The 144,179-nt window shown below is 45.6% G+C and overlaps 3 protein-coding genes and 1 long non-coding RNA gene across 9 annotated transcripts in view; 3 read left to right on the forward strand and 1 right to left on the reverse strand.

Moving 5' to 3' along the window:
• Nucleotides 1–12,138: 12,138 nt before the first annotated feature.
• Nucleotides 12,139–73,422, reverse strand: LOC143435207 (uncharacterized). Its single transcript, XR_013105319.1, has 5 exons — nt 72,507–73,422; nt 63,766–63,976; nt 60,751–60,878; nt 58,846–58,968; nt 12,139–13,037 (listed from the first exon to the last, which is right to left on the reverse strand). It is a non-coding gene; the product is annotated as an uncharacterized LOC143435207 (long non-coding RNA).
• On the forward strand, nt 53,378–72,294 carry Slc22a8 (solute carrier family 22 member 8). Of its 4 annotated transcripts, XM_034486437.2 has the most exons (12): nt 53,378–53,574; nt 55,204–55,283; nt 55,939–56,295; nt 66,253–66,356; nt 66,852–67,006; nt 67,498–67,666; nt 69,424–69,547; nt 69,734–69,849; nt 70,728–70,942; nt 71,261–71,369; nt 71,506–71,709; nt 71,796–72,294. In XM_034486437.2, exons 3-12 carry the CDS (start codon nt 55,963–55,965, stop codon nt 71,875–71,877), a joined length of 1,611 nt encoding a protein of 536 aa, XP_034342328.1. In that variant the 5' UTR covers nt 53,378–53,574; nt 55,204–55,283; nt 55,939–55,962; the 3' UTR covers nt 71,878–72,294. The 4 variants fall into 4 exon arrangements, with proteins under 4 accessions (XP_034342328.1, XP_034342332.1, XP_076772812.1 ...); XM_034486441.2 differs by lacking the exon at nt 53,378–53,574 and having other exon boundaries at nt 54,980–55,283; nt 67,498–67,549; XM_076916667.1 differs by lacking the exon at nt 53,378–53,574 and having other exon boundaries at nt 54,987–55,283.
• A 5,615-nt stretch (nt 73,423–79,037) lies between the features above and the next one.
• On the forward strand, nt 79,038–87,503 carry Slc22a6 (solute carrier family 22 member 6). The gene is made up of 10 exons (XM_034511843.2): nt 79,038–79,596; nt 80,025–80,128; nt 80,354–80,508; nt 82,238–82,406; nt 82,835–82,958; nt 83,085–83,200; nt 84,401–84,615; nt 84,757–84,865; nt 86,646–86,849; nt 87,133–87,503. Exons 1-10 carry the CDS (start codon nt 79,228–79,230, stop codon nt 87,221–87,223), a joined length of 1,656 nt encoding a protein of 551 aa, XP_034367734.1. The 5' UTR covers nt 79,038–79,227; the 3' UTR covers nt 87,224–87,503.
• Nucleotides 87,504–128,687: 41,184 nt separating this feature from the next.
• The window catches only part of Chrm1 (cholinergic receptor muscarinic 1), an 18,875-nt gene continuing 3,383 nt past the window's right edge, over nt 128,688–144,179 (forward strand). The window contains exons 1-3 of one of the 3 annotated variants that reach the window (XM_076916710.1): nt 128,688–129,219; nt 129,663–129,753; nt 141,978–144,179. The exon at nt 141,978–144,179 is cut by the window's right edge and continues 3,383 nt beyond it. In XM_076916710.1, coding sequence (XP_076772825.1) covers nt 142,048–143,430 — 1,383 coding nt within the window. In that variant the 5' untranslated portion in view covers nt 128,688–129,219; nt 129,663–129,753; nt 141,978–142,047 and the 3' untranslated portion in view covers nt 143,431–144,179. The remainder of the gene's footprint in view (nt 129,220–129,662; nt 129,754–141,977) is intronic. The other 2 variants (XM_076916716.1, XM_034519004.2) reach the window with 2 other exon arrangements.

A 144,179-nucleotide genomic window follows, 5' to 3' on the forward strand; every position in this document is an offset into this window, starting at 1 on the left:
AATAGACAGGTTGATTAGTGGAATAGAACTGAAGACCCAGAAACAAACCCACACACCTACAGACAATTCATTTTTGACAAAGAAGCCAAAACCATCCAATGAAAAAGAGAGATCATCTTCAACAAACGGTACTAATCTAACTAGATGTCTATAAGTAGAAGATGCAAACAGATCCATATTTATCACCCTGCATAAAGCTCAAGTCCAAGTGGATCAAAGACTTCAATATAAATACATATACACTAAATCTAATAGAACAGAAAGTATGGAATAGCCTTGAACTCATTGGTACAGGAAACAACTTTCTGAACAGAACACCAATGGCTCGGGCACTAAGATCAACAATTAATAAAAATGGAACCTCATGAAACTGAAAAGTTTCTGTAATTCAAAGGACACTGTCAATAGGATAAAACAGCAGATTGGGAAAAGTTCTTCATCGACCCTATATCTGACAGAGGGCTAATATCCAAAATATATAAAGAACTCAAGAACTTTGACACTAACAACCCAAATAATTCAATTTTTAAAATGGGGTATAGAGATAAGCAGAAATCTTAACAGAAGAATCTCAGATGGCTGAGAAGCACCTGAAGAAATTTTCAATGTCCTTAACCAGGGAAATAAATGCAAATCAAAATGACTCTGAGATTCAACCTTACACCCATCAAAATGGTTAAAATCAAAAACTCAAGGGACAGCACATGCTGAAGAGGATGTGGAACAAGGGGAACACTGCTCCTTTGCAGGTGGGGTTACAAACTTGTACAACCACTCTAGAAATCAACTTGTCAGTTTCTCAGAGAACTGGGAAGAGTTCTCAAGACCCAGGTATACCACTCCCAAAAGATGCTCTACTGTACCACAAGGACACATGTTCCACTATGTTCATAGCAGCTTTATTTGTAATAGCCAGAAACTGGAAACAAACTAAACGTCCTTCAAGTAAAGAATGAATTAAAATGTATGTGGTTCGTTTACACAATAGAATACTACTCAGTTATTTAAAACAAGGACATCATGAATTTTGTAGGCAAATGGGTGGCACTAGAAAATATACTGAGTAAGGTAACCCAGACCCAAAAGGACATGCATGGCATGTACTCACTTATAGGTAGATATTAGCCATACATTACCATATAACAACCTTACAATCCACAGACCCAAAGAAGCTACATTACAAGAATGGCCCAAAGGAGGATGGTTAAATCTTTCTCAGAAGGGGAAATAAAATAGGTATTAGAGATGGATAAACAGAGGAACTGGGTGAGAAATCAGATGGGAAGGACAGCAGGGTGGGGCAGGGATCAGATACAGGGAGAAAACGGGCAAGAGAACTGAATTTGGTTGGGGGGGGTCAAGGGGACCTGGGAATGGGGTGGGCCCCAGGGTGTCTACGAGGGCAACTCTAGCTGAGACTCCTAACAATGGAAGATATGGATCTTGAAGTAGCCACTTCCTGTAGCCAGGCATGACTCCCAGTGGAGGAATAAGGACAATACACTCACAAAACATTCAACCCAGAATGTATCCTGCCTATAAGATGTCCAGGAACAGGGATGGAGCAGAGATAGAGGAAATGGCCAACTAATGACTGGCCCAATTTGAGACCCATTCCATGGGCAAGAACCAATCCCTGGCACTCTGTTATGCTTACAAACAGGAATCTAGTATAACTGTCCTCTGAGAGGCTCTACCCAGTAGCCAATGAAAACAGATGCAGAGACACACAGCCAAACATTAGACAGAACTCAGGAAGTCTAGTGGAACAGTTCAGGGAAGGACCCAAAGAGGACAGGGACTTCAAAAGAAGACCAGCAGAGTCAACTACCCTGTACCCTTAAGAGCTCCCAGAGACTGAACCACCAACCAAAGAGCAAGTATAGGCTGGACCTAGGCCACCACCACTCCTAACCCCACCACCACCACACATATGTAGCAGATGTGCCCTTGGTCTTCATGAAGATCCCCCAACAACTGGATCAGGGACTGTCCCTGAATCTCTTGCCTACCTGTGGATTCCATTCCCCTAACTTGTATGGCCTCAGTAGGAGAGGATGGAGCTAGTTCCCCAGTGATTTTTATTGCTGGGGAGGAGGGAATGATACCCAGGGGGCACTCCGCTTCTTAGAAGGAAAGGGGGGATGGGGGAAAGATCTCTGTAAGGAGGGACTGAGAAGAGAGAGTGCTGATATGGAATATAAATTAATTAATTAATTAATTAATTAAAATGTTTTAAAAATTATAGCATGAAGTATAATCCAAATGACCTGTGTATCAATTAAAATGGGTTCAGAAGGCCCTGAGTAAGTAATCATGGAGATTGATAATCAAGGGGAGGTACCACACCCTTCTCTGCACCTCACCAACCATCTTTGTCCTCTGGAATTGCCTTCATATTCAGCCAGTAAGAATAAGTGAAGTGCTCAGGGAAGCTGATTCACAGCTGGCCAGTCAAAAGCTCAGGTAAGACGACCTGAGGCTTGGGGACTGAGCCCTTTAACTTGAGGTAAAGGGAAAGACTGATAGCTCAAGCCAAGGTCCTGCCACAGCCTTATACGACACCAGTGTGAACTATGTACTTGATGATGCAATGGCATTGAATGATCTCTTCATACGACAGTTGCCATCACCTTCCGTCCAACGTGAGAAGACTGAAATTTACAACACCCAGCAACATTCTCCAAGAGCCCAGAACTGGTATGCCTCATCAAGGCTTATCACTGTGTCACGAGAAGCTTGGGGAATATTGCCACATAAAAACATTTTAAGAATCACTGCAAATCAATACCACCTTATTTTAGTTTTTATTTATATGTATGTGTGTAGGTGCCTACAGAGACCAGAAAAATTATGAATCTCCTGAAGCTGGAGTCACAGGCAGTTTTGGGCCACCTGCTATGGGTGCTGGAAACTGAACTCCAGTCCTTTGCTGGAGGAAGAAGCACTCAGTCAGAGATCCACTTCTCCAGTGCCTTATTCATTCATTTATTTATTTGCATGCATGTGTACACAAATATGCATGTGTAGGTGTCCTTGGAGGATTGAAGAGGGCAGTGAAGCCCCTGGAGCTGGAGTGACAGGAGTCTGTAAGCCACATGACATGGGTGCTAGGAACCCCACTCCTCTGCAAGAACAGTAAGAGCTCTTACCCGCTGGGCTACCTCTCTAGCCCCTTGATATTGCCTTCACAATAAACATGAAGATGATTTTATCCATTAAGAAAAGCCAAAGCTGTTCTTTCTATAATAAAGGCAAACTGCACTTTAATCGCCACAAACAGGTAAATGTGAAAAGCAAGATTTTCTCCTGCTCTTGATCCCCAGGTCCCTTTCTCAAAAATAAGCACTGGGAAGTTACTTGGACAACAAGTAACTTTTTTCAGATATTCTATGTAAATAAATCTAACTACATAGAGATATATACCACCATAGTATAATACTGTCTTTTTTTTTAAACAAATAACAGCAATGCCAACACTATTTTATCAACAACAGGTCTTGAAGTGTGATACCTGGTACTGTGAGTAGACATTGCTTCCTCGTAACTGCATAATATCATAATTAACAAACTACAGTTCTACTTAAGCTGTGACTGAGCATTCAACACTATTATATAATAATTTCTCCATAAATGTTAATGATGACTCTGTGGAATAGGTATTAACACACTCTTTCTGTACTGAGCTAATTAGTGAATGTGGTCTGTACAGATTCTAAGCAACCTTGACTTTTCTGATGCAGGAGATGAGTGAGCGTCCTCTGCTTCCATAGCAACTTGTGGGCTGCCACAGCGTGATTTTACATGAGACTGACTCATGGTCCAGAAGTTTCATTTTTTAGATAGGATCTCACTATATGGCCTGGAACTCACTAAGTAGTCTGGGCTGGCCTTGAATCTACAGAGGTCTTCATGCCTCTGCCTCTGAGTGCTGGGATTAAAAGTGTGCCAACATGGCTAGCCCAGTAGCTCAAGTCTTCCGTGGTTTAGGATCCCCACAGCAAGCAAAGGACACGCCCACCATACATTTATTTATTTGTTTATTTATACCGAATAAGACAAGGGATCAATCTCCAATTCCCTACCACAATGCTTTAGTGTTGTAACCTGTAAGAGATATGTGTATATAACTGTGTCTCTCTGTGCATGAACTGGAGTTTAAGCAGCACACACCACACAGAAAAAATACCGTGGCGATTAGAGTTGCAGAAAGAGATATATGAGCACACGGGGGGAGTTGGGAGCATAAAACTGTTGAACAAAAGTTCATCACAGGGAGAGAGGCATGGAAAGATCCATGGCAAGCTAAGCTAGGAAGTGGGAGCAGGAAGATGAGAACGATGCTAGCCTGAACCACATAGGAAGATCCATTATCAACGTTCATGCTGGCTATTTCTGTGAAGTACAATGAAAGGAAATGAGGCAATGACGGCATGCTTATTTTTGTAACATTTTATTGTATTTTTAAAACGGCCACATCCACATATTAAACTTTGGACATTTAAACAAGCAATTCCACAGTATAACCCCAACAGGTATTTCTTCTCGGGCATTTATGTAGCAGTTGAGGCAGGATGACAAACATCTTTTAATCCCAGCACTCACGAGGCAGAGGCAGGAGAGTTCAGTGAGTTGTGGGGCCGCCAGGGCTACTTAAGGAGACACTGGGTCAAATCAAACAGCCATTTCTCAAATACTCGTCTCTTCCCAGTTGTGTCCACCATAAATGGCCAAGTCTTGGAGGGGGAAACAATGGTCCCTGCTACTGAAGACGATGCACACAAACCAAAAGGAATGCACCAGGAATCCTGCAGTGAGATCTAAGAGATAAGTTCAGATCAACATCCTGTGTGAGCTTGTGTGTGAAGAACCTAGAGAAACCAAACCTGAACAGGTGACCTGAGGCCCCATGTCATCTTCCCACCATGATTTCCTGCATTACAATCAGTACCCAAGCTCAGCTATTTCCCCTCTTTCTGACTTTTAAACTTCACTATAACTTTAATGTATGAACTCACTCGGGGATCCAATTCTCCATTTATGAGAGTTTCTAAAGAAAAAGTAGCTGCAAGCTGACACACAATGCTTAGAAGCCACTTAGTCATGAACTAGTAGTATCTGCCTTCCTTTCTATGCATTAAAAAAAATTATTTCAAAAATTATGCTGTTGTGTATGTTTGTTTCTGTGGGAGTATATGCATCTGACTGCAGGTGTCCTCATAGGTCAGAGATGTCAGCTGTCCCTGGAGCGGTTATAGGTGGTTGTAAGCCACCCAACATAGGTGCCGAGAAACAAACTCAGGTCCTCCGGAAGAGCACTATGCATTTGTAACCATTGGCCATCTCTTTACCTGCCCTGCACATTGTTGTTATTTTAACCACCATTATTGGTGTTTTGCTTGCATGTATGTCTGTGTACTGTGTGCACGCAGTGTGCCCACACAGGTCAGAAGAGGGTGTGGGATCCACTGAAACTAGAGTTACAGAAAGTTGTGAGCCTCCCTGTGGGTGCTAGGAATCAAACTCCACTGCAGGAGTGACAATTTTCTTTCTTAACTGCACCCCAGTCCCACTCATCTCCCCATCACCTCATATCCACTCTTTGTCCTTGCAATCTTCCCCCCCCAAAATAAAAATATATAAACATGCAAACAAACAAAATCAAAAAACAAAATCAGAGCATAGAAAACACCTCATCATGGAAAGCTATAGTATACCACAGTGTGTCCCACAGTATATCCCTCTGTTCACACATCTTCACTTGCAAATGGTCATTCCAGTGAGTCTGTTTCGAAATCTCCAGCTTCAGTCACACCATCAATATTGGATCCTCACCAGGCCTCCTCCTGGTTATCCTGTTGTTGCCCTGTGTCATGGAGGGGCGAGGCCAGCTCTCCCTCACACACTCAGGGTCAGCTCATCCACACCTTTCACCCCTGCCACCAGGGCCAGCTCTACTGTGCTGCTCAGGTAAGGTACAGGGCCCATGCTCCCAAGTTCTGCAGCCAGCAAAGAGCAGGGCCAGCTCACCCACCCTCATGACTCTGGCTGGGGTCAGCTCTCCTGACTGCTTCAGATGGTGATGGCATCTCCCACTTCCTTGTTCTGCCCAGGCCACCTCATGGCAGAGGAGTGGCAGGGCCAGCTATCCCTTGCTCACACCCTTAGTGACAGCTCACCCATACCCCATCACCAGGTTCAGCTCTACTATGCTGCTCAGGCAAGGTACAGGGCCCACTCTCCCAAGTGCTACAAACAGGGCCAGCTCTCCCACTCGCATGATCCCCAGCCAGCTCTCCTTACTGCTGTAGGTGATAACGGATAGGGAGAGTATATCACTCGCACACCTATGCCACCTCACAGAAAACTAGTGGTGGAGCCAACTCTCTTGCACTCTCACCCTCCAGGCCAGTTCACCTGCATCTCCACCACCAGGACCAGCTCTGCTGTGCTTTCCAGGTGAGGTTCAGAGCCAGCTCTTCTGAGTGCTGCAGCTGGTGATGGGCAGGGCTAGCTCTCCCACACTCATAACACTGTGGCAGGTTTCTTGACTGCTGGAGGTGGCAAGGCATGTGGGGGCAAAAGCAAAACCTCTCTACCCATACCACCCAGAGCAGATGAGTAGTGAGGTCAGCTCTCCCACACTAACATCCTCAAAGTGGGCTCACCTGATGGGTGCCATACAGGAAGAGCTACAGTGGACAAGTGAGCTCCATGGAAATGGCCCACTGTCTTGCTCGACTGTGAAGGGGTGCACTCTAGAAAGGCCTGACCCCAAAGACCTTGTCCCAGGATTGCTTCTTGCTACTGATGTGCTTTCTCGTGTTTGTCATTGCCATACTCCTCACTTACTTGGTTTGAAATAAGTGAACACCAGGTGACCCCTACTACCTGTAGCCTGGTATGATTACTTCCTGGGTGATAGTCTACTCTGTGGGTAAGTTTCCTGAAGATCAACATGAAGATGAAAGTTCTTGAGACAACGCTGTTTAGATGAATTAGTGATTTTATGGAATTCCTGATTTGATTTAAGTAGTTTTAGGAAGTTAGCTTGATTTAAATAATTTTGGAAATTTGGTATAGTTGATAGAAAGTTTTTTTTGTTTTTTTTTTTTTTTTGAGACAGGGTTTCTCTGTGTAGCCCTGATGTCCTGGAACTCACTTTGTAGACCAGGCTGGCCTCGAACTCAGAAATCCACCTGCCTCTGCCTCCCAAGTGCTTTTAATCCCAAGGATTAAAGGCGTGCGCCACCACCGCCCAGCGTTGATAGAAAGTTTAAAGTTAGAATCAAGACTAGAATGTGTCCCTATCCCATAGACTGGCAGGAGCTACATGAGTTAGAGAAAGGAGTACAGTGAGCGTTCATGCATTGCAAGCATGTAATTGTAGCAGCAAGAAAAATAGGCTTGGAACAAATTAATGATCAAAGAAAGCATTCACCCTCGGTTGGGCCAGAGTTCCTTCCTTGATCTTGTGATCTAGAGATGTGGTAGCAGGTTTTCAGTGTGTACCAGGGAATAAGAAGGTTATAAATAAAAAGTAAACAAGAGTATAAGAACATTAAGAGTATTAAGAATATAAGAACAGAGAACAGATGATTAGCCAGCCTAGCTGATCAAGACTTCAAAAGTAAGACGTAAGATAGACAGTCTATTCCTTAGTAGGTACAGATTGATACTATAGACTTCTCCTACTTAACCTTTATTAATCTATGACAAAAGAATTATTACTTTGGGGTTACAACCAGCTTGTGGAAAGAAAGAGAGACTAGAACTGTTTCCTTAGATATATTTCAAAAAAGGAATACATAATCAATAATCCTGTTGTAATTTCCTCTTGTATAATGATTTTAATCTATTTTTGAAGAACATGCTTTTACAGTGGTTATTTTAAGAAAATGTATAACTTGTAGCTATGAAGTAACTTTCTAAATAGAAAAACTGTCTTAAAGGATATAAAAATGATTAAGAGAAAAATAAAATGCTGGAGCCTGCTTTTGCTTCAACCACAGTATGTGTGTGTGTGTGTGTGTGTGTGTGTGTGTGTGTGTGTGTGTGTGTGTGTTTGATTTTTCCCCTTTTTTCTAATCACTGGCGACCATAGGCAACAGCCGGCATTGGTTACTATCTGTACAGACCCTCATCAGCCCCTCTTGGTGCTGACTCCCATCAGTTGCTCTCAACACTGACTCCAATCGTAGGTGTCACACCATGCTGCCGGACTCTACTTACCCTGTGGTGTCAAAGCTGGTCTTTGACATTCACTCCCACCCCCACCTCCATCCCCACCCACAGGGTCAGTTCCACTGTGCTGCCTGGGCAAGGTGCAGAGCCTGCTCTCCTAAGGGCTGCCACCAGTGAGAAGTGGGGCCAGCTCCCCAGAGCACCACAGCAAGTGAGGAGCATGGCCAATTCTGCACAGTGGTCCCTGACAGCTGCCCCAACCTGGCAAGGATGTCTGTCTCCATGTTCTCTAGAAGCAATATGAGCCACAGACATTGACACTGACCCCTACTGCTGTGTAGCCATGGACTCAGATATGACCCTCATGCAGTTCAGGCTGAGACCTCACCATGGCCCCAGGTGGTGGGGCTGGCCTCTCACAACAAGCTATTTTCCACCCTTGAGTCTCCAGATCCATCCCTCTTCATAATGCTCAGGCTGCTCCACTCCTCTTCCTCTCCCATCTACCTACCACACACTTGCACATTGTGGTGGCTCCTGCTTTGGTGGCCACAAAGCTGGAGGGCCTGAGTGACATCTTCTGTCCTCACTGCATGATCCCTGCAAGTGGGTCCAGTGCCATGTGCTGTAGGTCAGATCTGTGGGTGGCATGGAGGTCCTCAGGTCTCTGTCTGTCTTTCTCCTCCTGCACTGCACTGCCTGAATTGGATTGGATTTGGCTTGGTTTGGTTTGGTTTGGTTTGGTTTGATTTGATTTGATTTGATTTGATTTGATTTGATTTGATTTGATTTTTATGTGTCATAGGCATGAAACAGCTTTGGCCACCAAGCCAGGCATCAAGTTAGGATGAACAAAGGACTTCCAACTGCTCTGCTCCTGGCACCACCACCAACAAGGTGTCTCTTTGCCCATTGCCTTGGAGGGAGTAGTTTTATTAGTATTGCCTTCGTTGGTTTATACCATGTGGTCATGTTAATCAGGATTAGGGTGAAGTCACATGGCATGTATCCTTTTTTAACCTTAGTAAAGATGGCTGCCAGCCACATGGCAACTATTTTAAAACATCTAATTTTTAGTAGATCTATTTTTAAAAAGTTGAATTTATGCTATATATACAGTATATTCTAAACAAGAGTCAAATCACAAATATAATATATTGAAGTGCATTACAACTACCAACGTGCAGATGTTTTTAACTATAAGCCTATTGTTGTAAGTTTTTTTTTACTTTTTATTAATTCTTTGTGAGTTTCACATCATGCACCCCAATCCCACTCATCTTCCTCTCACACCTTCGTAGCCTCCTCCACCTTTGTAACCTCCCCCAGAAGAATTAAAAAAAATAAAGCAAAGCATAAAAGACATCTCATGATGGAAGCCGCAGTGTGTCATAGTGTGTCCTACAGTGACTCTTTTGTCCACTCATCTTTACTTGCAAGTATTTATTGCAATGAGCCATTGGTCTCTGGCCTCTGCCACACCATCAATACTGGATCTTCACTGGGGCTCCTCTCAGACTTCCCATTGTCATTGTTGCCCTGAGTCATGGAGACCCTGCAGCTTTGAATCTATAGGACTGGCCCCTTCACATGCTCTAGCAGGTCACAGATGAAGTGGATGTTGGGATGGGCCAACTCAAAGCCATGGATCTGGGCCTGGATGGTAACTGAATTGGTCAGCACACCAGTCCATACACACACTACCAGGGCAAGCTCTCCAGCACTGCCCCCTGCCAAGCTCATCTAATACTACAGCTAGCAAGGGGTCAATTCTCTTGCTCTCATGCCCTCAGGGCTGGCTAAGTCACACCCAAACCACCAGAGCCAGCTCTACTGTGGTGCCCAGTTAAGGTGTGAGGGCCACTCTCCCAAGTGCTGCCGACAGTGAAGGGCTGTGACAGCTCGCTGGCTCTCACCTAGGGGCTGACTCACCTGTACCTTCATCATCAGGACCAGCTCTTATGTACTGCCCAGGTGAGGTGTAGGGCCTGCTGTCTCATGTCTTGCAGCCAGCAAGGGGCAGCGCCAGCTCTCCCAACTGCCTCTTGTGGAAAAGTGTGAAGGGCACCTCATCTGTGCCCTCAGGCTGGCTTACCCTTGTCACTGCCACCAAGGCCATGTGCTCTACTGTGCTGCCCAGGCAAGGTACAGAGCTGGCTCTTCCAAAGGCTGTAGTCAGTGAGGGGTGGACCCAGCTCTGCACAGCACTCAAACATCAACATGGTCCTATGTAGCAGTCCAGCCTAGGGACATCTGCCTGGTCTTTAGTGGTAATACGAACCACAGACATTGACACAGACCCTTGCTGCTGTATGGCCATGAACCTAGACATGGTCCTCAGTAGAGACATGGGCTGAGATTTCATCATGGCTTCGGAAGACAGAGAAGTCTGCTCACATCAGGCTATTCCTCTTCACCCTTGAGTCCCCAGTTCCACTTCTCTTCATAATGCTCAACTGTTTCATTCTCTTTCTTTCCCATCTGTCCACCACATACTTGCACATGGTGGTGACTCCTGCTGTAGGCAGAAGTGTTCTCCTCCAATCAAACCTTGAACCTCCCTCTTGATGTGGCAGCAGGTGGGCATCTGGGTGTCCACCTGCCTATGCCACATGGCATGGCTCTGGGCAGGCCTCTGGGTGTCTTCCCTTACCCATGCTGTGTAGTATAGAGGCAAGCAGGCCTCTGGTGTCCTCTACCAGCCCATGCCTTGTGGCATGGCTGCTGGTGGGCCTCTGGATGGGTCTGTGGGTGTCCTTTTGTAATAAGTTTTAAGCTAAATTTTGTTATAGTTTTTTTTAAAACCACATCCAATAAACTTACAAATCCTGAGGTAGTTTATAGCATAATGTTATGAGATATGTTTAAGAGCAGAAAGCTAAGAAATTATAGAGATAGAGGATTTTTAGGAGTGGAATAGTAAAAAAGCCTTAGTAATAAGAAACTTTTGGACTCTATGCTCCCTGACCAGTTGCCATGGTCCTCTTAATAGTGTGTAGTGCTCTAGGACAGGAATCTGGTCTGGAGCAGATTCAAACGTTCTCAAGTATGAGAATTGCCAGGATTTCTTAATCTGTTTGACCTTACCAGTTTTTCTAACTGTTAACATGGTTCCACTTGTCCCACAGGAAAAAAGCCCTTCCTGGTGGAAAAAGCAGGAGTGTTTAATGAAGAATTACAAATAGAAAGGCTCCAAAAAATAAAGAGAGAGGAAGGAGAAGGACTCTCCCTGATAGAAAAATGAGATTAATGGCACCTGGAACTAGAGCTCTCTGGCTGCAAGCTGCCTGTCAGCTCTTTCCTGCCAAGGGCCTGCCAGCTCAGAGCAGCAACAACCTGAATTCCAAAGAAGGATGCATGAGCTAGCAAGAGCTAACACAGTTGGCCCATGATTTAGAATGTTCTTGTTGTTTGTTTGCTTAAATGCTTGCCGGGGGCGGGGGTGTTGTTATTTTGGTTTGCTTTGCCTTTTTTCCTTCATAGTGGAAATAACTCAATGTCAATGATTCTCTTATGGGGGAAAAATATTAAAACAATCTCAACTTCTAACACAAAAACAATCATAATCAGGGCATAAAGTACTGAACCAGTACTTTTAAATTTCCAGAAGTACTAGTCATTCGTTAGATGGAGTGGGGGGGAGGGGGGCGGAGCTAAAGGGCCCACACACCGCGCACAGGCAGGCCCCGAGCATGGATCTCTGTTGCGTTGTGGGTCCATGCATCACTGCTCGGAGTGCTGGAACTGTAGGTCAGCATGACAGAAACTCGTGGAATCTTGGCTGAGTCAGGTCTGTGTAGCACTGGGCAAGTGGGGGAGTCGGGGGAGGGGGGGAGGCGCTAGGTGTGGTGTGGGCCCAGAGGCTGGGGTCTGCCATTCTGGGGCTCTCAGATGTCGCTGGGAGGCTGGGCAGAACAGAGATGAGGAACAAGCGCATGCCGGCCAGCCAGCACTTTGAGAGAAACAAGAGGGGAATAGAGAGAGGCCCCAACTGCCCGAGTAGTCCGTGGGTTTCCAAAATGGCTTTATTGTCCATGGCAAATGTAGATAGTCTGGATGTGCACACCCCCCCCTTAAGACAGGGGGGAGCTGACTTAAATAGGGAGGGAAAGGGGGAGGAGGGTCACTTAATTAGCTACACCCTCTGGCTTTTAGGTAACATTAATATGGAAATCTCTTGAGGCTGAAGCCTGTAGTCACATCCTCTACCTGTGCTGGTGACACCTCTTTGGGAGGGGCTGTATTGTCCTTACATGACTGAATGGTGTAGGTTAGTGGAGATCTTAGACTGCATGTCAGGACCCTGGGTTCTGGGGGCGTGGCCAAACACCTGCCATTGCCCCATTGGGGCCGGGGTTCAAGGCTCATGCCCAGCCAAGAACCAAGATACACACATCCCCCTCATCTTATTCTTTAAAAGGAGGGGTGTCCCAGGGTGACTGTGTCATTTGTAGTGAAAATTTTGGATGAGGAGATCAAAAGAAAACACTACTCAGGCTGTAGGGGCTAGCACAATTAAGTCACAGGGTAAGGGGAGCTGAGAGTGGGGATTGGGAAGGCAAGGGATCATTGAACCAATCAAATACAAGTGGTATAGTTTGAGGGTAATAACATCTGATTAGTCTAGATAGACATTACGTTTTTCTTACTAACATGTAACTTTTAGCTATTTGACTTTGGCAAAAGAGTTCATCTGTAGCTGGAAGGTCTGGATCTGTCTTCTCTGGGTCTCAGTATGTGTCTCTGCATCTTAGCGAGCATCTCAGTGTGTTTCTGGAGTTCAGCATGTGTCTGGAAGAAGGCAGCTTGGCATCCCAGGCAGGTTCCAGGAGATGGCATTGTCTCTGCTGGATCTGTGGGTGTGGGCACACAGGATAATTACAACAGAGGAGCAGCTCCCCTGCAGGGGGATGTCTGTGAAGGCTAGGTATTAAGTATTAAGTTACTTGGGAGCAAGCACATCACAGTCTGTCGTTAAGATCCTAGAAAGGCAAAGGTGTTTGAGGAAATTTTAGTCCTGGAAGGCACCTTTGAGTCTGCTTTGGATGGCTGAGGGAGAAAAACATTATGTTAATTATGTATCTGGGGTAGGCAGCAACAGTTTGTCTGTAAAAGGAAACTAGTTGTTAATTACAAATTGAAAAATGGTGATCAGCATAGTTGACTTGACCTATGGAAGTAGATTAGATGACTTTTGAACCTTGAAGAAATCTCAAAAGGTTGAAAAAAATGTTGGACATATATCAAGAGTGTTAGAGAGAAAAGGAAACATTTAAACAAAAAGTGAAAAAAAATTTGGTTGAAAAGCAGGAACGTTGTTGCAGGTATTGCTGTTGGGAAGAAAAGCATTTAATGTCGAGTTTAGAAGCAGTAGGGAAGGGGCTTGCTCTGCCATGTGATATCTGGGTGCTCTAGCAGAGAGGTCAGGGTATTCCCCATTTGTTTTTCTTAGCCGGTAAATCTTAAATTTAGAGAAGGAGAAGAAAGGCCAACCTTGAAGAAAAACTCAAAGCAAGAAACATAGGGGCTTGATAGGAGAGTCAGAAGGAGTGAAAGGCTATGTAACAGACTAAGCCATGGCAGAGACAAGTGGAGGCTGGCTTGGAGATGGCAGCTCCTGAAAGAAGCTGCCAGGCGGCACGCAGTTTTTCCAAGCCCAGCCTGGTGTTTTTAGCAGAGAGAAAGAAACTGTGAGGAACACAGAGGCAAGGGGAGCAAACAGGGTACTGGCCCTCCTTCCCTATGCTTGTAGGAACCCTTTAACAAGCACAGGGGGTGCTAGAATGGCTCCATAACCCAATGGATGGTGCATCCCAAATTTTAAATGAAGTGGATGCACTCGACAATATGATTAAAAATGGCAGGAATACAGTCCTACAAACCCTAGGAAAAGAACCTGACTTTCTTGTCACCCCCTTCTCCCTCTCTGATGTTCAGTTGCTAATCAAAAATCATTCCCACTTCACTATCAGCTTAATAGGATTCCTAGGACAAATTGACAACCATTATCCTGATGAAAAATGGGCCTCTGCCCTCCCTCTGTTGTGATGGCTGCCCCCCAACTATTCTCAAGAGAGCCCATAGCAAGAGCCCCCTCAATAATTACCAATGGGGGGAAGAGGGGAGCTGCAGCAGTAATACACTACTTCCCTGAAGATGAACCCCCTATCCTCTGATTCAAAGAGCTCCCCCACCACTCCCCCTAATATAAAGAACTACATGCCATTTACCTAGCTCTAAAAGAAGTCAAAGGCTCCTTAACCTCTTTTCAGACAGTGTATATGCTGTCAATTTGCTCCCCTGGTTGTCAAGATCATTTGTCAAACTAGATGACAACCCACTTTCCCCTCTACTCATACAGGTCTCCACTCTCCTACAGGAGAGAGCCTCCCTCATCTATATCCAGCACATCTGATCCCACAGTTCCCTGCCAGGCCCGATATCTGAGGGAAATGCACTCGCTGACCAAACTGCAATGTGTATATGCTGTCCCAAGAGGGACATTAATAGCCTCCACTGAGCAAACAGACCAATTTCATTCACGCACACACAGAAATCTAAAGGGGCTTCATACTCGCTCCCCTCACATCCCCCTTGCTCAGCTTCAGAGGATAATAAAAACATGTGCCTCTTGTGCATCCCTCATTACCACCCCAGCTTTACAAACCATGGGCACCAATCCCCAAGGCCTCAAACTAATGCTTTATGGCAAATTGGTGTTAACCACGTTCCCCAATTTGGTAGACAAAAATATGTTTTTGTTACCATAGATATTTACTCACATTTTATATGGGCTACAAGCCCAGACAGGTTAAAAACTCAAAAAGGTTAATTTACCATATGCCTTCTACCTTTGCCATCCTGGGCATTCCTCAACAGATAAAAAACGACAATGGCCCCACCTTCACTAGCTCTCAATTTAAAACCTTCTGCACATGCTGGGAAATTGCCCCTCCTACAGGAATTCCCCACAACCCTCAGGGCCAAGGAATAATAGAGAGAATACATCAGACCCTGAAGGCCCAACTCCTGAAACAACGAACCACTACTTATCCCCATAATGTACAATTAATGATGGCTCTCACTACCCTGAACATGTTTAACAGCTACAAAAACTGCAAACACCCTCCTATTTCCCTCCATTGGCACACACCATAATTAGCTCCCCCATCCAAGTTCTATGTCGAGATCCTTTGGATGGAATTTGGATGGGACCAGATCCCCTCCTTACAACCAGGAGGGGTTTCACTTGTCTCTTTCCACAGAACAAGCCCAAGCCTATCTGGGTCCCTGCCAGAAATGGCCAACACCACCCCACCAACTAAGAAGATGGCCCACCTCTCACTAACAGATTAAGAACAAAGGAGTGGGAAGAGAAGGCAAAGGAGACACTGTGGGGAGCCGACAGAAGGCGGCTATCATCCTTGCAGCCATCTTGAGTCATATACCCTGACAAGAGACTTGTTTACAATAGCCTACAACAGCTGAGCACACCATGATAACATATTGTTTTAGATACCCAGGATTTTTCCTTTGGTGTGTGAGACTTAAAGGTATGATTTAGAGATAAGACTTAAAGGTGTGGCTTAGAAGTGAGACATATAAAAGGTGAGAGGCAGACAGAAGAAATTATTAGACACTTGGTGCTTGACTTGAAACTTGGAGCAGGGAACCTGGAATTGGGAGAGACTAGCAACTTAGAACAGGGATTAGGACCTGAGACTTGGTGCTAGGGACAAGGGATTTGGAAAGAGAGAAGAGAGACTGAAGAATAAATGGGATTGAATCATACTCTGTCTGGTCTCCATTCTTTGTGTCTGTCCTCACTCTCTCTCTTGTTGAACCCCAACCCAAGGAATGGAACAGCTTGGGGGCAGTGCAGGCTCTAACAATTTAGCCCCCAAGGCTTTTGGCATTGTGGGTTCCAACATTGATAGAGCGGTTCTCAACATTTTGGACCCCAACGTGGGGCAACTTGGGCTGCAACAAGACACCATGCCCAGAGGAACAGCAGGATCTCCTGGAAGGACATCCATGACATGGTGACAGCTGCCCAGGCCATGTGCCCTCTACAAGCCCCCCTCTCCTTTGTTCTCTTGGCTGTTTTTGTCATCCTTCATGCTAACTCTGCTACCGCCCAGCCTCTCCCTAGCCTTCCCAACACCTACCATTGGCGATTCTATGCTAGGGAAACCTACAACAAACACAATAAAGTTATAGGAACCCAGGACTGCCCACCTGAAGAATGTCAAACCAGGATTGAGATTCCTCTACACCCAGAATCCATCTCCACTATCCCCAGCCCTTTTCTTTGCTTTCCTTACTGAAACACAAATGAATTGTGAGGAGCCGCATTCGCCATTAAAAGATGTCACAGGCTTCTGCTTCCTGGTTCTTCACGGAAGCTTTACTTGAGAATGCGCCTGCGCATGGCGCGAAAACCGAGTATGACAATTGGATGAAAGATTTGAGCCAATGAGGGATCTGCACGTCTCCCAAAGCTCTATTTAAGCAGCGGGCTTTCTGAGCTCGGCGTCCTTCCCTCCACCTCACCATCATGAGAGCTGTTCAATAAATGCTGTCAGAAGAATCCTGAGTGTGGCATTCTCCTTATCGGCGAGGTAGCGTGCTACAATGAATGTCTCCAGGAAGTCTCCACTTACGGAGGTTGCAGAGATTGGAGTTGCAGGATGGATCTATCAGTTGTGGTGGCACCATGCTCACCAACCTTAAAACTCATTTTCAGCTTTCCATCAGCAATCTATGGAATGAACGTTGGTGAACCGGAGTCATGGGTAAACTTTACCCCAACAGCTATGACAGATGCCCCGTAGCTGACCTACATGTCTCCGATGAACTTGTCCCTACCCAAATCTGTATTTACCCATGCTAATATTATCCAACAGGAAAACCAGTCTCAGGAGGAACTACAAGCTACCCTCTCCTAGCTACAGTACATCCAATATGCAGCGGACCTCCTTCCCTTAATGACCCACCCCAATTTCTCCCAATGCTTTTTCTGTGCCTCTCTTTTCCGACCAATATTAACAGCCATTCCCATTAACTTTTCCCTTTAAGACCTCCATGGACCCCTGCCCATGAGCAAAGCACAGGACATTCCTCTCTTTGACCTACCCCCATCTCTTTGCCTTGTAGGGCCCTCCTCAAAACCCCATCTCACATGTGCCCACGACATCACCATTACCAAATCAGTATTGTTAACCCTCCTGCCCTCCTCTGGTGCAAGGGCACTACAGATGCCTGTATTAACCCTCATTTTCAGGGCTCCTGTGCCCCTGTGATTGTTGTCCCCCAGGTTTATCTTTACGAACCTGAAGAACTCACCTTGCAGATGAGAGGAAGCTGAAAGAAGAGAGAGATCTTCATTCCTCTGCTCATTGGACTAGGCCTTGCTGTTTCACTTGGTGCTACTGGAACTGCTGGAGCAGCCCTTGTCCAAACACAACATCTGGCCAGCCACTTCCAGAACAAGCTTGACCAGGCAATGGCCTCTACTATGGACAGCCTTGAATCTCTTCAATGCCAGATAACCCCTTTAGCAGGAGTTGCTCTCCAAAACCAGAGGGCCTTGGACTTGTTGACTGCTGAATGGGGGGGCGGGGGGGAACCTATGTTTTTCTGGGGGAGGAATGTTGCTTCTATGTCAATGAATCTGGGCTGGTAGAATAAGATGTACAAATGCTCAAAGAGCTCCGGGGGAACTTCCAGGCATGCTACACTCCCAACACCCCTACCCCTTGGTACTCTAATCCCTTGATGGCTTGGATTCTTCCTCTCCTTGGCCTCATACTAGCCATTGGAGCCTTGCTTCTCTTATCACCCTGCCTCATTCAGTTTCTAAAGCAACAGATGAGTAGCATTGCAAAGGTAACTACCAATCAGGTCTTGGTTCAGTATCAAACTGTTCCCAACATAGGAGACACTTATTCTGATGACACCTCTCCTTTATAAAAGAAATAGGGAGAGTTGTGGGGTGGTGGGCTGTGAGAAGCAGCTGGGCACCTGTTCGAGCATAAGCTTTGAACCCCAGACCCCCATGGGATGGAAGGTGTCGCTCCTGGCGCCTGGCTCTTTTCACTCAGTCTCAGCCCCCCACAGCCCCTCCCACAGAGAGGTCTATGGCCACCGGTCATGGAGGAATAGTGCCTCAGGCTCTCCCACATGTAGATAAGGCATCCCCAAGCTCTCAGACCACGCCAATAGGGGTTATCTGCTACCAGACCTTAACCTACCACAATACTGTATATATTGGGCTAGCTCAGCAGAAGTAAAAAGGTATGCAAGAATCATCCCATTGTCTAAGAGTTTCTGTCAAAAGAGCTGTAACACTAGAGCTGTAACACTTAGGAAGAGGTCTACTCTTCCAAAACGCCTCTGGGATTCTCACTTCACCCTCCACTTGGAGCGGAGAGAGTGCAGCTCCCAGGTGGGAGCAATTGGGCAGTGACAGTGGAGATTCGGTCGGAGGCAGTGGTGGAGGCCGTGCTCTTTCCCCTTTGGCCTGGACCTCCGGTACCAGTCAGGCCAGAGACCTACAGACAGCAGAGATGCGGGCAGCGGCAGTAGGGGACCATCCCTGCTCGCACCCTGTCCCCAGCTGGGCTGGAGATCCTCGTAGGACCCCCTCTGGAACTGGGACCTACAATGGAGGATGTTCTCATCTCTTGATTTTCTAATAAAGCGATGTTTAATTTTAATAGTAAATAAGTTGAAAGAACAAAATTTATAATTTTGAATTATATCATTAGGTACACTCTTATCTGTTGCGGTAAATCTCTTGCCCATAGGGAGTCCATAGAATAAAGACACAAGTCAATAAATATCAAATGAATGCTGCATGCCTAGATTGGGCAGATTTACCATTAAACTACACTATTCCCCGACTATGAGAGCTCTTAACAACCTGCGGTTTCCTATGTCAAGGTCTTCTTCGTCTTCTCTCTCTCCACCAACTGCCTTCTGCTTCCACCAGCTCTCCTCCTCACTCCTCCCTTCTCCAACGGCTCTCCTCCTCTTCTCCTCTTTCCCTGCCTCTGGCTCCTCCCACTCCTCTTCCACTGCCCAATCACTGGCTGTAGCCTTTATTTAACAAATTTGATTGGACAGAAGGTTTACAAGATTCACTCCTCCTTCGCAGCCCCTCCCAGGAGTGGAGTTACCATGACAACAAGAGGCTAGGGCTATCCACCAGACTTATCTGTTTTTCACTACTGAGGATTTGGCTCTGCTCTTTGAGTTGCTCTCTGGAAGTTCTCAGTTAAATTCTATAAAAGTGTAACACCTGAAACAGAACAGGTCATTCGCTTGTTAAATAATGTGGCTTCTCATAGAAATAATCTCTTGAGCCGGGCAGTGGTGGCGCACGCCTTTAATCCCAGCACTTGGGAGGCAGAGGCAGGCGGATTTCTGAGTTCGAGGCCAGCCTGGTCTACAGAGTGAGTTCCAGGACAGCCAGGGCTACACAGAGAAACCCTGTCTCGAAAAACCAAAAAAAAAAAAAAAATCTCTTGTGAATGAAGAGCCTACGGAGATTCTTTCTCACTATATAAAATACAAGTAAATTATCTGTTCAACACTGTTAATAATTGGCAGGTTGTATTAACATGTCTCAAGTCAGTGTTCTGGGTGAAACAATTGATCAAAGGGAAAAAAAAAACATTGCAGGATGAATTCAGACTTCTCAGCAGGGAATTAGCTTCTCAAGGGCTGAACCCTGACAGCTTCCTAGAAGCTCTTTTTATTGTTACACAAAAGGCACTTTTAGCAAGTCAGTTTCCACATACCAAAACGTTTTATATGATCTAGAGGTTGTCTTGAAAGATCCATCACCTAAGCAAGTCTCAGTCATACAAGACTTCCTGGTTTGCCAGGCATATCTTCAGACTAAATTGCAAAAAAGCTCTGAGAATTCTTCAAAAGAATAATCCCATAAAATCTCAGCTAATAATCACTGACAAAAGACTACCTCAAAGCTTAGATGCTGTGATGGTTTGAATAGGTTTGACCTCCATAAATTCATATATTTCAATGCTTGGTCATAGGGAAGGGCACTATTTGGAGGTGTGACCTTATTGGAGTAGATTTGACCTTGTTGGAGGAAATATGTCACTGTGGAGGAGGCTCTGAGGTCTCCTATGCTCAGGCTCTGCCCAGTGGAAATGATAGTCTCCTCCTGGCTGCCTGTGGGAGACAGTCCCATTCTGCTGCCTGTGGAACAATATGTAGAACTCTTGACTCCTCCAGCACCATGTCTGCCTGCGTGTTGCCATGTTTCCTACCAGGATGATAATGGACTAAACCTCTGAAACTATAGCCCAGCCCCCAATTAAATGTTTACCTTTATAAGAATTGCCTTGGTCATGATGTCTCTTCAGAGCAATAAAACCCTAAGACAAAAGTTGGTACCAGGGCCTGGGGTATTGCTGTGATAAGCCTGATCATGCTTTTATTTGGAGGAATATGGGTTTTGGGACTATGGATTAGAAAATCAGTTGAACTATTTAAATGGGGTTTAATGGGCCATCCTAGTATAAACATGGAAGACAGTAGTGCTGAGGTTGATTGAACTGTAGGAGCCTGAAGTTTCAGAGAAGTATTCTAGTATATTGCCTAGAGATCATTCTTGTGATATTTGGTGACAGATGTTTGTAAATTCAATATTTTCAGATCCTATTTTAATGATGGTTCTTAAACACTTCAACCTTCCTTGTAAGCCACCACCCACCAAAGGTGGTGGAAAAGAAAGGATATGGGGGTGGGGGTGGGGGGGAGTGGACCTATTTAGAAAGGTTCTTTGGAGAAACTCCCATCTGTGTTGTCTGGAAATCAGCAGTTCAATTCACAGGTCAGCAGTGGCAGCTCGATCCACTCAAAAACATCTCATGGATACACCAGAAGTCCAGTTCGGTAAAGCTGGGTTAGCAACAGCAGTGACATGAGCAATGACATGACCCAGCAGAGACAGCCAGGCCTCAGCCTTGCTTCAAGTCGGCAGGAGGGACCAACAGGAACACCAGGAGAAGTTCTCAGCTGTCCCTCGCTCAGGGAAGTAAAAATCATCAAAGAGTGAGACCTAAAAGCATTACACAGCTAGCTGTACCAGCTCTGTCTCTGTCACTCCGTGGAGTCCAATTTATACCCTTCAAACATTACATGTCCTCCACGTGCCTGGCCTCAGCACACGTCTTGCTTCAGCATTTGTATCCAATCAGCCCAAGTCCTTGGAAGTGGCAACAAACTGCAGCACACCACCAGAAGTTTTTTGGTGTGTTTCTCTCTATGGTGTTCTGAACAAATGCAGCTCAACTATGCAATATAAGGCAGACCAATACAAGCATGTCATTAGCAAAGAATCCTTCATCACGTGTCCTTTCACATGCTTGCATTAGCAGAACATCTTCTCTCCTGTGTCTGCTTCAGCGAAATGTTTCTTCATGAGTCTGCCTTAGCTTTTCACACCTGTGTCCACTTTAAAGTTCCTTCATGTGTTTGTCCTAGCAAAACACTATCCAACTCACTTTCCAAAGAACCCTTAAGTTTCCACTTCAAATGTTTGCTCTTCTTGTCTGAAGAGTCTGCCTGAGGCTAAGGTGAAGAGATTAAGATAAATTGTGTTAACAAAGGAAATTTCAAAAACTCCTAGCATAAACTCTTTCCTGTGGTTCACTCTTATAAAGAGCATTTTGATCAGGGATAGCAAACTAAGGAATAAAAAATACAAAATGCATGATTCAAGAATTAAAAGGGCACCAGGAAGTGGAGTGTGCTTGTAGCAAGATACTTATTCTGCCACATTGTATTCAAAATGGAGCTTTGTGATTAGGTAGTAGAAGAGGAGGTGGACTGGGAGAGAAAGACAGGAAGGGGAGGGGAGAAAAAGAGGAAGGGGAGGGAAGAAATAGAAGAAGGGGAGGAGGAGGAGGAGGAGGCTATCAGCCATGGAGAAGCTGTCCTGGGTAGCAACTTCTATCAAAAGGTTAGATATTGGGTAACAACTCTAATTGTGTGGGCATCTTGTTAATTGAGCATTTCTAAATATATAAATCCTTTAGATAACCATGTTCCATGGCCAGAGGCCACATGCACACCGCAGCTAGAAACAGCCAGCCAGAAACACCAGCCCTGCCACTCACAAGACACCAGCATGGGAGATGGCTCTGCCAATCTTCCACGCTGTCTCTGCAAGGCTGGGCATTGCCCAGACCATCCTGCCATCTATGCAGGCCCAGTAATAAAATGAGACTCTAGTGCTTAAAGATTAATCAAAGGCTTTATATGTTTGCTCAATAACAATATGCCCATACAAAGAGAGCTATTTCCCAATTAGCTAACCTAAATAAAAGTTGTTACCCACAACTGCTTTCCATACCTGTGTGGGTGGCTCTCCATCGCTCCTACATCTCTGCTCTCTCTAGCTCCTCCTCTTCCTTTTCCTCTTCCTCTCCTTACTCCTCCTCTTCCTCTTTTTACTCCTCCCACCTTAGCTCCTCCTACAACAATTAACGGATTGTATGAATCTCTGAAGAGACTTTGAATTTTGGACCTTTGAACATTGTTGAGACTGTGAGAGACTATGGGGAGTTTTAAAGTTAGACTAAATGCATTTTGTATAATGTCACAGTCTCAAGCCTAGGGGGCCAGGAGTGTAATGTGGTTGTTTGAATAAGTTTGTCCCACATAGATTCGTTTGTTTGAATGCTTGGTCACAGAAGTGGCCAAGTTAGGAGGTGTGGGCTTATTGAAGGAGACAGGAGACATGACCTTGTTAGAGGAAGTGTGTCACTGTGAAGATAGGGTTTTGAGGTCTCATATGCATACTCAAGCCCTGCACAGTGTGGAACACAATATCCTCCTGGTTGCCTTTGGATTAAGCTATAGAACTCTCAACTCCTTCAGCACCATATCTGCCTGCATGTGGCCATTCTTCCTACCATGATGATAATGGACTGAACCTCTGAAACTGTAAGTCAGCCCTAACTAAATGTTTGCTTCTGTAAGAGTTGCCTTGGTCATAGTGTCTCTTCACAGCAATAAAACCCAAACTAAAACACATTTAGCAGAATTTTAGCAGAACCCTTGTGTTTGACATGAATCTGGAGTGATGACTTCTGTTTTAGTTAGAGTTTTATTTCCATGAAGAGACACCATGACCAATGCAACTCTTTTAAAGGAGCCATACGCATTCTACCACACAATGTTACTTGGGGTAGAGAGACAGAAAGAGATGGGGTGCAGATAGATATATAAAGATTCTCTTTTTAAGATTGCATAATATTACTCCATGGCTAATGCCTCAAGTTACATCTTAAAATTCAATAGAGGTTGCTTTTAATTCTTTTATACATGGCTCTTGAAAAAGACAAAGAGCATGTTTACACATGAATCTCACATGCTCCACAAAAAAAAAAAGATTGTACCAGCTCCAGGTTGTGCAAGAGGAATCAAAGTCTTACAGTCATAATGGGTAGCTTTAAAACTCCAGTTTGACATTCTCATCCAAAATGAGTGCCCTTAAGAAATACTGAGGCTCAACATTAACTGAACTACTATATAAATTAGCACATGAAAGATAGAGATGCACTGAGAATGGAGATCAACCTAAGTTAAGAGAAATGAAATTTTGCAGAAGGATATGGAAAGGTTGTAATGAGAGGAAACATTTGTAATGGGGTACTTAAGAATGAAGTCTAGTTAACAGAAACTTGGAATGAGTGGAGCATAAATAGTTTGGAGATAGAAATAAAATGGAGACAAAAATGGAAAAGCAGCTTACTGTGCTCCTTCAGCTTAGTTTCCTTGCTTTAGGTAGGTAGGTGGTAGGGAGGGAGGGAGGTAGATAGATAGATAGATAGATAGATAGATAGATAGACAGACAGATAGACAGACCGTTCCAATCTTATTGAAACCTGACAGGTACGCTGAACTGCTGCACCTCCGTCTCTAAAAAACTCTAGCAAGAATAACCTGCATAAGAGGAACACCAAGAGCAGCTGTGGCTGTTATTGGTAAAAGGCAGCACCTACAAAATTTCATGAATCCTTTGCTTGTTATTATTATTTTAGGTTAGAATGGATTTTTGTATAATGATAAATCCCTAAAGTTACTTTAAGATATATGTCTAAAACTATAAAATCCTAATCTTATAAGATTGTGTGTAGCTTTGCACTACCTGCCTTTTCTCCAGGAAGTGGCTGTGCTACCAGCCCCCACCCAGCTTCCCTTGAATCCTCAGATATAAGGCACACACACAGTTGTTTTTCAACTTGCCTTCTTGGCACAATTGCTGGATGTTACTATCTCCTGCCTGGAAAAGCATGCCCTTATCAATACTCTTAGCTCCATACCTCCCACCTGCCCTAAACTTCCTTCCTTCACTTCCTAGTGAGCAGCTAGTCCCATCTACTCCTGCCAAAGATCCCTGACCACCCGCCTGTAGTAGTGACCACAGGTCCCAGCTCCTCCCAAGAACTCACATGGCTGCTTGATCCTTCTCCTCCAAAGCAAAAACTGCGTCCTTGAGTCTCCCTTCTTCCTCCCGGGACCTAAAAGTCCTGCCTGCACCGTCTGCCCAGCAATTGTTCTATAGCTTTCTTTACTGACTGATCAATAATCAATTAGGAAACAAGACCTTAGCATCAAAAACCACCCTTACAGCCGGGCGGTGGTGGCGCACGCCTTTAATCCCAGCACTTGGGAGGCGGAGGCAGGCAGATTTCTGAGTTCGAGGGCAGCCTGGTCTACAGAGTGAGTTCCAAGACAGCCAGGGCTACACAGAGAAACCATGTCTTGAAAAACAAAAACAAAAACAAACAACAACAACAAAAAAAAAAAACCCACCACCCCTACAACTAACTTTTTGTAAACTTCTAAAAATAATTAAGACATAAATTAATGTAATTAATGTAATTAATTCACCTTATAAATGACCAAGGTTTTTAATGTGCTCAGAATTAAATAGTTATGCTAAGTACAAACTTAATTTACAAGGACAAGCCTTAGACTTCCATTTATATTTTCAAGGTTAAGTATAGAAGAAGTAACTTTTTTAGGTTAAGCATAGAAGTAACTTTTTTGGGTTAAGCATAGAAGAAGTAACTTTTTTAGTGCCGTCTTGATTGTGCACACACTGTTCAGCTTCTCTTTCTCGTCTATCTCTCCACCACTTGCATGTTCATCTTATGTCAATGGGACCTCTGTGTGTCTTCTGCTTTGCCTGCCTCTTCTGTCATTTTCAACTCATTATATTTTTATCATAAATAATTTACCTGGCCCAGTCATTTGTACATTTGGGTGTGTCCTCTAACTTGCCTCGTTGATACCTGTGCAGCCTTTGCTCTCAGCTTCCTTGTTTACCACTCACTATATTTCTGTGTCCTGAGTGAGTACTATGACAAACTTTTTACCTCAGTCAGTTACAAGCCTTTCATTTTCCCCATGCCTCGAATTGACCTCCAAACTTCTCTTATTCTGAAGTAAAGGAATGATCCTCAACTACATTGGTGGCAACAAGTGGGCAAGCAAGCTGGTTGATAGACAGGTGCTGAGGTGGGATTCAGGTATGGTTGATAGGTGCTGAGATGGGATTCAGGTGGAGAAATAGGTTCTGTATTCATGTGTGTACTTCCACGTGGAAAGACTCCCTGCGCCCAATGAGCTGGCAGGAAGTTGTACACAATGGAGTCTTGTGGGGGAAAAAGAAAAGATCTAATTTTTATAACATTTTCCCCAGGAGGTGGGTGCCTAATATAGTATATGAGCTAGCTACAGGCCACATGGCTTGAGAGCACTGGGAGACTGATTGCAGGAATGGCAGAAATTGCTTTCTCTTCTAGTTATTCTTGCTGTCAGTTGGGGATTTCGGCAATGGGAGGGGCTGACTTGTTCTTTCTGTGGAGACCTAAATTTGACCTTATTCTTCCTGTCAGCTGTAGGAGACAAGATCCACTTAGTCTTCACATTCTTCAGGCAGTGAGCTTCTAGCTCAAAGGGACAAGTCTGGGACCTGACAAATTTTCTGCATATACTTTCTTCCAGTGACAAAGAGAATGTTATTCAGATTACAATCTATGGCACAGTGGCACTGCTTTGATCCTACAGTACAGGACAGATGTTCCTACTGGCTTTTTCCGCTCAAAAATGGTACACACTGCAAGTGATTGTAGAATGAAGTGGGTACAGAAAAACAAAACAAAATAGCTGCTCCGTGCGTGAAAAAAAGGAAAAGGTTTATACCAAACTGCCAAAGCTGTCTCCTGAGAAAGCAAGGGAAAGCAACAGGGGAAAAATTTTCAGGGTTAAGTGGAAAGTGAGCTTGAGAGCTGAAACTGAGGGAACCAGATTGACCTTGACAAGTTAAGAGATACTCAGTGTGTTAGTGGAAGGGCCACAAGCTCCTTTCGCCAGAGATAAGGAGAATGACTCCCTTTTTAGCAAGCAAGAACTTTCTTCAAGGCCCTGACAGAATGAGGGCTTTTGTCTAAATGCCCAATCTGGGAAAAGGACTTTCTTGGGGGATGAGACAATTGTATCTCTACCCTTGTTTATCATCTTCATATCCTTGTTCTTGAGGTAAAGAGAAGCTCCATATTCCGTCTATAAAACAACCCACAGTGAAAACGCAGTGGTGAACCCTGGCACTTGGGATCTGTACAATCCCTGGCCTGTCCTAAACTGTAATGTCCATTAGCATCCATTTGTGCCAATGGAGATACAAAACAATGAAATTACATTGCCTGACAGGCTGTTCCTTTATGGTCAGCATTTATGTATATTAAACAAATATACCAAATTATCCACAAAGAAAATGTCTTATTTCTTCAATTTTGGATAGCAGTGCATGATGGAGGAGATTTGGAGAAGGATAAGAGGGACAGGATGGAATGTATAGAGGGAAGGATGTTAGCTTAAAAGGCTGAGATGGGTCTGGAGCGATGACTCAGTAGGTAAAAACACTGGCTGCTTTTCCAGAGGATCTTGGTTTAATTTTTCACCCACAGGATGGCTCACTACTAAATGTAACTCTGATCCCAGGGGATCCAACACCCTCTTCTGGCCTCACTGGGCACTGGGCATGCACATACATACAGACAAAACACCCCATGCACACAAAATAAATAACTTTTAATTTTCAAAAAAGCTGAGTGTAAAAGCATTCCAAGAATTCACAATCACAAATGAAAATGCAATACAAAGTATGCAAAAATGTGTGTTAAATCACAAAAAAAAAAAATTATGGATTGACTTTAGTTGATTTTGAAGCTTTTTTGTTTGGGGGGGAGGTTGTTTTTGAGACATGATCTCACTATGTAGCTTTGACTGTCCTGGAATTCACTATGTAGACCAGGCTAGACTCAGACTCATGGCGATCCAGCTGCCTCTGCCTCCTGAGTGCTAGAATTAAAAGTATGTGTGTGACTGACCATTTTAGTTCACTTTAAAGGAATATCTATTTGAGCTTCTGCTCCACTTGTTAAGGACAGGTCAGTCTGTAAGTACGTAATGCATTTGTTTCTGTGTGTGGGTATAAGAGCACATGGGCTTCATAGCCTGGAAAGTGGGAAATATATGAAGAACAGAAAACACAGAGCCCAGCAGTGAGCAGGCCTTGGTGGTCTCATAAAGCCGCCAAGGAAAGGGGCAGACGTCAGCAATGTTTTCACGTGAGTGACTCATCAGTCCTACATAACAAGGAGACAGCTGACCACCCAGACTTCTTCCTTCGTCTCCTAGCAGATGAAGCCTCCAGATGGCCCTGCTAAATATAATGAGATGATAATCAGGCAAGCAAAGACATCTAATAATGCAACAGACAAATTCAGCATAAGCCTACTGATAGGACATCAGCCAGAGACAACGCTAAGATAATGTCACCAGGATAGGCATTGAGTCTGCAAGCTCCAAACATTGATGTCACCAATTAAGTTTAATTACAAACAAAGGATATAAGGGTAATGGCCAGAGGCTTGAGTCTGGATTGCCTTTGAAGTCTTTGCCTTCATTAAAAAAACAAATCAGTCCGTTTATAAGTCAGACTATTTAACCCCAGCTGCTTTGATGATTTGTGGCAAAAACTGCCAGCTAATTCCCAAGATCCAGTTTTTGCTCTTCTATAACAGGTTTCTGGTCAGAGGTGGGGGCTACAGTTCTCAGCTTGTCCTGCAGTAAAGTGTGACCTAAGGCCCCTCAGCAGCAGTGTTTTCTGGACAATGCAGTGTGAGTGTGTGCATTGTGTGCAGCCTCCCTCCTCGGCTCCTTTTGAGCACCAGTGAAAACTTCTTAACCATCACAGTACATCCATTCAGTTTGTTCTTCTGCCATCTCCAGGATACTGCCTTCATCATTGTGGTCCAAAATGACTCATTCTTCAGCCTACACTCCACTTTTTGAAAGAGAAGTGCAAATGCTCTGATCCCAAACTTTTCTTTTAAAATGACTGTATTTTTATTTTTAATCACTTGTATATGTGGGAGCAGGTGTGCTGTGGGTACAGTGCCTGCAGAGGCCAGAGAGGGACACCAGGTCCCCTGGAACTGGAGTTACAGGAAGTTGTGGGCTTCCTGATGTGGGTGCTGAAAACTGAACTCTGCAAAAGCCACAAGCCCTCTTAACAGCTGAGTCACGTCTCCAGCCCCTCAACATTTTTATTTACTTGGTTGTGTATGCATGACATATGCATACATATCTCAGAGCACATGTGGAGGTCAGAGGACCCCTTCTAGGGGTCAAGAGATGGACCTCAACAAGCTTGGATGTAGGTGCCCTTAATCCCGAAAACCTCATTTTGCTCATTATGAGGCATCATCTGCTAAACAGAGAGTCTTGTGTGAAAAGGGCCACGAGGGGTCAGCATGAGACAAAAAAAAAAAAAAAAAAAAAAAGCTAGAAAGAGACTAAATCTCAGTCTTTCCTCCTAGCTAGTGATTCTCACCATTTCCTTAGTTAAAAGAACTAAAAGACAATACAGAACTGAGAACAGAATAACCAGAATTCCTTGTCTGAGTGTCTACATACATCATTACATGTATTGTAAACATGTTTGCTGGTTATAAGTGTTTCACAAAGGCCAGGGAAATTTCCAGTTTGCTAAAAAATAAGGCTGGTCCTGAACTCCTGATGCTCCTTACCATACCTCCAGGAGCTGGAATCACAGGAGTTAGCCAGGTCATGTGGTGCTCAGATCAAACCCTAAACCTCATGCATACTAGGCAGGCACCCTACCCGGCAAGCTATCTCCCCGGACCTGGATTGCAAACCTCCTGACTATCAGAGCACCAGCCAGGGATCTATCTGACACTGAGATCCAGACAAAGTCTTCGCCCTCAAAAAAAGAATCCTTATATTCTATTGAGGGGGGAGGCAAGCGCAGGGAACGGCATACAGTGACAAATAAGAAATATATCAAAGCTAAAGAGAGACAAATAAAAGCAGAATAAGATAGTGTGCACTGAGAATGCCACATGAAAGCCCAGTATTCATACTAACTTCTGAAATAAAGAAATACATCAAAACATGAAGGTTGAGTGATAAACAGGAGACAGTTGGGATCCGTTTTCAGTGCTGAGGAAAGCCATTGTGCTGTGTTTTATTTTACCGTGCAACAATGTCTTTTTACTATATACAGGGAGTGACAGCTGTTTTCTTAGTCTCTCATACAGGGCAAAAATAATGTGCTCCTTAACATAGTGGGACTTAAAACTGACTGCTGCCCAATGAAAAGAAAATCATCATAAAGCAGGCTTAGCCAGGGGCCAGATCATCTTCCGGCCTCCAAGAACACAGACCTGAATGTGACCAGCTGGTCCCCAACCTCCAGTCACTGCCTGGGGTAAACGCTCAGATCAGCAGAACCTTTTGGACTCAAACCCATGGAATATCCAACAAGATTTCCAGAAAAAGTCACTGCTACATCTTTCCTGGGTATTACAGAAATATGCTGGTGCATATTTAATAATTTAATAATAAGATTTACTAAATTTAATATTAGTATTAAATTTAATAAAATATTACATTTAATAACTTAATAATAAGCACAGCTGTCATGGAGTTCACACCACGGTCATTCTCAACAATTTAAAATCATCTCACTGCCGGACTATAGTAACACAGGCCTTTAGTCCCAGCACTTGAGAGGCAGAGGCAGGCAGATCTCTATAAGTTCGAGGCCAGCCTGGTCTACAGAGCAACTTCCAAGACAACCAAGGCTACACAGAAAAATCCTGTCTCAAAAAACCAAAAAGCAAAAAACAAAACCTCACACTAGAGAGACAGAGGCAGGAGTGGGCAGATCTCTATGAGCCTGAGGCCAGCCTGATCCCCATCGCAGGTTTCATGGGAGCCAGACCTGTTTCCAAATGATAATAATAATAATTTAAAAATTATTTTGTGTCTATAACCCAAGGACTGAAGAGGCCGGGTGGAAAGATCACCAGTTTGAGGCCAGCCTGAGTTACATAGTGAAAGACAAAAATACAGAGAGGGAAAAAAAATAAAATAAAAGGAGAGGGAGGGGAGGGGAAGGGAGAGAAGGGGAGGGGAAGGGAAAGAAGGGGAGGGGAGGAACACGCGAATCAAGAAGAGGAAAAAACTAAAATACTGATTCTCCCTACAATCTCCAGAAGGACCAACACCCTACACCCTAACCCTAACCCTTCATCTGAAGGGAAGGGGCCCCAGCAATATCGTTAACGCTGTAACTTGTTAATTGACATTCAGGAAATATCATTTACTAGGGAGTCTAGTCCCACACATATCCTTTCCAGTCTGCTAATTAAGCTCCCGGCATCATTGTTGTCTCCCGACTTTCTTCCCAGATGCATCTACCCCAAGGCTTCGACCCCTTTGGCTCACTTAACGAGTTAGAAACACCACAACTCCATACTTCCACACGATGTCACTGTCGAGCTAGTCTGGCTGCGGGGACGGGAGGTGCACCTAACCACTGCTGGGCACAAAACTTGAGCTCTGGCCCTCCCCAGCATCCAACACAAGGCAGGAAGCTGTCTTTTCTCGCTCTCCCCTGCACGCTACACACTGATACAGAGGTTGGGGGACAGAGAGGAGCGAGGCTGGCTATGCAGCCTCTTGAACTACTTGCCTCCCCTGAACTACCCAGAGAGTCAACCTCAATCCCTGTAAATCCTCACTTCAGCTTTTATCCCAGAACGAAACCTCCCACCTCTTTCTGAGGGAAGCTGACCTGCAAATCGCAGGGTAACTGGCCCTTCCTTGGAGGCCACATAGGGGCCCATGCTGTTGGTATCAGGCTCGAACCCAGTGACATCACATCTAGGCGACCCCCACATCGTTGCCAAAGCATCCGCCATACATTCCCAGGATCCACCTGGCTACCTCACCTTTACCTGGGAGAGGCTACGTCACCGCCCATAAAAAATAGGCAGAACCCCCTGACCTCTCTTCTTCCATCTTCTTCTTCTACTTCTCTTCCCTCCCCCCACCTTTGCCCTATCTCCTGAATAACCACCACCCACCCACCCACACCCACCCCCGCCTTGGGACCATTTGATCTGGTGTGGTCTGTTCTAAGCTGCGCACGGACGTCTAACACCGTATGTCTAACACATGGGACCTTAGCAGGAAACTTCACACCATTTCTTCCTACAGAAAAGATGACACAAAAGTTCCCATCTCTGGAAGGTGCACACACCACCTACCAAGGAAATACAAATTGAAGATGCAATCTCCTGGCAACCTAGAAAGCCTCCTGCAAAAGTGGAAAGGAAAGAAATCTCAAATAACTACTAAACCAGAATGTGACGTTCAGCAAGCTATCAAGAGACTGCAAAGAGAAATAACTCTCCCCATTTCGTGTAGCCAAGCAGGAAGTTCCCCCATTAGAAACACTGTACATGGATGGATGGATGGATGGATGGATGGATGGATGGATGGATGGACGGACAGACAGACAGACAACCATGAAAACCCTGACTTCACACAAAGTCCATCCAAGTCTGGTGGTTATGGTGGCCACCTGTGTTTAATGCCCTTATTCAAATGAAAACCCCCTTTTCCCTGTGAATAAAACCGAAAATAGACAGGAAGGTAATCTGCCATTTTTGGAGCCAGGCCCAACTAAGGTTAGGCTAGGATGCTGTGGCAGAAACTGGGTCATAGGGCACTGACTTCCTTGCTGGTTACATCTCTAAGAGATGCTTCAGGAGATCTTGTGAAAACACAGTTGGGGAGGAAAACCGGAAGAAGGACTTAGTTTGCTTCTGAAAGGATTTATAAGCATTAGCTAGAGGCAGGTCGATCTCTAAAATACCAGGCTTCTATGGTAAGAGGGAGCTGGGGAAGGCTTTCTGCTTCTTTTCAACAGGTTTGGGACTGCTCTCACACAGCCTTCCCCTTCCCTTTCCTGAAGGACCCGAAGCACCTGCCTGCAAGGACAAAGTTGATCTCAGGGGACGAACCACACCAGCTATGGCACCATTGCTCCCTTGAAATCTGTCTCCTCAAAAGCCAGGCCTTTGTCAAGCTGGCTGGAACATACTGGAGGAGAAATAAATATTTAGATATTTGTTATGAGTGGTTTTTATTTTCACTCAACTTTTTCTTGAAGTTTTCAAACCTCCAGAAAAATTGAAAGCATGGTATAATGAACACCCCCCATCTAGTCACCACTTGGACTTAAGAAAAAGACGTTAGCAGTGTTCAGGCTCCAGAGTGTTCACCATTGCATGAAAGATCGTGAAGGAGAAGCCAGATATGAAGGAACTGGAGGAGGAGAGGAAGGGTGGGAATGATATAGATGCAGGTGCAGTGTGTGTGTGTGTGTGTGTGTGTGTGTGTGTGTGTGTGTGTGTCGGTCTCCATGTGCATGTTGCCCCATGATATCCTCAGATATCAAATGGGTGTGCAACCTTTAGAGTGACATCTACATAGACCCCACTCAACATTTCTTCCCATATACTTTAAATCACCTTTAAATTATATAATACAGTGTAAATACTATATCAACTTTTTTTTTTTTTTAGAGAGAGGTTCTCACTGCATACCCTTCCCTAGACTGAAACTCTAAAGACATGCACCACCATGGCCTGTTTTCAATAATTTTTTTTAAGACAATGTCTCTATATGGCACTGGCAGTCCTGGAAGTCACTATGTAGAACAGGCTAGCTTCAAACTCATAGAGATACACCTGCCTCTGTACAACCACACCCAACTCAATGCAATTTGTTAAAATATGTTTTAAGTAAGGTTAGCACAGTGTTTCTCAATCTGTGAGTTGCAACCCCTTCAGAGTCAAAGGACCCTTTCACAGGGGTCACATATCAGATATCCTGCATATCAGACACATTGTGATTCATAACAATAGCAAAATTACAGATATAAAATAGCAAGAGAAATAATTTTGTGTTGGGGGTCACAACAACATGCGGAACTGTATTAAAGGGCCGTAGCATTAGGAAGGTTGAGAACCACTGGGTTAGCAGAACAAAGGCTGCAGAATCTGCAGGTGCAGAGCGCCAGCTGCCCATAGTTCTGCTGAAGCACTTGAAAGCTAGCCAAAATAAGCCCAACTCAGGAAGACAAAGATCAAATGTCTCGCCTCATACGTGGAAACCAGACTAAAAAAAGATATGAAAATAGAAAGGCTGTTTGTGAAGAGCAAGGGAATCAGTGGGAAATGGAGACAGGACCTGAGAGGGCACTGAGGACATGAATGACCACAATATGTTACAGACATGTGTGAAAGGGTCATCATGAAAACATTGTTTTGTAAAACTAACATGCTAACAAAGCCTGGTGTGGTAGCATATTACTCAGGATTTGGGGAAGTGAAGGCAGCAAGACTAAGTTGAAGGCCAACCTAGTCAGTATAGTAAGAACCTGTCTCAAAACAAACAGCTATGGAGGCCAGATGTGGTAGTTTAAATGAGAACGGTCTCCCATAGGCCATAGGCTCATAAATTTGAATATTTGTTCACAGGTGGTGGAACTCTTTGGGAAGAATTAGGAGATAAGGCACTGTTTGAGGAAGTGTTTCACTGAGGTAGGCTTTGAGGACACAAAAGTCCATGCCATTCCTAGTTAGCTCGTGCTCCCCACCTCCCATCTCTCCCCATCCCCCGCTCCTGCCACTCCCTGCCTTGTGCTTGTGGATCAGGTGTGAGCTCTCAGCTACTGCTCCAATGCCATACCTGCCTGCTGCCATGCTCCCTGACATGATGGTCATGGACTTACCCTTTGAAACTGTAAGCTCCCAAATGCTTTCTTTTAGCAGTTGCCTTGGTCATGGTGTCTGTTCACAACAACAGAGCAATGATGAAGACACCTGGCAAGGTAGTTCAGGGAGTAAAGGGACTTGGTGCCAAACCTGATGCCATGAGTTCATTACCTGGCACCCACAGGGTGGAGGGGGAGAACTGACTCTCATAAGTTGTCCTCTGACCTCTGCATCCGTGCAGTGGAATTCACACACACACACACACACACACACACACACACACAAATAAATAAATAAATGATTTAAATATAGATGCTAATAAAAATAAAACCAAAATTAGCCAATTGAAAAACAACAGAAATATAATAAATTCTGGAAAACATGCAATTAAAAAAAACAAACAAACAAACAAAACATTGTGGCCTTTAAACCCATCAGTGTGCCCCTCTGAAATAACTGAACTCTTTAATGGATGGATTCAGAGTTTCTCAAATACCTAAGGTAATAAAACTGCACTCCTGAAATGTTTTCAAGGAAGGGAGAAGAAACAGAGAAAATGCCAGGATAGACTGGGGGCTAATTTCCTGCTTTGTGCTCTACAAAGTCCAACCAGTTCAAAGGACAGGGCTCTGAGAAAGAAAAAAACAGAACAGAGGGAAAAGATGAGGAGGTGAGGCAGCAGGGGACTGACCAGGAGTGAAGTCCCAGGCAAGATTAGTGCTGCCTAAGGTCACTTGAACTACAGAGAGAACACATCCAGAGAGGGACCTGTGAGGTCAAAGCCCTGGAGGCAGAGCAGAGCTTGGAGTGACAGCTTGGTAGGAGGATGTAGTAGAAGGTACTGAGAGGGGAGTGTCCACCAAGGCCAAGGAAGGAGTGGGACAGGGAGGATTTTAAGCAGAGAAGTAACACAACCTGATTTCATTTCTTAGATACCTGGTTGCCTGGTGGAAAGGACTTGGTGGACAAAGTACTCTCAAAGCCAATGAACACTTTCAGTAAAGCAGCAGGACACAAAATTAGCCCAAAATTCAGTTACCTTCCTGCACACCAACAACAAACATGCTGTAAAAGACAGCAGGAAAAGAACTCCTTTCACAATAATCACAACAATGAAATAAACTACCTAGGAAAAAAGCCTAACCAAGGAAAACAAAGCCCACAGTGGTGGAAGCCTTCAGGTGATCGAGAAAGAAATTGAAAACAACACTTGAAGGTGAAAAGATCCACGTGCTCATGGATCAATACTGAGCATAATCAATACTAAGAAAACGGCTGACCTTCCAAAAGACATCTAAGTCAATAAAATCACAATCAAAGTCACAGGGCCGTTCTTCTCAAACATATAAATTCTAAAACAATTTTAGAACAATTCTAAAATTGTTTTAGAATTTATATGTATGCTCAAAAGACCAAAGTGATTCTGGATGACAATAACAAAAATTACTGGTAGCACTGTCATACCTGATTTCAGGTTATATAGAGCTGTGTAACCAAAACAGTACAGTACTGGCAGTCAAAACAGCATGTAATTAGCAGACTAGAATAGATACAGGACCCAGGTGAGTCCACACAACTACATCTGTCTGATTTCTGACAGATATGCCAAAAATACACATTAGAGGAAAAACAGCCTCTTCAACAAATGGTATTGGGAAAACTGGATATGTTCATGTGAGATAATAAAACTAGATGCTTACTTCCCACCAAGCCCAAAACCCAACACAGAGGACTAGAGAGACTGCTCTGTGGTCACTTCCCAGAAGATTCATAGCAGCTCTCCACAGTCTATAACTCCAGTTCCAGGGGATCTGATTCCCTCTTCTGGTCTTCATGGGTACCAGGCATGCATGTGGTGTACATACATACATACAGACAAACATGCATACACATAAAATTTTAAAATAAATATATAAATTTAAAAAAAAATTAAAACCTGAACTCCAAATGGAGCAGACTTCTATGTAAGTTCTAAAACTCTGAAACTCCCAGAGGAAAAAAGCAGCAAGCACACGTCAGCCTATGGGCTTTCAGAATAGGACTCCAGTAGCACAGAAAATAAAGGCAACAAGCAACAAATGTAACCTCGTATCATGAAAAGGTTCCTATGCACCAAAGGAAACGATCAGCTGAATGAAGAAGCATTCCACAGAATGGAAGAAAATCTTTGCCAACTATATATCTGGAGTTTCTAGAAGATAGATAGATAGATAGATAGATAGATAGATAGATAGATAGATAGATAGATAGGCAGGCAGGCAGGCAGATAGATAGATACTATATAAGCCATGTCTTGGAATTAACAAAGACCTCAAAAACTAAACATCAAGAAAAAAAGCCAGGGGTTGGAGAGATGGCTCAGTGGTGAAGAGCACTGGCTGCTCTTCCAGAGGATCCAAGTTCAATTCCCAGCACCCACATGGAGACTCATGACTGTCTATAACTCTAGTTCCAGAGGATCTGACACCCTCACACAGATATACATGCAGGTAAAACACCAATAGAGATGAAATAAAAATATGTAAAAAAAAATTTTTAAAAGAAAGAAAGAAAATAACCAACCCAACTGAAAAATGGATAATGGAACTGAAAAGAGAGTTCTCAAAAGAAGAAGAAAAAAAAACGGCTAGTAATTATTTTTAAATATTTATTTATTTTATGTGTGGGAGGGACGTTGTTTTACCTGCATGTATGCTGTGTGCCACATGTGTGCCTTGTACCTACCTGCAGAGGCCAGAAGAGGGTCTCTGTAGGTCCCCTGGAACTGGACTTACAGATGGCTGTGAGCTGCCATGTAGGTGCTGAGAATTGAACCTGGGTCCTCAGGAAGAGCAGCCAGTGTGCTCTTAACTGCCAAGCCATCTCTTCAGTCTCTAATAAACAATTTTTAAAGTGTCCAGCATCCTTATCCAGCAGAAAAACACAGATTAAACTACTTTAAGGTTGCATCTCACACAGATCAGCATGGCCATCTTCAAGACTACAAATGACTACAAATACTGGCATGAGTGTGAGGAGAGGAGAGACCTTCATACACTGTCAGTGGGAGTGAAAATTGGTGCTGCCACTGTGCCTATCAGTCTGGGTGTCTCTCAAAAAAACCAAAGAGACAGCCACCACACGACCCAGCTGCACCAGTCCTAACCAATACCCCCAAGAACTCTCCATTCTACTACAGAGATATTCACACACTCATGTTTATTGCTGTTCTAGTCATAATAATGGAAACAGCCGATGGACTCCCACTGAGGAACGGAGAGTGAAATGCAGTACATATACACAGTGGAATTTTACTCAGCTATAAAGGAAAATGAATCATGAAAACTGAAGGTAAATGAATGGGGGGGGGGGGAGAACCACAGTATACTGAGTGAGGTGACCCAGGCCCAGAAAGATAGTCACATATTCTCCCTCATATGTGGATCCCAGCTTCTCATCATTTATTGTGTGTGCTTAATCTGGAGTAATAGGGAAGCCTGGAAACTACAGGCTGGCCACTGGGGACATGCGCATCAAGGGGATCTAGGAGGTAGAAAAGGGAAAGTAAAAGGGTTCCTACTGGGAGGAGAAAGGCTAAAGAATAGAGGTAGTAGGTAGGGGTAGGAAATGAGAAGATGGTCAAAGGCTTAGCCAAAATAAAGGATGCTTGAAATGAAGGCTGTGGAAGCCTGTGGTTTTCCAACCAAAGAAACAAAATGGGTTAGCAGACACAAGGCCACTTGAAAGCAGACAAAAGGAATGCTTGAGGTTACAAATTTAGGTGGAAATAGGGCTACTGGGGAGAAAACAGGGTAAAGGTAGGTTATTCAAAACTCAGGATACATAAAGAAACCTTATGGAAATCCACTAGTTTGTAAGCTAGTTTTTAAAAACATAATAAATGTTTTTTTTAAAAAGGAATTTGATGGGCTGGAGAGATGGCTCAGCGGTTAAGAGCACTGACTGCTCTTCCAGAGGTCCTGAGTTCAATTCCCAGCAACCACATGGTGGCTCACAACCATCTGTAACGGGATCCAATGCCCTCTTCTGGTGTGTCGACAGTGTACTCATGTACATAAATAAATCATTTTTTTTAAAGGAATTTGAATAGAAGTAACCAGCCAAGGTGGACAACATTGTTCCCAAAGGCATGAGTTATTAAATGAAAATTCGCAGTACCAGGTGCAAGATACCTCCCTTTGAGTTGCTAGTCAGCAAGGCTGCAGAGATGCCCAAAACAACACAGGCTATTGCCATTGCGCTCAGCATTCCAATAGGACTAGACGGTAAGGTGGTACAGAAATGGGGGCGGGGCCTCTAGTGCTGCAGATGCTGCTCATGCTTGTGGGAAATGTAAACAAAATGTATTATCTTTTCTATCAAAGGATTAAATAAGATATAGCTCCACTTTAATAACATTGTAAAGAAGCCACTTAAAATTTTTCAAATTCCTCTGGGTCAGCACTTCTTGAAATCAAAATATATGCTCAAGTTTCATTTCTCCCGAGGACATGTGCTGTTCTGTATGCTAGAATGTTAGCTCCAGCTCGGACCACTCAGAGTAAGGCAAGGAACCGGTTACATTAGGAATAAAAGCCCAGCAGGACCCCACCCCCCAATCTGGGTGCATGTCCTTGCTTAAGTGTGGCTAGGCCATTAGAAAAATGTTTGAGGGCTTGGGTTTGGATCCTCAGGACCCGGGGACTCTAAAATCAGGATGCAGTAGCATATATCTGTAAAGCCAGCACTGGGGAGTGGGAGATGGAGACCAGCAGATTCCTGGAGCTCACTAGCTAGTCAGTCTAGCTGCTTCAAGAGAGACCCTTTCAAGGAAATTATCCAACACTGACCTCTGTCTGGTCTGTATACATATGTACACATACATGAACATGCGAATACACACATAAAACTGCCCATGATTGAAATGGCAAACCTTATTCTAATTTTATTATAAATGTATTCTGTATTTATTAATTTTAATAACATTTTAATTTATTCTTTGAAGTTTTTATATATTTATACAATACATATGTATCATATCCATCTACCCATACTACTCTAAAATTCCTTCTCGTGTCCCCCACCCTGTCTCTCTCCCAACTTCATGTCTTTTTTTAACTGTAATTAATGACCCCAAGTTCATTCAGTGCTACCCATATGATCTTGGGGTGAGGGAACTCTACTGGGGCATGAGGAACCTTCCAGAAGAAAGAAAAGTGACTCTCTCCTTCAACAGTTATCAACTGACAACTGCTTCTCTACTGAAGTCCCTCCCCTCCATGTTGGAATTTTGGTGGGCTTGATTTTGTGCAGGTTTTGTGCAGGTAACCACAACTATTATGTAAAATCAATACCCTAATTTTCCAAATCCCAGAGTGTTGGGTATCGGGATCCAAGTCCTCGGTTACTTTACTGAGCCATCTCCCAGCCCAATTTTGTTTTCTGAGACAGTGTCTTATGCATCCTCCTGCATCCATTTCTGGAGTGCTGGGATTGCAGGCTACACAGACACCACGCATGTTTGTGAGTACATCTCTGTGGCCTTCTGCATATCCACGTTATTGAGCAACGATCACCACTACCTATCTCTAGACTGTCATGGGAAACAGAATTCTGAACTCATGAAGCAAACTTCCCTTCCAAACCCTCTCATCATGTGCAAACCTCTATTCTAATTTCTGTATATTTTAATTTCATCTTTCTAGTGCTTCTTATAAGCAAAAGTATAGTTACCTGACTTTTATGTCTTGTTTCACTAAGAAAAATGTGTGGAGGTCTCATTAATGTTGTAGTATGTGATGACATATCAATCCTTTTTAATTCTTATACATAATTCAGATATATATATATGATATATATCTGATTATATATACATGGTATATATGGTATATGTATCGTATATAATATATATAATGATATATAATTTATATCATATATATAAATCATAATATCCCCACCCCCATTCATCTGGTGTTGATGGAGGCACGACTTTGCCAAAATGTATGATTTCAACCCACTAAAGCCAGAGTAGTGACTCCCTGAAGCCACCAGAGGGCGCATGGGGACCATGGGGCCAGTACTCTAGCAAAAGCTGTTTGTGGAAGCAGAACCAGAAGCCTGGTTTTGTGCATATTAATTAAGGACAGATTCCCGCTTGTGAAAGGGAAGCTGGCTAGGTCTGGACGTGGGCCAGAGAGGTAACCGATCTTTCAAATATGTTAATTGGATTCAATTGGAGGAAAAAAGCATGGAGATCTATGCGGAAGAAGCTATCCATGTAATCCTGATCCAACACCACACCACACCCCCAAAATGGAAAGATTTCGCCAACCACCCACAGCTTTCCTGCAAGCTGTCCTCCAGTGTGAGCCGCCCCCAGTGGGAGCTCAGGAGAGGAGGATGGGAGAGTAAATCCAGCAAGGATTGAGCTTGGTTCCTGTGTTCAACCTGTGGCTTGAATGTTTCACAGAGAAGGAAACTGAAGCATGGTGCTGTTACTACAGTGTCCAGAGCAAATGCAAGAGGCAAGGTCTGCATGCCACCCAGTGGCTCATTCACACTTCCCCAAGCCCATTGACTGGGTTTCTCTGTAATGTGCATTTGGGGCTTTATTCCACACTTCATCACAGAATGGTATATAGCCCTAGAGACTGGTCCACAGGGCCTCTGTTATGATGCCTTGGCTTGGTTTTGTGGGAGCCTCCGCACATGGGCCAGAATTTGAGCTTGGTTCCTGTGTTCAACCTGTGGCTTGAATTTCCACCAGTGTAAACCTCTCCACTTTTCTCACATGTACTAGTACTGAGACAGCTCTCCCCCACTGCAGCCCTGTGCAGCTGGGTCTTTGGATCTGAGTGCAGGAAGTGACATTTATCCCTGTCAGATTCATCTTGTTCAGTGACAAACATTTGTTCAGTGCCTACGCAGTACCAGGTGCTGGTACTGAAATGAAAGACAAGTCCCCTGCCCTTAAGAAGCTCCCACTGACATCAATCCTGTCAATAGCCACAAGTTACTAAGGATTTACTCTGTGCCGAGCACACAAGGCTAGCATCATAACCATGAGTTGTCTCATGACCCTCACAACACTACAGTGTAGGTGGCATTGTCTGAATTTTGCAGATGAGAAAGCCAAAATTCAGAAAGCTTATGTGGGCTGAAGAGACTGCTATCTTGGTGAGATGAGATGCCTTCTGTGCAAGCATGAGGACCTGGGTTCAGGTCTTCAACACCCACATAAAAGGCTAAGCACAACTTCTGAGGAAGCAGATTGGTGGATTCCTGAAACACACTGGCCAGCCTAGCTGAATCTCTGAGCATCAGGTTCAGTGAGAGACCTTGACTCAAAGAAAGAAAGAAAGAAAGAAAGAAAGAAAGAAAGAAAGAAAGAAAGAAAGAGAAAAAGAGAAAGAAAGAGGAAGAAGGGAGGGAGGGATGGAAGGAAAGAAGGAAAGAAAGAAGGAAGGAAGGGAGGAAGGGAGGGAGGAAGGGAGGTCAGTGATGGAGAGATGGCCTGTCAGTATCTGTTAAGAGCACTTTCTCTCCCAGAGGACCCAGGTTCAAGTTCCATTATCCATGTGGCAGCTCACAACTATCCATAATAACACTGTGGTTTACAGATACACATAGGGGCAAAATGTTCATATGCATAAATAAATTTTAACTTTTTTTTTCAAATAATTAAAGGTGAACAGTGGTTGAGGAAAGACACCTGTGCTGATCTGTAATGTTGTCAACTTGACACAGTGGGAGAGGATCTTAACTGAGAAAATGCCTCTATAAGACTGGTCAATAGCCAGGTCTGTTGGGCATTTTCTTGGTTAATAGTTGATGTGGGAAATCCTAGCAAACTAGGGGTGGTGCCACCCATGGGCAAGTTGTCCTAGCTTATATAGAAAAGCAGGCTGAGCAAGCCATGGGAAGTAAGCCAGTAAGCAGCATTCCTCCATGACCTCTGCTTCAGCTCCTGCCTCCAGGTGTCCTGCACTGGGATCCTGTCCTGACTTCTCTTAAATATTAGACTACGGCCATAAGGAGAAACCTTTCCTCCCCACGTTGCTTTATCATGCTGTTTATCACAGCAATAGAAAGCAAACTAAAACAGTACACGTGGGGCGGTGGGCTGTAAAAGGTGTCCCGGTTCCCTGTTGAGCTAAGGCTGGAAACCCCCATGACCCTAAAGGGATGGTAGGTGTTTCTCCTGTTCCCAGGCACGAAGACACAACCCTCCATAGATTTGTGGCCATCAGTCACATAAGGGCAACGCCCCAGACCCCTCCATATGTAGGCTCAAGACAGATCTCCGTTTTAATGAGGTACCTAAAGGCTTGGAGACTTAGCCAATAAGCCTCCCTTCCCAGACACGCCTCTCTACAAAAGGTATTTAACCTCAGGCCCACTCTGAGAAGGGAGGTACGGTTTTACTAATCCACTTTCCGCCATGATAATAAATGTCTTAAAACCATCTTTTCACCCGGATCTGCTGTGGCACTCCCAGCCACCAAGCCCAAGCCCGCTGCCCACCGAGCCAAAGACATCCCCTCCCTCCCCGCCCCCCCCCCCCCCCGCGGGACTAGCCAGAGCTCCCCTTTTTCCCCCCTGGCACCAGGCTAGATCCAGCCCGCAGGCCGGACTCTGTTCTCAGCTCTTCCACAGCACCTGGGTGCCCAAGAGCCTGAGGACCAGACTGCCCCTAGGCTTCTTGCAGGTCGCAGGCCCAGGGAATCCAGAGCCAACTTAGTCGGTCCTGCACCTCAGGCTGCGCCTGACACCTGCCCTGCGACAGCATGGGGTAAGCTCGGTCAAAACTCTCACCTCCTGCCTCGTGCCCTGTGGCAGAGCAGACACGGGACCATTAACCCTACAAACACACACACACACACACACACACACACACACACACACACGTATGTGACAGGCAGGCAGTAGGTATAGCTCAGGGGCCTAGCACATGCCTAACATATGTGAAGCCCCAGCTCGGTTGTTCTCTCCAGGAAAAAAAAAAAAGTTAACTGACTTGTGGGAAGTGATATTGCTACAAAGTAGCAGCACCCAACACTCCCATTGCTTTGGACTCTGATTCTCTCCTCCCACTTAGACTCCCGCTATCCTGGCTTTGGGTTCTCACCGAACTCAGATCAAGTTTACTTATCTGAATCTCACCAACAGTGTTGTAGAAAGTGGGCTGAGCTCAGAGCCTTGACGTGGAATAGCAGGCCCTGATACACCATTAATGATGAAAAGACCCTGTGTCTACAGCTATTCGAATGTACAACCGAATGCCGCATGATGCTCTACCACCCTCAGCCCCAGTCTCAGATGCTCTTCCTTGTTCAAGTAACTGTGTATCTGGACCCTCTTACCAAGTCCTCCACATATAGACTCCAAGCTTTGTCTGGCCCTTGCGTTCATTATAGTCAAATTGCACCTGCCAATCTCCCTCACAAGGACCCCCCTCCCTTTCCAAAAGGAAAGCCTGAGGCCTAGGGACGATGGAGTTGGTTTGGAGCATCTCCCCCGGCATCGTGGCTTCTTCTCTATGGTACCATCTGCTCCTGACAACTCAGCCCATCTTGATCACTCAGCTCCTCTGCCACTGACTTCACTGAGGGAGACAAAGCAAGCCTGTGCACCAGCCTTGGGCAGAATGCAAGGCAGGCTAGGAAAATGCAGTTTAGTGCGGGAGACTTCTCAATAAACTTCAAGGTTCCAGTCAGAACCCAAAACACTAGGACCTCAAACCTCTGTAGGATATGGGCGTACCACCTCCCAGCGCTCCCACAAGTGTCCACCCTTCTCACAGCTCCCGTCAGGCCACTGTCACTGTGCCCATTTTACAGCTGAGGACTTGGAGGCCCAACAGCGAGATTCAGAGCTGATGTCTGCCTCTGCTAAGCTCACATTTTTAAAACAACCCAGGGGCTTCCAGGCCCCCAAAGGATAACAGAGAGCTGAACTCTGCTATAAACATACCCCACAGGCAGGGGAGGTGACCTCCCTCTTTTATTAAAGATTTATTTATTTATTTTATGTATGTGAGTACACTTTTGCTGTCTTCAGACACACCAGAAGAGGGCATCAGATCCCATCACAGATGGTTGTGAGCCACCATGTGGTTGCTGGGAATCGAACTCAGGACCTCTGGAAGAGCAGCCCGTGCTCTTAGCTGCTGAGCCAGCTCTGCAATCCCATCTTTAATCATAAAAAGACTCTCAAAACATTGTCTAAAAGCCTCCTATTTAGACTTTTGTCCCCAGATATGTCTATTAAACATGAAACTACCAGATGCCTGTCATGAGGCTGAAGATGACATGTATGCCAGTCAGGCCTTGCTGTCACAACCTGTAGTCCACAGGAGGAAGACAAGTGACAAGCAAGCACATGACTTCAAGCATCTGAGGATGCTATAAAAACCATATTGTAGCACATAGAAAGATGGAGACAAGAGCTCTGCCAGACCATGTGGTCTGGAAAGGCCTCTCTGAGGAATTGACATTTGAGGAGCTAAAACGGAGCCTTGGGGCCAAGAAACATAAAGATGTCAAGGAATGTAGTCCAGTGCCAAAGCCACCCACTCCTACTGTGGATATCATCCCAGGGAGGATTCGAGACCCTTAGGTCTTAATAAAGAAACTGAGTGGTTGAAGAGACAGCTACAGTGGTTAGCAGCGCTTGTTCTTGCAGAGGACTCAGATTCAGTTCCCAGCATCCACATGGTGACTCACAGTCATCCTAACTCAAGTTCTAGAGATCTGACTTCTTCTGACCTCTGTGGGCAGTGTACACAGAATGTACATATACATACATACATGGAAAACACTCAGACATGTAAAATAAAAATAATTTTAAAAAAAGAAGAAATTTAGGAAAGAAAACACAAATATCTGTACACATTCCTAACAAAATATGACAGAAACATTCATATCAATGATAATCTTCATTTCTGCAACTGGTCACACAGCCTTAGCTTGTATTTATAACTACCTTCCTCTACTACCCATTCTGTATTTCCTCCACCGTCAGCAAGCACCTCAGTAGGTCTATTCTATTCACAGAGAAATGACCCATATCATCATTTATGAAGCCTAAGCCCTTTGTCAGCCTGCTTAGATTAGGTTGTTGTAGTTTCCCAATTGACTTTAATCACAAGGACATGGTAGCACCAAGAGATGCCCTAAATGATCTCCTGGGCTCCAGACATAAATTTTCTTACCTCCATTGTAGAGAAGCAATCCAATTTCCCCTTGGTAATCTGGATCAATTACCCTTCCTAACACTGTTATCCCTTTCTTAGACTGGTGGCTTAAGGACATCAGAAGTCCAAAGTGGCCAGGGGGAAATCTGAGCTTCCGGTTCAATGGAATATTTGTTGTGACTCCCGGCAGGAGTGCTCCCTGCTCTGGAACTAAGTTTATAGAGCAGCAGAACTTAAGGTTGTGGGAACAGGAAACATACTTTTCCCTAGTGGGTCACTAGGGGTGATAGTGTGTGGATCTATTCCCTTTTCCACCCCCTTGATTCCTGGACCCATTGATCCTGGATATAGGAGGAAGCATACCATATATTGGATGCTGATTCTAAGCATAAACCTTCTGCCTAAGACCTCCAGGCTGCTACCACCTAATTGGCACTATAACTGTGTCTTCAAAAGACCATTCCATCTTTCTATCAGGCCAGCTGCTTCAGGATTGTAGGGAACATGGTAAGACCAGTAGATTCTATTCCATGATTATGGGCCCACTATCACGTTTCCCTGGCAGTGATGCGAATTCCTTGGTAAGAAGCAATAGTATATAGAATACCATAACAGTGGATATGGCATTCTGTAAGTCGGATGGAAGTTTTGGCAGAAAAATTACATGCAGGAAAGGTACAATGGTTTGTATACGCTTGGCCCAGGGAGTGTCACTATTAAGAATTGTGGCTTGTTGAAGTAAGTGTAGCCTTGCTAAAAGAAGTGTGTCACTTTGGGGGTGAGCTTGAGACCCTCCTCCTAGTTGCCTGGAAGTCAGTAGACTTCACTTAGCTGCCTTCTGATAAAGACGTACAACTCTTGGCTCCTCCTGCACATGCCTGCCTGGGTGCTGCCAGGCTCCTTCCTTGATGATAATGGACTGAAACTCTGAACCTGTAAGCCAGCCCCAATTAAATGTTGTCCTTTATAAGAGTTGCCGTGAGGTTAAGAGCACTGACTGCTCTTCCAGAGGTTCTGAGTTCAATTCCCAGCAACTGCATGGTGGCTCACAACCATCTGTAATGGGATCCAATGCCCTCTTCTGGTGTGTCTGAAGACAGCGACAGTGTACTCACATACATAAAATAAATAAATCTTTAAAAAAAAAAAAAAAGTTGTTGTGGTCATGGTATCTCTTCACAGCAATGAAAACCCTACCTAAGACAAAAGGCACATCCGTAAGCAGAATAAATATATACTGCAGTAAGGACAAGCGTTGTCCTTTCCATGGAGGAAGTGGTCCAATGTAGTCAACCAGCCACCAGGTTGGTCATCCTGAGAAATGGTGCTATATCTGGGACTCAGTGTTAGCCTCTGCTGTTGACAGATCTGGCACTCAGAAGCAGCAATGGCCAGGACAATCTCTGTGAGTGGCAAGTCCATGTTGCCAACCCCATCTTTATCTGCCACCATGGCCACTTTATTCATGGGATCATTGGACAATGACAGGAATGGCTGGGGGGGAAGAGTTGAACAGAACAGAAGAGGCCATCTGATCTACTTGATAAATGAACTCATCTGCAAAATTTACCTTCTGGTGAGCATTTACGTGGCACTAAAGGATCTTCACACCTTTTGTCCATTCAGAGAGAGCTATCCACATACTTCTTCCCCAGATGTCATTCTCACCAATTTTCCAATCATGCTTTTTCCAAAGTCCCTGACCATTGGTTACAGCCCATGAATCTATCTCATGTCTGGAAACACCATGATTGATTAGCCAGTACCAAAGGTCCATATGTGTCATGCCTAAATAAAATTCACTTTGCCTGTGCTGCCCACTACAGGTTAGACAATCAGGGACATTGTTTTGTCTGTGCTGCCCATTATAATAACTGCAATCACCTTGCTTTTGGCAATTCAATGCTGCTACCTGGGCCCTGCTACTTTGAGACCCAATTAAACCCTTTGCACTTAATTCATCCAACCCAGTGGCAGTGTCTCCAACCCTAAGGTCTGGCACAAGGAAAAGGGCAACAACAAAGCTCTTCCAATGTGCTGGTGCCCCTCTCACCAGTTTGTGTCTTAGGGGATTCATGAAGGGCGTGTCTTCTGGGCCTTCACATTGTGGATTAGGTTTTACACAGTGTATCCACTCTAGCACTGTAATTTCCCTGAACCTTAAAATCCATCATCAACACTAAGCCAAGGGATAGCAGGATCTCCAACTCCTTTTCAGAAATTTTTTCTTTTCATTATCTTTTGATAAATGCCTCAACCAACCATTCAAAAACTGTGTGAACTTCCTTATTAAACCTAGAATTTCCATTCAGAGGATCCATGTCAATAAACTCAGTCTGATCCAGTTTTACACTCCTACCTCCTCTATCCCACACCCTTAACATCCATCCCCACACCTATTCTCCAGACTTCTGCTGGAGTGAACTAACAAACTCATTAAGCTCCTTAGTCGTGTACTTCCCCTCTTCATGAACTACACTTCCCATCTCCCCTCTAAGAGTGTTTCACCTTAACTCTGATTATAGGTCTAATGGTAACTATGGGTGGGCCCTGAGGGACATCAGTAACTGTCTTGCCTGACATTTTTTTCAGAGAAAGTCAGTGCTAGATTAGCAGACAATGAAGGATTAATTCCCTCAGTTGGAGATGGAAAAGGCAGGAGGTGGAGATGGGAGCACATCTGCTGAGGTTGGAGAGACTACTTCCTCAGGTAAGAGGAATCCTTGAGAATCTGATGTTTAAAGTTCTCAGCTTCAGTGGGGTCCTCCTACACATCTCCATCCCAAGTTACAGGGTTTCATTCTGTACCAATTAATGTCCTTTCTTTTACTGCCAACACCATCTGAAGCCGGGTTTTGAATTTTCACTGTAATTCAGCCAACCTTAAAATGAAGGTTTCAGTTTGATTTTCTGCACCTTGAGCTCTGTGGCTGCTGGAGAGAAGATTCTCCTCCAGGGCAGACTTAGAAACCAGTAGAGTGTTTATGTGCATCTAGAGCTATCAGTCTCATCACTGAGTTCCTTGTCCCTCACTGTATTCTGAGATGCTAGAGGATGCTAGAAGTTAACCTTATGATGGAGCCCATTCTTTTCCTCTGTCAGTTTATCCAGAGATGCTAGGAGCAACCTACCAGCATCATAATTTTCATTATTCTTCTTCAAACTGTCAAAAGTGATATATATAGAGAGAGAGATCCAAACCTGTTGTCTCTCACAATTGATGGATCAGGATAATCAAATGTATTTGTTGCCTTAGTTTTGTAAAATAGTTCACCCCGTGGGCTTTCAGTGTCTCCAAGCTTCAAGAAGAGGCTTCAGTAACTGTAAGTGTTGGAAAATTGTAAAGCCTAAAGCCTATTTCAGATACCTTTTAAATATTTATTTATTTATTTATTTATTTATTTATTTATTTATATGAGTACACTGCAACTGTCTTCAGACACACACTAGAAGAGTGCATCGAATCTCATTACAGGGATGGTTGTGAGCCACCAAGTGGTTGCTGGGAATTGAACTCAGGACCTCTGGCAGAGCAGTCAGTGCTCTTAACTGCTGAGCCATCTCTCTAGCCCCAGATACTTTAAAAAGTTATCCTTATACTTCTTGTTCTACAATCACTTCTGGTACCAAAATCTGTAGTACTTGGGGTTCTCTAGAGAAACAGAACTTATAGAAGGAGTTTATAGAGAGAGATAAAGTGTGTGCTTGGAGTGTGTGTGTGTGTGTGTGTGTGTGTGTGTGTGTGTGTGTGTGTGTCTTTTATAAGAATGACTTACAGGCTGTGGTCCAGCTAGTCCAACAAAAGATTAAAGAAGCCAATAGTTGTTCTGTCTGTGAAGCTGGATGTCACAGCCAGTCTTCAGTATACACTGAAATCCCAGAGAAGTTGGCTCTAATGCCAGTGAAGGAATGGACTTCCCATCAAGAGCAAGCAAGCACAAAGAGTAGGTTTCTTTCTTCCATGTCCTTTAAATAGACTGCCAGCAGAAGGCGTGAACCAAATTAAAGGTGAACCTTCCCATTTCAGGAGATCCAATCAAAAGTGGGTCTTCTCACTTCAAATGATTTAATTAAGAAAAAAATCCCTCACAGATGTGCCCAGCTTGTCGGGTTTTAATTCATTCCAGATGTAGTCAAGTTGACAACAAAAATGGCCTTCACAGCCAGCGAGAAGGAGGCTCATGGCTAAGGCAGTACACAGTCGTACCTTTCTCTCCAAGGAATCACTCCATGGAGCCTGTGGCCCCCATAAGTGGTAGAAACAGAGAAGGCAATGGGATTCCAGAAGGTAGGAGGAAGGGTCGCCTACACAATTGGAAAATTTTCACACACAAAAATGTCCAGATTTCTAGCTATTTTTAAAATATCTGAGGATCTGGCAACTCAAAGCCTGCATATCTCCATGGCAACAGCAGCTGGTGTGGAACAGCAACTACCCCCCTTTAAACTGGACGTGTGCTTTACAATTCTCCATGAACATAAATGCACATGCATGCACACACACCTTTTACAGCTCCTCACGGACACATTCTCTCTCTCTCTCTCTCTCTCTCTCTCTCTCTCTCTCTCTCTCTCTCTCCAGCTCTTTATAGACACCTCCCCTTCACTCACACACACACACACACACACACACAGCTTGACACAGTCACAAACATACACAGTCACAAACACACACACAGAGCTTGACAAAGTCACTAACACAACTAACACAGTTACAAACAGACACACACATACACACACACAGTCTGACCTAGCCAATTCATTCACATACCCTCAGTCCCTCAGCATTGAAGTCTGCCAACCCTAGCTTAAGGTCTCTGATGAGCAGAAAACTGTGCTGGGGAAACTGAGACCATGGCACTTGGCTTATCACCTTGGAGCTAAGTACCCCAGCCTGGAATCCTCTCGCTTGAGTCCTTGTTTTAGTAGTGATTATTTTTGTTATGGGTTGCTAGTGGTTTTTCAATGTTATTTATTGTTTGTGATTCTTTAAAGAGGATTGTTTGGGTGGGGGACTTGGGGGGTTGCTGTTTTAGTTTGGTTGGTTTGTCATTTTTCAGACAGAGTCTCACTATACAGGCCAAGCTAGCCTAATCCTCCTGGGTGCTAAGATTACAAGTGTGCAGCTCTGACACCAGGTTCTCTCCCTCAACTCCTCAGGGTGCTTGCCCAGTGTAAGGACAGTCCTCACTCCCTCCAAATCCATATAAACCAGTGCTGGGCTATCCTCCTGAGCAGCCTCCATCTTCAAGGAAGAAGTGTAGTTTGTGATGGAAACCAGAAGGGGGTGACTCTCCCTGCCCGCCTCTGGAGCTGCCCATGAAGAGCCATTCCTAGCCTCACTCAGACACCAGGCTCTGGTTATAATAACAAGATATCTATGAACGTAGGTCCAGGAAGGGTCCTGTAAACCTGTGCTGTGCCACTGAGGTGAGGTGAGGTCCAGGCTGCCTGGCTACATGGCTGACTCAGGAAGGAATGGCTAGGCCAGAGTCTATTTATTCCTGTTGACTAGAAAGATCTCAAAGGCTCCAGTCTGTGCCTGGTAAGGCAGCACACTTGCCTGCTAAGAACATCTTCTTCTCTTGTTCTCTGTAAGGCTCAGCTCTCCTGGGACCTGTTTCCTCAGGCCTGACCCTCAAACTAAGTTCCGTGTGTTTGGTTCTATGGGTTTATATACTTTACATAAGACTCCAATTATAGCCCCATCTTTCAGGTAAGAAAATTGAGGTTTAAATAGGTGATCATCACTTACACAAGTCCAGCTAGCAAATTATAGTGTCAATACTCATAGCTAGTCCTGTGAAAGCTTCCTTCCCTAGACTGTCCCATCCCCAGGAAGACAACTGTAGGATGGGTCTGTGGAGGAGAGAGGTACTGGATTTTAAGGACAGAGAACATCCTTTTACCCAGATCCAGCATGAAGACACCCCACACAAACCACTTTTTTGGAGCTACTCCAGGATATGGGCTGAATTTGGGGTCTCAAATTAGTGTTCAATCCCAGAGCTGAGAGGCTCCTGCTCAGCCACTACAGAAATACAGCTTCTGGCCCTTTGGGAGTTTAGCCTAACCATCCTCACCTATGAACATTCTAAGCAGCCATGAAGGGGATGCACAGGCTAATTCCCCACCTTAAGTCCCTGAGTGGGTGTGAAACAGGTAGGTAGCAGCTCTGGACAACCAGTCTAGTCTGCCCACAAAATAAACATAGAGGTGAGAGACTCAGATGCTGAACTAAGTAAACTTGGGTACCACTGAGCCTGACTCAGTCAACTCCTCACACCATGATTCCTCATAGGATTCGGGCTTTTGACACTCTCCTCCTCCCACTCCTGGAGGACAGAAAAGCCCATGAGGTCACCAGAGCCTCTGAGACTGTCACAGATACATCCTGGCCCTGAGGCCAAGACCACCACATTAGATAGAAACAGAGGTTCTACGCAAACGAATTCATTCATCTCTCCTGTTGGTACCCACAACCACCCTATGCTCACGACTCTCCCCATCCAACTCTACGTATTGAGCTCACTCTATCCAGTCATCAAAGCCTGGTGATGCTGCTGCCACCTCCTCCAGACAGCTCATCTCGATCTAGTCCTCCAGTCTGGTCATCTTAGACATTGACCTCCCTTGTGCTGAAATGATTTCTGAAATGCTGTCCACTTAACCACATGGTGATTAAGTACAGCCATAGCATGGGGCCTCGGATATACAAGCTCATGAAAATGTGGCTGGAGAGAGAACAAGGTGAATCCAAGTACACTTAGTTCAGTATCTGAGTCTCTCACTCTCATGGGTATTTTACCAGGCTGGTTGCCCGTAGCTGAGGCCTAACTGTTCTGCAGCCACTCAGAGGTGTATCCACTCAAGGTGAAGACTTAGCATGTGCATCCCCTGTATGGCCACACATCTGGCCACAGACAAGTTGGTGGGATCCCTACTCAGATTCCCTTTTCAGCAGTTCCCCTTCCTCAGGGAATTTAGATTTAGAAAGGTGACAATGAGGCTGGAGATCCAGCCTGTGTTCCTTTGCATTGAACCTCAATTTCCTCCCACCCCCCCCCATGAGGACAATGGACAAGTCACACACCCCTGATGAGACCTGACAGATGACAGAGGATCCTGAGCTCAGCTTCAGCTTAAAGGAGACTGAAAGAATTTTAATATCAATGAAAGAAAAGGGAAAAACAAAAGAAAGAAAAATCTATTTCCATGTCCCGAATTAAAAATGCATTGAATGTGTAAATTTTCTTAAGTACATAATTTCTTTTTTAAAAAATCAGTTTGAAAGCATCAAATTTAGGATCACAGCAGGGGCATCCTGGGACAGAAGAGGACAACAAGGACAAGAGTGAGTAAGAGAGGTGACAGAGGTGCTCATTTTGGCTCTCTCTCTCTCCTACCTTAGCTGGAGCGCCAACTCTGTTATACACCTGATGTAGAGATGTTATGTACTCAATATACCATTAAATAAGAGGGTTCTGATGCTTTGCTTTTTTTTTTTTTTTTTTTTTTGCAAAGCCACTTTAACTAATGAGGTAAAGAAGCCCAGGAAGAGGTGATTTTACTGAAGGTCATACAAGTCCATCATGCACAACCCTCAATAGCCTTGATTCAGGATCAGGAACCCATGCACATCCGCTGGGGGCCGGGGGCGATGCCCAGATACAGCGGCCCCTCACTGAGCTGTTGGACTATGTATACTCTGGCTCAACCCCAGCAGCCTCAGGGAAATCACCAGGCGCCTTTAAACAACACCCCACTGGGACAGGAACAGACGGACAACCCAGGCCAATTAGGAACTAGAAAAGAACATCTCTGTGAGGGTGAACACCCAGAACAGGGGTTAGCTGCAGCAGCCCAGCTTGCTGCAAGCCTTCCAGTCAAACCTTCCTAAAACAACCCCTTTGGCAGCCTTGGAGTATAATTTAATCTTCCTTTGATGACTCCAGATCTCACCCTGCCTCAGGCCACTCGGAGAACATCAATAATTGCTGAGTCCAGGTGGTAAGCGAAGAGGAGGGGCTGGAACAGGGTTCATCAGCTGACCTTGCCTTGTGGTAGAGGGAAGAGTTGGCAGGCACTTGAGCAGGATCCCAGCCCTAACTTGGAGGCCAGATACCACCTTTAAGAAAGGGGCCCAGGACAATGGGACAATGGGAGGACAATGGGAGACCTCAACCAGACAAAACAGAGACACCACCCCACCCCACCCCCACCCCCACCCCGGGTCCCAGGAAATAGTAACAGTCAGCTAAAAGCAAGCCAGTCGTGACTTAAAAGGCAATGGAGGTTAACCAACTTTGCTAAGAAAGAAGCAGACTTCATAGAAAACTCTGGTTCAAACCAGAAGCTCCAGCAAATTCTGGTAATCTTAGCACTTGAGAGGAGGCTAAGGCAGGAGGATTGCTGTGAGTCTTAAAGGCCAGTTTAAACTGTATAGTGAGATCCTGACTCAAACACCCAAAAAGGGGAGGAAGGTGGAGAGAGGATAGGGAAGAAGAAGAAGAGAGGGAGGGAGAAGGGAGGGAGGAAGGAGGGGAGAGGGAGAAGGAAAAGAAAGAAGAGGAAGAGGGAGAATGGAGAAAAATAGAGAGAGAGAGAGAGAGAGAGAGAGAGAGAGAGAGAGAGAGAGAGAGAGAGAGAATGTGTGTGTTTAGATGCTTAAGGATAGAAATGGGCTTGAAGCCACACCCCTGACCTACTTCCTGCTGGGGACCCTAAGCTAGTTACTTAACTTCTCAGTTTCCTGACTGACAATGCTAACAGTAGGGCCTGCCATAAGTGTGTCAACTAAGCTTCAAGTTGGCTGCTAGACCCTGTCTTAGACTTGTCTGTGGGAGAAAAGACTACCACATACCACAAAACGCCCTGCCTACGTTGGCTCTTGGGTGAGGCTGAATGTACTTAATTCAGTTTGTGTTGGCTTGGTAGACATTTATATAAGAAATGTGCATTATTAGGTAATTAAACCATACTCATAGAAATAAATAAAGCCATCAGGACTGCAGAAAGAAGCCAAAAAGCAGCTGGAGGCAGTAAGTTCATAGGTAGATGGAAAACTGGTCACTGTGTCTGAGACTCAGACAGGGATGGTCCTGGCTGTTCCAGGAGCCCAAGTCCTGGTACCTCTGAGACCATAAGGACCAGTGCTTGGACCTTTCTGTCTGAGTGTGCCCTAACATTCTCCATGAACCTACTCAGGAGCCAGGCAGGAAAAGACAGTACATTGCGGGAATGCTGCCTCTCATTTCCAGAAGCACCTCTCTCATCACTTGTTCTCAGCACCAGGTCCTCTGAAGATCAACTCAGAGGCTTTCTGGTCCCTCAGACCCCTAATCCCTTTCCATATTCTCTCTTAGGAAACATTCCCTGAGCCACTAAGCCCTTTGTCCAGCCAGCAGCCCTCTAGGCTCAGCCATACTCCACTCCCCAGCCCCCTCTCCACCCTGTCAACAGCCTTGGCTGAGGCAGCCCTTTCGGGAGAGCTGGGCTTGGTGGGTGCACAGCATTCTCACTGCCGGATGTTAATCTTCCAAAGAAAGTCAAACATTAGCCCAGGAAACAGCTTATGCCTTATATAAGGCACCCCAGGGGAGACACAAACAGCTTGTTAGAGCTGAGCTCCTACCACAGCAGCTGCCGGACCCTAGGACGGAGCACGGGCCACCGCAGCATCCATCTCCAACCCAACTGGATCCAGCTCCAACCACCAGGTGAGATGGGATTGAAGGCTCCCAAGTCTAGCACCCAAGAACACCCCAAAACCAGGCCCTGCTTCCTCACCATAACGCTGTAATTGGTCAAATCCCTAATGCCTTCAGGGACCTGCTTGGACTCTTCTGATACTCCAGCCCCGGGGACTCACCCCAGGGAACAGCAAGGAGGCTTTGAGCTTGAGGAGATCCTTCCTAGCCCACATGAAGCAATCAGGGATGTGTATTTTCCTCACCCTCACCTACATCCAGCCTGTGCAACCAACATCCAAATCTGGACCCTTGGACCCTACTGTGTGGCCCTGTGCATGCATACCTATGACCCTTAAGCACAGGGCCACATGCCTGCATTCACATGACCTTTGCAGTGCAATTTAAATGTACACATAGCACTGCATCCAAACTGGTATTCCATATCCCTCCATGAAGCTGGGTACATCTTTATGTACACACCAGAACCCACACATCTTTACACATGCACACAAACATGTCTCCACACATGTGTTCTCATATATGTAAATAGGTACATCTTTATGCATGTGGTTCTATGGTGCTCCACAGGCCTACATATAACACACACACACACACACACACACACACACACACACACACACATACACACACACCTCTTCTTGGCCTGATGCCTTGCCTACAGTTTTGGTTCATCTTGCCTGGTGCCATGACCTTCTCCGAGATTCTGGATCGTGTTGGAAGCATGGGCCCCTTCCAGTACCTGCATGTGACCTTGCTGGCCCTCCCAATCCTCGGAATAGCCAACCACAACTTGCTACAGATCTTCACAGCCACCACCCCTGTCCACCACTGTCGTCCGCCTCCCAACGCCTCCCTGGGGCCCTGGGTACTCCCCTTGGGCCCAAATGGGAAGCCTGAGAAGTGTCTCCGCTTCGTGCATCTGCCAAATGCCAGTCTTCCCAATGATACCCAGAGGGCCACCGAGCCATGCTTGGATGGCTGGATCTACAACAGCACGAGAGACACCATTGTGACAGAGGTATGTCTGCCACCCTCTCTCCCTCCACCTCACCTTATGTACTTCCACACTGTGCAGCACTTGTGGATAGAAAAGACACAGGGGCCTAGATTTCCTGGGATTGAACGACAGGGAACTGGGCAAAGAGGAAGGATCCCAGTGGTAATGCACAAGAACTGAGTGGCTTGATTCCTTCATGCTCAGAGCCCAAGCATTCCTTCAACAACCTACAGCATGGTATTGAGCTCCAGTGATTCAAAACTGTACAGTCTGTCCTCTTAGTAGGGTGTTATATAGCCTTGTTGAATGACTTGTCACCTCATTGGACTGTGATCTTCCACCCTTGGGCTGCTTATAGGGACAAGAAAAGAGTAGCTTGGAATAAAACCACTCTAAAGAAGCATCCCTGGAGCTGAAATTAGAACAGCAGGCAAAGGGTTAACCAGACTAGAAGAGGAACATTCCATCCTGCACAAAGCTTTGCAGGAATGGGGGGTGGGGAGGCTGGGTAATAGAGGAATTTCACATTGCAAAGGTTGAAAGACTCTTGGGTACATCCAGAGGGTATCAGTCACCTACATAAGTGTCTTTATGGCCTCACTTCCCAGTCATCCTTAAGGAGTGGCCGATTCTCTCACCTATCATTTCCACGAACTAGAGTTAAATCAAATCCTCCAATGAACTGACAGGCCAGTCAGTAGACTGTGCCTGGAGGAAGATGGGGAACCTGGAATTGGTGTTTGCTGCATGGCAGCTGACTACCAAGCACATCCGAGCCCTCTGCAGAGCTCTCTGGTGTGTGGATGTGTACAGCTGTCTTTTTGCTGTTGAGGGTTAGGCACTCAGACCCCAGGAAGAGAAGTGACTGTTCAGTGCCATGCAGTTTCAGAACTGGATTGTAAAGTAAAATGCCCCGTAGTACAAAGTTCAAGGGAAGCCTTAGCCAAAAGATTTCAGGGAGGCTGCATAAAGGCATGCCCTGTGATCCCCACAAGCACAGGATTCAAACATTGCTTCATTAGAAGACCTTTGCCTTGCAAATACACCCCCGGGTTACCACTCTATGGGTCTCAGCTTCCTGGAATCCCAGGGAGTTCAGTCCCTTTATCTCCATTTCACAGATGAGGATATAAAGGCCAGCCCTGACTTTCTTCTGTGGGCAGATGTAGAATTTGAATCCAAGACTATCTACACCATCTATATAATTATCTGTGTAGTTAACAAATATTTATTCTGTATAAAGCATTTATTATAGAGCAACATTCTAAATGCCTTGCAAATATTAATATTTTTGAACCTTTTGACAGTTATAAAGTAATTAGTATTCAAACCCCATCTTTCAGATGAGGGGAGTGAAACCCAGGGAGCTTACAAGCTTTCTCAAAGTCATACTATGAGCAAGTGGGCTTGGGTCTGAGCATGAGCCCTGGGCACCAAAGCTGTGCTCCCGAACAGCACATCTGTTCCATCCACATCCCCTAGACTATACCTCTTCCCTGATACAGCCATTATCTTTCTCCTCTGTGCCAATCACGGTGTTCAGAATATATCAAGTATCCAAAATATTAGGCATGTCGGTGTTATGGTGCAGAATGCTGAGGCCTCAAAAGGCAAAGAAGCCATTAGCCTTCCAGATGCTTATCATCAGAGGGGACATGGGTATCCTGTAGGGATCTGCATGCTTCCTGAGACAGGATTCACTGCTGTGTCCCCAGCACCTGGAATAATACCTCGCAAAGCGGGGGGATACATTTTTGTGGAAGGAATAAATAAATGTTCTGTAATATTAAGATTCTGAAAACTCAGCAAAGAGATTTCTGACCAGCACAGTGGTAGGAGGTCCTAGAGGGCTTGTTGGAGTTGGACATGCTTGTTCTGAGTATAAATGAAAGGGAGAAGGAGGGAGTGAGTCCGAGTGGATAGTGCACCCCGATATGAAGCTCAGAACACTAAGTGTAATGTCACAGATGCATAAAGACTGAAGAACAGAGACATGGAGGCTACTGGACATGAGACAGGAGAGAGCAACAAAAAAGCCTAGTTTAGTTGCTAAGGCAAAAGTGTGGCCTCTCTAACAAGGGATGAGGAGCCATGAACGCAGTAGTCTTCGAGAAAGAGTGTGGCAGGCTCAAGTGGCCTGAGGGACAGAGTGGCCTGTAGGGAGAGTTTTAACCTAGCAGCAGAGTAAGCTGGAATTGAACTGCGTAGGACTCCAGGATGGACGTGACAGGGAGATGGAATGGTGGATTCAGACAGCAGAGAATAGGGAATTGGAATCTGTGGGAGGTAAAGAGCAGATAGGAAATCAAAGACATAGCCATAAGTTTCCCAACATATGCATGACTTGCTATACACCTGGGAAGATGGTGAAAAGAAATAAAAGGCAACACCCATCACTTCCAGAAACATAAAACCCAAAGAACAAACACCCTAAAGGAAAAGGTGGACATGGTGCCTCAGGCAAGAGATTGAGGCCAGCCTAGCCCACCCTGGAATATACAGGAAAATCTGTCCTGGAGGTGAGGAGAAAGTGGAGAAGGAAGAACTGAAGAAAGGAAAAGGCAGGCTTACCAGGAATAATGAGATGGTCTCAGCAGGAATATGGTGTGTGAGTTCCTAGATACCAGATGGGAATACATGCACACAGGAGTTTATTTAAATCTTCACAGCCCTCCGACTTCCACCTTGATTATCCTGTTTGCAAAGATGAGGAAACAGAAAGACAGATCACTAGCCAAGATACCACATTCACACGGGGTTAAGTAGAGAATTCAAGTCTCTAAAGTAGAGGCCATGCTTCTTAAAGCTACACAGGACCCAACCTGTAATCCATGAGATTAACCATCACCCTGCACCCCACTGAGGGAATTGGGTGGTCTAACTTGTCCACAAATGTTCAACCTCACCCTACAATAACTCCTCCAGGACAAGGACAGTATCTCTCCCACCTATAACTACCATCACAGGACTAGGTATTCAGTAAGTGCTTAAACAATGCTAGATGCAGGATAAGTTCCATCTGCATCTACAGAGACACTGCTGACCACTGGGAAACAGCTTCCTTTCCAGGTCACTCCTCAGGTGGGCTCCTGGGAGCCGTGCCAAGAGCAGAGGTTAGGGGGGCTCATATCCAGTTAAGCTTCAGTTAACCTCTGTTCTAACCAAATTTCCAGTCACCATTCCATTCTTGAGATGATATGAATCTGCATAACGCAAGGGATCAGCAAATCCTCAGGGGGGCTGCGCCCTTCTCCATGTCAGACCTCACTTAGCTCTGCATTAAGCTATAATCCCCTGAGGACCCTGCCATGGCAAGCCTATAAGAAGGGTCTCTGTTCTCCCCATCCACTGGAACATTAATAGCCAAACCCAACTAGAAGAACAAACACAGGGCACTCTGATCTTCTGGCTCATTCAGCCATGGCAAATACAGGTTCTGTGTGCTTAGGGTAGGGTAGAGTGGAGTTCTGCCTCCCATGTGAGAGAGGCGATCAGGACTTCTCAGGAGCTTTAACTAGGACATCAAGAGGAAACAAAGACCTTTCTTTTATGTCTGAAAGGCATGAGAGCCTGCTGAACCTAGATTCCCTGGAGTACAACTCACATACGTTGAAGCTCAGCCGGTAGCCCTCTGGGCCTGAGCCCAGCCTCAAGTGAGCAGAATACCCCCTCCTAAGGTCCCTGGCTCTCCTCTCTGGGCCTTGTACCTTCTTGTCCTGCTCCCAGCACCACAAGAAGCCATGATCTCTACCCCAGGAGAACCCTCTTGGGGCCCCCAGTTAACCACCTTTGACCTACCCCATCCTCCTCACGAAATGCCCAGATTCAGGACATTTATCTATCTGTCTCTTGTGTTCAGCCCCAGTCCTGCTTCACATCCCCACTGGCTTCTTGCCTCCCTGCTTCAGGTACTCTCTTTTTCTACCTTTCTCAGCCTTTGATCTAACTCCCGAATAAGGACTTAGGATTTCACTCTGGCTACATTTCTCACCAACCTGACCCCAGTGACAGCCACTATGTAAAAATCTCCTGATCATCTGCACAAGAGGGTGCCTACAACAATTCTGTAATTCCCAAAATTCAAGAGCTCACTCAGGGGACATTTAGTGTGTGCAGGCCCCAGAGCTACTGTTTCGCTTTCCACGCTTTTTGCTGTGAACAAGTCAGGTATTATCCTTACCATTCTATAGGAAATGGCGCCAGGCTCAGATCCAAGTGGGGTCCTACACAGCTGTGATGGTGGGCTAGGAGAGCCTGACTCCAGAACCATGCTCTATCTATTACATCATATGTCACATGACATTGGACATGTGACAACAACAACAGTAATAATAATAACTGTAAGTTGAGTGCACAATGTCTTCCAGACTTAGGGCTAAGTGTTTTTCATTCTTTAAATCATTCACAGATCCAAGAAGTAGGTACCAGGTACCTACAGATACAGCTGAAGACTCTGACCACATAGAAGTTAAATACCTGTTTCAGGGCTGGAGATATGGCTCAGTCAGTGAAGTGCTTGCCACATAAGCATGAGGACCTGAGAGTCATCCCAAGTACCAACATAGAAAATCTGGTTGCAGCAGCTCTAGTCTGAAGGTCCAGCACTGAGGAGGAAGAGACAAGAGCAGTCCCTGAGACTAAGTAGTCAGCCAACTTAGCTGATCAGCAGCTCCATATTCAGTAAAAAGCCCTGTCCCAAAAACACTGATGGAGAGCAATCAGGGGAAATACCTCTGGCTTTCACATGTGTCTGCACACATATATACACACACAAACATGCGCACCCATATGAGTGTACACACACGCACACACAATCTAGCCCAAAATACATAGCTCCTGGGCAACACGATTTGTTGGATTGTAGGCTGCCTCCTGAATGGCTTGTGGTGACTATAATCCAGTCTGCTCACCTGCTGAGGGACTTTCTGGTCACACTTCTTGCTGCACTAACTCCTAAACCTGTATCTTTGAACCTTGACCAGCCAGCCTGGAGGGCTCTGACCTTAACGTGATGCCACGGTTAGCTATGCTATCTCACAGAACAACAGCTCTCATGTTTAAGCTTTCTTTCTGGCAGGCCAGGGCTCAGAACACAGTACACAGTGAGGCATCTGGGAATTGTGGTCCTGGTTGAGGACATCAGTAGATCTTACAGACCTGAGCTTGAGTCACTGCCTTGAAATGAACCAAGCTATGCTTGAGCAAGCTATCTCTCATCGGAGCCACAGGTTCTTTGTGAAAATGGGCTCTTAGCAGCTCCAGCTTTGTGATGCTGTTCTGCCATGGCTTGGAAAGCTGCCTCTCGAGCAGAGTAGCCCTTCTCTTTCCTCCCTATCATCTTCCTGCTAGACTAGGCCATGAGGGAAGGAAGACAAGGCTGAGGTTTCTGTCCTTTTCTTCTGGAACCTGCTCCTTGGGGCTTAGTTATGCTATAAGACTGGGGAAAAAAATCTAATATAGGACTAGGCTATGAGGAAAGAGATTGTAGAACAAACAGGAGCTGACGGGAATTGCAAACCTAAGCCATACCCAGGGCAGAAGAGAAGCACTAAGAAGCTAATGTCTGGTTTCCTCCAATTAGTCTGTTACCTTTCCCTCTTCTGGGCCTCTTCAGTAAAAGTGTGTTTAATAGTCAAGCCTTGTTTATTTATTCACTCATTATTCATTAAACAAACACTAACATGTATTATAACCAACTCTTCTGATAGTTGCCAGTAAAGATAGCTGAATAAGAAGTAAAGTGAAATGTCTTCTGCCTCGAGAGGCTACAGAAGATAGGAGAGGAAGACAAGCAGATGAGCAGCAAAGATGCTTCGTAGCGTGTACCCTGACGTCCGTAAACATAGCTGGGGAGATAAGGAGCACCTTAACTACACTGGAAGTCAGACTTCTCAAACATTGCTCTCACACATGAATTGACCACCCAGAGAAGCCCCTGACGCTCAGAAAAGATTATCAAAGGACAGGCAACATTCCTGAGTAAGAGATCCTAACACATGAAAAACAGCAAAGAAATAAGTCATTTTTTATAGACTCAGAGTAAAACATGATAAAATCCAAGGGCTACCCCAGCCTTGGGAGCCCCAGTCAAAGGCAGCACAGAAAACATTCCTGGTGTCTTGAATATTCAAGCCTTCTGCTACAGGCTATAAGAGGACCCTCTCAGGGGCTCTTCACAAGGAGTCCCACAGAAAGCATCTAGGATGCTGTCTAAAATACTCCTCTCTCAGAAACTTGGGGTACCTTTTTAAAAAACCCAATCTATTTGCTCCACACCCTGCTTCCCTCATCTGTCTCAAATCCCTTTCTTGTCACCACTTATGAAGCCAATAGATGTTTCATACACAGCAGAATCACAATTTATTCATTTTCAACAAAATTTCCCAGATCGAGTAGCTTAAAACAACACAGATTTTATTATTTCACAGATTTGGAGCCTAGAATTCCAAAGCCCACAATCAGTGTGTTCTCTACACAGGCCCTACAAAGAGTTCTCCCTTATCTCTTCTAGTTTCAGGTGGTTACTGGCAAGCCTCAGCATTGCTTGGCTTGCATGTCCACCACTCTAAGCTCCACCTCTATTCTGTCCTGTCTGTCCTTCTCTTCCTCCAAGGGCCCACCCTGCCCAATATGGCCTCACTGTAATTCAGCTAGTTGTATCTAAACGACTTCATCTCCATTCTAGGAGGTTATAACGTCAGTGTATTCTTTGAGGGAACACAATCAACTCATATAATGGTTGCAGGTCTCAGGCCTGCTCTCCACGGTTTGTGGAAGAAAAAGGTAGGAAAAAAAAAACCCTCCTTGGGCTCTGTGGTCTCTCCTCACACTTTAGTGCCAGAACACTCTTGGAAGGCATTGTAGAGAACATTCTTCACTTCATTACACAAGTAATTCAGGATGTCTGGAGTGAAGAATGTGTGCTGGGATTAGCAGGAGATTAGAGCAAGCAGGTTCACCAGGCCAAAGCATAGCAGGCCTTAGAAACCTCTCAGTAGGGGAATCAGTGTCTTTACCTAGCCAACCAGAGGGAACCAGAAAATATTAACACAGTAGAAACCTAAAAGCCATTCATGTCACTGGAGAAAGAGTGGGGAAAAATGCTCATGAGCATGTGCTGTGAAGGTTGAAGAAATTAAAGTATAGAAAAGCTTACTTTTAGGACAGTGCCTTGTACAGTGATCCCTTAGTAAACACTGGCTGTCACTACTCATTCAAAGGCAAGATGATGAGGCCTACATTAAGGCAATTCTGATGAAACAGGGGACCTAGTCTCTATTTCCAGAATCCTCCTGTCAGCTCACAATCATCTATCCATATCTCCAGTTCCAGAGGATCTGACATCCACTTCTGACCTCTGGAGACACCAGGCACACATATGGTGCATATACACATATGCAGACAAAACACCCATACATATAAGATAAATAAATCTAAAAAACAGACAAATCCAGATTCAAAAACAAATATACTGGGTGTGGTGGCACATACCTTTAATCCCAGCATTAGTAGGCAATGGCAGGTGGATCTTTGTGTGTTCTAGGCCAGATTTGTCTTTGTGTTCCAGGACAGCTGGGGCTATAGATGCTGTCTCATATGTGTGTGTGTACACACACACATATACACATTAGAAGCTTGAGGATCGGACGACTGTGGGATAAAGTCGGAATCTCTGAAAACACAGGGCCAGCAGAGTTTTGATCTGTGTGAGACAAGAAGGAAATCCACTTCAGCACAAATCAGTAGTGGGTGGGTGTTGATTCAAATTTCTAGAGTCTGATCCTGGACAGTTTATCCTAGGCATATTTAAGTACAGTACAATTTTGGAATGTCTTTTCTGGTGACAATTAACTCAACATTGTATGCACAATAAATATTAAATCATGACTACATCTTAACTCTTTGCAAAATACATGTGATCTCTTCTATAAAAGTAGGTTCTATAGATTGACTGAGAAACAATGCTCAAGATAAGGGTTTAGGGCAGTGGCTCCTAATGTTCCTTCAATACAGCTCCTTGTGTTACAGCATGCCCCAACCATAAAAATATTTTGTTGCTACTTCAAAACTGTAATTTTGCTACTGTTATGAATTGTAATGTAAATATCTAATATCCAGGATATCTGCTATGCGACCCCTGTGAAAGGGTCTCCTTTGGCCCCCAAAGGGGTCATGATCCACATGTTGAGAACCACTGGTCTGAGGAGAAGGAGTGAAACAAGCCCGAGTGTCTGAGGAATCAGACATGGCCTGGCCCTACAGATAGCACAGGTCACCAGGTTATCAACTCCATACATTCTCAGCCTTCTGGTGGAAAACAGGTTCTATATGTCTTCCTTTGAAGAGATAACCCTGCATGTTTAACATTCCTGGATTCTCTAGTGCTTATCTGTGAGCACAAGGATGCCATGTCTTCTACAGGATGGGAGAGAGGGGGCAGAGTCAAAAGAGGTACACCAGTATGCTCTTATATGTGGAATGAGGACATTGATGTGGAGTGGGCACAGAGAAGGGACTCATCAATGGATACATGTTGTAGCAGTTTTCTTTTCTTTCCTTTTCTTTTCTTTCCTTTCCTTTTCTTTTCTTTTCTTTTTTTTTTTAAAAAAACAGGTTTACTTATTTTATGCATGGGAGTACACTGTCACTATCTTCAGACACACCAATAGAGGGCACCAAATCCCATTACAAAATGGTTGTGAGCCACCAAGTGGTTGCTGGGAATTGAATTCAGGACCTCTAGACGAGCAGTTAATGCTCTTAACCACTGAGCCATCTCTCCAGCAGTACACATTGTAGCTGAATGAGAAGAATAAGCTTTGAGTTCTATTGCACAATGATGTTACAATGGATTGAATATAAAAACTAAAAGAGGAAACTTTTAATGTTATCAGCACAAAAAAATATGAATTAGGAAAAGGGATGGATACGTTTCCTTAGCAAAAACTTGGCAGTGTTCTCTACACATGTAACATAATTGTGACTTCATGGATTCAAAGTCATGCAAACTGCAAAAACAAATATTTTTAAAAGACAGGGTTGCTATTTGGTGTATATGGAACATTACAAAGAGTGAAATAACAAGTCCTGTTAAGTCTGAGATGTTCGTAAGATATGTCCCAGGTAGTGTTTTCAAGTAGACCACAGACTTGTGGTCTGAAGGCCAGAAGAGAGGATGTGCTACAGAAATTGATTTGGGCTCTTTAGTATGAAGAATAATCTAAGCCTTAGAAATAGGTGACATTGTCTAGGGAAAGTTGATGGAGAGAATGATCCAGAGGGAGTCCTGGAGAAGCTAGACAGGCTAGCCAAGGAAAAAGGAGCCAGGGATGGGGAGGCAAAAAGGAAGAAGAAAAAGGAGGGAGGTAGAGAGAGGCTGCCAAGGATCAGGTCAGGTTGGGATGAAGAAGGACTGTGGCCTGTGTGACAAAGAAGCACAGCTTCAGTGCATTGGTCAGGACAGAACTGAGAACTGTGTGAAGAGGAAGATGGGTGGCGCCAAGAGAATTCGAGGGATTGTAGACAGGAAAACTAATGCAGAAAACTGATGGAGAAGCAAGGAGGAGAGAGAGAAAGGGAGGGAGGAAAGGAGTGAGAGGGCAGAAGATTAGACCCTCAGAGGAGGCGAGTTGAGGTCAGGGATGCAGGTGGAGGGACTAGCCTTGGATACATGGGGGAAAGGAAGAAGCAAACAGTGCTGCAGGACACGGAGGGACCCTCTGTAAAAAAGGCTAAGAACAGGATGACAGAGCAGCTAAGCAGCCTTTGTAAAGCACACAACAGGTCACACAACCATGGGTTAAAGACCCAAGGAATCCCCACAGGCAGAAAGAACTGATGCTTCAGGGTCAAAGACCATGCTCAGGGAAACCTAGGTGGGCGTGCGTGCATGTGGGGGCTGGGGGTGGTGCAGGCTGACCATGGCTGGGAGGACTGGACTCAGTTGAGCTGAGCTGACCCTGACTTGCTTTTATGCAGTGGGATTTGGTGTGCAGCTCCAACAAACTGAAGGAGATGGCCCAGTCAGTCTTCATGGCAGGCATACTGGTTGGAGGACCTGTGTTTGGAGAACTGTCAGACAGGTAAGGCTTGGGAGCACATTCCACGTACATCCCCTCTCAACTCTGTTCTACCCATGTACCCCAAAGAAGCAAAAGCTTGGGGAGATGGGAAGGATGGACAGATACCATTCCCTTGCCAGGCCATAGCCTTCTTTTTATCCCAAAGTCCTCACTTGAATCATCTGGCTTCTCCACTCAGATTTTTAAACACAGTATTGTGGCTGCATAGTGTAAACTTAGGGCAGATGGATGGCTTAAAGCTATGTGGTCTTTTGACCTCTGCTCAGTCAGTTAAGCTGAAATGGAAGAAATAACTCATTAACTCAATGCCCCTTCTGCAATTTGTTGGGTAACAGCAATTACCAGCAAGGCTCTGGTGAAGGAGTTATATGCTCCACCTGGTCCTTGAGGAAGGATTGGGGGTTGCCTTCAGCCCTTTGCCCCAAAGCCTGCAAAGTCACTCAATTTGGCAGATGCACAGGGCTAACCTGGCCCTTCCTCTCTTCTGAGCTGCAGGTTTGGCCGCAAGCCCATCCTGACCTGGAGCTATATCATGCTGGCAGCCAGTGGCTCCGGTGCTGCCTTCAGCCCCAGCCTCCCTGTCTATATGATCTTCCGATTCCTGTGTGGCTGCAGCATCTCGGGCATTTCTCTGAGCACCGTTATCTTGAGTGAGCCACAGTGGGAGCCTGAGGAGCAAGGGTTTGGGGAGCATCAGCCAAAAGCTGAGAGAGTAGTTTTGATTCAGCCCAGAGACCCTACCTTTGATTTCTCAAGATCCTTCTGAATTTAACAACAATCACAAGCATAATGTAAGCAGCTATGAAGCTGTAGGACTTGCCTTGGGTCTAGGTACTTTACTAGGCATCTGGTCCTATGCAGCACACACTCACAAATGAGTGACAGATGATGGAGTTGAGGTACAAAGCAAAGGCAGTTACTTGTCAGTAGAAAGACATTAAAAATAAACTGGGGAAGAGAGAGGCCCAGGTTTGAGTCCTTGAGTTTCAGGTGCAATATCTACAAAATGGTGTTAGTTGAACCCTTGGGAGCAGATGTAGTCAGGTAGCTACTGGGAGGGAGAAGCTGATACCACTTCACAGAGAGGTGCCTGGGACTTGCCTGACAAGACCCTAATCTGGTCTTTGGGCTCTTCCCACAGATGTGGAATGGGTACCCACCTCGATGCGGGCCATCTCATCAACAGCTATCGGGTACTGCTACACCTTTGGTCAGTTTCTTCTGTCCGGCCTGGCCTATGCCATTCCTCAGTGGCGCTGGCTACAGTTAGCCACGTCCACTCCCTTCTTCATCTTCTCCTTGTTGTCCTGGTATGTGGCCCTCTGATATTCTCCTCTATCCGCAATTCCACCAGGGACAAATAAGGGTTCCATGCCTAACCTGGCTATCCAGCTCTATCTGTTCCCAGCTCCCTTCTGCCAGCCAGAGTCAAGGAAGACCCTCCAGGGTTGCAGGGTTACATATGCTGAAGCACACTGCATGAGAGAAGCGTGTGGGGAGCACTGGCAGCTGCCGGCAGCTAAAGAAGAGACAAGAGTTGAAATGGATGGGAGGGGGCTGGTCCAGCATGAGCACAGAAAGCCAGCCTCAACATCACATAGAGGAGAATGGGAAAAGCATAGAAGGTGTCTGTGGGGATGACAGGCCTGGCCTAAGTTCTATTTGTGAAGAAAAAAAAATTAGTCCAAATACAGGGACACACATGATGGACCTAAGGACAGAGGTTGGGTGGGGAGACTATGCAGGCTAGAGGATTCTGAGGGGGAGATGTAAAAGATATTTTAAAAGAAGTATCTACAGAACTGGAAGCTTTTCAGATTTAAAGTACAAAAGAATACCCAAAGTAGAGTCTCAACTCAGAAATCTGTGGAAATTGCAGTGGTTTGGTGAGAGACCCAGAGGAGGCAGAGAACTCATTATCAACCCGCTCAATCCAAAGCCACACAGAAAAAAAAAATAGGAAATTAGCCAGTGTAACCATTATTAAGCTCCAGAAGCCAGAAACATTCCAAGGAAAAGCTATGAAGCTTTGGAGTAACTATTTATAAACTATGCATAGGACCCCATTCTGGACAGTAATTAATCTTATCTCTGATCTTTCTGGCATCTCTGTTTGATGGGAGCACTATTGTCCCTATTCAAAGATGAGAAAACTGAGACTCAGGGAAGGTGACATGGAAAAGTACAGACTTGAAATGGAACTTTAACTAGGAAGCAAACATAGAACTGTCAGAGACAAACAGCAATCTGAAAGAGAGAGGGGAGAGGGGAGATGGGGGGCAGAAACATGTACACAACCTGGGGTGGGAGCAGACAGAGTCAGGAGACAGAATGGACAGATGGTCAGCAGAATTCAGTTGAGAGCTCAGTTCCCTTTATCCTGTGTCTTGGGACAGGCCTCACTCACTCTGAGCGTCAATTAGGATGATATTTCCCATTACCCTAAGTTTTATGGGGCTGGCCTACAGGAAGACTTGTTAACTGGGAGCCCTTATGTCTATCATTCTCAAGGAGACAAAGCTAGAGTCCTGGGCTCAGCCATGAAACATGAGAGGAATTCCTTCACAGTCTTGGTGAGAGCAGGCTCATAGGACAGTCAAGGCAGAAAAGGATGCTGTAAGTCCATAAGAAACAGACTCAGAAAGCTGGAAGCAGGTGTCCCATCAATGTCCGTCCTCCAAAAGCCCTGAAAGAATCCAGACCAAAGAAGGTTAGAGAGGTAGAGGCAAAGAACCCTCCAGCTTGTCCAGCCTCATGTATGCCATCTCCTCCCTAAGCTGCACTGGTCTCAGCCTAGCCCCTGGGGCTTTTAGCTAAGGGAGACATCCAACAACAAGAAACCAAGGTTGAAGGCAGAGGAAGGCTCTACGGAAGTGAGGGGAAAGAGTGCTGGATTTTTTTCCTAATGAGAGGCAGCCCAGGGACAAAGATGGGCCAGTGTAAAGCTCCACAGAGAGTGCTTTAGTTACCTCAGGTTCCCGGGGCCTCCTATCCCATGACCCCAGATGTAGACGTCTCAAAAGGGATTCTGGAACAGGAGCCACTATGTTTTGACTCTGGCCCCCAGGTGGGTACCAGAGTCCATACGCTGGCTGGTTCTGTCTGGAAAATTCTCAAAGGCCCTGAAGACACTCCAACGGGTGGCTACTTTCAATGGCAAGAAGGAGGAAGGGAAAAAGCTCACCGTGGAGGTAGGTGAGGAGGGGTTGTACCTGGGGCAGGACCATGTATCTGCCTCTCTTGCCTCTGTTTTATTGGCTTAGAACTATATCCCATCTGCTCCCCCAATGAATCTTCTAGAAAAATTAGACCTGAACCTCCTTCCCTTCCACCAGCGAGGTCCACTAATAGCACCCATCCTTCTCTTGTGTCCAAAGGACCTGAAGTTCAACTTACAGAAGGACATCACCTCAGCCAAGATCAAATATGGCTTATCTGACTTGTTCCGGGTATCCATCCTGCGCCGTGTGACCTTCTGTCTCTCTCTGGCCTGGTAACCTGCCACCTCTTCCTACTCATGTCCTGCACAGGGCTGATGAACAAGGAGGTATCCATCAGGTTAAAGCCTAGGGTGCCTGCAAAAAAATCAACAGAAGCCTCCTAGGGGCTTCTAAGGCCAGCTTCCATCCCAGAAGTTCCACATTCAGCTGAGAGAGTCTGCCTCCCTACAAGGTAGCACTGCACCACACAGGACATATGCTCTAAATCCTTCGGGGCACATTCTGGGGACAGCTCTTTCCCCACAACCAGCCTCTCTGTCACTAAAGCCTTCCAGCCTAGCTCTGCCTTCTGGAACCACACAGAACAGACATGACTCTGCAGGCTGCTAACTCACAAGAAGCAATTGTGTCTCCCAAGTTTCCTCTTCTGACTGATTCTACATCTTTCTCAAAATCTTTCTGTGACCTGGTTGTGAAACCATTTTCCATCCTAGTCTTCCCCAGGATCAAATTTGTCCTGCACTTTGCCATAATTCTGAGAGAAGAATGGAGAGTTACCCACTCACTGTTCATAGCTTGACTTTCACCTTTGCCACTCTGGATGTTCTACTTCTACTGAACAAAAACAGATCATTTCCTGCATCCTCTAGTTTCTGAAAATATCTCCAGTCCTGTTATTCTGCGGACCCAATCTTGGACAACTTTGCCATGAACACCCTAGACCTTGACCATGCCAGACATGACCAATCAATACCAGCACTTTTCACTGAACTCAGACACAATCTCACAACTATACTCAAGCAGTATGTATGAGTCAGTTATAGATGCCACAACAAACAAAACTATTTTTCTTCCTGGTAATCCATGGATGGCTATGGAAAGAGGCCTCAGCTTGGCTGGAGGTGCTGACCAATGCCTCTCTGTGTCTCAGGTTTTCCACTGGTTTTGCCTACTACAGTTTGGCTATGGGGGTAGAAGAATTTGGAGTTAACATCTACATACTCCAGATCATCTTTGGTGGGGTTGACATCCCAGCCAAGTTCATCACAATCCTCTCCATAAGTTATCTGGGCCGGCGCATCACTCAAGGCTTCCTCCTGCTCCTGGCAGGAGGGGCCATCTTGGCCCTCATCTTTGTGTCTTCAGGTGAGAGGTTACCTTAGGACCCTCTGGAAGAAGCTGCTACCAGCTGGAAAGTGGACTCCAGCTTTGTGAGCCCTCCTCCAATTCACTGTGTTGGCCTAGCACAGATCCCTATTTTCTGTAGGGCTCGGGTTAGTCTTGTAGGAAACAATTCAATTGGCCTACATAACAAAGCATTCGGAGTAGCAGATGGGTTCTCACCTTTCCCTTTTCTTATGAGCTTCAGGGCAACCAAAGTACAAAGACAAAGTTTGCTAAGGATTGAGAACATTCAAGTGCTTGTGAACACTGAGGCCCATGTCCTAACCCCTTCCCATGCAGAAATGGAGCTCTTGAGAACAGCACTGGCTGTATTTGGGAAGGGATGCCTGTCTGGCTCCTTCAGCTGCCTCTTCCTCTACACGAGTGAGCTCTACCCTACAGTTCTCAGGTAGGTGATATGCCTGGGTCAAGGGCTAACAGATGAAACTGTAGCATCCTCCTCCTGCCCTTTATGCAGGGATCCCAGGATTGTCCTTTAAAAGCCTTCTGCACAGGCTATCAATCCCTTCTCTGAACCCTCCCAGGCAAACAGGTATGGGTGTCAGTAACGTGTGGGCTCGAGTGGGAAGTATGATAGCCCCGCTAGTGAAAATCACAGGTGAGCTTCAGCCCTTCATCCCTAATGTTATTTTTGGATCCACGGCCCTACTGGGAGGCAGCGCTGCCTTCTTCCTTCTTGAGACCCTCAATCGGCCCTTACCAGAGACTATCGAGGACATACAAGACTGGTGAGCTCTCTGCCTCTGCCACCCATGTCTCCCCTTTGAACAAACAGGCCAGAGCTCCAGGCTTTTCCTAAACCCTGTGTCCCTAGGCACCAGCAAACCAAGAAAACAAAGCAAGAGCCAGAAGCAGAAAAGGCATCCCAGACAATCCCGCTGAAGTCTGGTGCATAGGACCCCAGCTGAGAACAACAGAATCCTCTCTCCGGCCTTCCAGAGACTGATCCCAAGCAGGACCCTTCTGGGGCTCCTCCAGCACCTTGGGGGTTGAGGGAGGTCTTAGGTGGGCCCATGCTCTTGGAACAAAGACTTCTGAGAGTTCAGTAAAGGTGTTCTACCCTCACCACCTCCACCATAGCCCACAACCCAGACCTGGCCTGCTCACAGCTCTAGTCATACTCACCCCTGCACTCATCCTCCCTGCAACCCAGGTCCTGCCAATCTTCTATCTACCCTTTCTGTATTGGCCGCTTCTCCATTGTCCCACCTCCACTTCCCTTGAGATCCCCTAGCAGTTCTAATGGTTCCCTCTTACCTTCCCCAAACTCTCTCCTTGGTGGGAAATTTTAATAAACCACAATGAAGAACTCAGGCTATGCTTCATGGGGAAGAGGATTGACCATGATGTGAACATGTGAGCACATACACATGTCATCTGTACCGTGTGAACATACAGATATGGGAACTCAGCTACATGCAAGCTGGTCTGCTATGAGCACATACATGTGTCCTAGTCTGTTTGTGCAAGTATAACAGACGACCACAAGCTGGATTGTCTAAAACAACAGAATTGTGTTACTCACAGTTATGGAGGTCCTGGAAGTCCAACCTGGGTCAAGGTATCAGGCATTCGGTGTCTGGTGAGAACCTCCGTACTGTGTTTCCACAAAGCTGGTTCCCTCCAGCTATTTCATCAGGCACCAGTCCATTTCCTGAGAACAGAGCTGTGTTAACTTTCTATCACCATGACAAAATACCTGAGTACTTAAAAGGAAGGTTTTTATCTGGGCTCTCAGTTCAGGTTTTGGTCCATGCTCACTAGTAGCCTCAGAGCCAAGGCAGAGAGCAGCATGATGGGTATCACTTCATCCTTCTCCAATGGTTTATATTCCCAAGGCCTGCTAGTCAAATGCTTCCAGAACCCTACATATTAGGGTTTCTAGTGCTATGGTAAAACGCCATGACCAAAATCTACTCAGGGAAAAAAGTGTTTATTTCATTTCACAATGTTCAGGTCACACTTCCTCGCTGTGGGAATTCAGGCCAGGAACTCAAGGCAGGAACTGAAGCAGAGGCCACGGAGGAACATTGCTTACTGATTGCTTCTCCTGGCTTCCTCAGCCTGCTTTCTTATAGTACCCAGGTCCACCATCCTAGGGGTGGCATCACCCACAGTGAGCCAGGCCCTGCTACATCAATCATGATAATCCCACAGGTTTGTCTACATGCCATCCTTATGGAGGGATTTTTCTCAATTAAGATTCCCTCCTCCTAACTTGGGTTAAGTTGACCAAAAAGAAAAAAAAAAAAAAAACCAGCCAGGACACTCTGTTTGGATCAACTCTCTCTTTAAGCACTCGGCAGTGACTATTGAGACTGTATAGGACACGCCAACCTATGCTATGGATTCCCATTATCAACCACAGAGCTAATGACTGATCTCAAGTATGTATTTAGAGATTTGAGAGGGTGCTTAATAAACATGAAAAGGATTATATTGTACCCTGCCTCCACCTTTCAGTGATTTCTCACGGGGATAAAACTTCAACCCTCTTACAAGACGCACCAGAATCAGGCCTCAACCTGCCTCAGCTACTTCTGTTTTAACACGCATTTTACATGCTGAGATTCGGCCTCTACTCTGCTTCTTCCTGCTCATAAACTGCCCCCAGCATTAGAACTTCCCCCCCGCCTCCCCGTTGGGCTCTCACTGCATTTGGCTCACCCACAACTTATCTTGAGGGTCTCAACTTGTATAACTTCCTCCCAAAAGACAGTTCTGAGGCTCCAAACCCTGGATTTGGTGCCCTGCAGATTATACAATGAATTGTGGTCACAATTGCATCTTGGTGCAATTGTGATTTCCCCAGAAGTAGATCCCAAGACAAGGATTTGAATGAAAAGTAGTTTATTGGTTAGGAGAGTCAAGAAAATAGGCAATGTAGGGGTACATTTGATTGAGGAAGCAAGAGCCAAGAGAAGAGAGAGTGAGAAGGCAGAAGGATCCCTCTGCTACCCACCCAAACCCCACACACACCAACTGTCACCCAGCCTCCTGGGAAACTCCATTCACACTTGATTTGGATGCAGGAGTCTTCCTTGCCAACCTTTAAACAATTTGAAGCTGGTACCCAGGATCAGCCACACTGACCTTGGAGACCTGACATTTACTGTGGAGTTACAAAGTTTCATTTTAGAACTTGACATCTACTGATGGGGTTTCAACCATAGAACCTGAGATTAGCTGATGATGGCCAGCAATGCCTCCCCTTGGCTTCACTTAATCTCCACCAGATAAAGAACTGGGCTCAAAATGTGTTGTGTTTTATAAAAATAAAGAGAGAAGGAATATGTTTGGTGGAGGTGTGGCAAGGTGTGGAGAAAGAGGGTGCCTCTGAGGGTCCATGCTGAAGCATCCCTTCCCCCTGAGGGGCCAGCCATACGATGACGGTATCGTATAAAATAGAGTTTATTCAGGACATGGGGAAGGGAGTTGAGAGGGTGGTAGAGACAGAAAAAGGCAGAGAGAGAGGGGAAGGGGAATGAGGAGAGAGGCAGAACAGGGTGGGATAGAACAGAGCAAGAAGACAAGAAAGAAAGGAGGGGGCAGCAGCTCCTTTTATAGTGAGTCAGGCATACCTGGCTGTTGCCAGGTAACTGTGGGGCAGAGCCTAGACAAAATATACTAACAGTGTGAATCACTGGCCTCTACCTCCTGCACATCTATTATCAGTCCAGAATTCAAGACAGCTCCTGGAATGCCCTAGCCATGACCCTTCCTGCACCACTCCAGGGTATTTATTGCTGACACGCAGTGAGGAAAAGAAAGATGCCCAGAAAGCTCTTCCCCTTGTTGCTGTCAAGATTCAGGGTGAAACACTGATCCCTATTCCTCCTCCTCGTCTTGCCATCGGTGCTGTTCCTCCTGCTTCCTCCATTCCCTTCTGTCTGTCTCTGAGCAGGGACAAGTGCCTAAGTGACTTGCCACCCAGTACAGAGCACCCTCTGCATTACTCCACAGGTGAATTAGCTCATATGTAGTTTATGAGGTTTGCTGTTTTGTTGAGACAGGGTCTCATGTAGAACAGTTTGGCCTCCAACTCGATGACTAGCCAGCTGAGGATGATCTTGGACTTCTGATCCTAAAAGCTAAGATTGCTTATGTACCACAGTGCCTCGTGTTATGTGGTTCTGGGGATCGAACTTGGGGCTTCCTGCATGTTAAACAGGTGCTCTATCAAGGAGCTACATCCCCGGCTCAAATCTAGCTTTGAAACAGCAGTTCTGGAAGGACTTATACTGTCTGCTGGCTGGTGTAGCCAAGAACAAGGCCCAAGGTTCACTTTGGCTCTGAAATTTCCGGCTCAGATGATGGCAGGCAGCTGGAGTCTTCTGAACTCTCCGGGTCATTTCAACTCCATGCTTCCAGAACATAATTTGAGCCAAAGTGTCTTCTTTGATCTGTAAATTATTTATTTGAAAGGTGTCACAAAGTAATAAAAATCACATGTAGTCCCACACTTTGAATCCCATTGACTTAACAGACTGTAGTTATACAAAGTCAGCACTTATCCCAGAAAAATCTAGCCTATGTGACAGCAACTCGCACAGTAGAGAGAACAAAAGAATCAGAAGAGATGAGTGTGAGACTTGCAGTATGATCATAGGGCAACAGTGCTCCTGTCTGAGCCTCAGTTTCATCTGTGTCTGTTTTCAGCTGAGTAACAGCTCTCAGTCCCAGTGAAAGTGGTTCTGCTAGGGTGGGGAGCTTCTGCCCATATCCGGACCCCGAGAGCTGACACCCTCCCACTGAGAACAACCAGAATTTAAGCCAATGATCCATTTAGCACAGAGGAGTCCCAGTCCTAAATTTTTAATGAACCACAAGACCAACAAGGGACAGTCCCCAGATCTGAAAATCTTGGGATCTTGCCACAGTTCGGTTCCTAGAGTCTCCAATAGAGGCCTTTATAGACTCAGCCAGACTTAGGACTGGTCAGGAGCTGTGCTGGTTAATTTTCTACCAACTTAGCACAAGCTATGGTCATTAAAGAGGAGGGAACCTCAATTTAAAAATGCCTCCATAAGATCAGGCTGTACCCCAGCCTAGATGGCATTTTCCTAATTGGTGATTGATGAGTGAGGGCCTAGCCCACTGTGGGTGATGCTACACTCTTAACTGTTGGGTTTTGGTGCTACAAGAAAACAGGATGAGTACACTATGAGGAGTAGACCTGTAAGCATCACTCCTCCATGGCCTCTGCATCAACCCTATCTCCAGGTTCCTGCCCTGGTTGAGTTGTTCTGATTTTCTTAAGTAATGGACTATGATTTGGAAGTGTAAACAGATAAACCCTTTCCTCCCCAAGTTGCTTTGGTCATGGTGTCAATCACAGCAATAGTAACCCTAACTAGGAGAGGAACTGAGAAAGACATTCTTATCCAGAGCAGGATTAGGCACAAGCTTGGAGAGGGAGGGTGCTTGCAGGAGAGTACCCCACTACCCTTGGCACTCTGCCTACTTCTTTAGAAGAGCACTAAGTCTTGGCAGGGAACTGACCCCACAGCCTCTAAGCTGTTTGTCCAGCTGTCCTCGCCTCCCCAGGCCACAGGTTCTTATATGCCTTGGCCTGGAGAATGTATCAGGCATCTGGACACCCAGGGAGCCCAAGCTAGAATCAACACATGCGGGAGGGGGAGGCTGGGATGAATTACAGCCTCCTCTGCGTCTCTTCTCTACATACAAAGTTAGCTTACCTCTAAAACCCCTTTAGCTTGGCAGAAAACACCCCTAGAGCCAGAGTTAAGAAGAGTTCAACTCTGGCCATATGTAGTAGCTCCAGGCCTATAATACCAGCACTGATTCAGAAAGTCAGGAGTTTGAAGCCAGCCTGGGATATATAATGAGACCCTGTTGGAAAGAAGGGGAAGCTAGCTTTGAAATTAAGACCTTAGTCTAGCACCTCATGTGTCTGAGAAACTAAGTTTATTGGGGGGACAATAAACCCCATCCCAATTTAATGCATAAAACTGCAGTCTGCATAAGCGTAGTATCTAGCTTTTTTTTTTTCCTGGTAAGAAATTTTTTAACCCTGAGTCTCATCAAGTCCAGGGTACCATCAAACTTCACTCTGTAGCCAAAACCAAGCTCAGAGTATTGATCCTCCTGCCCAAGCTGGTTTTGAACTGGACTCAATCCTCCTTCCTTGGGCTCCCCAGGAACTGGGGCTACAGACACAAATCTGCATACTTGGATCAAGGCTTCTTTAAACTCCTGTGTTGGCTCACTTAACCCTCCAAGAACAAAATTAAGGGGACATGAAAATCACCCCAACCTTGAAAAAGGTAGACAGGAGTTATAACTTGCCCCTGTCGCACAGTATGAGAATATAGAAAAAGGATCAACTCCAGGGTTCAGTGTTTTACACCAGATGTACCTTACAAATCAAAGCCATAAAGTAGCAGCCTGCCCTCAGCCTCCTCAGTCTGTGAGCCAACCAATCGGATCCAACAGAAACATCCAATTAGTGTTCAACCCTGCCTCTGATTGTGAGTAACCAGGGCTCACGATCCAAAAACTGCTGAAGGAATTCAAGTCAGGTCCTAAACTTGAGGCTAAAAATAAGGTAGGTTCATGCTCATTTATGAAAAATAAAAATTAGGTGGGCCGTGGTGTCTCACACCTTTAACCATAGCACTTTAGAGGCAGAGGCAGGCAGATTTCTGAGTTTGAGGCCAGCCTGGCCTACAGAGTGAGTTCCAAGACAGCCAGTGCTACACAGAGAAACCCTGTTTTGAAGATAATAGAGAGATAGCTCAGTGGTTAATAGCACTTGCTACTCTTGTATAGGATTCCGGTACCTACATAGTGGCTCACAGCTTCTGTAATGCCAGTTCCACAGAATCTGACACCAGATTGGTACCAGGCATGCATATGATGGACAGATATACATGCAAGCAAAACACCAATACATATGAAATAAGTAAAATAATTTTTAGAAATAAAAAACACAAGGGGAAAATTGAACCAAGACAATTAAAGGAGGAAGCAGGGGCCAATGAGGTGACAGGTAAAGGCTTGCTGCCAAGCCTGATGGCATGAGTCCAATCCCCAAAGCCCATATGGTAAAAAGAGAGAACTCACTCCTACAAGTTCTCCTCAGACCTCCATACACAAGTTATCACACACACACAAAGATAGATAGATAGATAGATAGATAGATAGATAGATAGATAGATAATTGATAGATAATTTAAGGTAAACAATGTGGTGGTTTACATTTGCAATCAGGGAGGTAGAGTCAGGAGGAGCCATTAAAGACCAGCCTTGACTATGCATTGACCTAAAGGCCACCCTGAGCTATGTGAGACTCTTCAAAAACAAATAAGAAGACTAATCAAGAAGGTGAAAATTGAGATCCCAGAGGGTTCCCACATTATGTCTGGTCCCTATGACTCCAAGAGCAACCTCTGACCTCTGTTGTTTCTTCCAGTTGTACAAAGCCATGTTCCTGCAACATATGAGCTGTCCGTCCTCAGAAGACCAAAGGTCAGGGTTGCTCAATTTATCAAATAAGAATACACTATTTCCAGTCAGATCAGTTTCAAATCAATGCATAATTCTGGATATAGACATAGCCTGTTCAATATTAGGGCTACACTTTTTAAAATTGACCATCAATATGACATTCAGGTTCAATAGGACTTGCTATGTCTTCCCTGGTGTTATTCCAGAAGACAGACTATGTATCCACAGAAACCCTTCAAAAGGCCACCACACTTCCCAGAGCCCAGACTGCTCAACAGAAGGAAGACAGGAGGTACCACCTTGTTCCCTTCTGCATCCTGCTGCCCAAATGGCCTCCCCTAGTGAATCCACTCAGTCTCAGTCTCATCTAGCCTCCCTTACCCTTCATACCCACTTGGAGAAATTCCACTGACACAAGGAATACTTACAGGGTTAATCCTTCTGACATCAAGTCACACTTTAACTTGTTGTCTTCAGGACAAAGATTAAAAGCTGCCTGCGTAAGAGTCAGGGCTCCAACAGACCCTGAAAGCTGAGCTGTCCAGACCCCCGAAGTGAAGAAAAGAGGCGAGGGCAAGGGAGGGCCAGAACCAGGGGAGAGAGAAAGGAGGGGCAGCCCACCAGCCCGCCGTCCTGCCACAGAACCGGCTCAGCTCCAGCTCCAGGAGTCACTCAGCTGCAGAGGCAAAGGGCAGCAGACAGACAGACAGACAGACAGACAGAGGTCCTAGGACTGGAGGTCCTCAGTCATTGACCACTCAGCCTGGCCCAGCCCCATGGCCTTCAATGACCTCCTGAAACAGGTGGGGGGTGTCGGACGCTTCCAGCTGATCCAGATCACCATGGTGGTTGCTCCCCTGTTGCTGATGGCTTCCCACAACACGGTGCAGAACTTCACTGCTGCTATCCCCACTCACCACTGCCGCCCACCTGCCAATGCCAACCTCAGCAAAGATGGAGGTCTGGAGGCCTGGCTGCCCCTGGATGAGCAAGGACAACCCAAATCTTGCCTCCGCTTTACTTCCCCCCAGCGGAGACCACCGTTTCCTAATGGCACAGAGGTCAATGACACCGGAGTCACAGAGCCCTGCATAGATGGCTGGGTCTATGACAACAGCACCTTCCCTTCAACCATCGTGACTGAGGTAAGAATGTGGGGCTTTCTCTCCATGTGACACTACTTCTCCTCCTACACAGACAGGCAGGCAGGCAGGCAGACAGACAGACAGACACAGAGAGAGAGAGAGAGACAGAGAGAGAGAGAGAGAGAGAGAGAGAGAGACAGAGAGAGAGAGAGAGAGAGAGAGAGAGACAAGCAGTCAAGTTTCTCAGGGGCCAAGACCAGAAGATGAAATTAAAAAATTCAAGAAGATGGTATTTGTAAAAAGGGTGGATGTGGAAGTTGCTGAGTGTTGTAAGTGTTCTTATCTCCCAGGAACTATAAGACCAACAACAAAAAGACATATTACGGAAAGAGGGTGACATGGACCCTGAAGACCTTCCTAGAGGAGGTTGAGGGGCTTCCCTGCATCAGGCTCTTCTCTGTCCAACCCTGGCTTACCTCTCCCCACAGTGGAACCTTGTGTGTTCTCATCGGGCCTTCCGCCAGCTGGCCCAGTCTCTGTACATGGTGGGAGTGCTGCTGGGAGCTATGATGTTTGGCTACCTGGCGGACAGGTCAGTCCTGGGTAAGCCAAAGAGCTGGGCTAAACTGGGATCGGGGCCCCTGGCTGGTTTTAAGGCAGGGGTGGCTGGCTTAAGTGCAAGACTCGGGATTCTTCTTAGGTCCTCAGAAGACTGCAACCTGGAGCATCACCATAGACAGCTACTCCTCTCCTGTGTAGCTCAGCCTGGCTCCCAGTAGTCCTCAGGCCCCTGACACAGGTCTTCCCTCCCCCACAGGCTGGGCCGTCGGAAGGTGCTGATCTTGAACTACCTGCAGACAGCTGTGTCGGGAACCTGCGCAGCCTACGCTCCCAACTACACGGTCTACTGCGTTTTCCGGCTCCTCTCGGGCATGTCTCTGGCTAGCATTGCAATCAACTGCATGACACTAAGTAAGGACTACTCGTCGTGTCCCCTCTTGAGTCCTGCCAGTCCTCACCTTCTAAGCCCCACCTCCTCTCAACCCAAAATCTCCCTTAGATCTTCATTTCCAGTCAACATTAACACTGCCTTTCCCAGCCCCCAGCTCACACCACCTTGGCCCCTCACTTAGAATGAGATTGCCAACTCCACAGTCAGATTGCCCACAACAAGTACAGAAGACCTTAGGAGTAGCAAAGACTGTATCCAAAGGAGGTCTGAAGGCTAGTGCGACAGACCAAGCATGGTGACATGTTCCCACAATCCCAGTGCTTGGGAGTCAGAGGGAGGAGGACTGTCTCAAGTGTGAAGCCAGACAGGTCTATATAATGAGTCCTAGGCCAGTCTAGGATAAATAGCAAAGAAGGTGGGGGTTGCAAGATATCTCAGTGGGTAAAGACACTTGCCACCAAGTCTGATGACCTGAGTTCAATCCCCAGGATCAACATGGTGACAGAAAAGAACCAACTGCTGTAAGTTAGCGGTTCTCTGACTTCCACACACTTGTCAGGACAAATACACACACATACAGAGAGAGAGAGAGAGAGAGAGAGAGAGAGAGACAGAGAGAGAGACCGACAGAATACAGTAAAAGGATAAATAAATAAAAGTGTAATTTTTTTTTAAAAAGAAACATCCTATCTAGAAATATCAAAGGCACTCCCAGCCAAGAAGCCAGGTCTTGCTCTGTTTTTAACTGGTATTGTTTATTTGTTTTGTTTTAAAACATAGTCTTACTATGTAGCCTCCAACTCACAACACTCAGCTTCCCCCACCCAAGTGCTGGGATTACAGGCAGACACCAACATACCCAGATCTCTCTCAATTCTTAAAGTTAATATAAAATATTATAATTATTTTAATATTATGGTTAGTCTAATATTTCTAAGTAAGGACAAACCAGCATCATATGCACCAAACACAGTGATTGAGAATAGTGTATTCATAAACCATCAGTGTGTTTCCTCTAGTAGATTTTACAGACACACACACATACACACATACACACATACATACACATACACACACACACACACACACTCACTCACTCACTCACTCACTCACACACTATTTTTCAGATAATGAATCTAAGGCTGGGGAGAAGAAACAAAATTTACCTGCATTCATCCCTCAAGCCCAGAAGAAATTCAGGAATTCACAACTCTCTAGATTGAAGGAATTAGCTAGGCCTGACATAGAGCTAAATCATGCCTAAGGCTCCAAAGTCAATATAAATATTCAAGTGTATCCCATCAGAAGTCCATCAGAAACCTAGCCCTTCCTCTCAAGACCTTAATACAGTAACGGACCCTTCCTACCTAGACTGATGCTCCAGGATGGAAAAAAGTTGTGCTCTGACCACGCGGGCTGAATCCAGTCCAGCACTGAGGGAAAGACAGTGCTTGCTGCTGAGAACAGACTGCGTAGGCAGAGTAACTCTGCACAGAAAGGGGCTGTAGTCAGGCCCTTAGAGCGGAGCCAAAAAGCAGCAGGAGCGTGGAGAGGCCAGTTCCAGGGAATCCTGAATCTAACTCCCAATTCCTACTTCCACTTAACGTCTCTGCTCTCCCTACCCTGGCACCCAACCTCACCTATACATCTTCTACACAGTCGGGAAGGAACACAACGGGACGAGGAAAAGAGGTCTCTTCCCATCTAGCAGCCGAATTACTCCCACCACTCTACCCTAACCCTTTCCAGATGTGGAATGGATGCCTATCCACACCCGTGCCTATGTGGGCACCTTGATCGGCTATGTCTACAGCTTGGGCCAGTTCCTCCTGGCTGGTATCGCCTATGCTGTGCCCCACTGGCGCCACCTGCAGCTTGTGGTCTCTGTGCCTTATTTTGTTGCCTTCATCTACTCTTGGTATGTGGGATCTGGGGCTGGAAAGATTGCCTGAAGTCTATGGGGCTACAAGGGACAGGCCATCTCCCAGCGCTTGGCACAAACCTCCCCAGAGAGTTCATCAAGCCATAAAGCTGACCCCAAGTCAATGCTTCTGTTGAATAGATTCTGAAGCCAAGGCTGGGATAGGTTTTGTCCTGAAGGAGGGTGGCAGCTCTCTGGTACCCCACAGTTTGACCTGCCTGCTAGCACGCCTCTACCCAGCACCCAGGAGCTGGATTTCTGGGTTGGGAAATGGGTCTTTACCGAGCTGGCCTTTGTCCTTAAGGGGCTCTTGGCAAGGGTCCTGGTCCCCAAAACATAAATAAAACCCTACTATATACCTTTAACCCAGAAAACTGAAACTGAGACCATGCCAACATCTGCCCTCTCTCCATCCTCACTTCCAGGTTCTTCATTGAATCGGCCCGCTGGTACTCCTCATCAGGAAGGCTGGACCTCACCCTCCAAGCCCTGCAGAGAGTGGCCCGGATCAATGGGAAACAAGAAGAGGGGGCTAAACTGAGTATAGAGGTAAGACTCATTTGTTCCTAGACATCACCTGAGCTCCAAGCCCCAATACCAAGACCCAAGACTCAGAGGTTGGACAAAATGGTTCCTAGGAAAAGCTCAGGCCCTGAGTCACACCCATCCCACCAGGTTCTGCGGACCAGCCTGCAGAAGGAACTGACTCTGGCCAAAGGCCAGGCTTCAGCCATGGAGCTGCTGCGCTGCCCCACCCTTCGACGCCTCTTCCTCTGTCTCTCCATGCTGTGGTAGGCTTGAACAGACACACTGCTGGACAAGCAGGCTAATCAAAAGATAAAAAGCAGGCTGGGGGAGGGCATGGATGAAATGGGTGGAAAAGGGAGGGAAGGGGAGAAAAAATCATCAGATCTGCTATGACTGCTAGTGAAAGCCTCAAAGAAACAACCGCCCTCCAGCTCCACCCAGTCCCAGGCTCAAACTGGTCACTAGTCTCCCAGCTTCTCTCCCAGCCCTGTTCTAGTATAAACCACCTTATCAGGACCAATGGTTCCCAGAGCCCATGGGTTTATATTGTGAGGTCAGACCAGTGTGCTTTGAAAAATATTGCTCCAGTGGTGCCTGGAAGGAAACCAGCACAGGCATAAGAGAAGACACACATATTCCCCACAACACACTTGGGACAAAGATGACATAAGCTCAAATCTTCTTTTTAATGTTCCCATTCTTCTCCCCCCCCCCCCCCCCCGCATCACCATGGCAATCCCATGACAGTTAAATGGGGCATGGTCAGAACAATCTTACCAAAGGATTCTTTGCTTCCAGTTTTGGGATTATTCTCTGTAGAGGGTTCTATTTCTAAACCTAAACTCTGTGAGCCCCTCAAGGTTCATCCCAGAAATATGGATAGATCCCGGAGGATTCCAGCCCTTACCAGAACCTTGATGTAGTTTACACAGTAATCTGTCCTCCCTCATCCCAGCAGATAAGATAAAGACTGAGAGTGTGTGAACACTAAGTGAAAGCTCCCCGACTCCCTGGGGTGTCAAGTTAGCACAGGATTGGAGGACTGCTCCAATACTGCAACTGTGCAGTTTGAATATGTAATTGTTATGTGTCTAAAGAAGCAATAACCAAAGCAGATCCCAGGCCCCAAAGCAGTATACTCCATGCATCACTGTATTTATGGAAGAGCATCCTTGATTTTTGTTGTTGTTTTGCTTTGTTTTCTTGGAAGTTTTTTTTTTTTTTTTTTTTTTGAAGGGGGTAGGTTAATTTTGGTTTGATTTTAGTTTTTCAAAACAGGGTTTCTTTGTGTATCCCCAGCTGTCCTGGAACTCACTTTGTAGATCAGGCTAGCCTCAAATGCAGAGACACACCCACATCTGCCTCTTATGCTGGGATTAAAGGCAATCACCACCACTACCCAGCTATGAGCACTCTTGTTTAAGCCTATCTAACCAGCTCCACATCCTTCTCCCTCATACCAGGTTTGCCACTAGCTTTGCCTACTATGGGCTGGTCATGGACCTGCAGGGCTTTGGGGTCAGCATGTACCTTATCCAGGTAATTTTTGGAGCTGTGGACCTGCCTGCCAAGTTCGTGTGCTTCCTAGTCATCAACTCCATAGGCCGCCGGCCTGCACAGTTGGCCTCCCTGCTGCTGGCAGGCATCTGCATCCTACTGAATGGCATAATACCAAAGGGTGAGCACTTACCAGTCTATTGGCTCTCAGTCCCACCCACCCTACACCTTCAGACATAACCCAACTTCTCAGAAGAAGAAAAAAAACAGTACCTCCAACCTCAATCCCCGTGCTCCCTATCTCCCACTCCTTTCTCTCTAGGCCATACAATCGTACGCACATCCCTGGCTGTGCTAGGGAAGGGCTGCCTGGCTTCCTCTTTCAACTGCATCTTCCTGTACACCGGAGAGCTGTACCCCACAGTGATTCGGTAAGTGGGTGCTCAGTACTTGGAGGGTCTAGGGAAGGATAGTCAGTCCCTTGCCCACATTAAAGCCAGAACACCAGAGTATAGCCTACTACCAAGAACATCTCCAAAAACCATTCATTGGGGCAAGATATATAGGAACCACTCAGTTACACATATCAGGGTCTGGCTGGCAGAGGTGTGGCTGTCCAGCCACCACCTAACCTTCAAGGAGATCTAGAAGTTACCAACGAGAATAGGGTAGAGAGTCACATCTCAGAGACAATAAACTGAAGACCCCAGAACACCAAGTTACAAGCTGTGATCATATCTAAACTTCATCTTAAACCAAGCAGTATATCTGAAATCAAGGACACAAACACACATGCAACTTTTTACAAGAACCATTCCTGACAACATACAAGCCATATGAGCAAACTCAGCACCACTTTATGGTAAGATGGGAGCGATGTTCAGAAATAAAGCGATATGATACCTTAAGAATTGAATGTAAACATCACATGAAATGTCAAAGACCTGAAAGGTCACGGTGCTGGGATGAGAACCCTGAGGCATCTTGGATACTCTTCCACGACTTTATGATTTCTAGGCAGTGTGTACTATGTACCAAGCACTCAGGTAAATCATGTACTGTGTCCCAAGCACAGTCTTAATCTTTTCACAAATATTAACTCACTTATTTCTCAAAACAGATCAAGGTAGACATTATCATTTTCCTTTTACACATGTGAAAACAGAGACACAGAGAAGTTAGGTATCCTCTCCAAGATCACACAACTCACGTGTGAAACCTAATGCAATTGCTCTTGAGTCGATGTTTTTAACCTCTTCTTTCACAAGGAATGTTCTCAGTTTGTGGGATTTATTTTCAGATTTGTTTATTTTTATTTATTGTATGGGTGTTTTGCCCACATGTATATACATATACCATGTGCGTGCCTAGTGCCCATTGGGCACAGAAGACAATGTCAGATCTGCTACAACCGGAGTTACAGATGGTTATGAGCTGCCACGTAAGTACTGAAAACTGGATCTGGGTCCTCTCCAAAAGCAGCCAGTGCTCTTAGTCACTGAGCCATCTTGCCAGCTCTTATAGAGAATAAATGTCCTTAACACACAAGCAACATGCAGCTTCCAGGTCCCTTCCCCTGGGGATCCTAACTAACAGGTTTCTGTGAGATGGAGACAGCTATGAATCATAAGGTATGCAGGTGTGATGGGGTGTAGCTCAGGGGCAGAGCAGTTGTCTCGTGGGTGTGAGGTCCAGAGTTCTGTCCCTAGCACAGCCAGAGAAAGAGAAAGGAAGGAAGGAAGGAAGGAAGGAAGGAAGGAAGGAAGGAAGGAAGGAAGGAAGGAAGGCAAAAAAAACAAACAAAAAACATTCCAGAATCCCTGGTCTTACCCAGTGGTCTCACATGACAGCTGAAAACTGAAGCCCAGAGACTGTAAAGATATTAGCTGGAGGTCACACAGCAGCTTAAGGAAAGAGGCAGAACTCAGTTTCAAGTCTCTCAATTCTCTGACGACAGTGCTTCCCCATTTCCCTTTTTGTTTTAAAAATCACCACAAGGGCCCGGGGATGCCAGTAGTCAAGTGTCTGCCTGGTGTATGCAAGGCTCTGGCTTTGATTCCAGCACAAACAACAGCCAAACACAAAAATGTGGAATCATTTGCTAATCAAGTAGAAAAAGGGAGGCACAGGGATGGTGAGGGAACTGCCCTGCTCCAAATGTGGCCACTGGTACCCATGCCAGAGCTTTAACCAGCACCTATCTGATCACAGGCAGACAGGCCTGGGCATGGGCAGCACCATGGCCCGGGTGGGCAGCATCGTGAGCCCACTGGTGAGCATGACTGCAGAATTCTACCCCTCCATGCCTCTCTTCATCTTCGGTGCTGTCCCCGTGGCCGCCAGTGCTGTCATTGCCCTGCTGCCAGAGACCTTGGGCCAGCCGCTGCCTGATACAGTGCAGGACCTGAAGAGCAGGTAGGTATACCCCAAAGAGGATCAGTGACTTACTCCAGGTCACCTACCCAGGTTGGGGCAGCACTGAGGCTCAAACCCAGGCCTCCTCTTCCACATCAGAGCTTTGTCCCTTTGTTTCCAAGTGGAAGATTCTCCCATAATCCTTGGGGCTCTCAGCTCCAGGAAGAAGTGGTTGCCATTTGAGAGCAGACAGCAATGGCTAGTCACAGCTGAGGGGAGAGCCTGCCCCATCTTAGACCCAAACAGAAAGCTGCAAACCCAAATACCTGCTTTTCTTCCCCAGGAGCAGAGGAAAGCAAAAGCAACAGCAACAGGAACAGCAAAAGCAGATGATGCCACTCCACGCCTCAGCACAGGAGAAGAATGGACTCTGAAAAACGGAGGGGGCTTCACACAGCACTAAAGGGCGTGGGGTTCTACAGGTCCTGCCATCTACATGAGGAGTGGAAGTGAGTGGAGGGACTGGATCATCCAAATGTGAAGGCCTCCCCAAAGGTCACTACAGTAGACCCACTAGGAACAAAAGGTCTGACTGTGTGCAGCTTCTTAAGCAGAATGTGCTCTTCATCGGCCATCTTCCAGCTCAGTGGTCACTCCTCCAGCTCCAGGACATTGCAAAGAATCCAGACAATTAAATGAATGTCTTCCACCTTAGTCCCTCTCTCTTCTTCTTTGTCCCTGCCTTTCCTATCCAATCATTCCTGTTTTAGCTACGTGCCTTATGTCCCTCCTCAGAAATCAAAATCCGACGAGAAACTGAAATGAAAACAGCAGTCAGAGGCTCTGCTGTGGGCTCTTCTCTTGCTGTAAGAGCAAATGGAAACTTTTAGCAGCAAAAGAAACAGATGCTCATAGGTGTGATGTCAGGATACTGCCCCCCCCCTGCAAGTTCGCACCACTAGCCAACCTATTCTTTCCTGTGTTTGATGGATTTTCAATGTTGCTCTGCTTCCTGTGGGCCCAGGGGCTGGTGGAGGAGTGAGATGAGGACCAGTCATTATTGAACAGCCAAAGAGACCCAACACTGAGTGTTAACTATGTGCCAGGCAACATCTCAAGCAATTTGAATGTATTAATTCAGTTTATCCTCTCAGTCACCCCCTGGAGGTAGATACTGTTTGAGAGTAATTTGGTTTGGTTTCATTTTTTAGTTTTCCTGATAAGGGGTCTTATCTAGCTAGTTATTTTGTCAACTTGACAGAAGCTAGAGTCATTTGAAAGAAAAGAACCTCAACTGAAAAAATGTCTCGATAAGTGGCCTGAAGGCAAGCCTGTGTGGGGCAGGTTCTTAATTAACAATTGATGAAGGAGGATCCAGACCGCTGTCGGCAGTGCCATCCCTGGGCTGGTGGTCCTGGGTGCTATAACAAAGAAAGCTGAGCAAACCAGTAAGCAGTGTTCTTCCACAGCCCTGACTTCCCACAAGGATGGACTTCGACCTGAGAGCTGTAAGAGAAAATAAACCCTTTCCTCTCCAAGTAGCTTTGGGTCATGGTATTTTGTCACAACAATGGAAATTCTAAGACAAGGTCTCATCCCTGGCTGGCCTTGAACTTACTAAGTAGCTGAAGATGACTTTGAACCTTGATCCTTCTGCCTCCACCTCCCAAATGCAAGCAGCAATACAGGTGTGTGCCACAATGCTCAAATCTGAAAACAGTACAGTTTTAGTCCTGTCTTAGTCTCTCTTCAGTCAGTGTGTCAGGGACCTTGTAGCATCTTCTGTGACCTGACCAAGATGAAACACTCCAGAGAATTCTCAACTTCCTGGTCCTGGTAGAGTTCTCCTCATTCTCAGGGCTTCACCTCATCATGCAGGTCCCACACAGGCTTTTAGTCCACAGCCCTTCCTTACAGGATTTTCTACCTCCAAAGAAGTTTCATGACCCCAGAGAGCTGTAGAGGACAGAGGCTCCACCAGCTAAGCTTCCTGTCCTATGGCAGGCCACACAGGGGAATCTTTGAGGACGTCTATACCAACTCCTTGGAACTTTCAGTTGTGTGGCCTGAAACAGAAATAATATGCAGACATGATTAAATTAAAGATTCTGAAGTGAGGAAACTATCCTAAATTATTTGGGTCAGCCCAATGTGATCACAAAGGCAGTCAGAGAGACAGATCACATGTAACAGCAGAATCAAGAGGGTGGAATGACTCAAGAAGCAATGAAAAATAAAAATCAGTTCAAGACAAAACAGAGACAATAAACTTTAATTAATTGTTAATAAATTAAAGTAACTTCTAATCATTTTCAATCAAATAGATATATTTAGCATTATCAAATTAATAAATAAGTGGTATAGGCCACCAGGCCAAGGAATGAAACTTCTGGGAGCTGAAATGGGAAGGAGATAGTTTCTTCTTTGAAGCCACCAAAAAGAACACATTCCTGTTGACATAGCAACCTTCAATATCCAGCCTCTAACTATACAAGAATGAACAGGGCTGTTTTAAGCCACTATATTTGCAATGATTTCTTAAGAACAGCAATGGGAAACTAATAATATCTTTTGTTAGTTTCCTCCAGGAGACCCAGTAGGAACTCTATTTTCCTATCTATTGTATTTTTGGTTGGGATGGAACTATAATGCCTAGGAAAGGGCCCTGTTATCAAGTTCACATGGTTTGCCTGACCACTACTTCCTGTAGATATTTTGGAGCTCCTAAACTCCCCTCTGCTAAATCCTCACCTGCCTATTCCCAACCCCTTAACCTCCCCAAACCCCCAGGTGTTACAAAACTGTCTTCATCATAAGTATAGGAGCAAAAGAAAAATATTGCACAGGGGCTGGAGGTGTAGCTTAGCTGGTAGAGAACTTGCCTAGCAGGCATGAAGCCCTGAGCTCCAGACTTAGCGTTAGTAAACCAGACATGCTAGTGTGCTCCTGCAATCCCAGGACTCAAGAGGTATGGGGGAAAGAGCTAAAGATTAAGGTCACCCTGGGCTTCACAGTGAGTATGAGGTCAGCCTAATACTCATGATATGTGCTGACTCAAGGGGAGATAGAAAAAATGAACAGAGGTAAGAATAGGGAAGCGTAGGAACCCCTGCATGGACTTGTAGCCCTGGCCTCCCCCTAAGAAAACCTTCAGTGATCTCTGAGGACTATCTCCATGCAGCACAGATTGTGGTTACACACCAGTAGGTGAATCTATTGCAACCCAATGAAGTGCTAAGCTACATGATCTTGAGACTCCATTTTCTCCTCCAGTTCCAATGCAGTCTCACCCTGGTTAGCTTAAATTCCTCCTCAAGAGAAGCCCACTTTGATATAAGTCACATATGTAAGGACACAAAGCAGCTATAGTTTAGATGTAGGTGGTAAATGATGCTAGATGTTCATATGGAGTGTCTCAAAGTACAGCGGCCACTAGGGAAAGCTATGGCTGAGGAGACCTAAACGCAACCTAATAGAAAGCTAGAACTACCCCTGGGCTTGGTGATATCCTTGGCATATAGATTTAACCAATGCCAATGCCACTTACTGACCTCTACTTGAACTCTCCATTTGCAGTTATACTTGTTGTGAGGAAGGGAACCAATGATTTGAGAGCTACCCTCATCCAAGCTCCCTTCCTAGAAGCAGATTCTGGACCTCAGTACAGAAGCAGCGTCCAAATAGGGCCAGGCAATCTCACAAAGTTGAGAACAAAAGATGTTCAAGATGGCCAAGGCAGCTAGAATTTGCAGAACTGAGAACTATAAAGCTTCTAGGGATGAGAGAGGTATACAAGCACCAGGAACCCCAGGTCTGCAGAATCTAAAGAAGATTCCTAGTGGTGGAGATGCAGCTCAGTTGGTAGAGGGCTTATCTACCTCAGTACTATAAATGAACTAGGTGTGGTGCTTCATGACTGTAATCCCAACATACAAAAGATCAGAAGTTCAAGGTCATCCTCAGTTACATAAAGAACTCAAGGCCAGACTCAGCCACATAGGACTGTCTCAAAAATACATACATATATACATACATACATACATACATGCATGCATACATACATACATACATACACAAATAGGCGAAAGGAATTTCTAGGGCCAGTGAGGGGCTCAGTGGGTAAAAGCACTAGCCACACAAACCTGACAACGTGAGTTCTGTCCCTGGAACCCACTTTAGAAGCAGTGAACTGACTCCTGAAAGTTATGTTTTGACCTCTATATGCAGACAAAGAGAATAGAAGGAAATTTTAAAAGAATTCCTAGAACTCAGTTAAAAAAAAAAAGAACTCAAGCACCCCAATTCAAATACAGCCAAAAATCTATAAACACAGGCTTTGCCATAGAAGATTCAGGAACAGGCAATAAGCACAAAAGATGATCAACCTCATTATAATTGAGGGAAATGACTATGAGACCACAGTGAGGTGCTAGTGCACACCCATACAAACAGCTAACATGGAATATTCTGGATACTGTGCAACCATGTGATGCCCTGGGCAGCCACCTTGAGACTCTACAGGATCCTCACCAGCAAGAAGACTCTCGGCAGATGTGACCCCTTGACTTTGGACTTCCTACTATACTCCATGTGATCAAGATGCAGCCAGAAGGCTGAGACTCAGCTAGTGAGACCTATCCACACTGGACTTTGATTCAGGGACAGTGACTTGAAAATGGAGCCCAACAGAATACTTCCCCACGGTGACAGGTCCACAGCTCAGCTACAGACCCCAGAGCCTTCACTGGACTAGTGTGTGGGTCATACTACTCAAGCTGAGTTTTCTCTATAATTCCCCCCAACTACCCAGTGGGCTGTTGATAAATGTGCTCTCTCCTTGAAAAATAAATTAAGGCTGAGCACAGTAATGTGCTGAAAAGAAGAAACAGAAATCCAGTTTTAACAGAGACCTAGGTTTGGAGCCATTCATTAGCAATGGCAGCAGTAGTGAGCCAAAGGAAACCTTTGGTCTTTGTAAGTTGACTTGCCTCAGGTATTTGTCACAGTGATAGAAAGCTGACTAATATACAGAGTTCCAAATCAGAATGCCAAGGACTAGACAGCTTACTCAACAGAAAATCACTTTCTCACAGTTCTAGAGGCTAAAAGTCCATTATCAAAGTGTCAGCAGGTTTAAGCCTCTTTCCTTGGGTACCTTCCTATTGTGTCCTCACATGGCCTCTCCTACACACACACACACACACACACACACACACACACACACACCTGCTGCTTCTTTTTATAAAGACATCATCAGATTTTTACATTAGGAACTTACTCTTGTATTATTTGACGATTCCACACATGCAAACACATGCAAAGTTCCTCCCCTAACTCCCACTCTTCCCAGATATTCCAAATATGTTCCCTTCTCTTTCACTTCCTCGACTTCAGTAAGGACAGGAGTCCTGGAGGCCTGGCTGCCTGAGTCCTGTGTCTTCTCTCCTCCAACGGGAACAGTCTTTTCCCAATAACACGGATGCCAGCAGCACAGGAGCCACAAAGCCCTGCATGGATAGCTAGATCTTTTTCTCCTTCTACCAGCATAGCTGAGGCAAGAAAACCTAGGCCACTCTCCAACCTCTGTGCCACATCTGTGTCAGTTACCTTCTTCAGTACAACTGGCTCATAGAGGGGATGCAGTCCATCATGGTAGAGATGCGGCAGCCTTGGGTACCTGATTTCCTGTATTCTACTTTTCTCCTTTTTATTCACTCAAGAACCCCATCCCCATGGAACAGCACCACCCATATTCAGAGTGGATCTTCCTACCTCAGTCAAATCTTTCTGGAAATATCCTCACAGACAAATCCAGAAGTTTATCTGCTACATATTTTTAAACACTGCCAAGATGCCCATCAAGATCCCTTCCCCACCCCCTCTTACCCCCTCCACATACAGACACAGTCTAAGTGACCATGACTTGAGTTTGTCTGAAATGGGGAAAGATGCTGAAACTACAGTGTTTGCCCGAAACACAGAGCTTTTCAAGTTGAGAGGCTCACCCAGGAAGAGACACAGTAATCCCTTCAGGAAGCAGCTCTCTGCCCAGCACACACCAGACAAGACACTGAAACAGGAGCCAAGCCCAATGCGGTTTGGTCAAGATGGTGCCGGCTTTCGGTATGATCTACTAGTAAACAAGTGCACTGTGCATGTGATCACCCTTGGGCCAACTCAGTTTTGGCACCAACCCCTCCCAAGCAGGATATGTAAATGAAGCACTGCAATTCTGACCAATCGAGCACCTCCACACGCATTTCCCCCCCCCCCACTAGGGCTGAGTATATAAGAGGCTCGCTCTGGGTGCTGGGGTCCCCGGGTGAATGATGAAGCGCTTCTACAATAAAGGCTGTTGAGAAGGATCCGGTTGTTCACTTCTTCCTTGCTGGTCAAGTGGGGCACGACAAAATGCTAACCTTCATCTTCTCAAAAAGCCAAAAGACACTTGAGGACTCAGACAAGTCCCCAAGGTGGGTATAGAAGAAAGAGAATGGAGGCTATAGATTCTGAGCTCAGAGTTTTAGAGACAGAAACAGTTTCCTGACTTTATCTAGAAATTGTTCCTGGTAGCTGGGCTAGGAGATGGAACACAGCCAGGGAGCTAAGACAGAAAGGACAGACAACAGGGATGTGGGGTTCTTTTCATCTTAGACACACACACTCACTCACACACACTCTCATACACTCACACACTCACACACTCTCATACTCCATACACACACACTCACACACTACCACACACACCACACACACTCACACACACCACATACATACACTATCACACACACTACACACACACTCACACACTATCACACACACATTCACACACACTCTCATACATACTCCAAATATACACCACACACATATTACCACACTCACACACTCACACACACTCATACATACTCCACACATACACCACACACATACTACCACACTCACACACTCACACACACTCATACATACTCCACACATACACCACACACACTATCACACAGTCACATACTCACACACACACACTCATACATACTCCACACATATACCACACACACACACTATCATACACACACACCACACACACACTCACACACTATCACATACTCACACACTCACACACATACACTCTCATACATACTACACACACACACACACACACACACACACACACACACACACCACACATGATTGGATCATGATGGCCTGCTGAGTGGCTTGCCAGGCTGCATTCTGAACCTCACAACTGTAAAACCAATCATGTTCTTCACCTCTGTTCCAGTCAAAGGTCTTTTGGTCAGCAAGAACAGCCTCTCTCGAATAAGCCGGTGGGAAAGGGGGCATAACTTCAGGTACACAAAAGAAGTCAAGGGGCCTGAAGAGACTGCTTAGTAATTAAGAGCACCTGCTCAGGCTGAAGAGATGGCTCAGTGGTTAAGAGCAGTGGCTGCTCTTCCTGAGGACCCAAGTTCAATTCCCAGCAACCACATGGCAGCTCAGAACTGTCTGCACCCCATCTAGATCTAAGTGACTGACACCTTTACACAGACATACATGCAAGCAATACACCAGTGCACATAAAATAAAAAAATGTTTAAAGAGCACCTGCTCCTCAAGGACCCAAACTTGGTTCCCAGCACTTGAGTCAGGCAGCTCTCAACCATCTGTGACTCCAGCTGCTCTGGATCTGCCAGGGATCTGCCATCTCTGGCCTCTGTAAGCACCTGCACTCATGTGCAGGAATTGTCTCACATTGCACCCTCATGCAGATACACCTATAGATAGCAAAATTGGATTTTTTAAAGACTGTAGGAACAAGCAATAAAGCATGTTCAGGACCCATGGCAACTGGAACCAAGAACTGGGCCAGCAAAGGTGTTTCTGTATGCTCACTCTGCTCCTTCTCCACTGCCAGTTTCATCTGTGTGCTCTTCTTGCAAAATGACCACCTATCCTATCTGCGATCCACTACCTTAGGTTGGGGCTCAACACCAATCAGAACATTTTTATGTGCTTAATTCAAATTCTCAGGAGAAGCTCTGATTGGCCTAAGGCAACAAGCCTTCCCCTCTGCATTTGGTTTGTGGCCACACTTTATCTAATAAACGTGCTTCATTGCTTACTTTTTATTGCTGTGATAATATCTCACAAATATAAAATAAGGAAAGAAGGCTTTGTTTGGCTCAACAGTTTAAGGATAAAGTCCATCGTGGCAGTGGGAGCTTGAGGCAGCTGGTCACATGGCATCTACAGTCAAGGAGCAAAGACGTACTCAGCTCACTTTCCCCTCTTTATTCTGTCTTGGACCCCAGCTCACAGATAATGCTGCCTAAATTGGGAGTTAGCCTCCATCTCAATTAGCCTAACCTAGGTAATGCCTCACAGACAGGCCCACAGATTTGTTTCCAGATTGATTCTAAACATTGTCAAATAATCAATTTAACCATCACGGCACCGAGGATGAGAATAGTGAACTGTGTGGTTCATTGCCATCAGCCTGTGCTGTGCAAAGAAAGATGCCCTGAGAAAGAGGTGTGGTTAAGCATAGACCCAGTCTTTGCTCATACAGCATAGGTCTGAAACACATAAAAGGAAAATTATACTCCTACTGGAAAGACTGGGAAGCTACCTACAGAAATATCACATAATTAGTATGGCATAGCTAATCCTTCCTCTCTCTGTCACAGACAAGTACCATGTGCAAGTCCCTCCAGGCACAGTTATAAAGACTTCCTTTTTTTCTTAAAGATATACCCATGTTTATTTTATGTGTATGGGTGTTTTGTCTGTGTGTGTATATATGTTTCCTATGTATATACAATGTACTTAGAGGCCAAAAAAAGGTGTCAGAGCCTCTGGAACTGGAATTGTGAGCCTCCATGTGGGTGCTCCAGGAGGGCTACAACTGCTCTTTATGATCCACCATGTCTACAGCAATCCCACCAGCCATCTCTCCAGCCATCCCTCCAGTCATCTCTACAGCCATCTCTACAGACATCCCTCCAATCATCTCTATAATCATCTCTACAAACATCTCTACAGACATCCCTCCAATCATCTCTACAATCATCTCTACAAACATCTCTACAGACATCCCTCCAGACAACTCTCTAGCCATCTCTCTCTCCGGCCTGGGGATTTCTTTATTTTCAGACCCAAGATCTCAGACATTCTTGTCTACTCGCTTGAACATGTCTTTTTTTTTTTCCAAAGATTTTATTTATTTATTTATTTTATGTATATGACAAGTACACTGTAGTTGTCTTCAGACACACCAGAAGAGGGCATTGGATCCCATTACAGATGGTTGTGAGCCACCAATGTGGTTGCTGGGAATTGAACTCAGGACCTTTGGAAGAGCAGTCAGTGCTCTTAACCCCTGAGCCATCTCTCCAGTGTCAACATGTCTTATCAATCTTCCCAATTCTGCTTTCCCTGTACTCTTCTTTTTTTAATTTTTAAAATGTATTGTGTAGTGTGTGAGATGCAGGGGAAGAGGAGAGCACACATGAAGGTCAGAGGACAACTCTAGCTCTCTCCTACCTTTATGTGGATTCTGCAGGTCAAGTTCAGGTTATCCTGGGAAATGCTTTTTACTTTTATTTCTTGAGCTCCCTTGCCAGCCCCTGCCCACCCCTTTTCAAGTCAGGGTTTCTACTTTGTGGAATGAGCTCCTAAGCAGACTTTTAAACTGCCAACCACCTGCTGCTTTTCTGTTCCAAACAGCAGGCAGTTTGATTTAAAAGCTCAGATTTTTTACCATCTAAGGAATCTGAATAAGTGAGTATCTTGCATCTTGGATCCCCTTATAAATGAAGGCTTGATACTAATCTCCTCAACATTTTTTTTTTTTTTTAGATTTAATATCTGACCAACACAGATACACAGTTACCTCATTCCCTGAGTCAATTCCAAACAGATCCACATGGATGCCAAGAATGGTCTTCCTATGGACACGGTAGATGGGGCTATCAACCACCACCACATGGACCACTAAAAAGTCTGTTTTATAAACACAGTCATGATACTTTTTCCTTAGGTCAATAATATCAAAGCCTGTGGCTGCCTCCCAAGAATATCTCATTAGGATAATCGGCAGCTAACACACATAACCCAATGTGAAACTGGACCTTCTGAGATGTTAAGTAAATGAAATGGCTCACAAATCAGCAGGAACTACTTAAGCGAGAAACATAATTGCAATGAAGACATTTCACCCAGGACCACATGGCTGCATCTGGTAAGTACAACAAACTAGGTTGTCATCTGGGAAAGACAAGTCCCAGAATGCCCCTTGAGAAGAACTCCTAAAGATGCCACAATGTAGGAAGAGTGACTCACCAGTCTCCATGCAACACACACACACACACACACACACACACACAGACCCTGGGGCCAACAAGATGGTTCAGTGAGTAAAGATGCCCAATGCCAAGCCTGATGACCCATGTTTGATCTGATCTCTGGAATCCACATGGAGAAGGGAGAAAAACAACTCCTTCCTATAAGTTGTTCTTGTAAATAGTTGTTCTTGTAAATTAAAATGCTAGAAAAGAGGCTAGGGAAATGACTCAGTCAACAAACATGAGGACCAGAATTTGGATCCATACAAAAGCCAAATATGGAGATAGATAGATAGACAGACAGACAGACAGATCCAAGTGCTGAAATGAAAAGATCCCTGGAGCTCATTGGCTATTGAGTTAACAAGATGCCCTGACTCAAAAATAAATAAATACATACATATATACATACATACATACATACATACATACATACATACATACATAAGATGGAGGAACTGGAGAGATAGTTAGATAGTTCACTGGCTAAGAGCCCATACTACTTACTCTTCCAGAAGACCTGAGTTTTGTTCCCAGCATCTACATCAAATGGCTCACAACTGCCTGTAACTCCAGCTGTAGAGGATCTGTCCCCCTCTGCTAGACTCCACAGGCACCTGCACTCACACATACATGTACCCTACACATAAACATATAATTTTTTAACAATTAAAATAAAACTTAAAATAAATAAGATGGAGTGACAGAAAGACACCCAGTGTAGTGAGAATGCTGGAATTTGGGGTTTTTTTTTTTTTAATACACAGAAATATTATAAGAATATGTTTTCATTTCAATCCTGGGTGTGGGACATGGGGATGCTGCAGACTGTCCACAGCAGCTGACTATGATTTACCTCACGCTCCAGCAGGGGAGTGATTTTTGTCAGCTGCAGATAGTTTCTGCAGTTGTGTGATGTTTGGATTCTGGGGACTTTTGAGAGTGTATGTAAACATCCCCATGAGGCAGGGCCGGTTGTTGGATTGTTGGTTGGTTTGTTGGTAGGTTGGTGATGGGTTACTGTTGATCACTGTTCATTACTGTTAGTCATATTTATTAAGTAACTGTGCACAAAGAAGAAAGAAGAAAAAAATTAGAGATCCTGATGGCAACGATCAAACTTGCACCAAGAAACTCAAAGCCCCTAATCAGCAGGAAGTGGTCTAACAATAGTGTTGTCCCCTTTCTTTCTAGCCTTTTCTCTCTCCTGTCTTGTGTTAGGGAGTTGAAAGAATGGAAAAGGGGGTAGAGAAGGGTGAAAGAGAGAAGAACACACAAAGTAGCAAAAAAACAGTTACAACTCAGTGTCAACCTCTGGCCTCCATACACAGGCACACACACAAGCACCAGAAAAAATCTGGGCTATAAGCAGCAGCTTTTCTGAACCTGTGTTGGTCAGGACTCTTGGTTTATACATGGTTCTGTGACAACTCTAGCTACTTTAAGCATAAATAGGATGTGTAATGGCTCTTGTAACCAAACCACAAGATGGGCCAAGCTGACGCTGCCCTAGAGAAGGGACAGGAACAAGAACATGGGTGTTAACAGCATTCTTGTTAGTTGGCCTTCCTCTCTGCTTGTCTTGCATTCTGGGTACATCTACCGTACACAAGTGCTTTGTGAGGTGGTCTCTTGTCATTCTGCCATCATCCTTATCAACTTTATGACCAGAACAAAAAGGGGATCCTGTCACCCAACTCACATCCCTCTTCCCCACTCTCTCACATGCACGCTCTCCCCCCCCCATTGTGTGTGTGTGTGTGTGTGTGTGTTTCATATAGATAAGTATACGTGCATGTTTAAGTGTGGGGGTAATATTGTATATGTGTGTGCATTCCTGTGTACAAATATACATGTGGAAGCCAGAAGTTGATATTAGGTTTCTTCCTCAATCACTTTATTTACTGAGACAGGGTCTCTTGCTGAACCTTCAGCCAGTCTAGCTAGTTGATAACCCCATCTCTACACTCCAGTGCTGGGGTTACAGGTCGTCCTCCACACACACCCAGTTGTTTTTGGGTACTGGCAATCCAAACTCCAGGGCTCTTGCTTATATAGCAAGCACTTTATCCACTAAGCCATCTCCCCCAACCCCAAAGCCAAGACTGACAGTCTGGTTTGTGCCTTCCCCACTAGCTTTAGGGCAGAGAAACACAAATGATTATGTAAGACTGAGTCTCCTACCTATTCCTGGACTGCAGATGAATAACCATGCCATCTCTTGGTGTCCTGTGGTCACTCATTTTTCTCTCTTTTTCTCCTTTTCTTTCTCCTGAGGCCAGTGTCAGAGCATCTGTCATGTATCTGAAGTTTTATGGAATCAGGAATGCAGGCTTGCCTTAGGCAGCAATTCTCTTAGTCTCTCTTACCCTCACCATTGTATATTCCTAGACTTTGGCTCCTGTTATTGATAAAAATAATTCTCTATACTCAAGGCACAGAAGCACATAGAAATACTTGATCTCCTGGGTTTTCAGGCACACATGAAGAGAACAGAATGGCAATTGCTAATGACAATACTGAGATGGCAGAAGTCCCAAGCAACTGTTGCTCTGGTGTGTACGATGCAAATTAACACAGACAAGAAGCCAAAAGATTTTTTTTCTGAGTCTTCTATATTCAGAGACACTGTCAGGTTCTTAATCTAGAAAATCTAGACTGCATATAGATTTTAAGATTTGCTTTTATTATTGTGTTGAGTGTGTGTGTGTGTGTGTGTGTGTGTGTGCTACATGTGGGTGCCCAAGGAGACAAAAAGATGTTGAGTCCCTTGAAGCTGGAGGTTCAAACAGCTGTGAGACATCCAAGAAGGGTCCTCTGGAAAAGCAGCAAGTGTTCCTAACCACTGAGCAACCTCTCCAGCCCTTCTTTGTTTTATTTCGTTTGTTTGTTTGTTTGCATGTGTACACATGTGCGTGTACCATGACACATAAAGAGATCAGAGGACAACTTGCAGTAGTTGTTTCTCTTCTTCTACCATGTGGGTTCTGAGGATCAAATGCAGACTGTCAGGCTAGGAAGCAAATATTTTTCCTCTCTGAGCCATGTCTTCCACCCCAGATTTTTTTCTCATTGCACCCCTCTGACTTCTTGCCTTTGTTCGACATCTTTTTAATTTTTATCCTTTTGTTACTCTGCATCTGTCCAAAATATCATGAACCCAGTCTCCACAGTGTGTTCCCATGTGTATCTCCACAGAGACACACATTGTTCCACTCAAGTGCTGTTAAAGTCAATTCTCAGTCTTCTCTGACACACCACCACAACGTATTTTAAATAAAAGCTGTTTCAGACAGTATGAAGACTTATATAACAGTAGCTATTTCAGTAAAATAGAAAACAATTTCAGTTGTGGTTTAAATGAAAAATGTCTTCATAGGTTCATGGATCCTAGTTGGTAGCACTGTCTGGAGACGTTGTGGAACTTTTAGCAGGTATATCCCTGAAGTCCTTCACAGTTGGGGTTGGGGGAGTTGAAGGTTGTTTGAAGGATCTTAGCTCCACTTCCTGCTTTCCCTGATGTTTCCCATGTGAGGATGAAATGTGATCTCTCTGCTTCCTGCCTTTGCTCCATGTCTGTCCCACAATTGTGGATCCAATCTCTCTGGAGTCATAAGCCAAATAAACACCTCCTTCCCTAAGTCACTCTGCACGGTGGTGCTTTACCACAGCAACAGAAAAGTAACTAATACAGTCAATCCCACTGCTCCTTGAGCAAAGCATGCAGCACTGATGTCCCAAGTTCTGCATCACATTGCATGATATTTGTGTCCACAGGATGCTGAAAAACCCACAGTGGGGTTGGTGGTGTGCAAAAACTCTTGTTATATACCATGAATGCCTGAGTTCAGATCCCAGCACCCATGTAAACACTAGGTGTGGCCAAGCACATCTGTAAGTCCAGTACTAGGATAATGGGGAACAGAGACAAGATTGCTGAGGTTCGCTGGCCAGTTAGCATAGGTTTAAAAAGACAAGCTCAAGGTTCAGAGAGAGACATGTCTCAGAGGATAAGGCAAAAAGTGATAAAGCAGGGCACCCAGCATCCTCGAGATATGCATGCATGGACACACATATGCACACATATGTAACACACAATAAGTGTGTATGCCACATAATTAATTAATTAATCAAATCCCACAATAACAAAATTTACAAACAAGCATTTCCCTCCAAACAGATCAAGTTCATCAAGTAACTTTGCTTGAAGGGTAAATTCCTTTGGACCTGAAACAGCACATCTAACGCGGACGCTGGCTGCCCTGCTCATTCCAGATCCTTTCTGTTGTTCCATTCTTTGTGGACCTTTGTTATTTCTGTGAGACAGGGCCCCACTATGCAGCCCTGGGCAGATAGAGATCCAACTGTCTCTGGATCCCAAGTACTGGGAGCCTTGTTCTTTTGTCTGTTAGCAACAAAATGACAGTTTTACAACCCATCCAAAAGGACACAAAAGCAAGTTCTTAATTTTGGAAAAAAAAAATAGCATGTCTCTTCATCATTTCAACTTAAGAGTAATGGTATATTCTTTGGCAGTATAAATTTCTGTAGGCTGTGGAGCTATTTGATTACACCTAGAGAAGGAATAATTTCAGAAGGAGAATTCTTTTCTTATCTTGACTTAAAAGAACAGCAAAATTATTCAGTGATAAAAAGAACTGAGCTACCAAGCCATGAAGAGCCATGGAGGAAGATTCAATGCCTATTACTCAGCAAAAGAACCAGTCTGAAAGAGCTATGTACTATATAGTTCCATATATATACACATGTATATGTGTGTCTATATGTATGTATAAGTGTATGTGTATACATGTATATGTATATATGTATGTACATACATGTGCAGGTATATATGTATATATATATGTATGTACATATACATAAATATACATAAGGGGCATAACTAGATTATTCCTTCCTTTTTCTCTCAGTCCTCCTCCTCCTCCTCTTCCTCTTCCTCTCTCCTTCACCTCTTTTTTCTCCTCCTAGTGTTAATGCCTCATTCTTCTCTCTCCCCCATTTCCTCTCCCTTCACTCCCTCCAGCTCTCTCTCTCTCTCTCCCCTCCCCATCTCTCTCTCTAGTTTTCTCCACTGTACACAGACAGACACACACACACATGTGCACGCATACACACACAGAGAACTGTGCAATATATACTACATAACATATAGCCTTTTCCATATGACATACTTTTTGAGACAATGTCTCACCATGTAGTCCTGGAATTTGGATTTCTGAATTTTGGATTCCTGGATGGAATTTGAAGATCTGGCTGACATGACTAACTATATTACATTCTAAAATAAATAAATAAATAAATAAATAAATAAATAAATAAATAAAATGGAGACAATAAAAGGGTCAGTGATCTCATAGCTTGGTGTTCCTGTGCGACTCCTAACAGTGGGGTTGGGGTGTCTCTGACTCTCTTGGAACCCTTTTCCTCCTACTGGGTTGCCTCGCCCAGGCTTGATAGAGGGTTTGTGCCTAGTCATATTGTATCTTGTTATGCCATATTTGGTGGATACCCCTGGAAAGCCTGCTTTATTCTGAAGGGAGATGGATGAGGAGTGGATCTGGAGGAGAGGGGAGGAGGCTTAGAAAGGAGGGGAAACTGCAACTAGGATATATTGAAAATAAAAAGTAAATTAATTAATTTTTAAAAAAAAAGGATCAGTGATCACCAGAGGTTGGAGAGGAGGAAGGGTCAAACAGACAGGGCACAGTGACTGGGGGGGTGGGGGGGGACCGTGAGTCTAAGCTTTGGGTACTATACTGGTGAATACATGTCATTACACACTTGTCAGAATCTATAGCATATAAACACTAATCATGAGCCATAAAGTACACTATAGGCTCTGGCAGTGATGGCCCATTAATATAGTTACTCTTTGTAACTAATGAAACCCACACTGTTGTGGAATATTGACAGCAGCAGAAGCTGTGTGTATGTGGGAGAGGTGTACAATAAATCTCTATACCTTCTGGGAACCTAAAACCTGTTCTGTTTATTTGCTCACTTGCTTGGTAGTTTTGTTGTTGTTTTGCTTTGTTCTTTTTTATTTTATTTTTTTTTTAGGATTTATTATTTTATTGTACTGATGTTTTGCCTGCATGTATGACTGTGTGCCATGTGCATGCCTAGTGCCAGTGGGGGCCAGAAGAAGGTGTTGGCTCCCCTGACACTGGAGTTCCAGATGGTTGTGAGCCACCTCGTGGATGCTGAGAATCAAAGCTGGGTCCTGTGGAAAGCAGCCCATCCTCTTAAATACTGAGGCGTGTTTCGGCCCCCTTGTCTTTTATTTCCTGTGGTGTGTATCTGTGTAGCATAGTACACAGGTGTGAGGGCATATGTGAAGGCCAGAGGATGGTGTCGGGTTTTCCTCCACCACTTCACACAGGGTCTTTCAAAGAACCAGAGCTGCTACACAAGCTGGCCAGCGAAGTCCCAGGGTCAGTCTATCTCTACCTCCCCAGTTCTGGGGCATCAGGCATGCATAGCCATGTCCACCTCTTTACGTGCATACTAGGAATTTGAACTCAGATCCTCAGACATGCATAGCAAGTGTCCTTACCTCCTGAGCCGTCTCCCCAGCGCTGGTTTCAGTTTGTTGAAACAGGGTTCCATGTAGTCCAGACTGACTTGAAACTTGCTATGTGTTAAAAATAACTTGAACTCTTGCCTCTGCCTCTCAAGTTCTGGGATTACATGAACCACAATGCCAGGCACCTAAAAACTGTTCTAAATAATAAAATCAATTATTCAAAATAAGCTGAGCAGGCACCCAAAAAGGCACTTTCTATAAGAACAACATCGTTTAAGTTATTAGGTATGGGCCCAACTACTATCTATCTTAGGGCTGCAAAGGACCATAGGGGCCTAGGGGCCAGGCAGCTGGACTCTCCACCCCTCTGTCAAGTGCAGAATTTCTCATCATGACTTCTCTCTGACTAGATTGTGGCCCTTCATTTTTATCTCCCTCCTCCTCCTCTTCTTCCTCCTCCTTCTTCTCTTCCTCCTCCTTCTCCTTCTCCTGCTCTTCTTCTTCCTCCTCTTCTTCCTCTTCCTCCTCTTCTTCCTCTTCCTCCTCTTCTTCCTCTTCCTCCTCCACCTCCCTTTTCTCCTCCAGATCCTAGTGCCTCATTCCTCATTATTCTCTCTTCCCTCTCCCTTTATTCTCTCTCTCTCTCTCTCTCTCTCTCTCTCTCTCTCTCTCTCTCTCTCTCTGTCTCTTTCTCTTCATCCCCATTTCTCTCTCTAGTTTTTGCCACTGTACTTTTACACAGGCACAAATACAAATTTGGCCATCCAATTCCAACTTTAGATGTCCTTACAAGTCCTGCTTGTCTGAGTCATATTCGCAAAGAATGTAATTCACTCAGACCAATCCTGGAGTCAGATGTCTTCATTTGTGTCTAAGAGAGACAGGTGCATTGGTATAAGAATACTGCAGATGCCCTGGGAGGCTGAGCAGTTAGAGCTCAGAAACAGCAAATAGGCTGGGCAGACATCCCAAAAGGCATTTTTCTTCAAGTAAATTATGAGAAAGCTCTGTGTCGCCGGGCGGTGGTGGTGCACGCCTTTAATCCCAGCACTTGGGAGGCAGAGGCAGGCGTATTTCTGAGTTCGAGGCCAGCCTGGTCTACAGAGTGAGCTCCAGGACAGCCAGGACTACACAGAGAAACCCTGTCTCGAAAAACCAAAAGAGAGAGAGAGAGAGAGAGAGAGAGAGAGAGAGAGAGAGAGAGAGAGAGAGAGCGAGCTCTGTGGCAGTGAGGAGGGAGCTACTCCTCATGGATTAGTTTTAGAGCAAGACTCCCCTACCCCCAAGCCCTGTCAAGAGGAGAGAAAATGGGGATTTCCTGTAACCATTTCAGTCTCTGGGACCTCAGTTCTTCCTCCCTGACAGGGGAATCTTGTGTTTGTACACCACATTTCCCACTGAATTTAATCTTTCCATAGCAGGAATGTACAGGGAAGACTGATGCCTGGGAGTTTGGCCAGCACATGAGTGGTTGACAGAGATAAATTAAGGAGCAAAGACGGCTATGGCTATACTATTTGAACTTATTTCTTAATGATTCTCACAAATGAATTCTATATTTCAAGTACTTAATGCTGGCCTGGAGGGCATGAGCCCAGGAGAGCTGGCCCTGCCACCTGTCTGCTGTGAGGAGGTGGAGGTTCAGGGAGATGCCCCCCACCACCTGCAGTGCTCTCACCCAAGTTCAGTTCCCAGCACCTATGTCAGGCAGCTCACAATGCCTGTAACTCCTAGAGGACCTCCTTCATCCTCCCCAGTGCTGCAATAACAGGTGTGTGCCACCATGTTCAGCTGAAAATAATCACTTAAATATGTTGTTTCTTTTGAAAATAGAAGCTCTTTTACTACTTTATATAATCACATCTCTCCTTTTCCTTTTTCCTTCTTCTGATTCTGAGACGCAAACCCAAGGCCTCATACCTACTAAGCAAGTGAACTTCACTAGGCTGACCTCTAACCACACTGCTTTAACTTTGTTTCTTCTTCCTTCCCCTCCTCCTCTTCCTTCTCCCTCCTCCTCCTCTTCCTTCTCCCTCCTCCTCCTCTTCCTTCCCCCTCCTTTTCCTCCTCCTCCTTTTTCTCCTCCTCCTCTCTCTGGGCTGAATATTAAACCCAAGGCTAGGTAAATGTTCTACCAACAAGCTACAACCCAACTCATGGTTTTTTGAGAAACTGTCTCACTATTCACCCAAGGTGGGCTTGAAATCTTCAAAACTTGAAGTCTTCCTGCCTCCAACTTCCATTACAGATATGGGACATCAGGCTCAGCTTTTTTTTTTTTTTTAATTCACCTTCTGAGTTTCAGGTTATACCCAGAAGGCCTTTCCAGGGCTGGCAACTTGGTAGAATGCTTATGTAAGGCCCCCTGGGTTTGAGTACCCAAAATAAAACAAAAACACAAAAAGAAATTCTCCTCCCCTTGAATTCAAAACTATTTGCCCACATTTCCTTCAAAAAAGCACATTTGAGGTTTTAGGTTTTATCAATATGTATATGAAATTTATCACAAAGTAAAAGAAAAGAAAATTTCTTTCTTGTTTTCTTGTTTTGGCTTTGTTCTGTCTAAATTACTTATTTTCTCCAAATCCATTTACTGAATAGCAGCCCCACGATTCCTGGCTGCCATGAAATGCTACCTGTCACACAGTTTCTCAAATTCAGCCTCACTGGGCAGAATGTCTACTGCACAGCCAGGCAGCACTCTGGTGATTTCTGAAAGGGCAAGGGCACCTGGTGTGGCTGAAGACACCTCCCAGACTGTCATAAAGTGATTATCTGGAAAGGAATGTGGCTTCTATAAGGCTGTCTTCCTGCTATGCCCTCCACCGACCCTGAGGCAAAGAATAGTCCTTCCTCTTGTCAAAAAAGAGCAAATCTGTCCCACAAATGTCATTAAACATCATTGGCTCTGCAGGACTCCACCGGGAGACAAAGGAGATGTGTGCAGCGTATCTGCTCAGTGAAAATCTGCTGAACAGACATTTGTGTTCTCCTTCAAAGCATCATTGGAAAACAGCCATCGATCCTTCTTCTCTCTGTCCTCTTTCCCTCGGTAAAAGTCTCCTCCATTGCCAAAAGATTCAGGTACCTATAAATTTACAAGTATGATTTAGAAAGTCGAAAGCCCTATTATAAATGAAGTCTTTATTAGAATTCATCAACTATTACTTGAGTACCCTAGAAGGAGGCAGACAGACACACACCACCACCACCAAAGAACTAAAAAAAATAGTAAGGAGGGACCTAGAGAGATGGTTCAGCAGCTAAGAGCACTGTCTGCTCTTGCAGAGGAACAAGGTATGGTCCCTGGAACCCACATGGTAGCTCCCAGTCTTCTATAACTCCAGATCCAGGCGATCTGACACCTTCTTCTGGCATCCTAGGGTACCAGGTATGTTTACACACACACACACAGAGAGAGAGAGAGAGAGAGAGAGAGAGAGAGAGAGAGAGAGGCAAAACTCTCATATACATTAAAAAATAAAAATAAATTATCAGACTAGACATGGTGGAACATACCTTTAATCCTGATATGGAAAATACCTTTAATCCTGATACTTGGGAGGCAGAGATAGGTGAATCTCTATGAGTTCAAGGCCAACCAGAGCTTCACACAATGAGACCCTGTCTCAAAAAGTATTTTCTCTCCTAAAAAAAAAGGATAGAATGGAAAAAGTAGGCCAATCATCTGACAAATGGGAACTTTAGGTGAATGAGCCATCTAGTTGAGCACGGAAACAAAGTCTAAGTGGGGCTGCCTATCTACATACAGCGTCTTCAGGGCCAATCATTTGACATGAGACTAGGGGCTTAACACATACGCCACTTAAAATAAATACAAGAAACCCTTGATCAGATCAGTGGCAATGGAGAAGTTAGAGAGAAGACTGAAGGAGCAGAAAGGGTTTGTGGGCCCATGAGGAGAGCAACAATACCAACCAACCAGAGCTCCCCAAGGTCTAAACCACCAGCCTGGGAGTACATAGGGAGGGACCCATGACTCCACTTGTACATAAAAGAGAGGATGGTCTTGTCGGGCATAGGTGGGAGAGAAGATTCTTGGTCCCATGAAGGACGAACACCGAGTGGGGGGGGGGAGATTCGAGGGTGGGGAGGTGGGAGTTGGGGGGTAGGTGGGGGTACATCCTCATAGAAGCATGAGGAGGGGGGATGGGATAGGAGGTCCCTGGATGGTGGGGGGAAGGGGTTAGGAAATAAAATCTGAAGTGTAAATATAATATCCAATAAAAATAAATTTTAAAAAAGCTTTTTAAAATAAATAAATAAATACAAGAAAATTAAGGACTAAAACAGAAGACTTTAAAATGCCATTACTTAGAAGTCATCTGATTGATTACCTAGTTAAGATGACAAAATCAATAAACAATTAAAAGTAATGGAAAGACCACACAAGGCTATTGGATTGAAAAACCAAATTATCAAAACAGCAATAATAGTAAGTTGAAACTACTGTGTTAAACATAGTTTTGAATATTAAGATGCTACAACAGTACACAAAGCTCAATACTACTTAGGCAGTTAAGGATACCCAAGCCATCCAGAGAGGAAAAAATCTCTAATATTTTTTTATTTATTTTTTATTGGATATTATTTATTTACATTTCAGATTCCATCCCCTTTCCCCATTTCCCCTCCCTAGAAAACCCCTATCCCATACCCCCTTCTCCTTTTTGCTTTTATACAAATTTTTTAATGTCAACCAAAGGCTTTATAAGTTTGGTAATTCTCAATATCAATCAGAAGTGTAACCTAATACCCAACCTAGATATATGAACTATCTTTGACTGGCGGAGACATGTGAACATCTGCCTCCATGTCTGGCCCCCCTCTCTTGTTCTCTCTCATCACCTAGCTCCTCCTCTCCTTCTCCTCCTCTCCTTACTCCTCCTCTCCTTACTCCTCCCACCTTAGCTCCTCCTACATATCACCCTTCCTGTTAAAATAAAACTTTTCTCTCAAAATACAGTTAGAGCATAACTATACTAATTTATGTCAGTAAGGTGCAAGATAGACCTAATACCCAGTCCATCATTTTGTTGACTAAGCAGAACCTCTGTCATCTCTCCTAAATAAAAGACTTAGTTCTGAACCTGGCTTTTTTTTTTTTTTTTTTTTTTTCTTGGCTTTAGAATGAATGTCAGCTGAAAACCATCCTCTCAAATCTTTTCTCTCAAAGTAAATAGCAAGGATTGGCTATGAGACTATAAGTTTTCAACCCCATCAGAAATCCAGAATGACTGAGTTAACTAAGATTATGGGAAGCATAGCTTCTAAAACACAGCCTATTTATAAAGACATCTGAACACCTGGACAGTCTCTATACTACAGAACGTTGGAGCATCTGATCTTCAGCCTTCTGGCCCAGGATCATCTGACAGACCTAGTGATACAGAATTATTAAGGGCTGATTACTCTGTCTTGGCAGATAAAATCAATCGATTATTCTGTAAGTGTGTCCTTTTTGGACAGTATTTTGTCTGTAGATGGAAAGAGGCAATTCTTGCCTAGTGACTGTCTCACCACAATTGGAATAACTCCAAAGATGCTCAATTTCTTCTTAGAATCCAAGACAGGAAGCTGTCAGGAGCAGACAGGTCTCTAATCAAAATGAACATTAATACAGAAATGTTTGTAACGTCAACTCTGTGGATTTCTGATGTTTTGAAAACCAGCTATCCATGTAAGGTAATCTGGACTGTTGTCTGTTAACTCCTCTCAGCTATTTCTAAAGAAAATACAGAAAACTCCCTAACAATAAACTCAAAGCCATGAATTTACTATAGGCCCTTAACTCACAGGCTAACCATCTCAAATAAGTTTAAAAAGTTAAAGAAGGACTGGGTCTAAGCCTTGTATTCCTAAATGTGTTATACAGGTGCAACGCCTATGATAGTAACAATATTCATCTCACTTTTATATTAATAAGAAGCTCGTACCAATAAAAACCTTAAATTTGAGATCAAAATAAATTTTGTATCATTTAAGAAATTATAACTTCATCTTAATAACAATTATACATATTTCTACCAGTAAGTTATGGCTATGCAATAAATCCTAGCTAATCCTCCCTGTTCCACCAAAACTACTACTTTTCCCTAGAAAGACAGCCCAATATTAACCACCTCAGTCCCCAAGCCCAGGGAATAGGGGCACCGACTCTTCATTAACTTCTTCAAGCTGATTATGGGTGTTGAGATATTAGAAGAGGGGCTGGGGGAAGAATAAATTGATAAGCCTCTGACACTGTCTTCACTGCATCTGACTGGAATTCCAGGACATCAGAGGTTCGAGCAGGTCTGCTCAGCTTGCCTGATGAGTAGATACACCAAGGCTATGTATTCTGCAATATACAATTCTCAAAACAAATTTTAGTTTGTTTGAATTCTGGAATCTAGTCTTCTGGCTGCCTGCCTCTATCATGTCTAATCCATATAATTCTGGGAGTTTCTATGAGGGTGTGCTCCCACCATCCTCCCATTTTTGCCTCCCTGCTCTCAAATTCCTCAAGACTAGGGAATCCAAACTTTCAAGCACCAAGGCCCTCCACTTCCACTGATGCCAAACCACTTAGCCCCCTCCAATTACTATGAGGGTGTGATCCCACCATCCTCTCATTCCCACCTCCCTGCTCTTGAGATTCCCCAACACTTGGGAATCCACACTTTCAGGCACCAAGGCCCTCTACTTCCACTGATGCCTAACCCCTTACCCCATCTTTCCTCTTCCAATTAATATGAGGGTGTGCTCCCACCATCCTCTCATTCCCACCTCCCTGCTCTTGCAATTCCCCAACACTAGGGAATCCAAACTTTCAGGTATCAAGCCTGTCCACTTCCACTGATGCCTGGCAAGGCCACCCTGAACTACCTATACAGGTGGAACTATGAGTCCCTCCTTTTGTGTTCTCGGTCTGGAGATTTTAGAATGGCTACTCCAGCTTGTTTCTTAGGACCATTTGCTTGAAAAATTGTTTCCCAGCCTTTTACTCTAAGATAGAGTCCGTCTTTGTACTGAGGTGGGTTTCCTGTATGCAGGAAAATGCTGGGTCCCGTTTATGTATCCAGTCCATTAGTCCATGTCTTTTAATTTGGGAATTGAGTCCATTAATGTTAAAAAAAATATTAAGGAACAGTGATTGTTGTCTCCTGTTATTTTTGTTATTAGAGGTGAAGTTATCTTGGTGTGGCTATCTTCTTTTGGATTTGTTGGAAGAGGGTTACTTTCTTACTCTTTCTAGGGTGTAATTTCCCTCCTTGTATTGGAGCTTTCCTGCTATTATTCTTTGTAATGCTGGGTTTGTGGAAAGATATTGTGTAAATTTGGTTTTGTCATGGAATATCTTGGTTTCTCCATCTATGGTAATTGAGAGTTTTGCTGGGTATAGTAGTCTGGGCTGGTATTTGTGTTCTCTTAGGGTCTGTATGACATCTGTCCAGCATCTTCTAGCTTTTATAGTATCTAATGAGAAGTCTGGTGTAATTCTGATAGGTCTGCCTTTATATGTTACTTGGCCTTTCTCCCTTACTGCATTTAATATTCTTTCTTTGTTTTGTGCACTTGGTGTTTTGATTATTATGTGAAGGGAGGCATTTCTTTTCTGGTCTAGTCTATTTGGGGTTCTGTAGGCTTCTTGTATGTTTATGGGCATCTCGTTCTTTAGATTAGGGAAGTTTTCTTCTATAATTGTTGAAGATATTTATTGGCCCTTTAAGTTGGGAACCTTCACTCTCATCTATACCTATTATCCTTAGGTTTGTTCTTTTCATTGTGTCCTGAATTTCCTGGATGTTTTGTGTTAAGAACTTTTTGCATTTTGCATTTTCTTTGACAGTTGTGTTAATATTTTCTATGATATCTTCTGCACCTGAGATTCTCTCTTCTATCTCTTGTATTCTGTTGGTGATGCTTGTGTCTATGACACCTGATTTCTTTTCTAGGTTTTCTATCTCCAGGGTAGTCTCCCTTTGTGATTTCTTGATTGTTTCTACTTCCATTTTTATGTCCTGGGTGGTTTTGTTCAATTCCTTCACCTGTTTGGTTGTGTTCTCTTGTAATTCTTTAAGGGATTTTTGTGTTTCCACTTTAAGGGCTTCTACCTGTTTACCTGTGTTCTCCTCAAATTCTTTGAGAGTGTTATTTATGTCCTTCTTGAAGTCCTCTATCATCATCATTAGAAGTGATTTTAAATGTGAATCTTGCTTTCCTAGTGATATGGGAAATTCAGGACTTTCTTGTGTGGGAGAACTAGGTTCTAATGATGCCAAGTACCCTGGGTTACTGATGCTTATGTTCTTGCACTTGCCTTTTGCCATCTGCATCTCCTTAGTGCTACCTGCCCTGTCCCTGACTGGAGCCTGCCTTTCCTATTATTTTAGTTGTATCAGAACTTTGTTGGGTGGGTGTAACTACTGGGGTAAGCGCTGGGGCCCAAAATCTGCTCAATGCTCAAGCTCAGACAGGATACTGCCCAGGTTAGAGCACCTGGGATCCCTGCTTCCTCTGGGTTCTTAGAGATTGGGGGCAGAGCTGCCACCCAAGATCTGCTCAGTGCTCTGGCCCAGACCGGAAGAAACCCTAAGATTCTTTTTATGATCACAAGTATCATCTCAGTAGACAGGAAACATCTCACACTCATCTTTAGAATGACTTCCTTCTCAAACTTAATGTGCTATAATCAGAATTTTACTTGGGATTATTATGAACTCAGAAACTTTTACACTAAAATTTAAATTTTACATTGAAGAATAAAGAATCAAGATCATCGAGTCAATTTTGAGCAGAAAAGTAAAAAAGCAAACAAACAATAACACCAGCCAGGTGTCCAGGTGTTATGGTTTCTATACCCATTATCCCCAAATTTGAGGGTGGGGATGGGGATGGGGAGCAGGGGCTGAGTTTCAAGACCAGGCTGGGCCAAGGAGTTCAAGGCCACACTGAGTTATACTCATCTCAACAAAGCTAAACAAAAGAATCAAATGCCAATACTAAAGATTTACTTTCACTATTTTTAATTACGGGAATGTCTGTGTGAAGGTGTGTGAGTGTAAGCACTGAAGTCCATGGAGACCGGAGATGATGAATCCTCTGAAGCTGGACCTATAAGGTTGTGAGGCACCTGATGGATACAGGTGCTGGGAACCAAACTTGGGACCTCTGGAAAAGCAGCAAGAGTTCTTACTACAGAGCTCTCTCACCAGTCCCAACTCTTCTCTCTTTTAAGACATGGGACACAACTTGGGATTAGAGGCACGTGTACCTCTGTGAGTTCAAGGCCAGCCTGGTTTAATAGTAAGTTCCAGGGCAGCCATGGATACAAAGAGAGACCCTGTCTCAAAACAATTAAATTAAAATAAAATTATTATATTGACTTGGATGTGTGTAATGAAAAAATAAAAGTACTATTAAGAGTATCATGTTGGGCCAGACACGGTGGCAAACAAACACCTGTAATCCTAGCACTCAGGAGGCAGAGACATGGAAGCCTTAACTCAAGGGCTCCTAGGCTATCAGCAAGACTGTCTCAAAAGAGAAAGAGGGAAAGAAGGGGACCAAAGAAGAGAGAAAAGGAAGTGTGGGGGGGATAGAGGCTCATATGCTACAGTAGCAGGACCAATGGCAAACACCCTCCTAAAGCTGAAGCAGTATTGTCAATTACTGGTGGTGCAAACTATAATCCTGGCACTCAGGAGGTAGAATTAGGAGGACCAGAAATTCAAGTCATCACTGGCTACATAGCAAGCTCAAGGCCCTTCTAGGCTACATGAGACCATCCCTTAAATAAAAGAAACTCCAGAACTCCAGCACATCATGAACAAAGAAAAGGAAAATCTTCTCACTGATGAGGAAATTCACAAAGCTAACCACATGATGATGACGATGTCACTGTCCCCACCCACCAAACAGTCGTACAGCAAGCTCCAACTGGGAACGGACCCAGATTTCCTCGTTTCAAAACCACTTACTTCCCACTTTCTTCTTAGCCAAGTTAAATGCAAGTATTAGAATGCCAGATAAAGCTGAGAGTTCAGAAGTACATAGGAGTAAGAGCCCTGTAACTCCACATAGGCCACATGCATGGCTATCGGGAGGGGGAGGTGTGTCATCATTCTAGAAAGCAATAGGCATTATTGCATTCACTCACATATATATACACACACACACACATGCACGCATGCACGCACACACATACACATACAGTGAGACACACAGACATCTCAAAGGAGATATCTACAGGGACTTTCACCGCTGTGTGTTTGAAGTTGTGGGTGCAAGTGATCATCTAAATATCCAACCACTAGCAGTGTTTAGGTAAAACATAGAGAGAAGCTTCCTAAGGTATCCCACCAGACAGCCACACATGTGCTGAGAGAAGTGAGAAGTGAGAGGAAGGAGTCTGTTCCCTATACCGTTTGAATGCATTAAAATAATGTCACATGAGCTGCTACATGGTGGGCACAAACATACAACTGAAGAGTGCACATTTAATTCGACTGTTGACTTAGCAGGGAAGGAACTGGGAGTCGGGCCTTATGAAAAGGTGGGACAAACACGAAGAGTGGAAGAGGCTGCTGTGGGGGCGAGTAAGAGTGTCCTGAGATGATTACCTCAGCCCTCTGTACCTGGGGACAAAAAATTTAAAAACAGACCATGAAAGGGGAAACCGGGGTTAAAGTTAAGGCAGCCAGTCAGGGATCCTTCCCCTCCCTGAAGCAGGTGCACAAGTCTGGGAACCAAGAGGGAAAAAAAAAAGAACAATGGGGGAGGGGCAGGAATTCCTCCTTTCTAGACCCAGTCCTGCCTTACAGCCCAGTTTGTCACCTCACACCAGCTCTTGTCCTGGAAGCCAGGCACTCATTTAACCTGATTTCTGCATCCGTTTCTGGGCTTTTCTAGAAGTTGTGTCGGGAGAGCTCTGAGCTGGCAAGGGTGACACACCAGGATGATCTTAGGAGAGTTGTTGAGATTGACCCCATGTACCTTTCTCTGCCTCTCCCTGGCTGATAGGAACAGAACTGCCGGCCTTGGAGAGATCACGTGCAAGAGGGATGAAGGACGGCCATGGTCTGCTGCCCAGAACAGAACCTGGTCCCTGTGCCACCTCTGACTCTCACTTCAGGAAGGACCCAAGCATAGAAACTATAAGGAATTCTAGCTGTGACCAAATCCAGGTAAGGGCCTCATTGCCCATGCATCCCTGCCTGGATCCAATACCACATGTCTCTCTGTTCTTTACCTAGCCAATCCATAAAGGGCTTTCTGGTTCCTCTGAGGAAAAATTCACTAATTCATTTTGCAGGCTCCTGACCAGATGGGTGCCTCCAAATCAAGCCGTACTGATTTTTCCCTAGAGAACTGTACAGTGTCCCTGCTTAGCCAGTCCCTTCCAGACAACCAGCCTGTCTCCCATCCCAACCTAGGAAAGACCTTGAGCCACTGTCCTGCAGGCTGTGGCCCAGACTAATGTGTGTGAGTGAGGTGCTACACTTGAACTCAACTCTCTAACTTCATCTTAATCCTAGCCCAAATAAGCCACTGGTCAATTTAGTTTTGTTTTGTTTTGTTTTGTTTTGTTTTGTTTTTAGAGACAGGGTTTCTTTGTGTAACAGAGCCCTGGCTGTCGTGGACATGCTTTTTGTAAACCAGGCTGATCTCGTCGAACTCACAGAGATCTGCCTGCCTCTGCCTCCCAAAATTTTTCATGTTTTATCATAGTTTTGAGCATTCATTTTTACATTCTAATAGTTCGTTAAAACACCTGTAATGGCTGCTTCTGTCCCTCAGTCCTTCCCTTCACACACACACACACTTTCCTGCAGATCAAGGGCATTCAGAAACTTTTTGTTTGCTTGCTTTGTAATCTCTGTGTATGCATGCTCATATATACATGCTCATGTATGTGAATGGAGGCAGACATGTGCCGAGAGCACCTACGGAGGAAAGAGGGCAAGTCCACACGTCAATCTTACACCTTGTTTGAGGCAGAGTCTCTTGTTCAACACTGTGTCAACCAGACTGGCTGACCCTTAAGCTTCCAGGGCTTTTTCTGCCTCTGTCTCCCATCTCCCCACAGGAGCACTAGGAACAGATATGGGCACTGCTGCCTCTAGATTTTTACAGATGTTCTGGGGATTCAAACTCAGGTCTTGGCACTTGAATGCCAAGCACTTTTACCCATTCAGCCAGCCTCCAAGGACTTTTGAAATCTGGCCTTAACAAGGTCTCTAGGATGGTCTCTGTATGGCCGGCTCACTGCCCCCAAAACTTTCAATCCTTTGTGCAAACTCTGTCATCGTCTTAATCTATAGAAACTTGGCATCATGGGTCTGAAGAAAGAGCTCAGCACCTTAGAGCACTAGTTGCTCTTCTAGAGAACTAAGGGTTCTTTCCCAACCCATAACTGCCTGTAATTACAGTCCGCAGATATAACACACTCTTCTGGGATCTAACACCCTCTTCTGGCTTCCACAGGCACTGCATGCACATGGTGCACAGACATTCATGCAGACAAAATCCCATACACATAAAAAAAATGTAAAGGTGATGGGGAGAACAGGTCAGAAATTCTTATCTAACTATTGTTACAGAGGAAAAAAATGATCTGTTTTTTGCTATGGCAAAGGCAACAGCAGTGGAAAGTCCTTCAGACAGGAAAGTGTTTGACACATCTGAGAACAACCAACATGGTGGAGGTAAGTGAAGGAACAGGTATGAGAAGGCAGCTCACACGCCATGCAGGCTGCAATGAAAAATACAAGACGTCAGAGCATTAGCAAACATGACTCAACTCACATATCAAAAAAGAACCTTCTAGATGCTGTGTTGAGAACAAAGCACAGATCAACCTGGATAGAAGCAAGAAGACAGTGTGGAGGAGATCACTCAGGGTGACACAGGCAAAGGCCCCAGTGGCCAAACTCTGAATATATTCCAGGGATAAATAATGGATTCTCTAATGAATTCTATTGGGGATATGAGAGAGACAAGAAAGGCAAGATGACTCCAAGATTCTTGTCCTGAGTTTCTGGAAGGACCCAGTTGTCATCTACTGAGAGATGACAGATAGCAGAAGTCTGGGGTTCGAGATGAGTCATGTCGGGGATGGTTCTAGATGTCCAAATGGAGCTAGCTGGCAGGAACAACAACAGTGGTAACAGCAATCACAGCTGCACCATAAAGCAAGCTCTGCTCGGGGTGCATTTCAGTGGTGGGGTGGTTGCCTAGCAGGAGTAAAGCCCTGAGTTTCATCCCCACCACCACAAAAAATAAAAATAAAGAAATTAATAGAAAACATTTAAAATCATAGTACTCACTCTGAGCAGTGTGTTTTTCCATCACTTCACAGGCTTAGACCGCTTACTTCTCATGACATTTCTAAGATGGGAGCTGTCACTATCCCCTCCCACAGATGAGGAAATCTACAAGTCTGGTGTTCAGTGGAGAGCACAGACTGGGAATATAAACATGAGAATCATCGGTGTTTGGGTGCCTTAAATTCACCTGGCTGTGGATGTAAAGGATCACAGGCTAAGGCCAGTTTCTCCAAAGTTTACAGAGTGGGAAGATAAGAAACACCAACAGGGGAGAAAGGAAGAAGAACATCCAGGGGGCAGGAGGAAACATTAGAAAAGGTATAAATATTGCATGAAGCATGGAGCATTGTTGGTAATTCTAGTGAGGGCTCAGGAGACAGAGTAGGGACCTAATCTCAGTTATAAATGAGGTACCACTAGAAATTCAACTAAAGGTTACCCATGTTATGCCACAGAAAATAATATGAGTGCATCATGTCTGTATTGAAAGACTTTATGAAAGCTGGGTGTGTTGGTGCACTCTTTTAAACCCGGGACTCTGAAGTCAGAGGCAGGAGGATCTCTGTGAGTTCAAGACCAGATCAATCTACATAACAACCTCCAGGACAGTCAGAACTCCATAGAGAGACCTGTCTCAAAAAAGAAGGGGGGAGAGAGGGAAGGGAAGGGAAGGGAAAAGGGAGGGGAGGGGAGGGGAGGGAGGGGAGGGGAGGGAAGGGAAGGGAAGAAGGGAAGGGAAGGGAAGGGAAAAGGGAGGGGAGGGGGAGGGGAAGGGAAAAGGGAGGGGAGGGGAAGGAAGGGGAGGGGAGGGAAGGGAGGGGAAGGGAGGGGAGGGGAGGGAGGGGAGGGGAGGGGAGGGGAGGGAGGGGAGGGGAGGGGAGGGGAGGGGAGGGGGGGAGGGGAGGGGAGGGGAGGGGAGGGGAGGGGAGGGGAGGGGAGGGGAGGGGAGGGGAGGGGAGGGGAGGGGAGGGAGGGGAAGGGAAGGGAAGGGGAGGGGAGGGGAGGGGAGGGGAGGGGGGAGGGGAGGGGAGGGGAGGGGAGGGGAGGGGAGGGAAGGGAAGGGAAGGGAAGGGAAGGGAAGGGAAGGGAAGGGAAGGGAAGGGAAGGGAAGGGAAGGGATAAAAATTGACTTTGTGGAAGGTTAAGCTTAGATATACCACATTAATTCACTGAGTAGAATTTCCACAACAGAACAATCAGACTGTGGCATGAATATTATTGACTATTCTTAGTCAGATTTGCAGTGAAATGACTTGCAGAGTAAAACTGACTAGAACATTCACAGTTTGGCCAGGGAAGAAAATAAACAGCACGTTCAGGAGAGATTTCAAACTAGAGACTGTCACAGACGAGAAGAATCCATGGGCTAACTAGTGAGATAACTAGGAGAGACTGCTGTGATATCTCAAAATTCTTCAAGGCCACCCTTCTCCTCATGGGCCAAAAGGCCTCGGAGCCCAAATTTGTTTCAAGGACTGAAGGATACTTCCCACAGGTGCACTGTCCTGTGCTCCCTCCAGAACTCAGCTTTCCAGCCAATTAATTGTTCCATCAAACAAGCCCAGATGAGGTTCTATAGACAGCAGCCTTCAGTATCCACATGGTTTTGTGGGCACACAGTAAGAGCTATGGTGGCTCCCACTCAGATTTCACAGGAAAGCTTTGGAGGCCAAGCAAAAATTTTGCCACAGAGTTGGTTTGAAGAGTGACCAGTGGGTGATATCTAGCAGAGCCATGGAAATGGAACCACAATGAGGACACAAAAAAAAAAAAAAAAAAAAAGGAGCACTTCCAGCCACACCCATCCAGAAAGCCACTGACATCAACACACAGCCATCCCTCTCCCAGCCAGCTGTGATTTAGACCGCCCATCAGCAAAGTCAATAGAAGGTTAGCTCAGTGCCTTAGGTGCCAACCCCCTCATACACCATGCACAACATGACAAGCTCAGAGATCTAAATGTAATATCTGCCCTGCTGGAGTTCAGTCTTGCTTTGAGATTATCATTGTTTTCTGGGAGTCTGTCCTAGTGTGTTTCTCTGTTGCTGTGACAAAACACTGACTGAAAGTAATTTTGGCTTGCCCTCTCTGACTTGCTCAGATACCTTTCCTATGCAGTTCAGGCTTATCTGCCCAGGGGTGACACCATCCACAATGATCTGGACCCTCATATAACAATTAGCAATCAAGAAAATCCCTCCACAGACATGTCAACGAGCCAATATGACTGTGCCAGTTCCTGACCACGTCAAGTTGACAAGCAAGATCAGTCATCGAAGAGTGTACATACCCTGTGTCTGCTCTATCACTGTGTATTGGAGGTAAATACGTTGGTTTGGTTTTACAGGCTCGGAGCTAAAAAACATTTGCTTTGAATCTCAGATGATCTTGAACTCTGGACTCCTTAACTGATGCTATAACAATTTAAGAAGTGAAATAATTACTATATTTGTCAAAAGAAATATTGAGGATGAACTAGTTGCTTTCCTCATGACGATGACAAAGTATCTGACAAAATTAACTTGAAGAGAGAAGGATCTGTTCTGGCTCACAGTTGGAGTTTAGAGGTACAGAGTACAATGCATCATAGCAAGGAAATCATGGCAGCAAGAGGGTAGGTAGCTGGTCACATCGCATCCACAGTCAGGAAGCAGACAAAGAAGAATGCTACTAGCCACTAGCTTTCTCCATTTTATGCTGTCCAGATTCCCAGCTCTGGGATGATGCTACCCACACCTAGGTAGCTCCTCCTACCTCATTAACCTCATCTAGATAATCCCTCACAGAAGTTTGTCTCTCCAGTAATTCTAGATCCTGACAAACTGACAACATTAACCCTTGTAGGGACCTGAGACAGAATTTCAATGTGATTTGTCTCCTTCAAAATTCAAGTTGAAATTGAACCCCCACTGTGAGGATGAAAACAACCCCACCCTAATGCTTAGAGATGCAAACTTTGGGAAATGATTAAGATTAGACAGTGGTTGGCTGCTGAGATGGCTAAGTGGGTAAAGGAGCTTGTGTCCAAACCTGATGACCTGAGTTCGATCCCTGGGACTCACAAATCCTACAAGTTGTTCTCAGACACACACACACACACATAAATAAAATTTAATTTTAAAAATTAAACAAAAGATTAGATAATGCCATCAATGTGGAGCCTCTCCCCTCATGATTATATCAGTATCTTTATAAGAAAATGTAGACCAACAGACACACACATGCATGAGATGAGTACTTTGTGTTTCTCGTCATGTGATATTATAGACCACTCAAGGCCAAGGCTATCACCAGAGACAGTCTCTCAACATTAGACCTCCAGAATCATAAGCCAAAATAAACTTCTTTTCTTTATAGTTCATCCAGTCTGGGGTATTGTTACTGACAATAGAAAATCAACTAAAACAACCTAACTCTCCACTCCGACATCCACTTACCTGCCTAAACTTTTCCTGTTTGTAATCTGTATTTTTTACCTACAAGGGGCTCCCTCGCCATGAACCAGACTGGGAATAGGGTAGGATTACTCTAAATAACGTGTCCTCATCTGGCCCAGGCCCAAAAACCAAGTAGGTTGCAGCTGCAGCTGGAGAGAGCTGCAGCCTCTTAACCCTTAAGAGCCCAGGATCTCAGAAACCACTTAGGAAAGGAAAACTAGCTGCCCTGGATAGGAAGGAAGATTGGGCCTTGAAGTTGTGGGTTAAAGAACAGTTTAGAGCTGGGAAAAAGAGACAGTCACACAGAGCCTGTTGACTTAGAACTGGGGTGGGGCTTGAAACTCAGCCTAGGAAATTTGGAGTGAGGGCTTGGCTTTAAGGACAAGGAAACTACAATATGGTTTTGAGGATGACCACCATGCTGAACCCTACCAGGAGACCTCAAACAGTGGCCCTCAAGGAAGAAACAGCAAGACTGAAGTCTGGGTCTTCAATGAAGGTAAACAAAGTGACCACAGGAAGCCTGGCACACAAAAGAGAGCACCCTGAGGAGAGCAGAGGAAACAACCCAGAGGTGGGAGGCGTCCAGGAAAGGCGGAGGCCTGGGAAGGAGGCCCTTGAAGGGAGGAATTCAGGGCTAAAACTATCCTGTGTCAGAGCCAAAGGGTTTCTCTGTACCTAGTTGGGGGTAACCCAAGCATGATCCTCCGCAGCCAGACCACTGAAACACTTCACATCAAAAGGACTCTGCAGAGAGGAGGGCCTGGTATCCCACGCCTGTGATCAAACACACGGGAGATAGAAGACCCAGGTCATCTTTCGCTGCATATGAGGTTCAAGGCTCTCTGAGACCCTGTTTCAAAACAAGAGTTAATACACATTTGACAGTGGAAGGCTCAGGTAGAGTCCCACCAGAAAGCAGCCCGCTGGTTTCCTGAGCTGATTCTGTTTGTTTTCTTTTGTTTTGAGGACTCTTGATTACATTTCCTGGAGGCGGCCACAGCGCATGTGTGGTGGTCAAAGGACACTTGCAAGAGTTGATTTTCTCTTTTCACCTTGTGAGTCCTGGAGATTGAACTCAGGTCATCAGATTTGGTAGTGATCACCTTCATGCACTGAACTACCTTTCAGGACCCTTTTTGTTTTTCTTGGTTTTATTTATTTATTTATTTATTTATTTTTGTTTTGTTTTTCGAGACAGGGTTTCTCTGTGTAGCCCTGGCTGTCCTGGAACTCACTCTGTAGATCAGGCTGGCCTCGAACTCAGAAATCTGCCTGCCTCTGCCTCCCAAGTGCTTGGGATTAAAGGCGTGTGCCACCACTGCCTAGTGTTGTTTTTTCTTTCTTTCTTTTTTTTTAGTGTGTGTGTGTGTGTGTGTGTGTGTGTGTGTGTGTGTACAATGGAGGGTGCACGATTAGAAATCAAGAAAATCCCCTCATAGACACGCCAACAAAGCCAGTATGATTGAGGCAATCCCTCAGCTGAGCTTCCCTGTCCCTGAGAATGTCTAGTTGACAACCAAGATCACCATCGCAGAGTATACATACCTCATGTCTATCCGACCACTGTTGGTTTGGTTTTACAGGTTCAGAGCTAAAAAGCACTTGTACTCAGGGTACAATATTATGGAGTCAGGCATCTCCTTTCATCTTTTCTGGGCTCCAAGGATCAAACTCAACTCTCCAAGTTTAGTAGGCAAATATCTTGAATACCTGAAAAATCTAGCTAGAACAGTTTCCTGTGAGAAAAATCATAAAGGCTTTTACTCCTATACATAATATCTACTGATATCCAAAAAGTAGATTGTGCTGTCTGGGCCACCCATTCTTCTTCCCTGGAAACTGGAATTCAAAGAAGAGGGAGTGAGACAGAACTCAGGCCAAACCCAGGTAAAGTATCCTCAGAGAACAGGAGAGATGGAAGAACACCTTGATCTCATCTCACATACCATTGCCTTCATCTGTACCAAATTTATGGATAGACTAGCAGAGGTTAGAATAGAGCCCACAACTCCCTCTTTCACGGGTTCTCTACAGGCTCCAATTTGGTCCAATATGGTACCCCAAAATATTATAGAACTCCTTAAACAAGGTCTCCCTCCTCCACCAGGCCTACACTCTCCTCACTGGGTCCAGCTTCTACTGGCCATCCCTCTGTCTTTCTTCACCTTTCCCCTACTTCTATTCCCAGGAAATTTGTGAGCTCTGGTGCTCCTGAAAGCATTCCCAAAACCGTCTCATCCCATCTAGCTCCTTATGACGTCTAGCTCTGGCTTCTGTTCCCTTTCCAGTACTGACCACAGTGCTGGACACAGACTGCAGCCTGTTCTCTTAGGCTATGCCTTCGTTACAAGTATGGAAGAGTTAGAGCATGCTATGGGCTGTACTATATGGCTTTTAAGTTAGTGACATTCTGGAGGTCTGTCCCAGTTAGCAAAGGATCCCCATGAGGATGGCTGGAGCCCAGGGCCTATTCAGGCAGTATGCAGAACCACTCCACTAACTATTGTGGTTAACAAAGCCACATCAGGCTAGATATGTCCTGTTCAAAAGAAAAGCCCTTCACAGTTCAGAAAGGCATGGAAACACAAGAAGTAAGAGGCTTAGTGGCCCAAATAGACTGGTCTTCCATAATTAGAAACCAAAACAGACACAGCACCTACCTACTTCTCTCCCTTCCCTGCTGCTATGTCCTGTCTGGTGGTCTCCCAAGGTTTGAGATAGCTTCCTTCCTTTCTTGGCCAAGCCCTGGAGCTGAGGCGTGCTCAGCCTCTGTGGAAGGGGGAGAGAAAAAGCAAGGAAGGTTGCTACCATACCCTGGAGGCCCAACAAACTTCCTCTACTGCCGCTAAGCTCTGTGGGCTTACAGGACTCCAGGCCCTTACAAACCTGTACCAGGACTAAGGAGCTGCCATTCCTGCCCCTCCTCCTTCCCTGCTTCAGCCTGGGAGCTTCAGCCCTAACTCAATTCCACAGAGTTAATCACTGACTGTACAGGCGTCCTGAGGTCCTCTCTCATCAATCTCCACCCTGGTCAGGCCTCCATAAGTGCTGAAGCTGACAGAAGGCCCTAGGGGCAGTGAGAAGGGGCCTCCGAAGGACCAGGATCTTGTAGGCTTGATTTTACAGGTTCAGAGCTATAAAGCACTTGCACTCGGGGTACAGCATTATGGAGTCAGTCATTGCCTTTCATCTTTTCCATGCGCTGATTGCCCACAGACACAGATAGAGTGAAAACGAGCGGGGGTGGGGGGGCAGGGTTCAGATGATGAGGACACATTGACATCCAGGAACCTTCTTTATAAAGGCAAGAGCAATAATTAGAAGTCAAGTGGCCTGGTTCTGCCCCTACCAGGGTTCAGTTCTCAGAACCCACACAATGATCCACAACCATCTGTAACTCCAGTCCTGGAGGACCCTCTTCTGACCTTCCTGGGAATGCATGCACTTGGTGCACAGATGTATATACAAGCAAAATACTCATACACGCAAAATAAAATAAACTTAAAAAAATTAAATGAGCCAGATAAGGTAATGTAGTACTTTGATCTTTGACCCCAGCAACCAGAGGTAGTCAGTAGAGCTCTGTAAGTTCCAAGTCAGGGCTACACAGTGAGGCCCTGTTAAAAAAAAAAAAAAAAAAAAAAAAAAAAAAAACACTTTGGTTTATTAGTTAAAATCATGTAAAACACTGAAAACCAGGTCACCACATGCTTGATGCACTCAGGTTTTCACTGAATTGTGGGACTGCAGATTGAGGCTGCAGAGCTCAGCACTTCCTAGTAATCAAGGGACCTGGGTTCTACCCCAAGCACCGCATGAAACCAGTGTGGAGATCGTTCTCTTGTGATCTCTGCAGGCAAACAGATAAGAAATTCAAGGCCATCCTCAGCTACAGAGCAAGTCTGACACCAGCCTGGGCTACGTGAGATCTTGACTCAAGATAATAACAGTTTTGTTGTTGTTACTGTTGCCATCATCATCATCATCATCATCATCACTGCGGACTGATGGAGGGGGGTTGGGGGACAGGACTTTGGCTTCAAGTGTCCCCAGAATGTCCTTTCTTCTTACAAATGGTAAAGAGGGTTTCCAGCTAATTAGGCTCCAAGCTGAGAACAAAAACCACAAACTGTGAAGGGGTAAAGACAGCAAAGTGAATTAACCTAACCTCTCAGGTCTGTTTTCTATCAGCAAAATAGAAACCAAATTGCCCTGTATCATGGGGCTGTTGTGAAGATTTGAGAAAAATACCCTGAAGTTTATGAATGGGGAGCTAGAGAAGGACTCTACAGGGAAAGGTGCTGTGGCAAGCCACAAGCCTCTAACCTGAGTTCCATCTCTGGTACCCACAAGTTGTTCTCTGACCTGCACATAGGTGCCCTGGCTCCAGTGTGCCTGAACCTGTGAGGGCACACACACAAACAAGCAGCCAGCTCCTCTCACCTTCTGGGTGGTGGTGGTGGTGGTATACCATTCCTTATGCACCTCCACCAAGGAGAGTGTTACTGTTTTCATTATGGGGAGGAGAAAAAAATAGGTTTGTGAACTCTGGAAGTGTAAGCCAAATAAACCCTCTCTTTCCTCCTCAACTTGTTTTTTGGTCATGTGAAGATTAATCAATTTGCAAACGGGTTTCAGAGTTGAGCAGAAGGTTCACTGCCTCTTCTCTGGATCTGGACAGCGCTTCTAAGATGTAGTCAACTCCTAGGCAGCCACCAGTGGTTTCTGAGCTCTGAGTCCTGTCCTCAGAGGCAACAATAAGGGTTATTTAGAGGCACCTTGTAAGGAAGAACACAAGTCTGAGGCTCAGTTCTCAGTGCTCAAACCCTGGGCCAGACCTGGGGGGGGGGGGGGGGCAGAAGTTTGCCAAGGAGTCATAAAGTGCACTCTGGACCCAGATCCCTGAAAGCTCCGGGCTGTGAGGTGAGAGACAGAGACTCTTCCTAGTTCCCCTGCAAAGAGGAACTGACTCAACTGGCTAGGCAGGTGAAGAATTGGTTGAGTAGCCTATCCCTCATCTTAAGAACCAGACTGTAAAACCTCAGTTTCTTGACCCATAATTGTGTTGTGGCTGAGTTTGCCCTAACCGGTTCCCAGCCCCAAAGTGGATTGTAGTCTTTCCTTTCAAATCTAGAAAGCAATCTGTTGGAGTGTAAGGAAAGGTCCAGGAAGGTTAAAACTAAATACTTCTGGTAACGGAAGAAGTAAAGAGGTGCGCTGACAGGTCGTCTATGTGCCCTCAAGAGTGGTAACACCTCTAGCCCACCGCCCTCCCTCTGCAAAGACCCTCAGGACCACATGCACATCACAGGCCAGGTGAAACTGGAAGAACTGACCTCCCTTCCCGAGACCTCTATCCTTTAGCGCAAAGGAAGCAGCACCCTGAAGGTTTAGCGAAGCTTGAGTTTCTGTCCTGGATCGAAATCAAATCGAGGATGAAGATATAAGTAAAAAGGGGTGTAGTGCTATAAATGAACACTCCCCACCCTATGGAGGCCTTTAAAAAAAAAAAAAAAAAAACTACCCAGACCGTCGGGAAAGCTCAACGACAAGGAGGTGTCACCCCCAACATGACACATCTGAATTGAATCCTCAGGACCCACACGGTGAAAGGAGAGAACCGACTCCAGCAAGTTTTCCTCTGACCTCCACCTGAGTGCTGTGGCACAAATGCTACATACACATGAACCCACGCCAAACGCGATAAACAGAATTTTAACTTTGTAAGGAAAATCCTAGCCCTTCCTTCCCTCAAACTGCAGCCTGCGTGCTGCCACCCGGCTCTCAACCCCAGGATTGGTCAGGCACACTGACTGACCCCTTCACAAAGTCCGAGGCACGTTTTGTAAATCTATTCAATCTGTAAAATGGGAGTAAGAAAAGGCCTAGCACAGAGAACAGTGAGCGACAGGTTAATTAAAGTAAAGCGCTTAGGAGAGCTTAGCTGGGGCGCTCACTACCTATTATAAGTAACAATAATGGCTTTCTCTTTCAGATGCTGAATGCCTTTTGATGTAAGTGCCCCATCAAGGGCGGAAGTACTTCTACTCCCCTGTCACTGATTAAACAAACCTAGAGACAAGCTCTAACTTGCCAGGCCGTTCGAATGAACCAACCTAAAGTGGGATTCGAACCCAGGACAACTTCGCTTTTTTTTTTCTACTTAGAAGCATATATGATTGGGCAGAGTCATCCAACGCTGATGAAAAAATAGCAACCAGCAGGAGCGCAGACCCCGAGTCCTATGTAAGCCCCGCTCCCACCTGAACTGAGGGGGGGAAAAAAGGCAGCAGAGGGTCAGGGCAGCTGGAGAGGGGGGGTCACGTGGGGGCCGGGCCGGACCCCCACGTGCGATGCCTGCAGCCGCTTAGCGAAGCCCTTTGTCGGGAGCAGCCGCGTTCGTGCCGCACTCGGCGGCTTAAAATAAAGACAATGTTCCCAGCCTCCCTGCGGCTAAATCCGGCGCGAGTGCGGGGGTGGCGAGCGAGCCGGGCGGGAGCTCTTCTCCCCGCGCTGCCTCCCTTCTTCCCTCGTGCCTCAGTTTCCCCAACCAGTATGGGGAGACTTAGCCAAGCCAGTCGGGAATGCAAAAAGCGTGATACAACAACGGGAGGTACGGGGCTATAAACCCCTTCTTCTGAAGCTGCACAGACTCCAGAACGCTGCATGGACCAAAGATGGGGGGCAGTCAGGAGGAGGCAGAGGAGAGCTGGACACCCTCCCCTCCCGCCCACAAAATAAGTGTTTTTATTTCTAAAGGGACATGTGCAGAGGCGGTGGGAGAAAAGGGAGAGCAAGAAGATTGGGGGAAGGGGGCAAAGAGGAAGCTTGATTCAGACTCGGAAATGGATGTGGAGGCCTAACTCCCCCACTCTAAACCACGTGTACACGCACACACACACCCCCCACGGCTCTCCCAACACGCAGCCCGCAACCTAAGGATGGCCCAGCAGGGGGCAGTCCACCGCAGGGACTGTTTGTTCTCTGACCTAACCCTAAGGGTCTAATGACCACGAGGGTGAGAGGAGCTGCTCAGATCCCCTGCCACCAAATGTACCTGCCACCTGTATCCCGTATCTGCTGGCCCAAGCACCAGAGACGCCAATTTATTCCTTTTCTGGTTTCTTAGGAGCTGAGCTCCAGGCTCAACGTTGGTCTAGGGTGCTTGGTAGAAAAATGTAGAGAGAAGGAAGAATGGGTGTGCTCCAGACTCCAAAACCCTGAGCTTAGAGCCCAGGACCTGAGTCCAAACGGTGGCTCGAACCTACCGTTCAGCGAACCTACCCTTCAGCTTTCTCACTTCTCTCCTACGTAAAGATTTCAATCCTTCCCACCTCCCACCCAGGGCTTCATCACAGCCCATGGGGCAAAACACACAGGAGATTTTAGTGTTTCCAATTCTTCTCTGTGGTCAGCTCTCCAGGAAGTCTATTGGGGCGTTGCTGGATGCAGGTCCCAATGACAAAGCCCCTTGGGGGTGTCTCTGTCTCCGAGGAAACTACACAGAAATCCAAACCGGCCTGGGGGAGGGATGAGGGTCAAACTGTAGGCTGAGAGAGTGGCTCATCCTCCCCAGGTACACACCTGTGAACCTAGAGTGGGAGTCGGGGGAGACAGAGTTTGACAAGCTGGGAGGAGAGCTGTCTGTCTGCCTGTCTGTCTGTCTTCCAAGGGGAAGCTGGGGGTGGAGCAGGCAGGGAGGTAAATGCTACCTCGATTGTCAAAATTAGCCAATTCCACAGTTGGGCAACACTCAGATATACACTGAGCACAGACACACGCTCCCACATGCGTTCTGGCTCCAGATTGACAGGGTCACACCTGAATTTATGCAGACTGCATAATGACATGAGCACACAGGGATGCACACATGCTGGACAGCATATAGAACAAACACAAATCCCCCAACTTCCCCACAAACCAGACACCCATATACCCTCACACCAGGGCTTCCCATACACTAGAGCGCACTGCCCAGCATGTGGGCATGTCACTCAGTCCCAGGGTGGGTGAGCCAGCCCTCTGGGTCTGTTCCAAGTTGGAACCTCTCACGTGAGGCCCAATGTGTCATTTTCAAACAGAAGGAATCTAGCTCTCTCACAGCGGGGAGGAAGAGCAGGGTGTGTGGCTGGGTGGGTGGGTGGGAGCGTGGGCATGTTCATGGGGGGAGGGTTTGCAAGGAAAGCAGACATGTGAATAACGGGGCGTGTATGTCAGGGCATGTGTGTTGGGACATGGTACACAGGAGTTGGGGGCTTTCCGGTTGGGTGGGGGAAGGCGCCCAGGAAACAGAGTGTGCCTTTGTGAGGGTGTGTGTGTGTGTGTGTGTGTGTGTGTGTGTGCCGCCAGCCTGTGTGCAGTGGGTGTGGGTGTTTGTCTCCCTGTATCCGCCTTCTCTCTCCTCTTGGACTTTTAGCTTTCCTGGGCTCTCTTTCCTCATGTCCTGCCTCCTCCCTCTCAAGGCTCAAAGTGGGTGCCCTTGTGGATGAGGGGGGGCACACTCCAGGACTTAGTCCAACCCCAGATGCTGCCTGAGGCTTCCCTCCTGCTCCCCCTCCCTTTCTTTCCTCCCTCCCTCTCTTTCCCTTCCTCCCTCCCCCCCCAAGGCTGGCGTGCCAGGGGGTGGGACATGCCAATCACTGGCTGTGCCTCTCCGGCTGCCAGCACAGGGCGCAGCTCCCCCCGGGAGCCAGGTGTTTGGGTCCCAGGAGACACTGCAGGCCCCCAGAGAAGCAGTGAAGCTGAGGACCCTACAGACCCCTCTCCGGTTCCATGGTGAGTACATTTGGGAGGGTTTGGGAGGGGCTGTGTTGAGCTGGGTGCAGAAGCATCGGGGTCCTCTGAGACAGGGCAGGGACAAGGATGAGACAGGAATGGGGGTGGATTCTTGAAAGGGGAGGTGGCCAGGGAGGGGTCTAGAGGCCAAGAGGGTTCCATAGCAGTGGGCATTGGCTGCCACAAACACCTTGTCTGCTGCTTTTCAGTGGATTCATCTGATGTTTTTCTAAGCTTTAGTTGGCAAAAGAGGTAAAGACCTTCTTAGGAAACTCAACCTAGACTCCAGAAGAGATTAGATGGCCATGTGGTGAGCAGATCCCCCAGCACCCTAAAGGCAGAAGGGGAAGGCAGCCCTGGCCACGAGCACCCAGTTGAAGAGTGACCCCATGTACATACTTTTGGGGACACCAGTCCCAGAGCCTCCTTCTCTCTTCCTTCAGAAAACCCTGAATCCCACCTCCCTATCCACCTTCAGGCCCCCAAGATGGATTGAATAAGGCTGCTGGCCAGATGGACAAGCTGGATGCCAAGGTGGGTGTTGGGCCAGAAGCCAGCAGGAGACCAGGCAAAGAGCCCCAGTGCTCTCTGGAGACAAATAAGCACACAGATAGCCATACCGCCCAGACAATGTGGTCCTGGCATGCATGGGGACCCCGAGGGCCCTCCCTGTGTTTTTAGTATCTTTGGCTTGCAGACAGCAGGTTGCAGGCAATACAAGGGCACTAATGCACACATGTGTGTCCCCCGACTCCAGTTAGGAGGAGTTGAAGCCAGAGGCTCTAGTTCTTGCAGTTGCCACCTCTAGGACAGGAGTCTGGAGAAGGGGCAGTTGGCTCATGTAGACCTGTATACCTTAGGGGTTCTTAGCGTCAGCGGAGAGGGGTTCAGTTCTTCTTACAGTGCACATCTATCTGCAGCTCCATCCCATTGGCACAGTGACCCCTGCCTTACTGGCTAGCAGTCTCCAGCAGCCAGTCTCCAACAGCCAGTCCCCTGTCTCAGAGTAACCAGCTACTCCATGAGCTGCCCAAGGAAAGCTCTCTACCCCCTGACCTCAGCTACTAGGCAAGCCAGGAAAGCCGTTGAGACACATAAAAGGAGGAGACCGTGGAACGGGGCTACAAAGTATCATTCTGACTTCCCTGCTGGACTGGTAGCTTTGGATTTGGTGGATCTTGAAGAGCGATAGGAAATTCTAAGTGTCCAGGAAGGTCTAGGCAGAGATGTCCCAATAATGCTGTGCTACCTCCTCCATGAACAGGACGTGAGAGGATATGATGGGAAAGGGAAGGGTGTAGCAAGCTTTGTGAGGCAGGAGCTTGGGTTCCCAAGCAGGCAGGCAGAGAAGAGGTGGGTGAATTGAGCTGAGTTTCTGCTCGGCTGTGATGCCATGGTGATGACTAGAAGAATGGGGGAGGGAGGGAGAGAGAGAGAGAAGAAAGGAAAGGGGGGGGAGGAATACAAGGAGTGAGGATCTGAGGGCATGCAGGGAAGAGGATGAGTGGGCCAGAATGGCTGATGCCACACTTGCAGAGCAAGGTCTAGGTTGCAACCTGCTAACAGCCAGGCTCTTCACAACCTGGCTAAAGATGGTCAACTAGTCAAGGTCCACCACTGGTGAGCAAATTTGGCCATGGTCCTTCAACAGATGCCCCTCCTTCAGATCAGCAGTGTATTTATGGAACATTTAACTGATGACCGCTGACCTCCGATAGGTTAGCTGGCACTCTCAGTAGTAGCTTGAGCTTTAAAACATGAGAGCCATTCCATTTATTTACGTCCTTGTTTCCAGGGCCAGGGGATCATGGGTGGGAGTGTTGTGAACCTTTAATGAACCAAGAGCCACCTGAAGAGAAAAGTTAACCTACTGGGGTCTACCCAGAAAGGCTGGCTACTAGCCCCCAAAGAAGGGAAGAATCAAAAGCCTTGGCCAGGACTGTCCATCTACTGCATACATAAGGTCCCAGGGGCCCAATCCCACAACCCTCTCTGAAGACCACCTTCTCCCTAGTGTTATCTCTGCCCCAGCCAGATTTTTCTGACAGCTTCTAGCCCCAGAATAACAAGATGGCTCCACGCCTCCTTCTTAAATCTTCCCCAGCATGCCGTCATCCTCTGCCTCCTCTCTCACTCCCTGACCAGGCTCAGGAAAGTCTAGTGTTCAGGAATCCTTCTCCCCCACCCTCCTTCTGGCTCCCCGAGTGGTTCCTTTCTTTCTCTCTTCCTTTCACCAGCCAGATCCTCAGTCCCTAGGGATTGGTTTAGAGCCCTGGCGGTCATCAGTCTCATCAGTCTGGCCTGCCTTGTATTAGAGACTCTGATCTCATCCCTTAACTCTGGAACCCATATTAACTTACACACACACACACCCCACTCCACATCTATTTGTGAGCCTCACTTATCTTCCCTGTGCCTCTCGATAAGGCAGGATTTTCTTGAACCACTAAACAGATGAAGATGCTCTTGCTTATTTTTCTCCTATGCCCTCGTGCCGGACACACCCTTGCCCAAGAGAACTGAGGCCTGGTGGGTGGGTAAGGGGTCATAAAAGCAAGGGCTCCCTAAACTCTGCTCCAGAGCTGGTCATGATCCCCATAGTCTCATCTTCAACTTCCAGAGTCTGAAGTCATTAAGGAGTATTCCCTCTCCAGGTATACATTCATGTGTTTATTCCACAAATATTTGTTGAGCAATTACTATGTAACAAGCCCTAAGACCAAGCAATAAGTGAAGCAAACAAGGCTACTACCTTTCTTCTCCATCAGCTATGGCTAGATCTCCCCTCCCCCACCCTGTCATTATTCATCACACAGATAAATGACACATACACAGGCCAGAATCTAAAGCAAGGACTGCTGGCTGATTCAAACTAGGGTTTGGCTAAGATAGTGGAAATCAGTGGAAAGACCGTTGAGCCTCCCCTATACACTCCATCACTAGCCGTTTAGGGTAGGGGCTCCCAGAGATGGGTCTCAGAGTACATCACTGAGGAGCTTTAAAGTCACCTCTTTTTGCAAATCGGAGATAATAGAATCTATTCTCAAGGAGTTACAACAAGTAAATTAAATTATGCATCTAATTCGTAGAGCCATGTCTGGTATACTCAAGCAGCCGGTAAATATCAGTTGCTATGATAATAATAGTAATATTATTAAAGGCTCCCAACAGTCTTCATCAGGAGGCTGAAGTCCTGGGCAGAAAATCACTCTCTGCATTTCTTAACACCTTCTTGTACCTAAACCATGAAAAGCCCCAAGATCCCAACTCATCCCCACGAAACTATGCGCTCACACCACAATCCCTAGTCTCATTCAGCAATACACACGCCTTCACACACAAACACTCACACTAGAAGCTCCGCCCCATCCGACATAAGAGCTCTCAGGTTGCTATGGTGACTTGCCTAAGGTCAGCATGACAAAGGTTGAAGCTAAGGATTGACTTATGAGGCTTCTCCCTGCCCTACCCTACAAGCCCTATCTCCCAGCTCCTCCGTGAATGGTTTTTCTGTTTTGTTTAAGACTTATTAGACCAGGAGGTATGGCCACAAGACTTTAATCTCAGCACTTGGAAGACAGAGGCAGGTGGATCTCTGAGTTTGAGGCAGCCTAGCCTAGACTGAGTTCCAGGATATTCAGGGCTATACAGATAAACCCTGTCTCAAAAGTAAAATGAAATAATATTTTTATTTTCCATGTGTGGGCTGTTTTGCCTGTATGTACATCTGTGCATCACATACCTGCCTAGTGCCCCTGGAGGCCATAAGAGGGCCTTGACTCCCCTAGGGACTAGAGTTACAGATTGTGGTCAGGCACCATATAGGTTCTAGGACTCGAACCCCAGTCCTCTCTAAGAGCACCCAGTGCTCTTAACCATTGAACTATGTCTCCAGCCCCTCCGTGAGTGTTTAATAGGAGGCGTTTTTAATCAGAGAGCTAACCCTGAGCTCCTACTTCATAAAACATTTGGATCCATTACTTAAACCCAACACCCTGTTCTCTCAGCCCCAGGATGATTAAAATCATAAGAAACCAAGCTAATTCATGACTGCCATCCTCCATAACCATCAACACATAGTGAAATCCCAGTAAAGAATTAAAGAGAGATGGCTCCATGAGTGAACATGCTTGTCATGCAAGCATGAGGGCCTGAGTTCAAACCTTAGGAACCTACATAAAAGCAAGCATCTTCACTTGCTTTCAATTCTGGTGCTCCTACAAGGATATGGAAAACAGAGACAGGAGAATCCCCAGAAGTTTACAGGCCAGTCAACCTGGCATAGGCAATGGGAAAACAACTCAGCATATACATACATACATACATACATACATACATACATACAAACAAAAGTTAGGCCAGGCATGATGGTACACACCTATACTCCCAGCACTCAGAAGGCTGAAGCAGGAGGATTGCTGTTAATTCAAGACTATCTTGGGCTAAATAGTGAGACCTCAAACTAAATCACTTATTAATACCCGTATCAGGTAGCTCACAGTTCCAAGGAATCAGACACCCTCTTCTGGCCTTTACTGTTTTCTCTGTGTAGCCTGACTGTCCTGGAGCTCACTCTATATAGATCAGGCTGGCCTCAAACTTTGAGATCTGCCTGCCTCTGCCTCCCCAGTGCTGGAATTAAAGGCGTGCTCTACCACACCCAGAAATTTTAAACTTTAAAAAAAAACAACATGAAAAACTAGCTGAGAATGTAGTTTCATTGGCAGTCTGCTCACCTAGCAAGCAAAAGCTCCTGGGCTTAGCCCTAGTACCCCACTGGGTGTGGTGGCACATACCAGCACCTGGGAAGCAGAGACTGGTGGATCAGAAATTCAAAGTTATTCTCAGTACACAGGTAGCTCAAAGCTAGCCTAGATTGCATCAGATCCTATAAATAAATAAATAAATAAATAAATAAATAAATAAATAATAAACAAATAAGAAAGACAGCTAGAAATCTAGCATATGTAAGCCCCTGAGTTCAATGTCCAGGAAAGGGGAGGGGGGACAAAAGAGAAAATAAAAACAAATTGGTTAAGGTTAGTAGCATAGATGCATCTTCTAAACACTCGAGAGGCTGAGGTGATAAGACCTGCCAAGGCAGGCATAGCGAGGATTACAGTGGGTGATTAGCAAACTCTAACTATTTCTGCCTTCACTGTAATGAAAAAGCAGAGTCCTAAGCAGTTGGAGCTGCATCTCCAAGGAAAGTGGAAGGTTCAAAGGACGCTGAGAATCCAACTCTAGAACCTCTGCCTTTTCTCCTTAAACATTCCCAGAGAGAGGCAAACATCAGAGGCACAGAGAAATGGGCCAAGTAGAATGAACACAGGCCTTGAAGAGGAAAGTTAAAGTCACAATCCCAATGCCACTACCTCTTGTAGGACCATCAGAAAGCCACTCAGGAGCTGGTGAGATGGCTCAGCGGTTAAAAACACTGACTGCTCCTCCGGAGGTCATGAGTTCAAATCCCAGCTCACAACCATCTATAATGAGATCTGATGCCCTCTCTGAAGACAGCTACAGTGTACTTACATATAATAAGTAAATAAAAAACCTTTGGGCTGGAGTGAGTGGGGTCAGAGTTAGAGAGAGAAGTGAAGGGGAAAAAAAAAAGAGAGAGCCACTCAGCCCTCTGAGCCTTAGATACCTCACCTGTACTACAGAGATAAAAGAGTTCAGCAGAAAATGGGGAAGAGCGTGTATCTAGTGCACAGGATCCCTTCTCTCCCGTGTCCTGTACTAAAAAAAGTATTTGCTTTAGCCAGGCATGTTGGTTCGCATCTATAATCCTAGCATCCCAAGGCAGAGAGGCAGGTGGATCTCTGTGAGATTTGTTCTGTTTTGTTATTTGTTTTAAAGCACAGTCTCCCATAGCTCAGGCTACCCTTAAACTTAGTGTGTAAATGAGGTTGGCCTTGAACTCCACATCCTCCTGCCTTTACCTCTAGACTAGCCTGGTTTACATAGTAAGTTCTAGGCTATCCAGGGCTATGTAATGAGACCTCATCTCAACAGAAAAATTAAATTAAATCAAATAAAAGCACTTGTGTCATTCATGGCAGTCACCACTAGTCTCTAAGAGAACCTTGGGATGGGCAAGAGTCAGTCACCATGTTCCCACCCAGAGTTGATGTCCCGTCCCTGCAGCTCCCAGTGAAGGGACCTGAGCCCTCAGCAACACTTCAGAGTCTTGGGTCCTCCCTGTGCAGCATCTGGACATGTTGCATTCAGGACCCTCCACAGATCCCAGAGATGCAAGGATGGTCCAAATCCTTCTTTATATAGAAAAGCAGATTAAGAACCAGGGAAGAGCTGGGGCAGACACCCCTTTCAGGGTGCTGTGACAGGGAGTCAGGAAGAACAGCAGAGGTCATTAACAGTGTGTCTGCGACCCCGTTCATCAGCTGGGGAGTGAAAGGCAGGAAGAGGATGACAGGTTATGAGATTGTGCTGATAACAATTGGAAACCTGGACAGCACTGAGCCTAGTTCAAGACCTGTGGGTCCCGGGTCCTGATGCCAAGCCTGGGGCAAGTCAAATGAGGCACCCACCTTGGAGCAAAATTTGAAGGGTCACAGGGGTACAGGGTGTGACTCAATGGTAAAACACATGCACAAGGTTCTGGGTTGTGTCCCCAGCACAAGAAAATGAGAGACAGAGAGACAAATAGAGACAGAGACGGGAAAAAAAAAACTTCATAACCCAGAAAGATAATAATGCAGCTTTGTTATTGATTTGTTTTGTTGGATTTTGTTCTTAAGACAGAGTCTTACTTAGCTCAGACTAGCCTTAAACTTGCTACATAAATGAGGTTGTCCTTGAACTCCACATCCTCCTGACTCTGCCTCTAGAGCACCAGGGTTATAGGAGTGTGCCACCACACTTAGCCTGGAACTTTTTTAAAAAATCAAATAACAAACCAAATTTGATGGCACATGGCTATGGAAGACTAGGGCTAGGAATTGAGTTTGAGGCCAACCTGGGCTACATAGTAAGACTTTGTCTCAGTCAATCAATCAATCAACACTACAAGTTAGCTCTTTTTGTAAATAAAAAACTATTTATTTAGGAACTAGGGTCAGGTTTGGGATTTGGGGGCTAAAGAAATGGGATGGCACATGTATAGGGCTGGCTGGATCCTGCCGTAGATGTTTTATTCATCATAGATTGTATTTGCATTGATTTCTTCATGTTATATAAAATATTAGTTTATTTACTATCAAGTTTGGGGACATCTTTAAATTTTGTGGTCAAGATATACAACGCCCCTAGGAGGCCTCTGCAGTTGGGAGGGTACAGTCTCTCTGATCACCAGAGATTCTACTCTAGTCCCTTTACAGATCTTTGCTCAGCTCTGCTGCCCAAAAGCACGTGGAACTGACACATAGGGGACTATACACAGTTTAAGAACAAGGAGACTTTAGTAATGCCTTCTATCCAATGTTGTTGGGCCTCAGTTATTCCCTCTGAGCAATGGACATTAAACAACCCTGAATTCAGAAAACCAAAGACATGAGCTATGCAGGGCAAATTCTCAAGATAATGGCCACCAGCAGCCTTACCAGGAAAGGCCTGATCCCAGCTTCTAACCCAGTGCTTGACTTTAGCTTAGGTGTGTGACAAAACTGGGCAATAAAGATAAACCATATTTTACAAGATCTGGTATCTCATGCCTTTAATCCCAGCATTCAGGAGGCTAAGGAAAGAGGCTCAATTGTGAGCATCCTAGGCCAACCTAGGCTACGCAGTGAGTCAAAAGCTGGCCTGGATACACATTAGCAAGACTGTCTCAGGAGCTGGGGCTGTAGCTCAGTGGCAAAGTGTTTGCTTAACTGCAAAGTCCTAAATTTAAAGCACAATGCTGGTGGGTGTGGAGGTGGGTGCTGAATTGTGTTTTAATACAATACTTTAAAAATTCAAATTGGTGAATTAGTCTCCAATGATGTTCAGTCCCTTTGTTGTGTTTGTTTGGGGTTTTGTGCATTTTTGTTTGGCTGGTTTTTAATGTTTAGTCTTAAGTTCTTCTTCTTCTATTTTTTAATCCTTTCTTTTTTATTGGATATTTTCTTTATTTACATTTCAAATGTTTTCCCCTTTCTAGGTCCTCCCTTCTGAACCCCCCTTACCTATCCCCGTCCCCCTGTGCCTCTGTGAGGGTGCTCCCCTCAACCCACCCACTCTGGTCTTCTCGCACTAACATACCTCTACACCGGGACACTGAACACCCTCAGGCCCAAGGGTCTCCCTTCCCACTGGTGTCCAACCAGGCCATCTGTCGTAGGTTCTTATAAATGAAGTTTCTCTGGAAAGAATGTGGTCCAGTCCTGAATGTACATTTCCCATGTGGTCTTCTGCAGGTTCTCTGGCTGTTTGCTTGGGTCTCTTTCAGTTCCCTTATCTATAAACTTGTGCCTGTGTCGTTTTCCTGCTGAGATTCAGTATGGGGATTGAAGAAGCAGTTCAATTTGTAGTGCTTTCCTAACATGGGGTCTCTCCCACCAACCGCACCATGGTACCCAGTGCCTTCTCATCCCAGCACTCTGAAGATGGAGAAGCAAACATTTAAGATTTTCCTTGGCGTTCCAGGCAAGCCCAGACTACATAAAATGTGGCCAAAAAAAAAAAAAAAAAAAAAAAGAGGTGGGAGCAGAGAGATTAGTTGTGTCTGAGGATCAATGGCAGAGTGCTTGGTAAGGCCCATGTTTGCTTCCTTACACACACGCACGGAGAGATTAAGTAAGAAAATGTATAGGGTGAGCTGTCCAACAGCAACAGGCAGCATTATCATCAGTCACCACTATTGCATCATCAGAGATATGAGGCCCTGTGCTAGGGATAAAACTCAGGGCCTATTACTGCTTAGTGAGTTACCAAGAGCTGTACCCAAGCCCTCTAGGAGACAGATACGTAGGTAGGTAGATAAATAGGTAGATGATAGATAGATAGATAGATAGATAGATAGATAGATAGATTACTTTTGTTCTTTCTTTCAAGACAAGGTTTCTCATTGTAGCACTGGTTGTCCTGGAACTCACTATGTAAACCAAGCCAACCTTGAACTCCTAGAGATCTGACTGCCTCTGCCCCCTAAGTGCTAAAATTAAAGCTGTGTACCACACACCTAACCTAACTTTTTTTTTATTAAAATACAATTACATCATTTTCCCTCTTCCCTTTTGTCCTTCCCTTTCCAGAATTTGTTCCCTCTGAAACCATGACGTCTTTTTAATTGTTATTGTTACATATATAGTTACATATATATGTACATATGCCTAAATATATAAATACAACCTGCTCGGTCCATTTAGTATTACTTGTACGTATATGATTTCAAGGATGATTCCTTGGTATTGGATAACCTGTCAGGGGATTCACCCCTGGCTAAGACTATTCTTCCCTCTCTAGGGGAGATTTTTAATAGAAGTGGCCACTCCTAAGCAGGAAGGAGCCCTCATTCCTATACAGACTGAATTTATGGGGACCCAATGCTCACATCAAGAGCCATTCTAAGCACATGATTTTCAAAACTTCACTTAATCCTCTCAACAATTCCTTGAGGTATTAGCTTAAAGGTCTTAGCCAATCCCTACATCTCAGTTGAAGAAACTATGGTTATAGGCATTTCATCACTTAAAAGAAAATAATAATAGTAAACTAATAATCAATAAAATAAGACATGGTGGTGCAAGTTTAATCCTATCACATGGGAGGTAGAAGTAGAATCAGAAGTTTGAAGTCATTCCCCACCTCGGGGTCATGAGACCCTGTCATGAGACCCTGTCATAAATTAATTAATTAATTAATTAATGTTTTATTTTGAATGATTTCTTTCATTTTTAAGATAATACGATCACAGCATCTCTCCCTTCCCTCTCCTCCCTCCAAATCTTCCCATGTACCCCTCTTGCTCTTGTATGTGTGTTTTCAGGGCTGACCACTGACACTGGATAACCGTTTGGCATGCTCTTCCCTCAGGAAGACTCTCTCCCACTCTCAGTGTCCTTGGTTGCCTGTAGTTCTTGTGCAGTTTTGAAGCCTGGTGAGCTTTAGCATGTCTGTTCTGTAGTCCGTATTCAGCCCGCGTTTAGCCAGTCCTGTTGGTGAGTCGTTATGGATCGAGCTTCAGGCACTGCTGTAAGACAGCAAACTTCCTGATGCCCTGCCTTTTACAACCCTTCTGGGCCTTAGGTGTGGGAGTTGTATTGTGGTGAATTATTTAACTTTTTAGGATTTGTTTATTCATTTTTATTTTATGAATATGGATATTTTCCTACAAATATATGCATGTGACACTTTGTGAGCTGTCATATGGGTATAGGGAACTGAACTCCGGAAGAGCAGTAAGCACTCTTAACTGCTGAGCCATCTCTCCAGATCCTATGGGTGGTTTATTGTTATTGTTGTCATTGTTGTTGTTGTTGTTTTACGTTACATAAATGGCAAAGTGTGGATTCAAATCCAGACTGGCCTTACCTGCAATCCCAGCACTTGGGACAGGGAGTCAAGGAGGAGGATCATCTGGAGTTCAAAGGCATCCTTGATTACATAGAAATTTTGAGGCCAGTCTAGGCTACATGAAACCCTGTCTCAAAAACAAACAAACAAGCCGGGCAGTGGTGGCACACGCCTTTAATCCCAGCACTTGGGAGGCAGAGGCAGGTGGATTTCTGAGTTCGATGCCAGCCTGGTCTACAGAGTGAGTTCCAGGACAGCCAGGGCTACACAGAGAAACCCTGTCCCGAAAAACAAAAACAAAAACAAACAAACAAAAAAACCCTGGTGTGGTGGCACACGCTTTTTAACCCAGCACTTGGGAGGCAGATCCAGGTAGATCTCTGAGCTTGAAGCCAGCCTGGTCTACAAGGCAAGTCCCAGGACAGCCAGGGCTGCTATACAGACAAACCCTGTCTTTAAAAAAAAAAGCAAACAAACAAGGCAATACCAATACCCGATTGTTCGTTACCACTTCTCCTACAGCCTTTTAGCTAAGATCAAGTGTAGTGTTGAGTGCAGGCAGCCTACCTCTGGAGTCTATGCTCTTCATCTGCACTGTCACACATACACCTTCAGGTGTAAAGTGTCTCAGACACACGTGCACACACGACACACACACAGGCCTTCTTGCTCATGCTGTCACACACTGATCTTCTTCCCTGCTCTGAGACCTCTATCTCAATGACAGTTCACCAAGAGCTAAGGAGATGCCCCAGCCACACACACCCCAGGTCATACAATGATTGCAGACACAGCATTATCCTCTGTGTTACAGACCAAGTCCTCAAACAACTCCAGGACTTGGAAGAATCTTCCCAACAGTTCAATCCTACAGGCCGCAGCTTTGGGCTAGGAAGACCCTAAATTTCTTTAGTAGACAGATGGGGGTACAATAAAGGACCCACCAGATCACACAGCAGTAGGGCTCTAGTTCAGTAGGACCTTCAGTCTTCACTCTGCCTTGGCTTTGGCTGGAGGTCTCCCCTGACTCCTGGACTTTCATTTTTCACAATCTTAGTACCTGGGGAAGACTCCAGATTCCAGAAAAGTCTGGGGGATCCTCCTATCTCCCATGCTGCCCTACTCTTAGCTGGGACCCAGGAACAGACCAGAGAGAGGGAGAAGAGCCACTCACACCCCATCTGGGGCCAGACTCTCACCTGATTGGAAGCTGAGTTCATCATCCTTGTGGCCTGCTTCACATACAATCCACGGAAGAATGTGCAGGCATAAACACACATTCCCCTGTCTCAACTCTGCCCACAATTGTAGCCCAGGTTATCCTCAGATTCACTGAGTAGCAGAGGATGACTTTAACCTTTAACCTCCTGATCCTTTTGCTTACACCTCTCAAGTGCAGGGTTACAGATGTAGACCACCACTCCCAACGCTCTTCTTTTCTCTGGAGCTTCTTCTTCTTCTTGCCATCCCCTTTCTTTGATGAAAGACTCACACTGGAGCAGCCCGTGCACAGCAAGTGGAGGAAGTGGGCTCTCATCGCACTTGGCATCTTGTCACTATAGCAGAGGTTGAAGCTGCTCGGTCACCACTGCCTCTAACAAGAAAGGGTGCCGAGGACCTTCCTGCTAAGGATGAGCAGGACAGTTAAATTAGATAACTTGATTAGGTGCTTAGCACTGTGTCTGGCATGTAGCAAGTCCTTCTTAAATGAAGACATTAATAAGGTTGAGCAAAATACTTGGAAAATTTCGCTCCCAATTCCTCTCCACATGAACTTTAAGGAAAACAGGAATTAGGGCCTGGAGAGATGGCTTGGCAGGTAGGAGAACTCACTGTGTCCTCTTCCAGAGAACTCAGATTCAATTCCCAGAACCCACAAGGCAGTCACAACGTCTGTAACTCAGTTCTAGGGGATCTGATGTCCTTTTTCTGGCCTCCTCAAACACTGCTTACACAGACATACACGTAGACAAAATACTCATGCACATAAAGTAAAAATAAATGAAAATGTTTTGAAGGCAGGAATTAGTAGCAATTTTCCAATGAGGAAACTGAGGCTCAGCGTCTGAATGGGGAAGCTGCAGTGAGGACTTAGGTCCCTGGCTTTCCAGACTGCCCCATGCTACTGGTAAATCTCTTTGTAACTGGAAAGCACATTGTCAGCCACTGTGAGTAGGTGCCAATACCTGGAGGTGATGCTGTCTAGCCTGGCACTCTAAATGGTCTGGGGCTGTATCTTCCACTCAGACTTGCCAGAGGTGCCCAGTGGCCCAGCCAAAGCTCGTGTCCTCTCTTTTCAGGTGATGCCCTTTCTCTGAGGAAAACCTGTGACAGGAGGAAGGGGCTGCCCCTTCGTTCCACCTGGCTGCAATGAACACCTCAGTGCCCCCTGCTGTCAGTCCCAACATCACTGTCTTGGCACCAGGAAAGGGTCCCTGGCAAGTGGCATTCATCGGGATCACCACAGGCCTCCTGTCTCTGGCTACAGTGACAGGAAACCTGCTGGTGCTCATCTCCTTCAAGGTCAACACAGAGCTCAAGACAGTCAACAACTACTTCCTGCTGAGCCTGGCCTGTGCTGACCTCATCATTGGCACCTTCTCAATGAACCTCTATACCACATACCTGCTCATGGGCCACTGGGCTCTGGGCACACTGGCCTGTGACCTCTGGCTGGCCCTGGACTATGTGGCCAGCAACGCCTCTGTCATGAATCTTCTGCTCATCAGCTTTGACCGTTACTTCTCAGTGACCCGACCCCTGAGCTACCGAGCCAAACGCACTCCCCGCAGGGCAGCTCTGATGATTGGCCTAGCGTGGTTGGTTTCCTTTGTTCTCTGGGCCCCAGCCATCCTCTTCTGGCAATACCTAGTTGGGGAGCGGACAGTACTGGCTGGGCAGTGCTACATCCAGTTCCTCTCCCAACCCATCATCACTTTTGGCACAGCCATGGCCGCCTTCTACCTTCCTGTCACTGTCATGTGTACGCTGTACTGGCGCATCTACCGGGAGACAGAAAACCGAGCCCGGGAGCTAGCAGCCCTACAGGGCTCTGAGACACCAGGCAAAGGCGGTGGCAGCAGCAGCAGCTCAGAGAGGTCACAGCCAGGGCCTGAGGGTTCACCTGAGTCGCCTCCAGGCCGCTGCTGTCGCTGTTGCAGGGCACCCAGGCTTCTGCAGGCCTACAGCTGGAAGGAAGAAGAGGAAGAGGACGAAGGCTCCATGGAGTCCCTCACATCCTCTGAAGGTGAGGAGCCTGGTTCAGAAGTGGTGATCAAGATGCCTATGGTAGATCCTGAAGCACAGGCACCCACCAAGCAGCCCCCCAAAAGCTCCCCAAATACAGTCAAGAGGCCCACCAAGAAAGGCCGAGACCGAGGAGGCAAGAGCCAAAAACCCCGAGGGAAGGAACAACTGGCCAAGAGAAAGACCTTCTCACTGGTCAAGGAGAAGAAGGCAGCTCGGACCCTGAGTGCCATCCTGCTGGCCTTCATCCTCACCTGGACACCATATAACATCATGGTGCTGGTGTCTACCTTCTGCAAGGACTGTGTTCCCGAAACCCTATGGGAGCTGGGCTACTGGCTATGCTACGTCAACAGCACTGTCAACCCCATGTGCTACGCACTCTGCAACAAAGCCTTCCGGGACACTTTCCGCCTGCTGTTGCTCTGCCGCTGGGACAAGCGGCGCTGGCGCAAGATCCCCAAGCGCCCTGGCTCTGTGCACCGCACCCCCTCCCGCCAATGCTAATGGTCCCCTTCTCCTGCATCCTTCCACCCCAGCTCCAGGGAGAGGCCGGTGGAAAGTGTCCCGGAAAATGGGCTGCATCTTCAGCCCCAGAGCCCTGCTCAGGACTCCCCTGGCTTCCCAGGCCCCTGGGTCACCTTCCTGGACAGCCTAGAGAGACTCTGCCAGCTTCCCAAACTTTGCTATTCCCAGACAGGGAGTGAAACCCGGGGAACTGGTTTTTCTGATCCCTGCTGTGTGGGAATGGGCCCAGCCGGAGGATCCGGGCTTTGGATTGTTTGCGTTTAGGCAGGAAGTCAGGAGCCAGCAGGGCGGGCCAGTAGTTTAAAGGTGCAGTTTTCCTTGGCCCAGCAGGGGGCCTGAATTGCAGTGTGGCTAGCACCCGATGCATCTACAAGTGGGAGATCACACCAAGCACAGAGAGAAAAGTTTGGAACTGGAGGGAGGTGGTGACCCCTGGCTGGAAATCCCCTCCCTGCACAGGCAGAGCTCATCCAGGTAGGCCCTAGGCACACTCTCCAGGATTGTCCAACCTCCCTACAAATGTCCCCAGGTCATCCCTATGTGGGTCACCTCCAAGGCAAATGTCCAAGAGTGAGCAGGACAATGACACCAGAGGAGACCACCTTGGTTAAACACACTAAGTCCCAAAGCAGCATCAGGACCAGATGTCAGGTGTCCTAACCGGCCCTCTTTGCCTTTTTTTTTCCCCCCTGGGTTGGGGCGGGGGTGGAGTGGGTAAAGTGCCTGCT

Source organism: Arvicanthis niloticus, chromosome 1, assembly GCF_011762505.2.
Source record: "Arvicanthis niloticus isolate mArvNil1 chromosome 1, mArvNil1.pat.X, whole genome shotgun sequence".
NCBI lineage: Eukaryota > Metazoa > Chordata > Mammalia > Rodentia > Muridae > Arvicanthis > Arvicanthis niloticus.

Coding starts and splice junctions, on each gene's coding strand:
- Slc22a8 (XM_034486437.2), top strand. CDS start 55,963: ATGACCTTCTCCGAGATTCTGGATCGTGTTGGAAGCATGGGCCCCTTC. Junction 67,007..67,497: donor TCTGAGCACCGTTATCTTGA/GTGAGCCACAGT, acceptor CTCTTCCCACAG/ATGTGGAATGGGTACCCACC. Junction 71,370..71,505: donor CTCTACCCTACAGTTCTCAG/GTAGGTGATATG, acceptor GAACCCTCCCAG/GCAAACAGGTATGGGTGTCA.
- Slc22a6 (XM_034511843.2), top strand. CDS start 79,228: ATGGCCTTCAATGACCTCCTGAAACAGGTGGGGGGTGTCGGACGCTTC. Junction 79,597..80,024: donor CTTCAACCATCGTGACTGAG/GTAAGAATGTGG, acceptor CTCTCCCCACAG/TGGAACCTTGTGTGTTCTCA. Junction 80,129..80,353: donor TTTGGCTACCTGGCGGACAG/GTCAGTCCTGGG, acceptor CCTCCCCCACAG/GCTGGGCCGTCGGAAGGTGC.